Here is a 144179-nt window from a genome sequence, read left to right as displayed (position 1 = left end):
AGCAGGCTCCTCTGTGGTTAGCAAGCCTGATAACCGTATTGAGTTGGTGGCTTTGTCGGCTTCTAGTTTCAGCGCTCTAAATATTGTAACTAGCCCTGCAAAATACCACTGTACCTGTCAATATACTCTAACTAGTGCATACCTGCATAACTCTTCAGTTAGTGGCATACAATCAGGCTCATGAAGTACATGCCACGAGAAGTACATGCCACGAGAAGCACATGCATTCCCATTTCCAAATGGTCTGATAATAAGGACGAAATGTGAACTAACTTGGGACAGAGCGCGGGAAGTTCTGTACGTTGCTTATCCCACCTGAAAATTGAAGAAAACCAGATTTCAGTTCCAGACTTCCAGGGGAGGATGCTCATTCCCCTCTTTGTGATGACAAGTCTGGGGAAGCCATTTCAAATGCAAATAAGATGAAATACAGTATCACAGAAGCACAGATACTAAAACTTGAAAAAATTCTTTTGTTGAGGTACATCTAATTGAGATCTTGTATCTCCTTGGATCTGCATTTAGACCGTCTACCTGCAAAAGAGACGAGGAGAGCAGAATGTTGCACTGAAATATTTGAAACTAAAACTATTTCTTCGCATACAAAAAAAAAAAAATCACTCTCCCAGTGTGGTATAAGCGAAACCAGCTGATTGGTCAGGCTTCCTACAGAACCATAAAAGAAGTGAGAAGGGTGTAGTCTATCTGACATATCTAATCTCCGCATTGAAACAGCCTCCATCCGTGCAACATCTGCTTGTTGGCAGACGAGTGATGACTCTGCAAGTCTTTAATCTGGCAACTCCCAGGTGTTTTGATAAACCTCGAAAGCTGTCAACTTGGACCTCAAATAAATCTTTTCTGCCCTGAATGTGGTGGGAAGCCTTTGTGTAGGGGTACCAGCCCTCCTGCTCAGGAGGGGTAAAAGGTTGCTCCATCATTTCCCTTTGCTCCCAGGGAAAACCCATGTCAGTTGTAGGGTGAGAAACCTCCCCATTGCCTTTCTTCCTCCCCACCACAGCACGACCTGGAGGAAATTTCTGAAGGAAAGCTTCATCTTGCATCCCTTCCCTCTCTCCAGCACATATGCCAATGACCAAACAGCAATCCCACAGCAAGGGGGTTGCCATGTTGCTGCACTACACTCTGAATCATGGCTTTAGGCGCTCTGCCCATCTTCTCAGTTCAAATACAGATGGAAAGGGAGATGTGCTTAAAAAGGCTCAGCTAGTCTTAAGTGGTGCATCTGGGCCTGTGGGACATCAATCCCGTTGTTTGTAACCCACAGTTGCTAAGGTAAAACAGGCCAGAAGAAAAGGAAAGAATTTTATTAGAATCAGACATACGTACATAAGCTTGATAAAAAGATACAACGCTTTAATTGACACTATGACAAACCTTACAAACATCAGGAGGCAAGCTCACTTACTGGTTTGTGATTTAATACAGAGGTACGTGTTTTCTCTCTAAGCTCTCCAAGCTTTTTCTCTGCCATCTCTTCCAGAACAAAATTCAAAGCCACAAAACCCAGAAGGTGTTTTCCTCATTCTGTCATTCTGGGTCAAATGAGTCTGTTTGAACAGGGAAGGAATATTACTTTTTACACAGAGTGTCGATTCCGGCAGTTGGCTACCAACAAAAAGATATACAATTACTGCACTCTCATTCGCAAATTTCCTTCTGGAAAGGAGTTTATAACTTCATTCCTTAAACTAATTTTGACACAAACTTGTCACGCAAGTCTGTGGTCTGGATGGAAAATGATTTTGCAACATTAGAACTGATGCATTCAGGTATTTCTGCTTGTTTTGAGGTGACAATAACAAATAACAGAAAAACGTGTGCAACGCTGGAACTGCTTTTGCAATGCTCACCTTGCTTGCACACCCCTCAGATTTTATGGCAGGTTATAACCCATCATGCTCTTCTTTTTTCCCTGTGTGTATTATCACCTAAGATCTTTGAGCTCTTTGGAATATAGTACCTAGCACACACTGTTAGCTAGATACAAATAATAAAAAGACATAATGTTTAAAGATATAAATAACAAAAAGCAGTACTTCCACACAATCGTCTCCCATACTCAGTGCTTCAGGGAAGTAAATCTGTGGGAGAAAATCACTGCAGACTTTTCCACAAAGAGATAAGCCGTGTACCAAACCTATAGGCACAAAGAGGAGAAGCTTCCTACCCCTTTCTCTTTTCGTTTTTTTTTTTTTTTTTTTCCCCTGGTAGAACAGGGTGCAGAGCTTAACTCCATCATAACGAGAATCTATATAACCTTCCACCTGGCCGCTAACAGTAGTGTATCTTTCAGCGAAGCTGAGCTACTGATGACTCATGTGTCTTGGTGCAAGACCCTGGGGGTGGGGCGGGGGGAGCAAACCACAAAACACAGATATCTTGATCTGTTTAAAACATTCTGGAAGAAAAAGCTTCCAGAGGGAAAGCAGGAAGATGACAGCCTAGCCTGACTCAGCCTCATCTGCCCCCTTCCACCAAACACTGACTAGAGCATGCCCTTTGGAGCAGCACAAGGGGCTTGTGCGCTGGGTCGGAGGCTGAGGAGAACACAACGCGTCCAACACAAGGGACGGCAGCAGGTGGATCTAGTCCAAGTGGGTATCAAAATACTGATTTCAGAGTTTAACTCTGCTCCTGGGCAGAAAGAGGTATGGTGGCCCACTTCTGGAGGGGAATGGAGAAAACCTTATGGTGCCAGAGGCAGACACAATTCCTGAAATGCACATGTAATCCAGCAGACCTGCCATCCACCCAGGACAGCAGCCAGTGGCCAAACCAGCTTTTGAAAGGCTGTTCTTCCCATGGGACTCATGCCCATCCCCAACGCCCTTATTTTTATACACATATATACATATACCTACATGCCTCGAGACAAAAGCTTGGCTTTCCCTCCATTTGCCCTCCTGTTCTTTTGTATACATAAAAATAAGAGTTGACTCATAAACTATAATGACATGTCCTGGGCACTTTTATATATTAACTGATGCATCCCACGAGCAATGTCCTTGAGGCTCCCTTGGCTGTAACATACCTTCTGCTGTAATCAATTTGTAAGTGCAAACTGTTCTGAATCTCATTATTTATTACTCTTCTAATGTCTGCCTTACTGTGTATTGAGTCTCTTTAAGTGAGCTGAAAATGACAACTGCTTCTCACAGTGTACGTGTATATTCCCCTGGTTTGTGCACAGTTATGGTAGTTTGGCAAGTTGTCTTTTTGTTCACGTGTGGCTTCCAGATAAAGCCACTTACCAAAGCATTTGACATCATAAAGATACTTTCACGTTAGACTGATGTAATTTGTCATTATCACTTACAAGTATCAGGACCACTTTACTGGAGCGGACTGAAGGTTTGCTGAATTAGGTATCCAATCAGGAGCACTTATAATGATTTGGTCCTTCAAGAGAAAACATAACTCCTAATAATAAACCTAATTGTATTATATAGCGCTGCTCACGGAAATTTTTCCCAATTTAGCATCTAATGTACAAAATCTGTGCGTTCAGACTCTGCAATCTCATCTTTGCTTACTGCAATGTCAGGAGACAGCATTTACATAATTGCCTGACCACCCCTCCTTTTAGGCTAAGTTGTTTTCCACAGCAGCCAAAAGCGAAGCCCCATCCCTTGTCCTTTGCATGAGAAAGACATCTCCGGTTTTATCTGTTGTTTTCCCCCCCCTGCATCACGACATCTCTTTCTTGATCCCAAGAGCCTCGATCCTCGCCCATATCCTTGAACAAGGGGAATTCTAAAGCAGCTCCCAGGTGGGAGTTGGGGGTGTCTCTTCTGCTGGTGCGAGGTCTTAGCAGTTTTTCCTGCGGCTGAATTGGGATTAGCCGGGCTGCTGCCAGCCATGCGGCTAGGCCCCCACCTGCAAGCCATGTGTAGTCCAGCAACTGCGGGTTAGTCACTCAGGCAAGGCAAACCCGTGAGTCACGGTATCATCCTACCTCCTCTGTTACCCAAAACTTTACTCGTAAGGAAATGCCACCTTTGCTGCCAAATAGCGCTAGTTCTCAGCTGCTCTTTCACCGAAACTTTTCTCATCTTTCTTCAGGATGCAAAGGGAATAGATGTAATATTCATGGTGATACTGCACTAATGTAACATGGTATTTTTCTAATGTTTCTCATAGTTTAAATCAGCACCACATTGTCTCCTGTGCAACATTTAAAGAGCATTGTCTAAATCCGTACCAGGAGAAGTTACCAGCAGTTCAAAAGGAGTGCTCTTGGAACTGCGCTAGCTGCCTTTGTCTGAGGTTTTACCAGCGCTCCCGAGCAGAGGTTACAATGCGGTTTTCAGCCGGCTGAGCACAAGGCAGGAGGGAGCCACGCAGCAGAACAGGTTCTCCCTCTCGCCCTTGCCTTCAGAAGAGCAAAACTTTACCATCCAGCGTCAGCCGCTCCATCTTTTGCACTACATTAGCTAAAACTACAGCAAGACGGGCGAGCTGACATGTTAGGAAACCAGGGTAATCCCTCTCCTTGTTCCTGACTTTTTTCCTGGCATCTTCCCAACGGGGGAGGGGAAGAGGAGTCAAAAACATTACGAAAAGAACAAGCATCGCCAAGATAAAAGTCATCCGCCCTTGGAAAGCTCTTCTTTACCCTAGAAGGGAAACCCTCCTAAAATCGTATTTTTAAACATACATGTAGGCTGACTGTTTTAACTATACAAACATCTGCCAACTAGTACCATGTCTGGAGTGCTTATGCTTTACTATGATGTTTTAACAGTTGGGCTGAAAAACAAATTGCTAGGGAGCATCTGAATTTAAGCAAAAATATCCTTAAAGCTGATAGAAGAAACAACCTCTTATATTTTTAAAAGAAAAAAAAAAAAACACTACACCAATCAAGCCCTAAATTTGATGGCAGTAACACAGTGAAATTTCAGCGTAATATGTCTACAAACTTGGCACTTCAGTGCCTGAGAAGAAAACTTCATACATTATAGAAGGACGTACATATTTATTAAGTGGTTATCCTCCGTGATATGCACACATCGTATTGTAATCAGTAAGTACACTTTTATGATTAGAACTTAATACTGAAACATCATATAGACATACAGTTCTGAGGCACATTATTTCAGCAAATGAGAAAATATAATGCAGAGAGGAAGAAATCAGTATGATTTGGATAACATAAACCAAATTAATTCCCAGTATCTAAGGAGGATTACAGAGGAAAGAAAGTAATGCAAAGGGAGGCAAGTATCCCAGACCTATTCGGGAGAGAAAAGAGCTCCCCACAGTACATCACTTCCCCCAAAAAAGCAAGTCATTCCAAGGCTTTGCTCCAATCTCCATGAATTGCTGCCTGCAAAGTAACCATGACTCAATCTTCTCAGATTTTGTTAACGGGGCACTGACCTTCAGGCCAGTCTTCAGACAGACCAACAGGATTGTCCAGTTGGGAATAGCTTACCGAAACTCAAGCATGTATGGTGCAGTTAATACAGATATTCATCCATTTTAGACATGTCGAGTTATCATCACTACGTGATTGCTCCCTTTGGGGAAAAAAAAAAACAAAACCAGAAAAATCCCTCTCTTGCACACGCAGATTTCTGCATCTAGTAAGGCAGCTCTGGAAATAACTTAGAAGAACAACAGGAGAATTCCAGATGTTAAAAATATCATTTAATTAAAGAAACATAAATCATACCAAAAAAGTTTAAGTCACTTTTAGTTAATACATTTGCATTTATTTTAGAATATACTCTACATCTGAGTAAAAAAGTTTTAAATAAACTCCAGGACATATACAACTGTGGGACCTGCCATCCATCCCGCAATGGAGGGATGCTCGTTAGCCCACCGGCTTCCCTCCGGGTAACAGAAGCAATTTTACGCCAGTTTTGTTATGTTCATCGGCTTGCGTTGAGCCTCCTATCTGCCAGCTACGCCACCACCTTGCACACATACGGGCTCGGCCTCCCCACCCGGGGAGGCACTGCAGCCGCTCGCCCCAGACCGTACAATAAAAAAAAAAAAAAAAAACCACCGAAAAACCAACCCAAAAACAGGAGGGGGGGGGGGGGGAAATAATAATTAATAAACTAGTATTGATTAATTTACATCTCTCTCTCGCTTGTGCGTTGGTAGAAAACCGGCTGCAGTCCTGGGAGCGCGCAGGGAAGCCCCAGCGCCGGGGCGCAGCCCTTCGCCGCCGCCGCCGCGGCAGCAGCGCCGGGCGGGGACGCGCCGCTCCTGCTGCCGGTACCGCCGGGCCGGGCGCTCCCTTCCCCCGCTCCCCACCCCCGCCCCAGCCCGGCGCTCACTGCCCCCAGCTGCTAAAACCGATCTCCTGCTTGTATCTGTTGGTGAGGACGTTGGCCTTGCGGGTGAGCTTGGAGAGGACCGAGTGGAGTCCGCTGAGGTGGTAGTGGAACTGCTTCTCCAGGTCCTCCTCCCCCTCGCCCTCCTCGGCGGGCCCGCCGCCCAGCTTGTCCTTCTTGCGGGCCGCCTCCTCGCCGGCCGGCGGCTGCACCACGCCCCACTCGATGTCGTTGCGGATGGACTTGAGCAGCATGTAATGGCTGTACATGTCCCTGCGGGAGAAGTAGGCGCCGGGGTCGCCGGGTGGGAGAGCGGCGTCCCGCTGCGGGCAGACGGCTCCCGCCGCGTCCAGCTCCTCCAGCAGCAGCGGCACGTCCCGCAGCAGGCTGGGCACCATCACCGTCTGGTCCATGTTGTTGACGGCGCCGATGAAGCGGTTCATGGCGTTGAAGAGGGAATACTTCTGGCTGTACGAGTCGCAGATCTGCATCATGCCGGCGGAGGGGAAGGTGAAAGCTTGACGGGGCGGTTCGGACCGCGGGGCTCCTCCGGCGGCGACCTCCTCCTCCTCGCTAGCGGCACCGGCTACCCTCCGCCGCCGCCTGGGCTCGGCGGCTGCTCGACAGCACAGTCCTGCGGGGAGGCGGTGGCGGCAGGCGCCGAGGTTAGAGGCTGCTAGCTCTCTCGCTCTCCCTCTCTCCCTCCCTCCCTCCCTGCCCCCAGCCCGCCTTCCCCTCCCGCCGCGGCCGCCTTTATCCTCGGCCCCATCTCCTTTTTTAGGCTTCCCCTCCCCGTGCCTGCTCGTCGCCCCTCCGCCTCCCCCTCACCCCACCCCCCGGCCGACCTCCCGGCGCACCCCGTGCAGCAGCAGGGGCTTGCTTCTGCCGCTCGCCTCCGTACACACACCCCCCCAAAAAATGCAGAACGCATAACCCCCACCCTCCCCCCCCGAAACGCGCACCTCCTCCCGGGAGCCAGGCGCGGCGTGGGGCTGGGGGGCGGCCGAGGGGAAGGCAGCCCCCCGCACCACGCCGGTAAATTAAAATTCAAGCGGCCCCCCGCCGCTGTGACCCAACCCAGGCGCCGCCGCGGAGGAGGCACCCACCGTGGTCCCCGGAGCCGCTGCCCGCCACACCGTCAGCCCGCCGCCGCCGCCGCCCGTGGCCGCGCTCCCATCCCCGGCGCCGTATTTATAGCGCGTATCTTAAAACAAGGTGTTCCCCAGTGCCACCCCCCGCGCCGGCACGCCAGATAAAGGCGGCGGGCGGCGGCCGCGCCATGCCGGCTCCGCCTCTCGCCCCGCACCCGGGGGAGGGCACCGCGACGGGGGACGGCGCCGCGACCGGCCGGGCCGGGGGCACAGCCCGCCCCGCTGGGCATCCGGCTCCCCGAGGGAGACTTGGCGGCGCGGGTTCGGCGTTCGCGGTTGGAAACTGCGGGGCTGGGTCCCCGGGGGAGCCGGGCTCCCGCCCGCCCGTCACCGTCCCGCGGCGGCAGCCCCGCGCCCCCATCCTGAGAGAAGGGGCAGGCGGCTGCAGACACCACCCCCCCCCAGCCCTCCCGGCCGCCGCTAACGTCCCGGCAGCGGGAGACAGCAGCGAGAGGCACAACGCCGAGACCGAGAAGCGCTTCAACATCGTCCTCCACCCCCGCTCCCCTCCTCAGCGCCGGGGCAGGCCGCCCTGAGGCGGTCGGCGCCCGCCGCCCCCCCGCGGCCTGGCCGCTCTCCGCCGGGCGGGGGAGCGGGAGGAGAGGCTACGCCGGGCCAGGGAGAGTGATTGACAGGGCAGGCGGTGGGGACACGCGGGCCCCGCGTGCTGTCCGCGTTCGCCCAGGCCGCTCATTGGCTGCCGGGAGCTCGGCGAGCGTGACGGCCGCGCCGCCCGCTCCCCCTGCTCCCCCCGCTCCGCGTGCCCCAGCGGCATAATTAGAGCGGGCGGGCAGGGAAGGCGCCGGGGCCGCGGAGCTCCCCGGCGCCGCGCCCAGGCTTGCTTCGCCGCCCCCCCCCGCCCCCCCAGCAGCCGGGAAGCCGCGGGTCCGCGCTGCCCTCCCGCGCCTCGCCTCGCCGTGCCAGCCCCGGGGGGGCGGCCTTTGTCTGTCATCCAGGGCTGCGCAGGGCCGCCTGGCAGCGGCCGCGGGGCGGCCGGCATCACCCCACAGCCTCACCTCCGGTCCCAGCCAATCGGAGGGCCGTCCAGCGGCCCGGGCTCCGCCGCCCACCTGCCAATCAGCGAGCCTCGGCAGCAGCCAATCGGAAACAACAGCCCCCTCCTCACACAACCCCGTCCGCTGGCTCGCGCCGCCCTGGTAACAGGCGAGTTGGCTGGAAGAGCCGCCGTGGGTCACGTGGGGCGGAACGGCTTGGGGCGGGGGGGAGCCGCTCGCGCGCAGGCTGGGGGGGGGAGGGGGGAGGGGGCAGGCGGGGGGATGGTGAGCGCGTTGCCGTGGCAACGGATCAACTGACAGGCAGAGGCGGGGGCCCCGCCCCCGCCGCGGCAAGGCCGGCGGCCGCCGCCCGGGAGGGCGCCGGCGGGGGGAGCGGCGGAGCTGCTCCGCGCTGCCCCGCAGCTCCGGAGAGCGGAGACAGGGGCTGGGCGGGCAGGAGAATCCCGACAAAGGGGCCGGCCTGAGCGGCGGCAGGGCTCCTCTCCGCCTGCGCTTCCCGGCCTTCCCGTCCCCGCCGTGCCCGGGTGCCTCGGTGCTCCCCACGGCCGCTCCGCCCCCCCTTCCCCCGGGCTGCTCCAGGCTTCCGCCCCGGCCCGAAGGGGGGAGGAGGAGGCCGGTTCCCCGGGCAGCGGCCGGGCGGCGAGCAGCGCGGGCGCTGCCAGTGCTTGCGGTTAAGATACGGGCTGGTGGAAAACTGCGATCTGTTCGCAGATAATTCACTATGGGGGGAAAAAAAAAAAAAATAATAAAAAAAAAATCTCACCAGGCCAGAAAATGGGCCACAACGTATGTTTGCATTTTTAGATAGACGGAGCGTGTCATTAATGCACCATTAATAGTTTTGCTGCCTTTAATTGAAATACAGTGTGTGCTGAACATTAAATAAATTGGAAAAAGAGGTAATTCTTTAAGAGCAAGTGGTTTATTGTCCATCTTCCCTGTCCAAAAAATGACTGAACAAATGAAAACTGAAGGCTTTACCTGTGGTTGGGATATACGGGCTGGGGAGGAGAAAAAGTTGACAGAAATAACCCAGCTTGAAGCGGCAAACAGGGGAAGTGTGCAGTCGTAGCAAAAACACCAGACGAAGAAGCGCCGTGCCTTCTGTGCGATGATACGGCACAAATTATGACCGGAGCATAAAATAATTTTTACCCTCACCTGCCCTCTTTCTTTCCCAAAATGCATAGCCACACGGTCTGCTTCCAGCTTGGACTGTGAGTGTTACCCCATTTTACCGTAGTGCTAATACAGCTGTGTGGCCTGTGCAGGCACGTGTCTAACCCATCGGGCTGAGATAGATCATACTCTAGTCAAACTTCACAGCATAAGGCAATCGGCTGCTTTTTCTTTTTTTTTTTTTTAACTTCCTTATGTTCTGTTCGATTTTGATATGCAGTGTAAACGTCTCTGGTACGTATAACGTATATCATTAACACAAGCCTGAGTAGGTTTGATTGCTCTTTGGTTAGAACGAAGCAAAGGAGCACGTATTTCTGACTCCAGTGCTAAGTAATTGCGATGGCTGTGCCTGTAAGAGAAAAAGAATCGGCACTTTTCTTTTTCCCCTTCTGTTAAGAAAAGATGATCCCATTTGGGGCGCAAACTTCTATACGCAAGCAGCATTTGTTTAAAATATTTCCTCTTTAGAATAATCTGATTGTCATGGCCTTGCAGTGTCTGGAAGGGGAGTCAGCTGGAAACCCCTTAACTCACGTCCTGAGCAATGAGGAAGCTTGCAGATTCGCTATCTGGCAGTCCAAGAAGGTGTAAATGCTTACCTTGGCCCAGCACAGGGTCCTGGTTAAGGAAACAAAAATGACAACATGTAACAGTGGTCTTTGTCCAGCACCTCGACTGGATGGAGGGCTCGTGATGTACAAGCCCAGCAGTGTGGGGGTGAAAACACTTTTCTGTTTAAATAGATTTGATATCGCTATCGAGGAAAGGAGGAATCACATGTAAGTTACTATATTAGCTAAAAAACTTTAATTTTTCCTGAAGCGAATGAGAGCTGGTCGTGTTCAGCCCTTTCGGGATGACGGCCTCCTTTCTGTGACTGACTCCTGAAGAAGAACAGGGGTGAACAATCGCTATTACTATTTAGCTATTACTGTTACTGAGCTGTTACTAGTATTAACTAGTTAACTTAGCTGTACATCAGTTAGTTAGTGCTACAAAGGCTAGCTGTAGGAACAGTGCTGCTGATGGCCTGTCACCTCCAGTGACATTAGCAGCCTACGGAGTATTTTTCAAGAAAAGACAGATGATTCTGTCAACTTGCGTGGGTTTTTGTACCATTTGCGAGGCCTGTCTAAATCCCCTCTTCAGTGGCAACAGGATAACGAACCGTCTTTGTTAACAGTTTTCCCAGGACGCATGCTGGCACGAAGTAGGTGCCACTGGCGTGTTGCAAACCAGCGATGGCTACACTTTGGCGGTTAGGAAGTTGTTGTGCTGTGCAGTGTTTGCAAAATAAGATGAAGTCTTGTGTGGGCGAAAAGTGATAAATATGTGCAAATATTTAGCGTTGCATTCTGCAGCCTGGGAACACCATTTGGGCCGGCCTTGGAAGAGCAACATCTCTTGGGAATTTCACTTCTTTTCATAATTTGTTGTCAATGTGACATGGCAGATTAGAGTTCAGCCTCAGAGGCTGTGAGTTGTTTCCTTCTATTCCTATTTGACATACATTTTTGCTCAAACTTGTGAACTGCTTCCATCGTTTTGGGTGGCAGTACAGATGCACACATTTAACACTTCTCTCTCCTCCTTTATCTTTCTGAAACCAAGTCCAGTTGTACCAAACTCTGAACTGAGGAAACCCCTCATTTCTCATCCAGAAGGAATGTATGGAATTTTATCATCTTAATTGATGCCTCTCCGTGAGTTTCATATAATCAGCCCTTGTAGCTTAACATGCTAATGAACAGGGTAAGTAGAAATCTAATATGTTAAAGGAATGCAGACCAATTTATCTGAGTCCTGCTGAGACCTGTGGTATAACTGTTGCAAAGATGTACTCATCTCCCTTCTATCTTTCACTTAACCGCCTTTTACTCCTGTTCCTGTTGGTCCTCTGCGAGCGGAGTAATTCTCCAAAGCAGACGGAAACCTCTGGGAAGGCACGCAGAGGGGTCAGGAAGAGGACGTTTGGAGACGGCAGCGGGGATCGTAAATCCCCTTTCCCTCTGGCACGCATGCAGATCTGAGCGAGACCGCACGCTGCCAGAAGCGGCACAACAAGGGCTGCGCGGCGTCGCGTCTCGACACAGAGGAGCCCTGTTTCGTGCGCGTGGTGAAAAGCATGGGAATCCGGCGGGAGCTCTGCTGGGAGCAGGAGCAGGGAGCAGTGCTGGGTGGGGAGGTGGCTGTCTCAGGCGGCTCCCATGAAGCCCCTCAGAGTCGCCTGGCTCTGCAGGTTGCAGCTGGGTCTCTCCAGGCCCACCAGGTCCTCGCTTCCTCAGAAGCATTCCTAGAAATCATCGCAAGTTCAGCTCCAGTCTGTTCGCCAGTTACTGCGTGTTTTCCGGCCCTGGGATCCTTCGCAAGCAGTGCTCAGCTAGCACCAGGAGGTCAAACCAGGCTGGAAACCCCCCACAAAGGAACCGATGGGATAAATGCTGCCACGGTGCTGTTAGCGCAGCATGTGTGTAACGTCCCTCTCCCCTACCTTTTGTCCGCCTCCTCCGTTTTCCCTGGAAGCTGGTCGGAGCAGGCGCTGCGGTGTGCAGCGCCCAGGACAACGGCGGCCCTTTTCAAATGGCTCCTTAGTGCTGCCATAATAAGCCTGATAAATAAAACATGGCTTGCAGACACGGATTTACTGGAGAGGGCTAAGGGGGCTGTAGCTCCCTCATTAGTATCTCCCGGTGCAGCATGTGTGCTCCTCATTATGTGGCACAGTGGCGGTTGTCTAGTCATCCACGATGAGGCTGCAGCCACTCCAAGGATGTGCCAGGGATCCCAGGGACTTTTTTTTTTCCTTTTCCCTCCAGTGTTAATAATAGGAATTTATGAGGAAAAAAAAAGACCTTGAATATGAGGAGGATGAAGGCGGAAAGACTGCAAGTGGGTCTGATTTTCTCTCCCTTGCATCTCTGTAAGTCAGCAGCAAACACAGAAAAATCCATATAGCCGTGCTAATACGGCATTGGCGTGAGCAGGATCAAGACCTCTGGGCTGCACAAACTCTTATTTTGGGGAGCTTTGTTTCCCAACAAAAATACTGCTTGTAAACTTGTGGCCAAAGTATAAACTTCATTCTCTCCATTTTTCTTCTTTTGTCCAAGGGAAAAGAATCAATTTGGCCAATTTCAAGGATCCCAAAGCTGGGGACTCGGGAATCTGGGTTAATCTGAACAGCATTTGTGGAGGTTTGATCCAGCTTTTCTTTCCGGCCATCATTTAAATCCCTCCGACCTCCTGCATACAAGCTGCAACTGCATCATCATAGTAACCCTGTGACCAAGAGGCATGAGAGTCTCCTCTGAGACTGTAATCTCACTCTAAACAGCTCTCTGGCGGGTGCTCATGAGTGGCGATACATCATGCAATTTTCTCCTTTAGAGGCTCGCGATGTCATCTCCATTGTGATCCCTGCCCTGCCTGGCCTGTGCTGGTAAGCCAGAGCCCAGGGCCCGCCTGGGAGCAGATTTCTGGCAGAGCACCACATGACTGGGGTACGTGTGGGGTCATGAATGGTGTTGACAAAACCTGCCCCTTTCGTCTTTGTCACCCTGCCCGTGCTCTGGCAGAAAAGATACCTGTTTAGGATGGCAGGAGACTTTACTGGCATAGCAAGATAATCCTCGATAAACTCATGACTTTCTGTAACGGTATTTAATATGCAGATAGCCAAACGAATGCCACCATGATATATTTTTATGGACAAATATTATATATTAAGCCCTGATTTATACATTTGAGCATAATACCTGGGGCTCTGAGGAGAGCCTTTAATCTCTGTCAGTGAAGCAGCACGCATGCTAAAACGCCGAGTAAATCTGCACGGGAGCGGTGAACCGAGCGCAGCATATATCAGAGTTCTTCCGCCTGATAAAATTAAATACACAAGACCACCTTTCTGTGACATTAACGGTTTGATACGCAGGGGCTGACATCAGGAAATACCGATCTGCACATCCCACTCTGACCATAACCTGCAGCGTTCTGCATCCCAACACGTGGGAAGGGTGCCACCTCAAGCTCCCAGAAGAAGTTCCTGGGTGAAGGAAGGTCTCTGCCTGTGACTTATCCCCTCTCCTCCCATCACCCTGCTGCTTTCCGTGTGACTGCCTGGGTGCAGCCGGAGTTGGGGGGGATGATGGGTGCCAGCGCCTTATTTCCCCTTCAGCACGTGTAGTAAGGTGAGCGTCATGTCAGCATGGGGTTCTGCATTTAATAATCTCACCAGCTCAACTGTTTTTATCTGAATCTCCCTTCTGAACTGATAAATCTAAATTGCACATTTTCTAAACCGCTTAGCTTAGGGGTAAATCTTGCAGGTATCCCCAAATGACTAGCTGGTGTCTTTTGCACCTTTCTAGCACCATCTACTGTAGCTTTTTTATACTGTTTTCCTTTCCCATCTGCGGGCCTACGATTCCTGCAGGAGCTGCCTTCATACCGAGATGTTTGTGGAAGAACGGGAGCTCTGGTTTTGTTTGAAAGGCCCGGGGCTGGCATGATGGTGAAACAAATACAATACATGTTCATCCTATAGATGATATTTCCTCATTTTAAACCAGTGACTTGATCTCCAGTGCCTAGCTTGCTGTTGATAAATTTTACACTCTTCTCAGCGCTCAGAAAGAGAAGAAGATGGAGCAGGACAAAGGTGGCCCGCCTTCACTGAAGCTTTCAATGCTAGCTGGTGGAGCAAGAATTAGGGATGTGGCAGAATGAAGGGCTGGAGCAGAGCTTTGTGGGGGGAGGAGAGGGCCTGCGTGGGGACAAAACTTCTGGTTGTTCTCAGAAGATGCCAAGGGGGAAATATCAGCTTGTATTTCTACCATCTGATGGGGAGTTATGGGGTGGGACTAGAAGCAGCAGGATTTTCCTGCAGAAGTCCTACCTCTTCTTGTTGCACCCAATATTAAAAAGGAAGCTGATCTGAAAGAATATCCCACTTTCCCAGTGCTGCAGTTCAGAGCTGACATGGAGGCGTTACGTGTCCTTATTATATGCACTCCTATTACAATGTGGTTTTAGCTGGAGGATATTGTACGGTTAAAGACAACTATTACAACCAAAAATAGAACCAGAGCTTTCTGACTGCTATGACTATTATGGATTTGTATGATTAATATATAGTTGCTTTACAAAAAGCACCAAAAGCCGGAAGTCAAAATCAGAACAAAGTTGTGCTAAGGATTGCATATGGCTCCTTTATCTTTTTTTTTTTTTTTTAATAAATCTGTTCATAAGGAGTATTTCTGTAGGTGATATATTAACCTAAAAATACTGCCACACTGTTCCACAGTTGTAAAACACAAAACAAGGTACATCGTACTTTTTTTGTTGTTGTTATTGAAACCCAAATTACCTGTTCAAAATTAACTTGTTTCAATGGCAAGTAACATATTTTTCCACAGTCCTTGTGAAAACTGGAGATGAGGTAGATTTGGCAGCTTAGCCTATGAAGTTCTGTGGCAAATCTGCAAACTGAAAGACCACAGGGGTTTGTCCTGGCTTTGTTTCTTGATGAAGTTCTGAAAAGAACTAAATTAAATCCATGCTCTGGCCATATGTGTAATTTTGTTCTACTGGAATAGCTTATAGCTGTCAGTGAATTTCTCCGTACTTCCAGCATCATGGAAGGGATGATACAAGAACCTGAAGATTATTCTCTCCAGTAGTACCATGCGTTTGCGAGCTTAAAATTATTACAACAGCATTTTTTCATTTACGTGGCTGGGGAGAATCTGTTTTTGCAGTAAATTTGTATTTCAAAGCGGATTTCTGTGTCCACCATTATTGGTGGTTTACAAGATTTCTCTTTTTTTCCTCCCCATTTGGGGATGTGGGAGCAAATGAAATAAACCTATCATAAAAAATAATTTTGTCCAGGTGGAACATAAATCAGCCAAAAAAATATTATTCTACATGGCAAATAAAAAGCATATGCTGTATTATTTAAAGCACAGCCTCCATATTCACATACAAAATTAATGCTACAGTGGGAGGTAAAACTGACGGAGGCAGACAATGAAAATATTAGGAGTAAAACATGATGCCAGGAACAATTCAAGCAGAGCCACTTGCAGGGTCATGGCCATATTCCATTTCAAATGGGCATGGAAATACACTGTGGGTTATTCTTCTCCAGAGATGCACAGATAATAAGCACCTGCTCCCCATGTCTACTCTTCCCTTTTAACTGTTGATTTATTGGATGTTTCTGAAAGCTCTGGTCAGGCTTGTGAGGGATATATAACATGGTGCCTGCAGGAAGAAAGGGGAGCAGGCAGACGAGCTGCTACACTCCCTGTCACTAATGTGGGGTGAAGGGCTGAGCGGGGTTCAGAACAAAAGTTGGCTTCTCTTCAGCTTCCAAGCAAAAGGACGCTGCTGAAAGGTAAATCAGCAGTCTCCCTGTACTCATTGTGCCTAGGTGGGTTGCACCTAGGAAAGTCAGTAAAAAATCCTAAACTACATTCCTCACTTCAAACTAGAGTAAATGATGGGTTCAGAGGAGACACATCCAGCGTTCAGCAGTCTAAGACACCAAAAGAGATCTTTTCCATCACTGGGTAGTTGACTTCCACAGCATCAAGGAAACTAGCAGAATATATATCTATAAAACATATTATTGCGTGTGTTTTAAGGTAATTTTCAGAACAGCATTAGGAATCCAACCCTTTTACATGTATAAGAAGGTACATATGACATACTGCTACTCCGTACTACATTGGAGACAGTACCACCAGCAAATTTTTTATACTCATCCTATTTCTGGGGTTGAGGCGGAGGGAGGGAGGGATTTCACTCCATTCCTCCCCTAAACTGACAAACAGCCTCACTACATAAGGAATGAACATAATCTTCAGATAATGTTGAAGCTGTATCACTACGAAGAGACTTTGAATTGATGAGATGGTTTTCCACGTAATTTAATAAACAAAATATTCGCACTGAGCACTTGCTTGGTGTAAGTTATGCTCTTTCACTATTCTCTGATATTTTCTTCTCTGCAGCAAAAGTGAGCTTTGCAGCTACGAGGTCTTGAGATGTTCCAGTCATGGAGGTCCATGAGATTTAAACAAGACTGCATGCCCATTTAGAAACAAAAGAAGGAAAATGCTGTTTAATTAAAAATGTGAATCTGGAAATGTAGGGCTATTGAGAATCACTCTGAACTGCACATTTTACACACATGGCTAAGAAAAAGGTCCACTGTAGCAACTGGAGTAATGCATCATTCAGTTCCCTTATGATGGTAAGCAGTTTATTAACCTAGAACTACAAAATCATTCAAAATGACATTTGGTGATGCTGAACTTCTGATGCAGATCCCCTGATGTAAGGAAACCAAGAGGGCAGCCGCATAGCCTTCCACTGAGCCCTGCTGTGTCTAAACGGCAGCAGGAGAAGTGCACTGGGAGCTGGGATCGGAAGGATAAAAGAGCAGTGTGGGAGCAAGAAACTCTTGCATTTTAACCCTGGCTCTGACTTCCACTATGGTCCTTGAGGTGATCACCTGGGGCTGGAGATTCAGAGGCAGTCACAGTGAAGGCCAGGCTTTTAACAGGGCTCCCTGTGCTCATTCCTGAGCCCCTTGGACCTGACTTGCGCACCCAAAAGGGCACTGAGATGTTTAAAAATCAAGTCCTGATGGAGCACGCTGGGGTCTTTTGCTCTGATCATGCAAGTTCACGATGGAGTTGTGAGCATGTCCCACTTAAGCTCTACTCGTGCTACCGCTCAGGCAAGCCAAGGACTGACTCATTCTCAACTGCAAGGGAACACAACCTTGTCCATTGCATTTGCTTCAAGGACCTGTTGGGGCCTTCTTGCAGGAGCAGGGCCTGCAGGACCCACCTCCTTGGTTGGACTCAGCCTGTCTCTGTAACGGGGAGCAGCATGGCTGCATCAGTGAGGAGCTTCACCCTTGGCGTGATGATGCAAGCTGCTGTGCTAGCAGGGCCTGACTGCTTTTGGATGAGAGCTGTGTCTCTCCGTCGTGCCGCAATACGTTGCGCAGGGGTGCCAGCCTGCCTGCCACTAGATCAGGGACGTCTGCACCATGTTGCATCCCATGCTGTCAGTGTGCCCTCTCTCCATTTGATATCTCATAGTTTTTCGAAGTGAAGTTAGGGAGTAGACCTGACTGTGAGACCTGCTGGTAGATTTTACAGTCCAACAGTTGCATTTTGTTTTCCATAAAGCTCTATCTTCTCTCATTCTCAGTGCCTTGTGCCATCTATCCTTGACCATCATGAACCAAACACCAGGTTTTTCACTTCTGCGTGTACCAGACCTTAGCCAGAGATGTAGTCTGAATGACACAAAATTACTCATGTACACAGCAAGGCAGAAAAAGATCTCACACAGGCTTCCTGACCCAGTCCAGATTCACCAGCACTCACATTGTAAATCCCCCCAAGATGAACCTGCCAAATGTAATGTGGCTGGAGAGCAACGCTGTCCTCCTCCACCACCAGTGCTCGCAGGCCTGGTAGCCAAAGCTCTTCAGTGGATTTCCAGGTGGGCTGCTGGCCAGATGGGTGCATAGGCAGAAAGGAAAATCAGGCAGACCTTATCACTTGCCTGGCAGGTTGGTTCCTGGTCATCAGAGGATTTTTGATTCCATGTAAATCTTTTTCTTTGACAGACCAGTTTCAAGGAAAACTTGTTTCCCAGCCTGACCTGCACGCAAGCATCATGTCTGCTCTACCGTGTAACTGGGAAGGAGATTTGGGGCACAGCTCTGGCAGAACGCACTGCCAAAAGTACAAAGTAAACATACTTCCTAAAATGGGGGGGAGGTAAATTTACTCCCTGATGTCTTTTGGCTCTAGTAATCTCAACTGGTACAGTAATCTCAATTGTTATAAATAACACTGCAAATGTTCTCCAGCAGAAGCATTATCTTTCAGCTGATGGCGTCCCTTTAAGCAGTGAGATGCTCTTGTGCCGAGTTTTTGCTGTAGCCAAACGGGACTAGATTGAAATCAATAGCCCCATTTCACCTGTCACTTACTTAAGCTTGATTTGAACCCATGTTTGTAAAGCTGAAAGGCTTTTCTTGTCAGTCGTTATCGTGCATCCCATGGCCAGCCCACCTGTGAGAATTTCACATTCCTACGTTTTAAAAGGAAATATGAGGGACAAAGAAAATAAATGTTTGGGGTTTTTTAATACGTTTAACACAACACTTTTTCTGTTACTAAGGCTGAGACTGCTTGAAAAGGAGACACATCTGCTCAGAGACTTTCATAACTCATTCAGAGTTATTTGTCTTACCCACAATATTAGTGATAAAAATTGATTATCCATTCCCACTTGCTTCACGATCCATAGCTTTTTTTTTTTCATTCATATTGTAAGTTGGTTTATACAGAGTGAGACAGTGTTATTTAAATAGCCAAGGATGAACATAATACATCTTACTTGCTAAAAGCCCACACCAGCAGAAAGCAGGATTTTTTCATGTTAGCTCTGTCCTGTCCTGAAGGTAGAAATAAGCTGGACTTGGCAACCATCATGGCTTCTTTCAACTCTGAAGAGGAAATACCCTTCAGTTAGTGTATGTACACTGCCCACTCAGGCTTGCTGCTGCCTTTTTATCCCCAAGTGCAAGGTCTGGGGCTCAACAGGGCCTTGCCATTTGATGAACAGTTATGCTGAACTTACTAGGGGCAGGTTATTTTGGGACTGTCGCCAGCACCTCATAGAAGGCAGGGGAGAGGGGGAGGGACTGAATTTTTCAAGGATGGAGAGAGAAATTGAAGTGAGGGACACAGCTCAAAGCTTCTGCCAACTTTTCTGAGTGAAAGCTCTGTTTTGGAAGTCACCCTTCAGCAATACGTGCGCACCTGCTCCCAAGGCGGGGGGACAGCGCATAAGAGATCTCCAGGGGCATCACACCATGACCATTGGCATCCAGAGATTACACACTGTCTTGCAGCTGTAGAGGAGAGGAGCAGTGTTCCTGCTGTCAGCTCTCTGCATTCCCAAGTGTTAAAAGGTCAGAGCAGTTTGGATTTTGCCTTCAGATGAAACTGTAAAAAGTCGCAGTCTCCAACTTAAATTGATTCTTTGAGTCCAACGGTTAGATATGGAGTGGGAACAGAGGTTATTCCTAAAATGGGATAAGCTATAGTGTTGTGAGGAGGAGTTTATTGACATGACCATAACCTTAACTCCCGTACAAAAAATAGAAAGGTAAGTAACTGGCCTACACAGAGATCAGTTTTTTTGACTTAGACCTGAAAGATTTTGGTTATTTGATCCAAAACTGGATCCTGGAGATTCCACCTTTCCCTCTATGACTCCTTTTAGCATAAACAGGTATTATCTGCACACAAGGAAAAGGGAGAACAGACTCCTAATAAAAATACCTTGCAGCTTAACTGCATAGGTGGTAGTTTTCCTCACATAGCAAAACAGCTAATGCATAGACTGATATAAAATTAATAGGAGAGGTGTTTCCCTGTGGGACTATTACATATAAGTCTCCTTTTGTGCAACAAGGAGATGAGACAATTCTGTGACCCTGAGATAAGTTTTTCCACCCAGTTCCTGGGCAATCTCTTTTGGAGCAGGGACTGCTTGCCTTGCACGGGATCTAGAGCTCCTGAGGGCAACTGCACAGAGCAAACTAATGCCAGCAACAGCAATAAGAAAACCAGCCACCATACACACCCGTACCGGCCTTTATGGTCTCCTCACCTACGTTATTTCCGACCTTCAAGGTGCAATCTCTGCGGTCGCAGGTTACCGCCGCGGTGTGAAGGCGGGAGGGAGGTCGGGAGAAAGGGCAGGGGGATGCCCAGGCCACCCTCCGGGAAGGCTGTGCCCACAGCGACCTGCTTCTGGGGGGTCGGGGCGGGGGGCGCCGGGAGGAGCAGCCCGGGCTGCGCTGCCAAAACTGACGCTGTTTTGCCATCTAGTGCCGCCGGTCCAGATTGCAAGAGCCCGTCGCCGCCCGCCTCTCTCCCCCATGGCCAGGCTCTCGAAGAAACCCGGTTTTATGGCCCAGGAGAATTACAGGAACTTAAGCTTTTCTATTATTATTATTACATGAGTTTGCATCAATATTTTACGTGCCGTAATGTCTGGAAAACCCCAACTTAAAGAGGTGGTATTTTGCGTTGTCAATAGCGATGGGAAGGGGATAAATCACCAGTGGGCGCAGGAGCCATCTGTGGCTCGCTGGGAAACCCTTCCCTTGCCAATTAGCTATCGCCTAAAAGTAGATATTTAGTGTCATTCGGATCTTCTGATTTAGGGCTGAAACTGTGAGGGAGCCGAAGCCATTAGCCGAGCGCCGCTGCCGCCGCTCAGCTTGTTTGGCAAATGACGCTCCTTCGGGTTGTGAGCGACGTGATTTACACAGGGAGGCTTGGGAGCAGGGCCAGGTGAATCGCTTTCAGTGACAGTGAGTAATGAATCTGATCAATTTGCAGGCCCTCCCCCTCCGCTGGTAATTGTCCATGAGTAGGTCACAATTTTCTCACATTTATTCATTCTTCTAAGTTATCTAGTGAATAATTTCAGTGAATGTACGGCATCCTTAAAGGATGTGCAAGCAGTTTATTGGGGGAGCCCAGGAGTCAAAGGGATTTTAGGTGGTTGACTGGAAGCACAGGAACACTGTACTAAGCCTTTCGGTCCAGACGCACAGGGGTTACTCATGTGTGTGAATTTATGATTTGCTTTCTGAAATCATTCTCCCCTGTCCATTTAGAGTGTACTGTGTCTACAAACTTCGGGGCCGTGACATTTTTAAGGCTATAACTAGATATGAAAAAATGCCTGCAATGCAGTCCAACCTAATTTCCTATAAAATACAAATTAATATTTGCTGAACCTTTTAGTTTTATTTTTAATTTCAGGAAATTCTAGTCACCTCCAAAATGCAGAGGGCAGAGATAAGTGAGTTTGGCTGGCCCACAGTCAATTCCCAGCATGAAGAACTAAAAAGTCTCATGCTTCATGAACTGAAGTTAACAGGGGGGGCAAAGGGACAGATTTGGACTTTGAACACCATTCCTTTAGAGAAAAAAATCTCTTTGTTGGCAGCCAATTTCAAGAGAAGCTTTAGAAATAATTTCTGATTTTGTTATGTAAAACTTCCTTCTGCAGTTGGATCGATACATATGTCTTCACAGGCAGAAGCGCTTGTCGTAGGGGGGAGCTGGCATTGCTTGGGTAAAGGACAAGAATGTAAATTGTGTGCCAAGTGCATTAAAAAAGTAGATGATGATGGGGCAAATAAAAAAGAAACTGAGTTGAGCTGGGTTCTGACAGGTAGTCAGAAAGAGTGAAGGCAATGATAATGAACAAATGAGCTGTATGCGGAAGACCTCCACCGCTGCGCAGGAAAATGGCAACAGATGTACCACCACAAGGAAAACTTGGCAGCTTTCAAGTGAAGCCGTACCCCACCCTGTAGGCTTGGTGAGCTATGCGTAATACCAAGGTTTAATTTTACATGCTAGCACAGGCTATATTGTCATCTACAATTCAAATCTTTACTTAGGAGGTTATTGGGTTTGCTATCAAGAGAGAATAACAAAGAAGTGTTTGAAGACAAGATCCTGTGAGATCTGGTTTCTTATAGATTCATGGCTTAAGGCTGAGCACCTAAGAGCACCTTGTACTGCGCAATAGCAGTTATGCTCACGCTGTACCCTTTCCCTCAGCTGGGAACATTAGTAGGGTCTTTTCCATCCACCTTCCTGCTTTCATGCAACTCGCAGGCAATTTGGACATCTTTGGCCCTCTGTCATATTTGGTCAAATTGGGTGGTGAGTTTAAAAACTCTTGGGTTTACCTGGACTGAAAAACAACTGATGGATTGAATTAGTCTTGCTTCCTTAGCAAACTCAAAGTTAATCAACACAGAGTTGGAGGGATGAAGACTTCTGCCTTCAAAATGGGATTGAATCACAGCAGAAAGGATGACCTTTTTGAAGCCAGGCAAGCATTTTCATCATTATCAACAATAATGACTAATAAAGTAATAACAATAACAGCTGACCTTTTGTGTAATAGCCTACCTCTCAAAGTGCTTTTCAAGCTTCTTTTTTTTCTGCTTTTAGAGTAATTTTCTCAAAATGCATCACATCTTTGGAGTGTCACTGAAGTCCAGTCCCTTCTTGGATAGGACAAAGGCAGTCACAGGGATTGCAACACACTGCACATCAGTGGAGGGAGAGGAAATATTAGACAAAAATATTCACATAGATTCCTGCTCCGACATAAAATGTCAGGGTTTCTTTCATAGTAAAGCAAGGAAGCCAGGACTTAAAAGGTAGAGGTCTTATTCAGTGTTTTCTTGGCTAGACGAGGCAAACTGTGAGCATTGTTGTAGATAAGACACCCTAAAGCCAATCTCCCATCAATACAAGGAGCTGAGTTCAGATTGGAGTTGTGCTGTGAATGCATAAGCACAGCCGAGCTGATTTTATGAGATGTGTAGTGACATGTGATCACACATGTCCTAAAAGATACAGAGTACTCGCCAGATAACACCTTAGACCCAAACTTGTAAATGCTTCTCCTCCAAGGACTTGAGTGCCAAAGGTGTGTTCAAGCAGAGAAGCGGCCATCAAAAAGCCTTTGAAAGTATTGCTGCTGAGCTGCAATTCAGTTTAACTTTTGGGGCAGGATTGGTTATATTTATTTGTATTCTTACAGAAATATTAGCTATGGAGTCTCTGCATGTATGAGGATATATACACAAAGAAACAGAGAGAAAAAATTACTGAATGCTTTATATTTTACTCCTTACAGATTCTAAAGTTGGTGGTAGTTATACGTTGAGAGGAGGCTGAGCTCTCATTACTCACCTGCCATCAGCAAACAGACATGAGTGCTTCCTCTGCAGTTTAGCGAACACACAGAAAGGGTACTGCAACACTTACTAATTAGTTTCCTTTTGCAGTATTTCATTAAGGTATTATTATTGTTGTTATTATTGTTACTATTTTTCTCCCAGTGAGTGCGCACAGAGAATGACTAAATAATTTGGACAAACACAGCATGACTGGGAAAGAAAAGGGTTTCTAAGCACTTCATTTTCCTCATCCCATTCCCTCCAGCAAGAAGAATAAAATCCTGTGGTTTTCATGCAGAACCTTGTGCACGAGACAGGCAGCAAATAATTAAGCATTCCTTTCCTACATCCCAGCTTAGGTTTAGCCTGCAAACATGCAGATAATGCCACTGCAGAAATGAGGTGTTAGCGGCTGCTTGCCGTTATGCCAGCAAACGTAGAAGGGGGCCGCACACAGTCAGCACTTGCTCACTGACCTGATCTGTGTCAGAGGGTTGATGCCAAGAACAGCTAAAGCCTGACGGATGGGCATAAACAGCAAAGTGTAGTAGGCTTGTGTAGGGGTCAACAGGTAGATGAACTCTACAAGCATTAGAGGAAGAAAGGAGTGGCACATCTTTAGCTTTCCTTGGGTTCATATGAAAAGAAGTTAATGACGTTTCCCATGCCCATCTCCCTGAGTTAGACACAAGGACAGCTAGGACATGCTGGAGCAACCTCAGATACAGCAAGCCCATACCAGGTGCTGGTGTTACGCCAGCTGCAATGGTGCCGAACATGAAGCTGACAGAGCAATGTGCATGGCATCCCGACTAGCCAGCTCTCCATCCAAATATTCCCCTCTGATAAAGGAAACTCGGATGGCTTCTCCTTATAGCTGCAGAAGCTCAGTTATTTTTTGGAAGGGCATAGGATAAAATAATGGATGTAGCTGGAGGTGGAATTGAGATGATAGAAGGGTCAACTAGACTGAGGTTTCCTTCTGTACTTTGCTGATGCAAGCACCACGGATAGCTGAACTGAGATGTAGGACTTCAGAGAGACAGACAGATAAGGAAAGAGCTGCAGAACTTCTCAGAAGAGCTGAAACACTTTTCCATGTCAGTAACGCTGTGTCAGGAATGGTCTTCCAATTTTTTTTTCCCCAAAATAACAATATGTGAAGTTGCATGAAGAATGTTTGATAGGAAATACTAATTGTGTGTAAAGCTACTTACGGAAGTTCTATAAAGGAGCTTTTCAAGCAGCTTACAGGGGTGAGAGGTCAATTTTCATTGAATTTCAATGGGATTTGTGCATCTGTTGTTTCAGTCTTGAACAAAATTCTAAAACTCTTGGTTTTCACAGCAGCAATACTTAACTGCTTTCTTTATACTGTAGTAAAAACCATCAAAGTCCTCTGACTACAAATCAATATAATGGGCAAAAATTACCATTTGAAAATTGTAGCCTACTATATTAATTTAAAGAAAACGTTCTTAATCTTGCTAATCCCTATTCAAATAAATCCAGCAACTACTTTAAGAGACATATAATGATCTAATGTACTCAGCCAGCTCTGTGTCTCCTTGAATAACTCAAGGGGAGAAAACAAAACAAAACAAAACAAAACTCCAACCAATTGCCAGATGGGGATGTGGCACAACTTAAAGTAAGATGGGAGACAGATGGAGGCCCTTTCAGAAGTCAGTTTTTGGTAGCTAGAAAGGACAGTGATAGTCAGGCTGTGATAAAATCCCAGCTACCAGTCACCAAGAGCAGATTGGACCTAAAAAAGCCATGGGTATCCAGGAGTTACAGCCTTACATTAAAAGTTTGTAAGTAGTTTAGTTAACTCCATGGCAATTCTATGCTTGAGATACGAGTTGTTTACTTGGGAGCCTTACTAGGGTACTTAGGCATGAGCATTGCTGGGGCACTCGAGATGCAATGAGGAGCAGCAGGGATTTAACACCGCTGACCTGGCCCCTCAGTCAGCTGCCTTGGGATGAACAACCCCTACTTGATTGCCTTTCAGGATAGACCCAGAGGTCCTTCTCACTGTCCATTCCTGGACTTCAGGCTGTTTTCTCTCCATTTCAACATCAGTGTGTGGAGTTATTGCAAAGCAGTTTCCCACACTCCCCCTTGCACGCTTTCTTTTTCAGCATCGTGGGAAATACCGTGTCCACACTTTCCATAAATACTCCCTAAATGACTGAATGTTCATGTTGGGAATATGTAGGGGGATTGATTACTCCATCTTTTACTTTGAGGGTTTGTTGCTGGTTACAGTATTTCCTTTTTGGCTCCATTTCTTTTCCCGCTCTCCCCTTTTTGCTGGAGATACAGCACATAAGGCTTTATGGTGTTCACATGGGAGGCTTCTGCTTTCTCCAAATCATTTGACTGTATCTCATCAAGCTGAAGATACTGACACTTACCAGGTAGCATGCTGGCTGCTATTTTGAATTGACATGATTCTTCTTTCAAACTTTCAACCTACTGGGCGATGAGTGGATAGAGAGCAGCCCTGCAGAAAAGGACTTGGGGGTGCTGGTAGATGAGAAGCTGAATACGAGCCAGCAGTGTGCGCTTGCAGCCCAGAAAGCCAATTGCATCCTGGGCTGCATCAAGAGAAGCGTGGCCAGCAGGTCGAGGGAGGTGATTCTCCCCCTCTACTCTGCTCTCTTGAGACCCCACCTGCAGTGATGTGTCCAGCTCTGGGGCCCTCAGCACAAGAAACACATGGACCTGTTGGAGCAGGGTCCAGAGGAGGGCCACGAAGATGACCAGGGGGCTGGAGCACCTCCCCTGTGAGGACAGGCTGAGAGAGTTGGGGCTGTTCTGCCTGGAGAAGAGAAGGCTCCGGGGAGACCTTATAGCGGCCTTCCAGTGCTTAAAGGGGGCCTGCAGGAAAGGTGGGGAGGGACTCTTGATCAGGGAGTGTGGTGATAGGGTGAGGGGTAATGGTTTCAAACTGAAAGAGGGGAGATTTCGATTAGATATTGGGAAGAAATTCTTTACTGTGAGGGTGGTGAGACACTGGCACAGGTTGCCCAGAGAAGCTGTGGCTGCCCCCTCGTTGGCAGGGTTCAAGGCCAGGCTGGATGGACTTGGAGCAGCCTGGTCTGGTGGAAGGTGTCCCTGCCCGTGGCAGGGGGTTGGAACGAGATGGTCTTTAAGGTCCCTTCCAACCCAAACCCCATTCTGCGATTCTATACTTCCAAAGGCACTTGCAGTTACCTGCCAGGGTGCTACTCCCTGCCTTTTCCTTTTCTGTGGCAATACAATACTTCAGAAGCAACTTCCACCAGGATGCTACAGTGTGAGAGGATGACCATCAAAAAACTGCACAGTGACCTTTCCAAGTGCATGTCTTTCCAAACTGTCCTCTGTCCTTGATGTGCCACCTGTGAAGCTCACTACAGGCTGCAGCCTGTAATTCTGCAGTGACACAACACTTCTCCTTTCTTTAGCTCTCTCTGTGGACATCTCATTCTCTTTCAATGACTATTTTTTTTTTGCTTTAGCAGCTTTCCAAAAGCAGAGACACTTGATCATCATCTCAGCTTCACCAAGCATGTTAAGTCTGTGCTGCACATCAACAAATGTCACACTGTTTGATGGATTATAGCTTAAGAGTAAAAATATGGCCATCCTAATGAAATAGACGCTTGTGAAGGTGGGAACCAGAGACCATGGAACATTTTACAGCCATTGCCACAGCTTGGCAAAGTCCTTTTATTTATTTACAGCTGCATTTTGGCCTGCAGCATGAGCCTGATTGTAGTGGTTGAAGGGGAAGGAGGGGGAAGTACTGAGTGGCGATGTTGCTAAATGCTTTAAATCCTTGCTCTTGCCCTTTCTCTGTGTCCACTGCTCTAGTTGTCATATTTATTCTGTATCTGAGCAATGCAATTTCTTTAGTAAGTGGTTTGAGTTCATCACTGAGTGTGAACACACTGACCTACTTCAACCTCCTTTGCAATTTCTAAATTTCCTTGTTTACCCGTTTCATTCTCAGCTTGTTCACTGCTTATAATCAGCAGCCTTTACTGCCTTTGTGGTTGGTTTCTCCAGACATAATTAAATTGTCTGGGATTGCCATCTGGCTCTGCTGAGGTTTGGGTTGTATCATCTTGGCTGCCTCAACGTCCTCCTTGATTTGGGATGCTGATCAGCCTGCCCCCACATGGCACATCATCAATGGGCACTTTCATTCCTGCAAGACTCTCTTGTATCTACAATAACACTGTGAAGTGTTTCTGGCTCTCAAAGCACTCCGGAAGGTTATTTCAAGACTCGGTCTCAGCTGTGGTGCCTGTTGTGCATGCTGGAGCCTCCAGTGGGCCTGGATCAAACTACAGTAATTTCTAGGGGTCCCTGTCCCTCTGCAGGAGGGCTGTGAGCTCTCCAGGGCTGATGTCTTCCCCTTCCCACCCGACTGCAGCTCTAGTTTGGAGCATCTGATAAAATCCTGCCAAAGGAGCTGATCTGCGGAAGAATCAGGTCTCTTTCTGCTGCCAGTGATCTTGCCTAAGGGTCAAAGCAAGATCTGGTACCTCTTCTGCTCTCCTTCCTCTCCTTTGCTGTTATGAAGCCTTCTCTTGCTTCGTATGCTAAAAGCTATGCTATCTGCACTCTTCTTCTGCAATACTGCTTTTAATCCCTTAATTTCAGGTTTGTGAAACATTGCGGGTGGTAACAAGAACAGACCTCATCTTCTCCAGGACATACCCTTATGTCCCTGGGCTACATCCCATATCTTTTGTAAGGATACAGTTAGTCCCCTTGCTCCTGGCAAGACTGAGCAGTTGTAGGTTTTGGTGGCATTATTAATATTTTTATTAACATAGTTAATAAAACTATGTTAGTTTTATTGTTGTAGTTTTTTGGTGGCGTGCACCCTCTTGAGCTCATGCCTAACAGCTCACATATATGTAATCTCATGACCTCCTGCTTTTCTTTGTCAAGTTAATTGACTTTAGTGGATTTAGTGACAGGTACCCAGTCTGGAGATGTCCCTCATCGGAAGGTTAGACAATGCAAGTTTTAATCTTCAAATTCAATTCCCTGAGATTTCTGGTCCCATGCTTGCTTGTGTGGCTGTGGTTAGCTATGATCATCGCTATATGTTTTCACTAGTGGGAGCCCTAAAAGTTGGCGGACTGTCTTCTCACTGCACTTGAACTTGCTCTTATCTTTCCTGTAAAGACCCTTCACCTCCCAGCTTTTCCCACTCTGAACTTTGTTGTGATTGTTTCTAGTTGGAAGCTCTTCAAAGTATGCACACAATCTGTCTTGTTATCACTCCTTGTAGAAAAAGTTTCTCCCTTTCCCTTGGATTTTGTGTGCACTTTTCATCTGTCTGCTTTACTCTGGCATTTCCAGCCACATGCCCTTTGACACTTTCTAGACACCACATTGCAGTTGTGGTTTTGTTCATTTCTGTTGTGGGCACGTTGCTTTGCCCAGTGTGATCTTTGCACCCATGCAGAGGCTGCCATGTATCTTTGCTTTCTAATAGCCTAATAAGGAGAGATTCTGCACACTTGTAGGGTGCTAAATGAAGATGTGTCGAGAGCTGATCAGTTTTGAGTTTTTTTAATATGCCAGATTAAGGCTAATTATTTCTTTTAAGGCTGTTTTCAATATGTAGGATTTTTTTCTTTCTGAGTTCTTACGCAGAACATTGATCTTTGGTAGATCATTTATGTAAATGTGTCATCTCTGAAGTCATGTTCTTCCCTTCTTACCTTCACAGCTCCAACCACTACTAAAACCAACAAAAAATGCCACTGTTTTTTCGCATTTTCCACCTAGTTCAGGCCAAGAGGCAAGCCTTTTTCTGAATTTTTTCCACAGTACCCTTTCATGTTTCCTATGGTCAATCTTTTAAGCCTGGCAGCTGATCTCTAGTAAGCAAGATTCCTAAAGTAAGGGAAGTAAACTCGTACAGCAAGCAGCCCTCCAACGCCACCGTGCTCTAGTCTGGCTGTATTCTGGAGCCGCTTCCCAGTGCCATGTTCGAGGTGCTTTGAAAGTCAGCTGAAAACTTGATGCCACAACAATAACCTACTGGAAATACGGTCGCTTCAGATTTGCTGCTGAGCTTAATGCTTCCCTGGAGATTACCTCTAGTGCAGAGACTGAGCCTTGCGCTAAGAAGGCTCTTCCAGCTTGCACTAAATGAGACATCTTTTATGTGTAACAAAAGTGGGAAATTGTATTATTAGCAAGATCAGTTGCTCTGATCTCAAGCAGGAGGGCAATCTATTAATTATACTCTTCCTTGATGAGGCAGTCTTCTCCCAAGCACCTGAGGTGCACAAAAGTTCAGGTCCTGCAGCAAGAGCCCTTAACAAGCCCTGGCTGCACAGCACGACAGGCAGAGCTCTTCCTGGGAGAGGCTGGAGCTGCTCTGGGCTTCAGACACTGGCAAAAAGGCTTGTTTAACAGGAGGAATGTGTAAAACACCGGTCTCTTGCCTGTGGCCATGACTATGTAATGAGAAATCATTTTTTAAGCCTGTGGTTTTGGTGCTGAAATCTTTGGGCTGAGTCACCTTGATGATCAGAGTGTCTACCTGTGTGTTTCAGCAGTACCTCGTTTGCACCTGGGCTCATTATTGAGTGAGATTTACAGAAACAACCACTGCCAGACAGAGGGAGCTCCTCTCCTCTTGCATTTGTCTTCCTGGCTCCTAACTAAAAGTGCTCCTGGGATGAAGGGAGTGGACCCACAAATATTTGGCATCCAGCATAACTTGTTTTCGCCCAGTGGAGGCTGGCAGATCAATCAGCAGAAACCAAATTGGGACTAGTTTCAGGTGACTGCCCTTTTTTTTCCCATTGATTTCAGGAGCTGCCTTCATGACAGGCTAATGAGGGCTGCCGGGTGCCAGGCACTGCTGGGGAGTGCCACCGCGCATCCTTCCCTGTGATTGAACTGCCACCGTATCACAAAGCAGCAAGAACAACTTTGATACGCTCGGGAGGTGAAATGGCAAGTACAACTGTGAAGCTTGAAAAGGAAGCACCAGAAAGCAGAGTACAAGCTACTGCTTGTCATTTAGCAGAGACAAACGTGAGTGCAACCAAAACAACAGCATTACCCGATTAGCAAGCACCTGCAACCTGACAGGAGCAGATCTGCAAAGGCAGGGGATCTGTCAGCTGTTGTTGCAACACCACTGCGAGTGCCACAATACATTAAGTGGGAATAAAGAGCGGTGGTGTAACAGGTGTAATTGCAATAGTGCTGAAGGGGATGCTGTCAGAGCTTGCAGACCTGAAATTAGATCTCCCAATCTCCTTTGTGGGTGTGTGTGAGACGCAATGTTATATTGCACTGAGGCTCTGCATGATGGCTCCACTGTGGCATCCAAGGATGCAACAATCCTGCGCTCAAGCACAGAGCTTGTGCAACCCAGCATCTCCTTTACTTGTGGCCCAGAACAAGCAGAGGACTACTGCGGCTGGGAATACCTCAAAGAAAGCACCTGGTATGGGATACTTGGGACCACTCTGCTGACCTACTAAATACGTCTTTGTTACACTGGAAAGCTACCTCCCAGAAACATGTATTAACTCGAAAAGCACTCAGTCACTTTTAACTTGTCCTTCCCTTGCTACATACTCTGCCTTCCCATAAGGCAAAAAATGTATTCACTTTCAGTCAGGGTATAAGGGTATACAGGTATATTATATGATGATGATGGTACATGGCATAATAGCTGTCTTTTAGACATGTACACAGATGTGAGTATCACCACACACTTACTTTATACTTTGCAGAAAATACTCAGTATATGAAATGTCACCTAAGCATGGTTTATCTGATCATATTTCTTCCCTGAAGGATAAGCGGTAAAAATAAAGAACACTGATAAATTGGGAAGTCCATATAGGGTTCCTCATGGCTAGGGATTCTTCTGCTCATTAACCTGCACAAAACAGAGAAGATATGGTTCACATGAGGGCCTGGTGTATCATGCCCATCTTCCACTTTAAAGATTTTACAGGCCAGTTCATTAGGCTGCTACTAGTATAATCAGTTTAGTCAATCAGCCCTTGGATGTTGGTCTGTCTTGGGACCACGCCTTAGATGCAGAGATGTGCACCCTCACTACTATGTTCCCCAGGTGGCACAGATGTGCATCTTTCTCAAGGAATCAAAACGTTGAGAATGTTAATTGGAGGAAAAAACCCAAAAAAAGCTTGGTTTTTGAATGTGGTGTTGAAAATTGCACTGTTGGTACCGATATGGGGCTGGAAGGGACTGCCAGGACTGAGAATTGCGGCTCTTCTAGACCCCTGCAGCTGGGCCTGTGGGTCATGTCCTCCACAGCATGACTCAGGTTTAGTCAGCTAGACTGGACTAACTCCAGCATGGCAGAAAAGCCAAGACCTTTGCTGTTTGCCCCCATGCCATTTTGGCAGACTCACTGCAGAAGGGCTGAATTTCCAAATGTCTTCTGGGTGCTGGGACCTCATAACGCTGCCAGCTGAAGCTCTGCCCTCCACCAGCCTGCGTGTTTGCCAGGGAAGGGATGGAGACTCCTGGGGGTGGAGGGTAGATGAGCCCTCCCTGGCCATTTATGGGCAGCTCCCCAGCGTGCCAGTGCCAGGGTAAGCAAGCACAGCCTGGGGTGAGGTGGGGGTATTGCACCCTGTGCCATGCGCAGTGGCCATTTTGGCACAGCTGAGTTACACGGCCTTGTCAGAAGATGAATGAGGCCCTACAGATGGAATGTCCTCCTTATTCACCTGCTAAATCTATCCTTGCCTTCTTCGGGCAGCAACAAGGCACTACATATAGTGCCTTGCTGCAATCCGTGTCTTAAAAGCTGCTTATTTTTTCAATAGAGAGATGACAGATGTTTGCTGTGAGTTTTTGGACGCCTGTGCACACAGCATGCCTTCTTCGACCACAAGCAGAGGACCAGTGTGGCGCTGGAAAACTTATCCTACTTATAAAGAACAGGGGCTCCAATTATTCTCAAATACACTGGTTGGCAAGGAAGAATTAGGAAGGCTGAGGAACAGTAACAGCCGTAGCTTGTCCTGTCTGGGAATAAGCCAATGGCAAACACAACAGCTCATTTGTGCCCCAGCTAAAAGTTGCCTCCTGACTATTGTAACTGTGCAGGGTGTCCAGTGTTTGAAACCCTCCTGGGACAGGCAGCTCTGTGCAACTGGCTTCAAGGCTACAAGCAAGTTTATTGCAGGCAGCAATGCAGCACAAACGTTGGCAATGATTTGGCCGCTGGTTGGACAGGTTGAGCTCCAACTTCATGACAGACTGTGACATTGCTGCACCACTTTAGGCCAAGAGAAATAGTTCATGGCATTTCCAGCATTCATTTTTAAAATAGGTGGTTATGAGTGTCCAGCCATAGGCTGCTCACAGGGAAAGCAAGGGGACCAGGGACTGGAGCCCACAGCTCCACTGCACCACCTCTGCTGCAGCTGCTGCCATGATCTGAACCGGCTGGTTGGTGCTTTTTTGGGCTGGAATTTCAATGTCTTTGCAGAAACACAGTCTGACTCCAGAAAAGAGCTATTATTAATCATCTCAGTCATCCAAAAAGAGCTGCATTTGCCATTATTTAAGCAAGCATCAGTTGATCCACTAGGAAATAAAAACAGCAGAGGAACAGTTCAGGTTCAGAAGCTACTACAATCTTGGGTTTTTTTGGTTTTTTGCTTTTTTTTAAGGGAGACTGCAACTCTGTAGCTGACCTCCTTACTGCAGTGGCCCAGGGGAAGCCTGCATTTCTGTGCATTTCCCACCCTATTGTTGCTACATCCCTTTCTAATAGGGAAACTTAGGCACAACACATTCACCTCAGGACTTGAAGGAAGCTATTCAAAGACCTGTGATAAAATGCAAAACAAGAGCAAAGCTGTCCAACTCCTTACTCTGTTATCCTTTGCTTTTGAATAGCAATTCAAGGTGTGCACAGCTGTCCTTAGGAAGCCCAGAAAAGCCATCCAGACAGGGAGAGAGGGGGAAGAGGAGGTGCTGGATGTGCTGCCTCGCAGTGGTGGCAACATCCTGGGAAGGACAGTGACTACGCCACAGGCTGCCAGGGGCTGACAGACCTGGCCCAGGGGCTGGTGTGGGGCGGCTTGTAGGTAATAGCTGTCCAGGCTTTATGTTTGCTGTGACTGCCTGGGATAGGTTCCTTAAGTGCTATAGTAATGAGAGTAATTTATAGGAAGGGTTTATGAGCATCTCCCACTTCATTAAGTGCAGTGGGTCTCAGCTCCTACTGAAACAAAACATACTTGTGCTGTAACTCCACCTAGTTTTGAGCTTGTATCTGTCTTTATGTCCTAGAGTCTGACCTGTCCTAGCTGCAGATGCTAGCAGCTGGTGTTTCTTGGCACTGTGGCTGTCATGGCATTAAATGACACTTTCCTTTCCAAGCTTCAACCACTCCTGCAAAAACTTCCTTTCCTGATATTGCAAGAAAATGAATGATGGAAAATACAGACTCCAGCGTGCTGTATGAATCCATAGGAGACCTAGCCTTCATCTTCCTCACTTCTGAGGTAAGATCACATCAAGTCTTAATACATTTAGTTTGTTGAAAAAAGCAAAAATCAACCAAAAAAAGTCAACTCTCTAAAAAGTGAAAACTGCAAATACAAATACATTACTTTAAAATACCATTATGTTACAAAAAATGTGATCCTGGAGCCCAGATACTTTAAATGTGGCAGTTAAGTGATTACTAATTCATGTTTCAAAGCTAATTACAGCTAGTTGAACTTCTGAAAACTTCTAAATTGGAAAAAAATTTGTCCCCCTTGTAAAACTTTCCCCAAAGATCTGCCAACTCTTCCAGCAAAAAGGAGGAAATAAAACTCTAGCGAATAATAAACTGAGGGACCTTTTCTTTCCCTTTATGCTAAAACCATGACACAGCGTGGGAATCAGTCTCCCCAGGGGGCTGGGTGCTTTGAGTGAGCATCCCCTTAATCCCCACTCTCTGCAACCCAGGCAGGTTTGCCTGCGGGTGAACAGCTGAGCCGTCCCCCTCCACCATCCCATAAAGAGCTGGTGTGACAAGCAGCAAGGGGGCTGATCTAGGGACTGCGGTCTTGCTAAGGGTCCCTCAGAGGATGGTTATAGTTCCACATGAAAAAAATATTTTCCACTATGCACTTTTTTTTTTTTGGAGTTAAGTAATTACATCAAAACAAACGTGCTCAAAGAAGCTTACAGCTGCGAAATTAGGCATCCATAACCTATGAAATGCCAAAATCAACATTGCCTAAAGTGACTGTAATGCAGCCCTGTGCTCATTGCACTGATCCCAAGAGCTTCCACACTGCCTAATTCGCTTCTTATTTTCTGCCTGTTTGTTCCTACCCTTACACCTACAGCCTTAGCTCCATGGCATGACTACGTTTCCTTGACATATCCAGGGAGACAGTGCTCTGATACCGCACTATCGCCTCCAGGCAGTACCACAATGCAAGTTAAGCAATCATTACATTCACTACTCATCTGAGTGTTTTATTCTGCTGCACGCAGCGTGGAGCAGCAGCGGGCACATGGCCCCCACAGACACGTTTGGTAGAGCCAGCTATTAAAGCCTTGTGTTGGCTCCAGAGCTGGCTGCCACACTTGCCTTCCAGTGCTCACGTTGCCCCTGGGGCTGCAGCACCATCTCCCAGCTGGCCTTGTCCCCACCATGGGGTGGAAGGTCCCTGCTCCCCAGGAGAGCACAGGGAGGGCTGGAAAGGAGGAGAGGCTGGAGGCATCTTTTTGGGGTGGGAATGGGCTCCCTAGCAAATAAGTGTGAGATGGCAGGGGGAGAAGTGGGCAAGGAAGATCTTATCTGCAGCATGTAAATTTGCTGCTGGCCTTCTTAATTAGACCTCCCATTACCTACTACCTTTTCCATGGGGAAAGCCCTGGGGACAAAGCTCCCCTGTCATCCTGGACCGCTTCTTCCTTATTTGGCAGCCGAGCTTGGAGGGGAGGCTTGAGCTCTTCACTTGGATCCTCAGGTTCGTAAACGTAATGGGGAAGCTTTTAAAGCCTGGCTGCAGGATGCTATGCCAGCAGCCCCCTGGTCAGCAGCAGCCCCCTGGTCACCAGCAGCCGCCTGGAGTCCCCATCAGACCCAGGCTGAGCAAGGGCCACACGGGACATAGGGGTCAGAGGCGGGGAGCACAGCCCCAGGGAGTGGCAAGGATGCTCCCAGGGCAGGGGAAGGGAATGTGTCATTCATCTGTTCACTCTTTGAGGGCCTTCCTCTGGCAGGGAGCACCTGGCTGTGCCATGCCTTACCACCCTGAGGAGAATCAGGTGGCCGTGATGACCGTGGATGGGCTGTCAGAGCAGCACAGACACTGAACTGAGAAGTCAATGCAATATTTGCATCGGCACAAACACGTATCTTGCTGAAAATGCCAACAATCAAATAGGAGCAATGGGGAAGTGATGCCGTCGCCTGGTGCTCATGCCCTGTGGTGCCAATGGGTTAAGCAGTGAAGGGGAGACATCAGGGACACAAAACCCTCTGCCACTCAGCTGTCAAACACCTCTCAGGCAGTAAAATCGCCGCATCCAGACAACCACGCAGCCGAGTCATGTTGACCCTGTCAAGCTCTACATGCAGCAAAAGCCAGTAGCCAGCACTAGTGCATCTCCATGGGCTTCCTAAGCTTTGCACCCAGGGACAAACAAGGCATTGGTCCTTTTGTATGCTTTGCTTCATCTCCTTAATGAGTAAGAAGCCAAGTCTATTACACTAATCCAAGTAAATTATTAACGGCCTTTCATTTTGAGGCAACCGGCTCCAGTATTCACCAGAGTAGGATTGCCTCCTGTTTGTGACCATCCTGCTGCCTGTGTTGTCAAACAATGTCATTTTAGAACAACATTCAACTGAAGTGGATTATTATTGGGTTGACTACCCCTTGGGGTGTAATGAAAAGCATTCATTAATTCTCAGGGCAGGAGGGCTAATTACTTTTTTATACAAAACCATCCTAATTGCCAATAACTTTTTTATTGAATGGGTCTCACAGAGATGATTTTGATTGGCTTTTTGATTTCCCTTATATATTGTAGCACTTAAAATGCATAGTCCAAACAAGCAGGGAGCACCTAGGTTATCCAGAGAAGCACTACGAGATACCCCACCATTACCAAGACCAGTGGACTACGCCAGTCTACGCCCCAGTTCAGTGCTCGAGCTTGTTGTGGTGCCAACCAGGGTTTTCTGAGTCTCATACCTTCACGCTGCCTCATGCTTCCACACAGCAGGTGCAGACCTGTTTTCTGTACTCCCCCAAGGCATGGCATTGATTTTGGCAGGTTGTTGGTGCTGGTGTGGCAGAGGGAGCTCACAGGGCTCAGGCTGGTTCCCCGCAGGGCTGAATTCCACCTCGCCTGCAGGGAGAAGGCAGTCCTCAGCCCTGCAAGTACCAGGATTGCATGAAGGTAAACGGAGTAACACACAGCAATAACCCACAGGTTCAATGGATCACTTCCTACACTTGGAAGAAGGACTCATTCATCTGACATTTGGGTCACACTGAACTCCAGGATGAAGAAAATTCTGGGCAATTTTTTGTTTGCTTTTCATTACAAATAACTACAAGGCCGAAGATATCAAATAATCAACATAGGCACTAACCAGTTCTTTTGAGCAAGCAATAACTTACAAACACAATATCAAAGGTAAATCCCACAGAAGCATGGTAAGCCTGTGGGAGCCAGAGTAGGAAACTGACAGTGTCAAACTGCTCCTGCAAAGCCTCACGTAGTGTCATGGATTGACATTGGTCATGAATTTCATTGCATGTGCACCGCTGTAGTTTCTAGCCATCTGATGCCTGTGGACTCTCACAAAAGGCTTCTCTCACCATCAGGAGGACACAAGAAGTGTCCTGGCAGGCAACAGCCCCCTCTGGACCAGACTGCAGACCCCTCTGCTGCAGGCCTGAACTACTGAGCCTGCTCAGCTTGGAGCTGGAGGTTGCTGCACCACCATGTTGGACACAAGATCAGGTTGAAATACTTCCCATTTCAAACCCTTTTGCCTGAAAAAAAAGAAGCTTATGTATATTTTTTGCTCTTTTTTCTCCACCCCAGCAGTTCTCCTACTGGGCATCAGCCGTCTCTCGCATCATGTTTTCTGACTCTGTAGTCAAGAAGGTAAAGCATAAAAACCACGGCTTCCATGCAAGCCAGAAAGCTGTCTTTGTTTCCCCTCTGGAAATAATCACAATTAAAAAAAAATATTAATTTTTTTACTTGGATGAATAATCTCCATTTTAAGAACAGATAAGGCTTTCAAAAATGGCTTTTTGCTTCTGAGTGCCCTGAGAGGCTTCAAAAGGGCTGGATTCCGAAAAGATAGGTTGCTCAGCACTTTCTAAGCACTAGAGCATTTTGGCAACATTTTTGGTTGCCCAAAATCTACTGCTTCTGAAAATCTTGGCCAAAAGACCGTGTCATATGAGTATGGTGGATAAAAAATAGCTTTCTGGTAGTTGAGTAGTTGCATTGGGAATGTATGTCACATTAGGAGTTACACTGTTGTTTAGCGCACCAGGGATGTTATATATGTGTATGTGTGTATCTACACACCCTGGTTATCAATTGCATGGAAGGACTGCAATCTAAAATAAGCACTCGCTGTCACCCATAGATAGCTTCAGCTGAGACCGAAAATAGCCACACTGCAGTTACTACGGAGCAGAACAGACTCCAGAGCTTGAGGAGTTGCTGCCTCAGCATGGCTTGCTTTTAATGAGCTTGCATGTACCAAATATCTCCGGTCACACCAGACAAAAACGAAAGGTCCTTTGAATAAAATGTTTCCTGGCTGCAACAGGAACAGGTGCAATGACAAGCCAAAGGGAAAAGCAACAGCTTTTTTCTTCAAAATCAGGCCAAGACGGTAAAAGCAGCTTGCAGAAAGTTGACCAGATTTTACACATTTGGGGGGCAAAACACTTTTACTTACAAAAAAGCAGAAGTGTCATTTGTATGTTGATTTCTATTCTTATCACACAGGTTCGTACCAAAGCAGCCCTAACTCAGCCCTTGTAGAAGTCTGACATCCCGATCAGTCCTGCCCCTTCAGTGGGATGCCAGGTCTTTTATGCACGGAGCTTGGCTGGCAGCAAATTAATTTGCTAATCTTAAAATTATCTTAAACAATAATGAGCCATTAAAGTCAAGGGGAAGAGCCACAGAAGACAAAAATCATTTTAGCCCCTGTATTGGGTCGTCCGAGGAGCAAGAGGCTGAAATCCCGTAAGCAGCCCTGCAAAGCCAGACTCCTCCGCAGCGATGCTTACCCACGGATGGCGGCAGCCAGCAAGACGCTCCAGCACGGCCGCCTGCTCCCAGAACTGCAGTTTGATGCTGCTGTGAAAAATCACCTTCACAGCAACATATTATCCTGTCAGCAGTGCTAGAGGCTGTCCTTCTCAGCAGAAGCAAGCCCTGGGAGGCAGCTCAGGATGAGATGCACGTGCCAGCTAAGGCTGCTGGTCCACCTTGAAGCCAAACCAAGCTAGCAGCTCACTGGGACCAAAATGAGGTGGTCTCAATGCCCCTTTTTCCTCCTCCCACAGTCCCGCTCCAACTCCCACTCTCCTCATCCATGCCCCATTCCTCCCACCCTTCCTGGGACTTATCCAGTCACCCCATCACCTGCTTTGACTCCCAAACCTGCCCACCCTTCTTTTGCCCAACTCAGGTCCGGTGACGGCAGTGAAAGCAATTTGCTTGGGGAGGGATCAGGCAGCCAGAGCCAGCCCCGCACAGCAGGAGCCAGTCCCTTCTGCCACTGATTTGGTTCATGCCAGAGGGCAGACCACAGCCACTGAGGCAAAGCCCCCCTGGTGCCCCGTGGCAGCTTCACCTCTGGAGGTAAAATCCTGCACGTCTGTGCCCAGCTGACATTAACCCACACTCAGCAGCTCTGGTTTTGTTTCCTTTCCATCGCCATGCTTCTCCCTCCAGGAGGGAGGTATGGAAGCACAGGGATGCTGCACTCAGGGCAGGGGATGCCATGGTGCCAGCTAGTGCAACCCTCCCTGCCGGCACTCCTGCGTAGCCCCAGCCCGAGCCAGGGGGATTTCGCTGAGGAAGCCCTTGGTGGGTCCTTCAGCAGCCTGATCCTCTCCATGGAAGCTGTCAAGAGCCCAATTAACACACCTACCACATACAAGCAGGAGTGCTGCTGGGCTGAAGGAAACAATTGAGCATGCACTGAAGGGCTTTGCTGAATGGATTTAATTCAGCGCTACCCTTAAAGCTGAGCACACGCTTTACTGAATGGGGACAGGCAAGCTGGAGCAGTTTGGTGGCCTGCTGACCTGTCACCCAACATCAGCATCTTCAAAAGAAACAGCTCTTGGCACAAACAACTCTTTCTTTCAGGAAAAAGGAGGAAAAAAAAAAAAAAGGGGAAAGAAAACCGAGGAGAGGCTGGTGCTTTTCCACTCCGGAAGGTCGGCGGTGGCTCCTGAGGGAGGAGGCAGCAACCTCACCCCCCCTCCCTCCCCTCTGTGAGGCAGGGGAGACCTGACTTGGGATGAATAGGGGAGGGAAACTGGGGCAGCTGGTAGGCCAGTTCTTTCTGGTGTGGAAAAACATCCCCCCACAAACTTCCTGTGCCTGCAGAAGAAGGGCATCGCTCCAGCACCGTGTAGCCCCAGCAACCGAGCGAGCGGCTGCGACTGTTTTTAAGCCCTCAGAAGGGACTGCAAATGTGAGTGCTGTGACCTGTGCCCAGCAGCTTTGTCCCCAGCAAAGCACACACAAACTGCCCAGCATTTACACAGGACCTGTATGGGAGTTCTCCATGTCTAAAGATGGCCCACTCCCTCATGGCAGATGCTTTACTGAGGGCAGGTTTAAATTTGTGGGCCAGCTTCCTCTTCTCTTATTTACAAATCTCATATTTCTCTTCCCTGCTTTGGAAGTGCTCTCTGAATAAAGCCAAAGATGCCACCATGGTTTTTAAGATATGCCACCTCGGCACATGCCGACAGGATTTTGCCCAGGCAGCTGCAAGCCCTTGTATAGTTGTGGGTGAGAGTGTGCCGACCATGCCAGCACCACTCAAAGGTTCATCAGGAGCTGATGCTGGAGCCACCACGCAGGTCAGACCCTCATGGGTGCAGGGTCGCAGTATCCGGGTGGGTGGCACTGATGGATGGACAGACGGGTGGAGGACGGGCTGGGACGCCGGCAGCTGCAGGGCCTGTGCGGACACAGGCGCTGCACAGCTCCTCCACAGCCAGAAGGCTACAGGGCTTCCCTTCTCAAGTCTTCTTCTCTGTCCGTGTTGCCAATGTAAGGGCTCAGTCCAAAACTTCCAGGTTTAAACTTTCATGGACTTTCCATCAGATCTTCAACACTTCACATATTCAAATGAGAAAGAGGTAAGCGCCTGCCTTTCCATGAAAACAGCAAAGATGGTGATTACCCACACCCTGCAACCCCAAATCCCTCTTCTCCCTACCCTCACCAAAATCAGAGGAGTGCTTAATGCCAAAATCACGCACAGTGCTAAGGACGGGATAATTAAACACTGCAGATCGTTATCAGTCACGAGAAGAAAAATTGCAAAGCAGAGGGTATGTATTTGTCATGTGATGAAACCAGCTGTGGAAGGCTTTTCTAGGAGTTTTGAAACAATTCCAGCTCTTTCTCTTTTTTTCCCTAGGGTAGTAACATTTTTCTGACACAAGCCAGTTAGTTGTTAAAATCTGCATAAAGACATGTCACTCCAAGGCGTGCACTTGTGTTTCATGTTCACTTCTCCCCTTGAAAGAGTTTTGTTACAACTAAAGAATGAAAAAGAAGCAGATAGAAATCTGTAATGGTTCCATTTATTAATACGTATATCACAAATACTCACAATATCAATGCATTCTCGTTGGCATGCTAGACAGAGGCATTATTAAAAAAGTCATATTTTTTTAAAAAGGTTTTAAACTTTTGCTTTCCCCCCAAAAATATTTCATATGCCTGTTTTTTTTTTGTGATTTTTTTTGTCTGTGTGTGTTTTTATTTCCATTTGATTCAACAATGTATTTGGTGGCTGCAACCTCAATGCAAAAAGAAAGAAAAAGAAAGAACAGGAAAAAAGTATGAAGGCCGCAGTACAGCACAGTTCAATTAGTTCATAACTACCTAATAAAAATAAAGGAAGCAAAATTCCTGCCTTCACAGTAAGCAACAACACAGCTTAATAACAGTATTACACAGGATCAGGTTCAGAGGCAAAATGCACTAGACAAAGCCTACCGGGATACGCACTAGGCATACAACACTGAGTAAGAATCAAAGATGTAGAAGAACATCAGGAATAACGGTTCCCTTCAAGCACAACATTTTAACATCATTTTCAAGTATCTTTATGTTATGTTGCTGATTCCTTTGTTTTTGGGGAAGGGTGGCAGGCGCAGGGAAGGGGGAAAGGATGAAAACCTTAGTAAAGCAATAAACAAAACAAGAAATTAAGATAAACCCAAAAGAATATATATTTCATATACCGGTTTATATGAACGTGTGCAACACTTATTAACCATGGTGAATGGCTAATTATGCCCTCCAGTCACTACATGCACAGCCCGATCAATGCTGTTAATGAATTACCTTTGTTAACTTACGATGCAACTACTGTGTGACCAAGAACATACATACGGTGCCGTCCTACGCCGAGCCACGGGGATGGGGTCTGGGTCCGGAGGCCGAGGGGTCTCGGCTGCTCTGGGTGGCACCGCGGTACTTCACAGAATGGTACACTACGCATGGGACAGAGTTCGGGAAGTGGGGTGCGAGTGTGCGCGCGCACGTGCTTGCTTGTGGGGTGTGGGTGTGCGTGCGTGCGTGCGTGCGAGAGACAGTGTGTGCTATAACATTCATATCAGTCTTTCTCCAATTCTGCAGCTCCTGATCTTCAGACAGGCTCTGGACTTCACACTTCTGAAAGACTAGAGAGTAGGGGAGATAAAAAAACCACCAGTGGGTCACTTTGGTTGCTGACAGTGTTCATGGCAGGTATTTTGCCCTCTCTTTTCAAGAAGAAAACTGAAATGACAGAACATTCAACAGTACATTTCCCCCTTGTCTTCCCACCAGACAGGCTACTGGGATGAAAATTCCAAAGCAAAGAATCCCATGGGAAGACTTAATTCTCGACAAACATGCTGAGGATCTAAAACTTGCCTGCTATCTTCAGCAGAAGCAGCACAGCCACGACAATATACCGGGCCGTATACAGCATACTGCATGGAAATCGGGGGAAGCTCACCTTGTTACACCATCTCGTACTGGTTAGCAGTAATAAACCGGGAAAGACAGCATGCCAGCAGCATCCCGATCAACTGTTCCAGACAAGAGAAGAAGTAGAAGAGAATTTAAGTTAAATTAAATGAACGCAGAGCAAAGGAGAGGCCATGGGAAGCAAAGATTTTATGTTCTGGAGTTATTATGCACAACATATTTATGCCCTATTTTAAGCATTGCTCTAATCAGAAAAACGGCATTAAAATCTCCCGTCTTTCTTTGTCGGATCTTCCTCTTGATTTTTATTGGAGCGTATTTATTTGATAGGCAGCGTGCATTTTTCCCACTTTCCAATCCCATTGTCATTGTCTGGCCAAGTCAGACGTGGATGGGTAAATTGGCGGGGGTATCAGCATACTATCACTGGCGTTTCACCCACCTGGGTCCCTCACCACCACTCACCACCACCCACCACCACTGGGAGCTGGCGACCCCCTTAACTTTGTTAGCAGTGTGTGGGGGAAAAGCTTCCTAATGCCCCAGAGTGGTTACGCTTTCTTTACAGATGATGCAGCATCGGAGAAATGAGCGTTATAAATCTGGAAATAAATAAATAAAAAAGTCTTTCACTATTCCCTTGGCTGTCACTCCGATTATTGAAAACAGATCCCTGGCTTCCACTCGTCAATAAGCACTCAGTCATTTCAACGTTTTGCCTATCGCAGTTTGTTAGCATTTGCTGCATATGCCAACAGCGTTAATATACTATAAATAATTCAACCTCGCTTTTCTCATTTGGATTGGTCAATTAATTAACTCATGAGCATATCCAGATTGTTACAGCTCATCCCTGGCTACGGGGGTGCGGAGGTGAGAGGGCCGTCTCTGCAGACGGACCAGCCTGCCCTGGCCCTGGCTCCAAGCAAGGGCTATCCCAGCTGCTCCAGCCGCCTTGCCCATGTCCGCAGGGCACCACCTCTGCCCCTCTCCTTCTGCTGCAGGCAGAGTGCATCGCAAGGGAGCGGGGCTTAAGGAGGGGGATCACAACCTTTCGGCGGCAGTGGAGCTCCCTCAGGCTCCGCAGAGCATGCGTAGATAACGCCTGGCTGGCTGCTCATCCAAACTGGCTCCTTCTTCTATTTCATGCTTGGGATTGCGTGTCCTTTCCCCTAGGCTGTCGGTGCTCCCTGTTAACACGATCATCATCAAAATATACATCTTCTCTACCAGCCAATTGCTTGATTTGGGCTGGCATCAGCCCAGAGCAAGACCAAGCCAGGGTACCTCAAATCCAGATAAACTGTTTTCTGCCTCTAAGATGTCACATTCCTGGTCAGGCCACGCTTCATTTGCCAGAAATTCGCTCCCTCTCTTGTTTCAGTGTCCACCAGAACTGTTCTGGGCACCTCAAAAGGGCACAGAGTCACCTTTAATAGCAGGATGAACTCCCACTGTCCCTCACATGCACCCCCTGATTTTGGCACCAAATACCAAGGATGACACCGCCTTGGTTATAACTAGATGTGGGGCACAGCTAACACCTCCTGACCAACCTACAATAAAAACCTAAGCTACTGGGCTTCAGGGGCTGTGTTTTCAGTTGCCAAAAGAGATGTCAGTGCTGAAAACCCTCCTCAGCCTTGAAAATCTCACTTGATACCAAGAAGACATTTTAGCCTTGATGCCTTTTCTACTGAACTTCTCTAGACGAGTGTTCAAGCAGGAAACTTATTTGGTAGCTGGAGTGCTCACACAGTTGCCCAGTAGTCCACAGACTGGCAATGATGAGGATGCCAGCATTGTCTGGCTTAGCTTCGGACATCCATGCTTAAATACTCCAGTCACCAGGAGGATGATTTTATCAATTTGGCAGTTTGGAAAGTGTTGCTGAAAACCCACCACATTCTGTGGGTTTACTGGAGAGGCTTTGACACTCCCACTGCTGACTTGACTGAAGTTTCTTTAGCTCAGCTCCATTTCGGAGAATGAGATTTCTGTTTTGGAGAATGGTATGTATTTCTCCATGCTTTGACAGGCAGAACAGAGTCAGTGCCTCCGGGTGGCCCTGTCCCACCCGCTTTGCTATCACTTTTCTGTGTGTGGTAACTTTCGGTCTTTTCTCACCTTCCTCAGCTGGTCTCAGAAGTTACTTCTCTGCCTTACTGTGTTCTTCATTAGGATGAACTTCACTGCATATTTCATCCTATTTAGTTTCAGTGAGCAAATTCCAGTGCAGACCCAATTTCCTCCCTCATCCTACAATGGCCAACAACACACTTACATTGAACTGGGTTTTTTTTCCAATGCCTGTACCACGAGATACGCATTATTTCCCACCACAAGCACCCAGATAATGGCCATTGTTGTCCCTGACCACAATCTGCTGCTTGTATCAGGTTTACAAGGGGAAAGATGCTGCAGACCATATAAATAGGAAGTCATGGGCTTTTCTTTCCCCCTTCAGCTGTAGCAGACCTCCCCAGCTACCTTTAATTAGGGATTCTTTTGTTTTACACAGGCTGCAACTCTAATAATCAGTGTGTCTAAGCTTTGTAGCATTTGCAGGCATGTGACAATGTTTTGACTTATACTCAAGTCACTTGTAAGACAAATAGCAGGTTACATATGAATGTATCTTTCTGATCTTTGGCCCACTTATTAATTCCTGACTCTGACCATATGCTGGTTTACGTATTTAAGCGGTTATAGTACCATAGTATTAAACTTTGGTATTTCAAAAATAATGGCATGCATATCAAGCCATTGCATACACATTTTATACAGCGTTTCTAGCTATTACAAAGACATAGCAGAGCTATAATAAATACCTTTGAAACACTTTGAACACATATAAAAACATGTATTTTCCAAGGTGTATAGACTTCCACATTTAACCACAAGAGCACTGTCCCTCTTGTAGCCAAGAAGGGACAATACCATATTAAGTTGCTGAATTTTCCTCACAGTGCTCTTTCATTACATTCGTAACTACAGCCCTCTGCATTTAAATCAGGTTAGAGGCTCCCAGTCTGCGAACCACAAATGAGCACTCTCCACCCCCCCCCCCCCAGCTCTCTGCATTTGCTTGATCACTTACAACCTCTGCTCCTCAGACGGGAGGAAGCCCCTTATCCTATTGCGCAGCAGGTCCCCGTGGCTCCTTTGAAAAACCAGAGGAATCAGCATAAAAGGATTCCCGCAAAGAAACTAGCTGCTAGAAGTTGCATTCATTTCCCTTTGCTCCCATTGTCTCTCAAATGCCCCATCTCATCTTTTATCCACTTACTAATTTAATTTATTTTATTTTATAGTCCCAGTTTTTTTGACTGCTAAGATGCCAGACTTGGTTCTGCATTTGTATTCTCTCTCACTTTCCCCCTTTCTTCCCTTCTTTCCAAGATTACCTTGATCTTCTGAACTACTACATGGAAAACTGAGAGTTTGCCTTGGAAGCTCTGGTCTTGCCGCAGGAAACTTGAAAATGCTGGCAAATTCTTTAGTTTAGAGCACTGGGAAACCCACACCCCTCAGGTGCGTCTCCTATACTGACATCCTGTTGGCCAAACGTCATTCCAGAGAGCACAATGCAGTGCGTGAGTTCTTCATCTCTCCATGGTTTCCAGGAGTCATCTCAGGCATATCTCAGTTCTGACCATTGAAATCCATCCACAGCAACCTCCTAGCAATCTTATCTCCTATGGTATACATGATAACTGGCTTTTTAATATAGTTATTTTGCAGGAGTTAACATTGACTGGAAGCTGTACTGCATGACATTGTTATTACATCTTATTACACTGAAGAGAAACTGAAGTGCAATTTGAATTTCCATTTTATTTTGGGTCTTCGTATCTTCATAATTTCTCATTCTTTGAGAGAATTTCTATGAATAGAAATGTGTTGAACTAACTCGGAACTCATCAGCAGATCAGGTAAGCTAAAACTGGGGGTTTTTTATCTGTCAGGAATAATTGTTTAGCTCAATGATTTACCTTGCCATATTCTCAAAATGCAAATCTCCAAGCATCCAGGTTCCCTGGCTCTAACGTAGAAGAGAGAATTTTCTATGTCACATGTTGCTTACCTGAGTCAGCCTCCTGTGCCATGGTATGCCTCCAGCACAGGTCCTATTTCCATGCTGAATGCAGCGTGATTAGTCTTTAGAAGCATCCCAGTCTTATATTAGATTTCAAGTCACATAATGGATCCTGATATGGACCCCACTCCCTAACCCTGGTGGCAAGGGGTGACAGAGGTGTAATCCTGTGCAGGGCCAAGCCTCAGACTCCCTATACTCAGACAGCAGTTGCAGCAGACAAGGTGGATGATGTCTGCACCAGAACGGCACCCACAGTCAGGCAGAGCTACTCACATCAACACTGACAGTAAAGAGGGCGGGTGGATGTTGCACTGTAGAGGGACTGCAGCCACCCGAGAATGTGTCTTCAAATGATAGGAACAATGCATGCTCAACAACTGGTTTTGAGCATGTGGAGAACACGTGACTTCCAGTCCTTCAGTACAAAGGGAATAATTTAGCCTTAACACTGCACTGGGACTCCCCTACTCAGGGACTCTACTGCAACCACAATCTATAAACCCCTCCAGACTCTGTCTCTTGCATCCCTTAAGCCAACGCCTGCACTGCAGTTTTATCTAGGCAAAACTTTTCATCATCAATGCTGCTTGGGTAATTTTATTCTCTGTTGGGCACAACACAGCGATCATTTTGCCGCTCTGAAGAGCACCTGCTAAACTGAAATTATTCCAGCGGGAAGTCAGCTTTTGCATCTGAGTCCAAAAACAATCAAATTGTGTTTTATTGTTATTATTTCAAACCCGAGGAGCAGTGCAGACAATGTCAGCAACACAGCAGTTCTTTTAAAACTCTGACTCTGATTGGGAGATCTGTGCCAGGCCTGTAAGATGTGCAATGCCATTACATCAACTTTCCCTATTTCTGGGGATCAGCACATTCCCCATGCTAGTCAACACCTAACAAATCATGTGAAGGAAAGGCCCTTGAGCATGCTTTACTGCAGAAGAGCAACATGATCTAATTTGTCTTTTATTTAGATTAAACCTATTCTCAGTAGGAACAGCGAAACCTCGCCCACAGCTGGAGCGATGCCTGGCATTACTGCCAGCCACAGTTAACCTGAAATCAATTTGTAAACACCGTCCCTAATTGGGTCCAGCAAAACAGATTAGGCAGTAAATTGTAACTGGCCACCTTCTATTCTTCACACTGCATTTTTCTCCCCTGGCATCCTCTCTCTTCTCCTTTTTACACATTCGCAAACACCACAAGCAGCTGGATATGTACTTGGACTGCCAGAGCCTTGCACTTACGCAGGGGAATGACATCCCCAGCTGGCAGCAGGGCACTCACTGCCATCAAGCAGCGTGAGCTGCTGACACCACATCAAAACATACTTCAGTTTTCACTTGGAGCCACAGCAGCAAAGTGTCTTCCCCCCCGTGCTGCCTGCAGCCTGTCACACTCATCTCGCCTTGTGCCAAAGGGCTCTTGTTGCAGGGGCCACGCTCTGCCCACCCGCCTTCTTGTATCGAGCTCACGAACAACGGGTGACCCAGAGTAAACATCCAGACACGTGCCAAAACACTCACAATTCCAGCTGCGCTCTTCCTACAGTCTCTCTCCCAGCTGCAAACAACTTTCAGGCAAGCTAAGATGATATTTTGCCTGTTGCATGTACGATACACTGATTAAAGGCTTTCAGGTAGCATTGGTCCTGACTGAGGCATTGGCGCCAGCAGCATATGAACTGTGAAATTCTACTCATCCCATTTTTCTTTTGGATGGTTTTGCATGAGGCATTTAAAAAGATGCTTTATAGCCTTCTGGCTGTCTAGAAACCGAACTGAAATAAGATCTGAGAGTCCTATAGCAGTAATCAAGCCATAATCAAGGTTAGAGATGAGTATCAAGACAACTGTGACCATTCGACAAAAACCGCAGTAGCCTACTGGAAAAAAAATCAACCAGAAATCCCCCTGCTCCATGCATCAACAGCTCCAGACTGTTGTTTCTGGTTTCACTGCTTCTGGATCCCGAAGACCTGACGCCCACGCACATGCTCTGGGTGGCCTACGGTATCAGGAACCAATGTTTAGGCGTACATGAAACAGGCTGACAGGCCAAATCATGGGCTTCTCGCATCTAACACTTAGGCTACAAGGCATCAGGTTTCCAGATATACCCAAGGCAGGGCAGTCAGCTGGTCTGAGCCCAAACAGTTTTAGGTTATGTTGACCGAGAGGACGTGGTGGCCATTTTCCACACAGCTTGGGGACAGTTATTCTGAAGAACCTGGAGCATTGTAACTGCTAAGCAAATTAAATCTCAGGGAGACCTAACTAAAACACTTTGCAGCCAAGCACCAGCTGATCACACGGGGCAGCAAGGGCAAGAGGGCAACCACAGCCCTCCCATTAATTCACTTGCCCATCACCAGCAACAGCACTGGCAAATCACTTGCTTCCAGTGCAGCACAGTGTAAACCTACAGCTTGCTAACTGAATTAATGAGTTTTAAGAATAATCCAAATAAATTTTTCCTAGCACCTCATTTCTTCCAACCACTGGATAAACATAAGTCATTCAACAGATATATTAATATTTTCAGCATTGCCTCAGGACCCAGATTTTTAATATTGTGTGAATGAAGCAAATGAAAGTTGCATGATAGTTTTTGAAAACGACATTTGCAGTTGTACTACGTACTCTCTGCAGAGAGAAGGCAGATTTCTTCTCAGGTAGAAATGGTTCAGGCATCATACACATCACTGTGCATTTTCCTGAACCATTCTGCAAGCACTTTTGCATTGCCTGTGTTTCCCTCTCTCTCATTTTTGCATGTTTCCAGGACAGTCTTTGCCATCACACACAAAGTGACTAGTATAAAGGAGCATCATGTTGAAAGATGCAGGTGTTTTCCTGCCCCTTCTTGATCAGAAGATTCTGACCAGACCTTTAGTTTTCCCAACTCCTGTCTAGGTAAAGGCAGTTTGAGTATCAGGGAGCAGCAAACACCTTCTTAGCTCTCCTCTTGTCCCTCCCATGCCAAACTCTTTTTGGTGCAGGGAAGGAGTTGGTTTAATAATCTGATTTTGGCAGATCTCTGATCAGTGTTCAATGCTAAAAGGAAGAAAATAAAAAGAATCGGTCACTAAACCCAGGTGCCCCCTCCAGGCTCCAGGTCCAGGACGGGAAGGCCTGAAGGTGCACTCCTATTTGAATTCGAGACTCCTTTAAGAAAAAAATAAGAGTGCTTAGAAGATAGAGGCCTATCCAAACAATGGATAAGCTATTTGTCTTCTTAACTGTTTATGCTCCATTTAAGCCAATGTTTTATTGGGTTAACCTCTATTTGACCCAGTGGAGGGACAAGTTGTTTTCCTTGAGCTAGTCATTAGCTCAACCGTAACTGATATTCCCAAGGAGAAACTTCATTTAACTTGAAAAAAAGAAAATCGATGAACAGATGACCTCAGGACTAATGAGAATGCTGAGTTCAGTCCCTTTCCATAATCCTTCCTTCCTTGAAGTCTGGGTAAAGAAAAAGAGAGAGGGGAAAAAAGGGGGGAAGGGAAGCATTTATGCACTTACCTGTGAGAACGCAATCCCAAAAGCCACTCCAGCTATGATTCCCATATTTGTCTCCATAAAGCTGGTCACCAAGTCATAACAGCCCTAGAAAAAAACCATAATCACTCCTTGTATCGACCTCCCCTGCCACAAATGCATACGGACAAATTTCTCATTTAAAATGGACTTGGGCTAGACAATATTTTTGCTGTAATTCCCAATGATGTCACCTTTTTATTTAATAGCAATTCTGAGTGGTGACAAAACCAGTTCTTTTTAGAAACAAATGTATTTCTGTGCTTTTAAAAGCTAAATGTGATGTTGCACTCATTTTTATAGGTCTTTGTTTATAGGTCGCATTGTTTTAAAAAACATTAATAAAGCCTTGACCTGAAACCAAACCAGTAACAATATAAGGTAATGTTATAATACAATACAGGTGTCAAAGATGAATAAATGATGCTGCTTTCCTAATACTCCAGATATTTAATACAAGCATGCTTCAGGCGTCCAGTGAGATATTCCGCTTGCCTTTGCCTGTCGAAGGACACCAGGCAAGGTACTGAGTAATCCATGAACTTAAACCATGTAACAAAGTTATCAACGGTTTTGTATGAAGCTTCTTCCTTCACGTGCTCTTGGACATAAAATTACCTGTCCTGCTTCCCAAACCAAATTTTCTCTCTCTAGCTCAGACCTGACTCCATGAACTGACTTACTTCCTCATGCCTCAATTCACAGCCCACACTGTGGCCACAAGATTCATACATATCTCTGCCTTTCTCTTGGATAGGCTTTTTTGAGATGCCCCCCTCAGTATGATAGTTTTCCCCAAGTTTCTCCCCTCACCTACTCTACACCTCAAAAAAGCACTTGAAATTAGCTCTCCTAGTTTGTGATGCCTAAATGAATCTAAGCAAGTGATGCAGAACTTGAAGGAAAAAAAAGAAAGATAACATCTACTTTTTCTTTCATGACTAACCCATCTGCCCACACAATCCAAAGCCACCTCTTGGCCCCTTTTGCCACGTGTCCTCAAATGATCAACACCACTCTCAGCTTAAGGCTGGTCCCAAGCCATTTTATTTATTGATGTGACTTTATCAGAAGTTGTAAAAAACCAGAAATAACAGTGAGTTCCCTTTCCCGGTTTGGAATCCCGTAAGAGAGAAGTATCTCCACATTCCCCCTCCATACACACCCCTCACTTCTGCAAACACTGTAGGAACTCTTTACATGACCTCAAAGCATTAAATGATGGTAAAAAATAACAGCTAGAAGGAAAGGACAATGTCCTTTGTTAGAGACAGGCCATTCATGAACTAAATTTATCATTTCTTTAACCTCTTCTATAATATCAGAAGACATTTTATTTAATCCTGAGAGTAATCACGAGGTAAACCTAATAGTAGCTGAGGACCAGCACAGCTGTAATTCATTTCTGAATGTTTAAGTGTCCATATTAATCCTTAATTACGTCTTACAACAGTGTACAGTTATGTCAGATTCAAGCTTGCTTACTTAACACATCAAGCAGCTATAGTTGTGTGTGTCTTACATGTTATGAAATGAGATTAGATTTCTCAAGCAGTGCTTTCATTCTGCCTGACATGGCTTAATGTTCTCCCAGCTTTTCTGAAATCTGTTCTGTTCAACAGCCTTCAAGAGATGCAACATCTAACAGCAATGGTAATTTGAAGGAGACAGAAGATCTCGTTAAAAAAACATGCAAGTGAGAGAGTTTTGATTGCTCTCCTCCTTTGAAGACTGTTTTCCCAAATCACAATAATCTGTTTCCTGAAGTACATTGCATAAATACAGCTTAATTGCTCAGTCCTTACTACGCATGGAGTGAGAGTGCAAGAAGTACCCGAGAGTTGCATATACAGTACAGAAGTATGTGAAGCACCATGTGTGTACATCTGGGTGCTGATTCAAAGGACAGAAGTGACAATTTAGCAAGTATCTGACCATTCTTGACTCCACAAATCTGTTCCTTTATTAAGATTCTAGAGAAAGTAGTTCTTGAGGTTTGTTGGTAATGAACTGTGAAGATTAAAAGCACTATATGAACATTAATTATCTAATCCAAATGATAACTTTTAAAGTTAGGTATTAGTCCCACCCGAGATGAAGAAGCAGACAGAGACACTAAACAATTTACTCAAGGTCACTAAGCAAGTTAGTGGCAGAACTGGCAAAGAAAATCCAGGAATGTTGTTTTTCAGTCCTGCAATTAGATCATTAGTTTAATCCTCACTGGATAATTCATCATTAGTCCTCATAAACTGCTAGTAGTTTGATTAGCTCATAGAGAATCTTGTCTTACTGATAGTTTTGTAAGATCCACCAAAAAAACGTATTGCAAATAAACTTATCCATGGGAAAGGTAACAAGGGTCTTCCACAACACAGACAACATGTATTTTCCTTTTTCTCCTACACACAGAGAGCAAAGTGCCTGTTTCCAAGACGAGCAAGGGGCTTGGGTCAGAGGCTACAACATTTGCTTCCCATCTGAAGTGAAAGCATAGGGCCACACAACATTTCCTCCTGCTTGCTTTGTATTCCCATGCCCCTTTCAGAAACATCCCACCTTGCTCAAATGTCTGGGACAACTCTGAGATCTCACAACTGCTCAACAGAAATCTTTACAACCTTTGATTACAAATGGCTATCTCAGAAAATGGGACACAATGTCACAGGACATCCAAACTTTCCCTAGATAATTAAATCAAGTAATTAAGTCAACTGCTTCCTGAGGAATCAGCAGTCCTTTTCTGCAGGTGACTCCTCATGCATTTGACAGGAGAGATGCTTAGGAGCAAGCAGATCTGGAAGTGAGTTACTAGCCCTCAACTAGCACAAGCTCATTCATCCCTCAGCCGCTTCCTGCAATTTAGCCTTTGCCAAGAGGGACTTGCAACTAGAGAGGGATTTCTCTGTGCACGCAGAGCATCCACAGCAAGCTTGGCACTTTGGAGAAATAGCAGATCAGTGCTGGGAATGCAAATGGCACCTGCTCAGTTATGCAGCCAGGAAAGGTTGAGAGTGTGTGACCATCCTGACCAGAAAAGGTGGGACCTGCTGGTAGAGTACCAGTCACACCAGAAAGCTTCCCTGCCAGGAAGGTGGCCAGAAGCAGAAGGTCAAGATGGGCTGCCTAGGAGGCACTCTGCCTGCAGCAGATGCTGGCCGTACTGCACATTCCCTAGATCCACCCTGTCCTGCCTCTTATCTTCTCTCCATTTCTACAAAAACGGGAAGTTACTACAGGTTCATGATGTGCAACTGAATGGAGCAGCTCCTCCTTTATCCTTATGCAACCCAGCAAGATTACTTTGCTGGTGGCGACGGTGAGTTTCTTAACAGATGGACGTCACTAATGTTCCACATACATCTGCAACAAGTGGCTCTCATTAAACTACTACAGAAAAGGCTTAGTGGAAAATAATCCTCTAGTGTGTATATATATATATATATATATTTAATACATGCTAGAAAATGTTGTCCACTTGACTGGTTTTCAAGGAAAGATGTTTCAGGCTGTGCTCAGCCACCACTTCAACCTCCTGATTCACAGGTGACTGAGGTGAAAAAGACAGAAACAGAAGACAGACATATTTTCCCTGTTACCTACTCAGGATTTTTATTTCTTTTTTTAAATTCAACTCTGAAAACAAAAACAGAAAAGAAAATAATCATTAAGTCTGACTAACCTATGCTGCAACTTAGCGTGGCGATTTGGCCACAATGTCATTCCCTTTACCAACAAACTATTGTAAGTTCTGTCTGGCAAATCTCAAGTGAGAGAGAAAGAACTGATGATGCACCAGCACTTAAAGCAGTAATTTGAGCTGTATTTCTGCAGTGCAGTGCCTGCTACATATGCTGCGTTATTTTCTTTTTATTTCTCCCTTTCTTTGTGTTGTCTGTATTTTTATTCTCCAATTATTCCTTTCCTTCCTGTTTCCCCAACCTGCTCCTTCAGCTGACCCCAGGGAGGGGTCACTTTGGCTGTGCTATGCTTGCAGCAGCACAAGTTCAAAGATTTTAAGAGCCATTGCAAATGTGACAGCCAACCACAATGCTTGCTGTCCATCACCCACGTTTTCTCTGGGATGGCAGTTAGGCTCCGACACTGAAATGACTGTTTGAACATAAGCAAGAGGAAAACCCGTCCCTCCCTCCACCTAGCTATGTCTTTGTCTTCAACAAAAATCCACAGCATTCAGGAGCCAGCAGAGAAGCGCTGACGGACCTAACCCCCAAGGGCAGACGAGCACATGTGCCACTTGCAGTGCTGTGCTGGGCCAGCGTTGCCTCTGCGTGCAGCGCCTTACCTCAACCTCTGCTGTGAGGAAGGGGAGCAAATCCCCTCCTCACCAGAAATGTCGCTGCACCTGGTCATTTGCGAAAGGCCAGCTTAAAGAATTTGAAAGCAAGTGGGGAGCAAAGCCCGTCCTTACCATCACTCTGGCCCAATACACTATGTTATTGACCAACCATTTGAAACAAAATGCATTTGTAAGCAGCCATACACTCCACTTGTGTACTGGATGGTTTCATAACAACTGGCTCTGGCACAACATTACTGGTACCTTCTGGTTTACTTTAGTGGCAGCCACGGTCATGTTGCGCAGATCCTGAGTATTACAGTCACTGGAGTTCATGCAACAGCTTGTAGGGATGCCGTGTTTGAAGAAGTAAGGGCTGGTGCTCCAGTTGGTGTAGCTCTGAATGCCACAGCAGCTCAGCTACAAGGAGTAAGAGGCAAATTGAAAACAAACAAACAAAACCCAGAATTAAAACTAGTACGGAATCATCACTGCACACTTAATAAGCACATAACCAGAATAAAGACAGGTTGTCTCCAGTTTTGAAATGCAGATACCGCCCCCTGCCCCATTTATCACAGAAGTATCAGGAATGGCATCTAGAGAAGACAGGAGCAAAAGGTATTTTATGAGCAGAGTTATTATTTGTAACACTTCACAAAGGTCCAGCCATAAAGCCAACTTTTTTAGTTGAAGGCCTGTTGGGTTTTTTTTTTGCGTTTGTTTCCTTTGCTTATTTATTTATTCGATTAAAGGTGATCCTGGAAATTCAAGACAGCTTCACAATGCGGTCACAAAAATGACCTTACAAAACCTAAAGCATTACATAGAATTACGTGCAACTCATACAGGGTCAAACTAGCACAAACTGCTAAGGTGAAGCAAGCCTCTCTAACTCACCAAAATAATTTCTAGGAAAATTCACTGAGCCATGAATAGAAGGAGACCATATGTTCACAGAGTGTGTCTATAAAATTAGCTGAAAAACCCTGAGTTGGGAAAGAAGTTCTGCTCTAGATGCTAAGCTAGAAGACAGTCACTCAAAGATAGGAAGTATGTGCTGGCTCTCCTGCATTAAATAGGCTTATAAATGCAGTTCCTGTAAAAACAAAGCTACAAATGAGATTTACATTTTTCTATGACAGAAACACTAAACAATTACTCAAAACTATTTAGTTTAGCCAACTCCAAGGAATCAGAAGTTCAAAATACAAGCTAATGTCAGGCAAACAGACAATTTGATGGCAGAATATACTCAGTTTAGAGCAGTGCAGTAACATGCTAACCCGGAGAAGCCAGGTTAGAGGCACAGTTTCAAACACGCTGAGGGGTCCAACATAATAGTTGTAATTTCTAAAGAAGATCTAGAAGTCATCAATACAATTACATTAAAATTTCAGCTGTTCAGCAAGATACAATCATATGGAAAGCAAATTAGCTCATAGAATGTATTGTGAGCTGAAGGAATAGCTTCTTTCTATGGTACAGTTTCCAGTAGAAATTTAAATGTGAATTTTATCGCTCTGTGTTGTAGTTGGTGGACTCGATCCCTTGTGGGTGGCATCTCCAACTAGTTTGGCCATGCTGTGGCATTTGCTCGTGCCCTGTGCACTGCTGGAAGTCAAGACAAGCTCCCATTGCCCTGCTACTGCACACCACGGGTCAGAAAGGCTCTTCCACCGAGCACCCAATCCATCCCTCCAGCACGGGCAGAGAACAGCTTTCGTTGCTGACCTCGGCAGCACATTTGTCCACCTCCTTTTCCTCCGGAGAAAATACACTCTGTTTCTCCCCTTAACTCACCAGGTCTCCTTTGCTAGCCTCTCGTTGTACTCGTGAAGAGAACTGCTGCAGTTTATCAGTGATACAGGATCCTAGATTATCAAATCCTGTCTCATCCAGCTCAAATTTACAACATTTCGTAATTCTACTGACAGATTCCCTTAAGAACAAGGTGTGTTCTTAAGGGATGAAACTGGCCCCTAAACCTAATTCAAGATCTGGGACCACCAACAAGTGAGACAGGTCCTGTCTTTATTAGATAGCTTGTTTGTTAAAACTTAGGCATCTTGGACAAGCATATCAGCTGAAATACTTTTTCTTTACATCGGTTTTGCCAGCCTCTAATTTTGCTTGCAATATACAGCTTGCAGATTGAGCCATCCGCAGTCCATGTTCTGTGATCAAATCTGAATGTATGCTTTGTCTCTATTTATTAATTTTTAATATCCAATATTAGGCTTACGCTTTCCTGTACGTTATCCACTGCATGGCTCCGCTCATCGTTCTTGTTGTAATTCTGGATTGCTTCAGTGTATGTCCTAAGGAAAGTATCCTTGATCTATGACAGTGAGGAAAAAAACAGTCCATGTGAGCAACGAAAAGTGTAACATCTGAAAGTTTTTGCAGGAAGCAAATGCATACCTTGGCACCCAAATTAGCCCTTCCCACTAAGTGTGTTTGCAGAGCTGGCAGAGCTCCCTCTTAACTGTCAGGGGTCATTGATGCCATTTTTCAGGTGGGGTCTATCAGATATAGAAAGAAAACTACCCTGGCAAACTGCTGTATTTAAAAAAAAACCAGAAATTTACTTAACCTATAAGAAAGAGATCCTTTGATGCTTCTTCCCCAAACACTTGGTTCCAGCACTAAGTCTGAAGGAGACTGTGTGCTACTCTCTGCTCATGGACGCCTGGTGGGAGCTGAAGCTTGTGCAAATATCTTGGTGACAGAAGCCATTGGCATCAAAAGAAGACATGAATCCCCCGACCAGGTGGCAGCCTTGTCTCCAGCACCAAAGGTGTTTGGGTAAAGAACAAGAGGTCTCTCAGCTGCAGAAGGTCAGGCACATCATGGGGAAAGGCACTTTGGCTGGGTGGCAGAGGGGCTGGGTAGCAGATGATTTGGGCAACCCACATGGTTGTGACCTTCACAAGAGACTCCCTTTCCCAAAAGGGAGCAGCAGCCTGACACTGAGGCTGCTGCAGGTTAGGCCAGATGGAATGGCAGTCCTCAGCAGATGGACAGGTATTTCAGGATCAAATTAAAAACCATCCACCACTCACAAGGGTAGACACCAGAAAAGCCCATAGCAAGGGAAATCCCATGACAAAAGAGGAGACTAGAAAACCAGTTAATACAAAGAGAAGAGAGAAGGAGGGTCTCTGGGGTTGTCCTGGTTCAGCACTAGTGGCATATAGGCCCATGGACTTAAAGTCAGAGACAGACCCAATTACAGTGGATAAAGCAGAAGTGCTACTACAAATCTTGACCATCATGCTTTTTAAAAGCTTCTTCCTGTCCCAGTTTCCTGCCTCACTGTATTTCTAATCTCTCCTTATTCTCAGGATAGAAACAAAATCCCATCCACCCCTGCCCTGCCCTGCCCAAAAAAAAAAAAAGGAAAAGATTGACAAAACATCAAGTCTGGTCTGATGCAGAATTGCTTTCTGCCTTATATAAACAAGTACTTGCCTGGCTGAAGAAGCTGTGTTTAAGAAAAACATTTAATCTATTTTGCAGCCCTCAGCATATATAAAAGAATAAAGAAGATATTACATGATGGACACACAAAAAATTACAGCTCCAGAGTAAATTATCAGGCAGCTGAGTCCAAGAGCTTTGGCTAAATCCCTTCATTTGGAATCACATCAGTTTTTAAGAGCTGTACATGTTATTGTTGTACATCAGCCGCATCCCTGGAGATGCATATGGAGCTGCCGAGCTCAGCGACCTACACATTCTCCACGCTCCAGAGAACTTCTCAGCAGCTCCTGCCCAGGGAGGCACTGCCATATGCAAACTCATCACATTTCCACCTACCTCGTGGCGAAACACAAACCCTGAAATGCCAGCCACTAGCTCAGCCAGGAACACCAGGGACAAGAACATGGCATACTGAAAAGGAAGGAGGCAAGAGAAGTCAGAAAGTGACGCACTTTTGTCTCATCACAGATACTGCTCAGTTACCACATAAATTTAACTTTCCACTCTAGACACCCTTTAAAGATGTTAAGAAACCAAAGGACTTTTGGAGGTGATACACAGGTTATTGCTTGAATATATTATATGTGTATATATATAACTCACAAATTATACATATTGTCTAATTACTGGCTTTTCTGACATCTCTGTTCTCACATTTCTTAGCATTCTCATACAAATTAAAACACACTCACATGCCAGAGATGGATCCAAGTCACTCAGGTTTGATCTTGCAATAAGGAATACAAACAGACCCTTCATGTTTGCATGGCACTCTGCTAAAGTAAATAGGCTTCTCCAGGTGTTTCGGTTCACGTCTATCTGCCTCACTGCTAGACCGGGATTTGCTGCCCAATTCTTGAAGTTTCTCCAGTGAATGAACTGAACCACAGACTTCACTGGAAATATTCTCGCACTAATACTAGCCAGATGCCTCACACACTTTGCTGAGCCAAGGCCCACATTTGGCTTTAGGAGCAGCACTTGGATCCAGAGCTAAAAAAACTGAAAACAGAGCTTTCAGTGTAGACAATCATGAACTATTCGTACTGGGTTTGCGTGGCAGGGTTTTGGTAGCGGACAGGCCTACAGGGGTGGTTTCTGTAGGAAGCTGCCAGAAGCTTCCCCTATGTCTGACAGAGCCAATGTCAGCTGACTCCAAGATGGACCCACCACTGGCCAAGGCAAGCCCATCAGTGATGGTGGTAGCACCTCTGTGATAATACATTTAAGAAGGAGGGAAAAAACTACCGCACAACAGCAGCTGGGAGAGAGGAGTGAGAGCATGTGAGAGAAACAACCCTGCAGAGACCAAGGTCAGTGCAGAAGGAGGGGGAGGAGGTGCTCCAAGCGCAGAGCAGAGATTCCCTTGCAGCCCGTGGTGAAGACCATGGTGAGGCAGGCTGTCCCCCTGCAGCCCATGGAGGTTAATGGTGGAGCATATATCCACCTGCATCCCAAAGAGGAACCCACGCTGGGGCAGGCGGATGCCTGAAGGGGGCTGTGACCCAGTGGGAAACCCATGCTGGAGCAAGTTCCTGGCAGGACCTGTGGAACCATGGAGAGAAGAGCCCACGCTGGAGCAGGTTTGCCAGCAGGACTTGTGATCCCATGGGGACCCACGCTGGAGCAGAGGAAGAGTGTTAGGAGTCCTCGCCCTGAGGAGGAAGGAGCAGCAGAAACAATAGCCGATGAACTGACCGCAACCCACATTTCCTGTTCCCCTGCACCACTCAGGGGCAGCAGGTAGAGAAATTGGGAATGAAGTTAAGCCTGGGAAGAAGGGAGTGTGTGGGAAGGTGTTTTAAGATTTAGTTTTTATTTTTCATTATCCTACTCTGATTTGATTGGTAATAAATTAAACTAATTTCTCCAAGTTGGGCCTGTTTTGTCCATGATGGTAACTGCTAATGATCTCTCTCTGTTCTTATCTTGACCCATGAGCCTTTTGTTATATTTTCTTTCCCCTGCCCGGATGAGGAGAGGAGTGATAGAGTAGCTTTGGTGGGCACCTGGCATCCAGCCTGGGTCAATCCACCACGCTATTAAAAATACATCTAAGCAGAAATAAAGAAGGTAAAGAAAAAAATGCGAAGTGGGATGGTAAAATTTGAAGTTGGGGCTTAATGTTCTGGAGGAAAAATTACCTTTTTTTCTCCACGTGATAAATAACAGTTAACAAAAAAAAGGAAACACTTTAAATTAAATTCAGTCCTAGCAGGATTTAGTTGAAAGAGAGAAATTTATTTTTAACGGAAGTTTGTTGAAGAAGGGAGGACAATAGTGAAAACAGAACTAGAAAAATCATTCTTTCCAATTAATGCAGCTGTCAAATCACTGCCTGTATTCCGGTGGGGAGAGAAAGTTAGTTTTGAAATATTTCTTACGTGTGCAATGAAAATAAAACCACGCGCTTCTAACAGCACATGCCATTGTTAGTGACATACCTTTAAAAAACTTACATGACTTACAGAGCAACTAGCAGAACCTGATTTCCTATGGATTTATATAATCATTCACCTTTATATCTTTCCCATCTGGACTGCAGTAACCGACAACCCTCTACACGCACCCTGACAGCACATCACCAGCAAGAGACAGCAGCAGCACACCTACAACAGCATTAGGTACGTGCCAACTGGCCACCAGCATACATCTGCTGGCTGATCTGCAGCTGCTACCTCACCCCTACTGTGCCATCAATTGAGGAAATTGACTCTCTTTAAGATGTCCTTTTTTAAAATCCAGTTCAAATTGGAGAAGAATAGTCCCATCTCCTTAGAAAATCAGCCCCAAAATGTAGCAGGAGATGCTTTGTACTGCCAAGCCCTCTACCACTATCTCAGTGCTTCACAAGTGCTATTTCCACCTTTCAAATCATTACACAGGTAGGATTTTGCTCCTGAATATTCCTAGAAACAGTTTATCATACAGGTTTGCTTAATGTATAGTTCCTTTGCATTTTAAGGTGGGCTGGAAAACTCAGAACAGAGGAACTTATAGGGACAGAAGTTAAACTGGACTGAGAGACCTCTGCTGTGTACCTTGAGTCCATACTGCTTTTGAGATGAGGACAAACATAGTGTATAGAGCTTTGTCTTCTGGGTTTAACTTGTTTTATTCTAGTGAGTGTAAGGAGAAAAAGAAAGGCCGGTGTGCTTTTAGAAGGTACCAAGATTTTTTTTCCATAGGTTTCATGTCAGAGTAATTAAAATGAACCCTTTAAAATATACTTTCAATGAATTTCAAATTTATGATACTTTGGCATTTTAAAGATCCTATCATCTGGTTCACAAGAAAAACAGAACGATTGAAGAATTACTCACAGAGTAATCAGCAGCTTCTCACCCTGCTCCCAACCACACATGGGCCTGTCCGCTGTGCCGTAGCAAAATTCATTCATATTCAGTCAACAATTGGTTTTGGCAAAGACTTTTTTTCCCTTCTTTGTCCAAAAGACACATGTGTTGAACATTAAGATCAATAAATTCTAGCTTATGTGCCTAAAAAAACCACGTTAACATCTGGTGAAGCTTGGCAGGGGGGGGGGGGGGGGGAATCCCAATACATCAACAAAACCTCTTCCCCTCTTGCTTAAGACACTTCGGCACACTTACCAGTTTCAGCATCCATGGGCTGCCACGACAAGTGGCAAAGCAGCCGAAAAGCCCGAAGACAATGATTGTAGTACCCGTTCCAATAAGCACGTAGGGGGCATTGGTGGAGTTCTCAGCAATGAGAGAGATGTACGTGCCAAGGGTGAGCTTGCCCCAGACGCCGACTGCAAGAAGGATAACGCCTGTGATCTGCAAAGCAAGAGGAGAAAGCTGTCAGGAGCTACCAGGGAAGACATCCAAATTCAATACACAGTGATCCTGAAGAGACTCATTGGTGCTGTTGTGTTGGCAGAAGAAAGCCTCAAGACTTTTACTAACTCCAGACAGATGGACAGAGAAAATTAATTTCCAGCATCTGGAGATGTTACATTAAGACTGCCACTGGAGGACAAACATCTAGGACTAATCACCGTGAAGCTGACGATTGCCAAGGGAGGATGCAGTGTACCACCTGCAGGAACAGGCTCTCTGCTCCTACAGCACACTGAGAGAGGTGGCCAACTCCATCACTCTTGCCAAAAAGCCAACAGTAACTGCTGCCACCTCACACCTCCTGAGTTTTGCCACAAAAACTGCCTGAACCACAAAATCCTGCTGCTTCACATCCCGTTCTTAATGCCAAATTTTCAGGAACATGAGCACCCCTTGCAGTGCATTACTCTGGCAAGTGAGCCTTCCCCAGGCTATAGAGCAAGAGACAGCCCTGGCTGCACAGAAGCTTTCCCCCCTGACACAGGGTGGGAGGACACCAGTGGGCCCTGGGAGCACCCAGCCTCTTGCCTGAGATGCGCAAGCAGAGGCTGCCATGCCGCAGGGCAGCCAGGGCACGCAAGCTCCCAGCACCAGCAGGGATGTGGGGGAAGCCCATGGTGTGCCATATGCTGACATCGAGCAGCGGCCACAACAGTGATGACGCCTGCACCATCTGCTGATCATCGCTCGATGCCAAGACTGTACACACGTAACTCATTCCCACAGTGTGGCCAAAGGTGTGATGTGAAAGGGCCCATCCTGAGTGCCAGCTCAGCAAACACTTCCCAAATTCCCCCAAAACTTCTTACTAGCTCTTCCAGGCCACTGTCGAGGGGCAGGAGCAGAAGAAATGTCCTGACAGTTTTCTTTGGTTCACTTTCCAAATCTTCTCTTGTGAACATCTTTATACTGCTGTGAAATCTTGAAATTCAACACTATTACACCAGGGTCACCCTGCAGCTGTTTGTGGAGGAGGATCTTTGTTCACAGTTATGTCGCACCTAAAAAATCCCAGCTGAGCTACGTTGTAAGATCTTTCAGCTACTTTTCATATAGGTTGATGTGAATTAATTCAGCGAAAGCCTTCTCGAAGGAAAAAAAGGAAAGCAGCTTTTTGGCTTTTTTACCCAAGCTGGCTCAAACAGGACTGTGCAGAGTGCACCCCGTCACTGCCTTGCCATCATGCCTTTCCACCATCCTGCTGCTCAGCACTAGCAGGCAAAGGAGCCCATCCTCTGCTCAACCTATGTCTGCGGCAGTGGCAGCAAGTGCTGCTCTGGTGCAGCACTTCTCCCTCTCCGGAGAGGGAACTGCGTTCAGCAGAGCTGCTGAATAATCAGAGCCACCTAAGGAAAACACCAGGAGGAGGGAGGATACAAAACAGATGCTCTGAAGAAAGATACAGGGGGAGGGATGCAGGGGAAGAAAAGAAGCCACAAAAAGAGAGCAGACCAGACAGACAGACAAAAGCAAATTAGTGCGTCCTCAGAGACAGGAGATCCTTTCTATACCAGAGAGAAAATAATCTCACCTGGCAATTTTGACACTTCCTAGCTCATCCCCTTCCTTCCCTCACACCTCCCAGAGCTGTAGAGAAGACATGCCCCCACCTGGCTCCTACTCAGAGCAGAGTGCAGCACTGCCAGAGAAACGCATCACATCCCTCTGTCTCCCTAAGCCTCCCCTCTCCCCGTGACTGGCCACAACAGGCATCGGCATTTCTGTCACACCTTTGGGACAGGATTAGCAGAGATTTCTGCTCTCCTGCCCACAGTGGCTATAGGAATAAATCCAGCTCCTGTTCATCTTTCAGTGCAACTGTGTGAAAAGTGCTGATTCCTTGCTCTTGTACCACACCAGCTAACAGCCGAATGTCAAAAAAATCACCAAGTAGCTCACCCACCCACAGGCATCAAACGCCTCTGCTGAATCTGGTCCCATCCACACACAACACTATCCTCACCTCTCTCCCTCTTCTCCCTAACAAAAGCTTTTCCAGAGGCTGCAGACTAATCGGCAAATTGGAAATCTGAAGAACAACTTCTGGTTTCTTGCCTCCAGTTCGACAAAGGGCTGGTTTCTGTGCCTGAGCTGCTGAAAGTTTTACCACTGTCCTCAGGGAGACATAAAAGCAGCCTTCAGTGCCAAAACAAGCCAGCAGCTTCACATTTGAAAGAGAACTCAAGCCCTGTAATAAAAAGCATTTTTAGTCAGCTGTTTGAAACAATTAGTAACCCTTTACTGTGTGTTTTAAGAGTTTGTTTTCCCCCTGTCTCAGGGGGACCTATCCAATTTATGGTACATGCAGACTTTGGAAAAAAGAAGCAAAGCCTCTCAGTGGTTTATTCCCCTTCTGCTTCTTAATAGAGCTCTGATTTACACAGATTTAAGGAAGTCCCTCAGTTCATGGGGAGCTCTAAACCCCCAGCAAGCTTGGCACTGTGCAGAGGAGATGGGATGTTTCCACAAAGACGTGCTGCAGATGCACCCTGGGCTGCAGCAGCGCTGGCTGGAATTTTCTTGTGAGGAGGAAAACCCAGAAGACTTTCCTGCAAACGTTTTCATGACCTTTATTTAACAGAGCATGAGCAACGATATGACTAATGCTCACCTCCACCCAAAGGCAAACCTTTTTTCCTTATTTTCAAGACACACTTTTTATCCCTATCTCTCTGCTCCATCATGCAACCAAGGGAACGACCAATGTACTGGCCTCTGGTTTGGTTTGGGTTTTAGGTTTGTTTTCTATAAAAGCAGGAGGGACAAGGGCAGATGGAAGACCAGGATAGCGCTGGCCTGAAAACAAGGCAGCAGAAATACACACAACTGCTGCCACTCACTATCACTACACGCGTCTTCTCCTACTCTACCTCTCGCACCAACAGGCTGTGGAATGGAGCCCTGTATGGTTGTACCTGATTAATGAAACAATTCCTTCATTTGACTGAAACCACCACACCAGCCTAATTCTGTGCCCAGTGGGACCTGTGGGTCAGGCCCAATAGGTGACATGGGCCCATTCGCATCTGCAAGGCCTAAAAGGAAACTCAGAGCACCTCCTGTAATGCACAGTCTCTCCCCAGTCTTCCCCACTCCCTTCCCACTGTAATGTTTCCCTTCAGACCATGATCCTATAGTTCAGTGGCAGAATTGAAAATGACTAGGAAATCATCAAGATAAGCAGTGGCAAATAGATGTATGGATGTGATCAACACATCTTCTCCTGGAGACATACAAAATATTTCAGATATCCTGGCAGGCAGAGGAGAGCGACCACAAGTCTTTTGACTTTTAGAGCCCCCCTGAGCCAAGATTCACTATCCAGAGCAGCTTCATTTATAAACAACTACAACACCTGGCACACACCAAGCAAGAGAGCAGCAGTCTCACTCCACCAGTGGGCTTCTACAGCAATCCTGGCCTTTGCATGGCTTCTCCAAGAATTAAGATTTGTCCTGGCAATGGTATGACAACTACAGCCTGTGCTAAAAGGGGGGGCACAAGCCGACCCCAGCTCCTCAGCAGACACAGAAGAAATGAACTGGCAGCTGCAGAGCCTGTGATGCCCCAAATGAGATATCTGGAGTGGTACAGAAAAACAAGCATTAGCAAAGTCGAAAAAAAAATAAAGTTTGCTTCTAAAAAGCAACTACAGGAGAAATCCTGCTGAAATGCAAGGAGCTGAGGGAGAACCATCAGTAGCTGCTCTTTGGAGGGCCAGGACCCCATTCCCCCCACAGCCCCCAGGAGGAAGAAGGGTCAGAGCTGCCTCTCTGAGCCTCGGCCCCATTTTACGCAACGCCAGCAGGCATGTGAAACATGCCTTCAGCGCTTCCAGATGTAAACCTCACAGCATGGATGGAAAAACAGAATCTGTGATATTATATGACGAGGTTATCCAGCTTTTTGTGCGGTCCTGCCCTCTGGTGCGATTAAGGGAAAGCAAAAGAGAAAAAAACCCACAAAATAGCAAGTTTCAAGGCCTGTCACAAACATACCCAATGCTTTGATCCAGAAAAGAGCTCTGAAGTTTTCCTTGGACTTCATACAAACCTTGGTTTAAGCAGTAACAGCCCACACCTGGATAAAACAGTCAAAGCACACAGCCATCCCCAATCAAACAACATCATTAGAAAGAGATTCGTGCCAGCAGCCAGGGCAGGCCTGCTTTATCCTTGCCCAGGGCCAGTGCCTACTGCCGTAACACACCCCAGAAACCTGGACAGGTTTCGTGTCCACAAATGGGTCTGCAAGCAGTTTGTGCTGGCTTTTGTCCTCTCTTTTTAACCCTTGCAAGCCGTCCCGCCTCTCACACTATTTTGATGGACGCTCCCTTTCTGCACGTGTTTCCAGGGCAAGCGCTTCATTTTGCCTCCTGACATATGGCGCTCTCCCTCCAGCCTCGCACGTGGCTGCTGTCCACCCAGCGAGGAAACATCCCAGCCCCAAAAGCCTCGTGCCCTGCCTGAAGCACTCCCCGTCCCCAACACCCACAACAGCACCTCCTGCTAGCAGCCACCACCAAAGCAGTTCTTATTTTGCTTTAGGTGCCTGCCCTACTACCAGCGTTGCTGTAATGCTGCTCGAGCATAAGGGCAACCCTTTTTGACATGGGGGCTGAGAGCCCCAGGGCTGCTCCTGTCCCCTGCCAGCACAGCACATCACCAGATCGGGCAGCGCAGCTGTCTTCTCCTGCTTGCCCCTGGGTGGGAGAAGGGGCTGTCTCAGCAGAGCAGAAGTTTGCAAGTTACTGATACCTCCTCCAAGCACGTGGGTTGAGACATGCCAAACTGAGGGAAGCTGAGAAAATGAATACACACCGTGATACATTGTTACTGCACCGACCTTTCAAGACCAGCAACCTCGAATTGCTTTTTGGGACCAGGAAAAAAAAAAAAAAAAAAACCAAAACCAACACAAAACCTGACCCTGCAACTTCAGAGTTTTTTCCTGTGCTTTCTCCAGCCTTCAACATTATTAGAAAGCTATTTCATCCTGAATTTCATCAAAGGTAGATCATGTCTTCCTTACAAAAATTTATTGTGGTGGAAGCCCCTAGACTCACGTTTCCTCAGCCAGGAAACCCAAGACACAGCATTCAATAAAACATTATTAGGCTTGCCCTTCATTTAGGACAAACATTTTAAAGGTTAAAAAAAACCCCAATGTAGGAGACATCCAAGTAGGGCAAGGATTGTAAAGACTACACACAACCAGAAATTGCATTGTTTAGCACTAGCAGGTCTCACATTTCATTGCATCTGAACTCAGGCTCAGCAAACAGACCCCAGAAACCCTTGACTGATGAGATGACAGGAAATGAAGCAGGTATGACACCTGGCCATCTTTTAAGAAAAATTCCACATTCCCATGGAGTGTTTTAATCTAGATGAATTGGCATGTTCTGGCTTAAAAATAAAAAATAAAAAAAAAAAAAAAAGAAAAAATTCTGGGAAAAAACTCCCAACCAGCTCTATCCCTTGCTTTGGCCATGTGCATCATGCACAAACCTCACTGGCCTTCCCACCACTGTTATGCTTCCCTGCTTCTTCCCAGCTAACATCTCTGTGTCTCTCACATTTACTCTGTGTATCACACATTTACTCTCACATCTGAATGAATTGGGGATTGTCAGTAGGACAGCAAGACTGCACGTGGGCCACCAAAGCATCTCTCCTTGCCTTGTCCTGCCTCTCCTCAAGCACAGTATCACAGACACATTCTACCAGTCACCAATTTCAGTCAAAGGCAGGATTTCTAGCTTTTTTGCCTTCCTTCAGCACTAGTACATATATTTCCAATGTTATCTGCAGTATTGACCCCAGTTCTGGAGCTGATTTGATGTGGTGAAAAAGTTAACACGCTACAGGCAGGCAGAAATACGACTAAACTGAATGTTAGGTCTAGCTTCACGTGTTCAATAAACCATCTGCTTTTAAGAGACACATAGAAAAAGATATGGCCAACAATGTTAACACAAGGGTATGTGCTGCAGCTTTATAGGAGTCAGGGAGAGTGATACTCTGATCAGCGCTGGGCATTGCTGAAATCAGAACTAATGCTAAACACTCACAGTTGCTCAATAAAGGGCAACAGAAAAATGTCTACGAATTACTTCTTTTAATAGTGCTGGAACAAAGATAAAACTATCAACCTCCTCCTTCTGGGTAACAGCGACAAAATATGTAAATAAGAGAAGAGGATTCAGAGAATAACTTTAGAAAGTGCACTATCTTTAGTTCTGTCAGAATTAGGCAGGAAAACACTACGTACTGCTTTAAACTGAATGCACACTACATCCTAATTGAATCTGTTGTCTTCATACCCCAAATCTCACAGAGCATTGGTAGCATGGTATAAAGGGAGCCGCTGCCTTAAACTGAGATAGGAAATATGAAAGCTACTACATCTTTCATCCACAGAGATTCAAGAGACCCAAATACAGAGGAACTAATTTATATGCAGGGCTTCCATATGGAACATTTAATGTTTATCATTTACAGAGGTGAAGATAAATGTGCAGCAGTAATTGCTAGTTTATTTGTCTACATAATTCATGTCCTCCTCTTCATTACAGATGTCAACTATTTTGATTCCTAAGCTCTGGCAAAATAAAACTTGGAACCCAATCCTTGTTGATACGGAGCACACAGCAATCCCTACTCCTTCCAAAAGCAGTGGGAAGAGCTCAGCATTTTCCTGGACTGCTTCTTTATCCACAGAACTGAGATGCAGGAGGGCAGCTTCACTAATCAGAATCTCACTGTAGGCATCATTTTTCTATTTCATGTCATATTTGCAACCTTGCTAAATAAGTGTAAAATATGTGCAACTTAAAAAGAGATCCAAAGTGGCAGCACAGAGTCAGATGCAAGGAAAATACCCATGTTGCTGATATTTTCAGCTCCTTGATTCCAATACTTCCTTTTCCAAACACCAGCCTCCCTGCATTTTGGCAGAGGTACGCTGTCTCTGCACAGCTCTACTGCAATCTTCTCCTCAAACAGGCTAGAGAAAGTCTTTACATAACATGGATGAAGCCAGGGGAAGGCAGACAAGAACTAATGCAATCCATCTTGGATGAAGCTGAAAGGTCTAGCAATAGGTTTAGCAGGCTGTGAGGAAACGAAAGAGGACCAAGGCACACACCTAATTAGATCTACCAGACATTTCCCCAAAGGAGGGAAAATTTTTCATGAAGAAAACAGTCGACCTTGACAGCATCCAGAACAAATCCTGCATTAAAAGCATGTCCAGAGAGGCTTAAAAATAACTGGCCTACCTCTGAAAATTTCATAACTTTCCCAAAATAGGCAAGGGATCACATTCAAAATGTTCTTGCTTTACAGCCTGCCAAGCAGTGGGAGTGGCTGGCTTCGAATCTTATCCTGCTTCAGCCTCTGGGCTCTCATCAGGCAGGCAGGCAACTAAACTAAACATAAATCTTGCTTTGAGCTTCAATGTCAGCTCTTCACAGGCAGGAGCAAAGCAATAACAAAAGATGTGACGCAACATAGAGATGCATGTAAGCCAGCAAGACAGCTGAATTCTCTATTCTCGCATCTGGGGATCTTGACTACACCTACAAAACCAACTCAGGTTACCTTTTGCACAGGATCGACCTCTGCTGGAGCTAATAAGAAATGAAGATGTTGTGAGCTGTATCTTTGGAAAGCGGCAACGCTTTCACGTCCTTACCTCCCCTTTGGAAAAAAAAAATAAAATCATGCCCATTGACAGAAAAAAGTCAAACACAAAACCACCACCAAAGTTGTAGTCCCCAGTGGTGCTGCCTAGTATTTCCACTAAAAATGAAGATGCTTTAGAAAAAAAAAAGAAATTCTGATGATACACAGAAACAAATGTTTCTGGTAAAACTTCCTTGTCTGTTTTTAAAATCTACTATAATTATACTCTACTCAGTGAAGACTCTACTCAAAAAAAAGTTGCAAGCCAACTAATAACCATTTCCAGACCATCTGAAAACTGACAGTCAGTCTGTACATGTCACTATGTTAGGACAAAACATCTTCAGTGGCCATTCTTGTATATAACTGCTCTAGCGCAGAAGTCCCTGACTTCACCATTTCTTAATACACCCCCTGGTACCTCACATGACAATTTTTTGTCTCCCTGCTCTTCTAACACAGGGCCGTCCCTCCTTTTCCTTTCCTTTCCTGACAGAGTTTCGCATTTAAATAATTTCTTCCTAAGAAAATCCAGCCAAAAGGATGTAAAGAAAAAATACCATAAGATTAATTTGCTAGATTACATCCCTCTCTGTGATTCATGGCCTGTCTCACCTGGGTAGGCTGCAACTCTTTGGGCTCAGGGTTGCTTCTTGCTATTGCATGTGCAGGATGTCCAGCACAACGGGTCTTGCTTCATCCTTTCCCCTCTGCAATCTATTTGAGTTATGATCTCTGTTGCTCAGCATCCATCTAGTACTAGCTGCTGTCACAAAATTGATTATCCACCACATCTCTTGCTGTTTCCATCCAAAACTGCGATTCCTATGTATTAAAACTACTGGCCCATGCCCTCCCTGCAGAAACCGTCATGAGGGATACCAACCCGTGCAAACTACGGCCACAGGGCTGCTGCCTCTGCTCTCATGTCACCACCAACTCAGAGCTGAGTATCTAGTGCACCTGAGTCAGGGAACAGCCACCAAATTTGCCCTGAAATACAGTGGTGGAGATTTTGATTAGACACTGATGTCAAGCTTATCAACCTGTTTTTGCACAGGTACTTTCTGTAAGTAGACTACTATCCTCTTTCCTTTCCAACAACAATTTTAAGGTTCAGTGCTTTTCCTTGCTGGGACACTATGCAAGTACATGAATAGTTGTCCTGAGTAAGGTGCCACCAGATTAATGTCCTCAGAGGTCAAATTGTAGGGCTAGTAACAAAAAAAAATTATGAAAAGAAGTAAAATATTGACTCTCAGATAGATGCCACAGTGACTATTAAGTTATCGTGGAGCTGATCTGACTACTCATCAATGACTTTGCAGACAACAGAATGTGTACTTATCCTTAACTTTAACAGTGCCTCTACTAACTACGAGGAAGTAGAGTTAAATGACTGCTGATAGGAAGTGAACATTTTATATACAATCCTGCTGTTTCCCAGCACCCCCACCCATCCATTCACTAACCATACACCAAGGTTTAACAACACTTCCCATGCAGGCTAAGGCAGAAATGACAACCAGGGCTGTATCACTTATTCTGTAGGGAAAACGGGCTAAAATCACAGAGAGGTGATTGCAACCTTCTTGTTGCAACCAGGAGAAGAGGCCAATGATCGTTTAACGAATAGCAGGGAAGAAAACATCAGAGTCCTTTTGCTTGCTGCAGGACGAAGAATTGGACATGGCCTAAGAAGTCCTGAAAGCACTAACAAAGACTGCAGTGTGTGAGGGGGACACAACAGAAGAGCTTGAAAACACCCTTGCAGCGTGGCTCAAAACTAATCATTTCTTGCTAATACAGCAGCAAATACCTATTCTTATAGAATTTTGCTATAAGGAGATAATTAATTATATGCCACTTGCAGGAACATTCAGGAAGAATAATGAGATTTAGGACCTGATCTCCATCCTGAGATCATGCACATAATGAATCGTTATAATAAACAGTCATATTCTTATGGTGAAAATTCAGCTTTATTACACCTTGCACTTACAGAAAAATACTTGGAAATCTTGGTAAAATTAAGTTCATCATAAGGCTTATGCTTATGTTTATGTAAGACACTTCATTAAATGAGAGAAAATATTCTGGTTTACAGTTTAGTCACCAGTGGCTCTATTAATTGATGTCTCTTTTAAGTCAGCTGCAGACAAAAATGTGGTCATCTCTGGATAAAAATAAAATGCAAAAATACATATCTGCTGGGAATTTTCAGACCTAATTTCTTGAAACATAGTTTTAAATATGCATGACTGAACGTCTAAGGAAAAAGAACTTACAGTTTGTAGACATCAAAAGCGGCATCCCACTCTGCAAGCTAAAGCACATAATTAGAGAAAGGAGGTGCCTTCAGCACCCATCGTTAGCTTGTGGAGCACGGCTTGGAGCCCTGCGGCCATCTGCGCTTCCCGAATACTGATTCATCGCGCGTGCCACGGCTCCTACGCATGTCAATTGTGGTCACGTGTGAAGAAGTAGAAGTTGCACGGTGGTCTGTGGCCACCAGAACAAAATTCAGGCTGGTGGGCGCAAGCCTGCTTTGGGCTGAGCTTGTGGGGGCACAGGCTGTCTCCAGAGAGTGGCTGGATGGCTTCAGCTTCAACCTGCTCAGCAGCCAGAGCCTCTGCAGAGCTGCAGCCTGCATCAGGCAGGACCACGCACCTCAGGTGGGTGGCTAGTCACACGTCACCTGTTTTTCAAAGCTGTGACAGAAGTGGGACTGGGCCTCACCTCCCCTCACACACACACTTCCTCTGTTGAGCTGTGGTTAGAGACGGCAGGCAGTCATAGCCTCCCTTGTCATGAATCAGGCTCAAAGAGCTCAGTTGTCAAGGGTCAGCAGCTGGGCAAAGGCTAAGGCACAAAGTCAGGATGGAGAATGCCGCTCGAGCTTAACATTGCACCAATGGGTGTTTCACGTTCCCTGTTGCCATCCCCTTCCAAGAGGTACATAATGACTGTGGAGGCCAGCCATAGAGACGTGATGCAGCAGTGAGGCATCATCTTTGCAGCATGCGTCTGGTCAACATACCTCTGGGATGCTCTGCAAATGCTGCACCTGCACTGCTGAAACCTCATCTGCAGCTAAGCTGCCCTTTCTTTGATTTTTCTTCTGAATATCCTTCTTTCTCTATCATGTGTTTGCTCTGGAGAGGACCTAATCTGTCTGGTATTTGGCTAGCGATCTACTCTTGCTACCAAAGTTTGCTCATCCATGAACGCCGTCCAAACTCACAGCATTCAAGGAGTGTTCACCACACTGCAACTAAATTTCAGCACAGCAAAAGGCTAATGGATGGGAAAGCAGAGATAGTGTTCCTGTACACGACAAAAGGAAAAGCAAACCTTCTGGCACTCAGATTACACTAAATCAAAACCAGTCTTAATGGTTCAGACAGCCTTTGGGGTGGGAGGATTTGAAGAGAAGCAATGAAGTCACCATCTAGATTTGACATCAGGCAGAGTGTGCACAGAGGAATCCAGCCCTGGCATCCTGGGTACGGATGAACACAGAAAAGAGAGCATCCCACCTCACCAGTCACCCCGAGCTAGTGTCTGTTTCAGCAGAGAAGACTTTTGTTTACAACTGCTGCTCTCAAAGATGGCAGTGCCCACCTCTCTTTCTACTCCTCTTGGGCAGTGCAGTGACTGGTGGACGAGTACATTGCCACAGAGTTCGAGAGTCACTGTCAGGACCGATGTCCAGCAAACTACCATTCTAGACTACCGGAGGACTCTCTTTCGCAGGAGCCACATCATAGCAGAGTTGTGGCCCTCTTCAAGCTCTGCCTTTCTGCTATTCATTGATGGGCTTCAAGAGACGGAGCAATTTCCTGTGGTGACTTCTCAGTCTCAGCACTGGATTTCCAAGCTCTCCCTTCTGGTCTCAGGTGAAGAATAGGAACCCACTCCTTTGAAGACTCTGATAGTCAGACAAAGCAGCCCTGTAACAGCCTGTCCTTTAAATGAGTCAACCATTTTGTCCACGGATGACCTCAGAGCTGCTAGCACACCCTTCTCCTCCACCAGCCTGGAGAGTGGAGTGCAGCATCGCCTGCAGCCTGGCACTGCCCTGCCACACTGCTGCTCTGACACCAGGGCCACGCTCTGCCTAGGAGCTGATGGGGCTGCACGGGCACCACTGCCCTGCCCTGCCCGTGAGCACACGGGATGGCACTGGTGGTCCAGAACCGCAAGTCAACAGCTTGTCAAGGTGGATACAGACCAATCCACACCCTTTCAGCTTATTTAAACCTCCATGTTTGTTTGGCTAAACAAACCAGCAGGTCCTCCTCAAAGTTACGAGTCTCCTTTCATGTCTGAAATTTTTGGCCACCACGTGGCCTTTACTTCTGTTTACTTGCTTGTTTAACAAATATTTAGGGCAGGCTAGGCTTACTTTCTTCCAGATGTCCATCTCTTTCAGAGATGTCCTCCCCTCCTTGCCGAACTTCCATGCTTTTAAAAATGTCAAAATCTATTTTTGAGTTATTAACATGGTATTGAAAATTGCAAGTCTTCAACAAGTATAACTTTAAACACCTGCATACTCAGTTCAATACCAAGGAGAAAGCACACTCCTAACCAAAGAAATAGTGGTTGTTTTGAAGGTCTGGTATTGTATACAGCTGAGTAGAAGGAACTAACTGATCACCAGCAAACTGATATAGCCGAAGAATATTCACCTGTGGGACCTGAAAGTTTTTGGAAGCTTAAATGCAGCAGCTGTCCCTCATATTCACACTTTCAAATGCCTGCAGTAGCAATACACAGAGATGACAGAAACGTCATTTGCACAGCATAATATAGTTTAACCTCAAACTTTAAAACAGTTCTCCAATTTTACTGAGATATAAGGCTTCAAAAGACAAAAAACGCAAGAGAATCAAGACTAAATGTTTTGAAACAGGAATATCCCCTATTTAAATCCTCTGTTGTTTCTTAAATGCTCTTGTTGATTGCTTGCTTCCTAATAAATCCACGCAAAATCTAAACTTCCATAATCCTTATGTGAAGCAAGTAAAGGAAGAAAATGAAACACCCTGAAAAACAGCCTTTAGTGCTATCTACCAATGGCCATCAGACTAGCACTACGTTCAAAGTTCATTCTGGCACAAGAATGATCTAGACTTCAGTGGAAAGACTCCCTTGTACCTCAGGATGGACCAGGGTAGGGAAGACTTTCAGACAGCCTTCAATGAAGGAGTTCTGATAGTTTCAGTGTATCAGTCAGCACAGGAGTTCCTCCCTACGTGCGTAACAGTCTTCAGACACGTATCAACAAACTACAGCATCATTCTACACCCTCTTAAATCCAGGCAAATCATCAGAATTTCTTCATCTCTCAACAGGAATAAAACAAAAACCAGAACACGCAGTGAGCATACACTGTCCACGTGGTGCAGTCCATCCAGCTCTAGTGAGGAAGATGTTAACGCGTGCATCCTGAGTCAAATGTACAGAAAAAAATGTACTCTTTTGCACTAGCACATGTCGGATGACAGAAAATGTCAAAACAGATACCGTCAGAAAAGACTCTGCAAAAGTCTGAAGGGGAGTTCCTTGCAATGCAGTTTAGGAGAGGAAGCTCCTACTGTACCCATCTAACATACATGCTTAGGCAGCACGTGGAAAAACGATTCTCCATTGCATCATCACCAGCAACGTGCCCAGAGGGCAAAGGTAGCAACCAGACCTGATGGGCACACAAAAACCCTTGGGCAGATGCAGAGCAGTATCAGTCCAATTCCATCCTTAACTAGGCACTAGTCTGCTGCTGTCCATATGGCTATTATATTTCTGTAATTATGACTTTGCTGATCTTACACAGTTTCCTTCTGAATATAATGAGAGGTAGTAATGACCCACAGCAGCATGAGACCCAGTGTGATTTCTCACTTTGCTGGCTGTGGAAACTGGAGGTAAAGCAGAGCTATCGTTTTGTTTATCTGCTGGTCTTACTAAGTGAAGATTTATCAGTAAGAAAACTTGAAAAGAATTCAGAAGTGACTTACAAACTCATTAGTCACTGCACACAACAGCAGTGGTGTGAAACTCTCTCGGAACCACTTTGTATTCAAGCATCTACTCTCCTAATGTCCTTCAGAAACAGCAGAATATGGCATTGAAATGTGGGATAATAGATACGCAATGAAATTCAATAGTACCAAATTCAAGGTCGTGCTGCTGGGACCAATGCCAGAAACTTGAAGCTCCTAAATTTGAAAATAATAGTGGAGGAAAAGGATTTCTGAATGCCAGCTGACCACAGTGTTTATGAGGAACCATTCGTGGCACACACATAGAGGAAAAGGCACGTGCAACCCAGTGGTGCATTTCCAGAAGAGGTTGCGCAGGGGCTGCCACTGCAATGCAATCTGCAACGGGCATAAGACCAGTTACCCCCATTCAAGAAAGGAGAGGTGATACTGCAACACGTACAAAGAAAGACTCTCCCAGGATGATGAGGCAACGGAGAGTCCCCAGCAGGAGGCGTGACGCGTGGCTTTCAAAGCCTTGCATGAAGTGGGATAAAGAGGGGTAAGGGGATATGAACCTGCCTGTAAGGGGATTACACACCAAGGACAAGAGAGAGCTATTTAAGCCACAGGACAGCTACGCTGGGAACAAAGTGGGCACACGCTGGCCATGAATGCATTTAGAGTGGAAATGAGAGTAATGAGGTTAGGAGCGGCCTCCCCCTCCCAGAAGAGCGAGGTGGGAGGGAAGGAGGTGAAGCCGGCAACACGACTGCTGCCTGCAAAAGACGACAGCTGGGCAGCTTTCATCCCTTCACCCGCAGGAGCAGGGCTGCTGGGCAGCAGCAAAGTGGAGAGCAGGAGGGTCCCGCTAAACTCCCTAATTGGCTGGAGCCTGTGAGGAGGAAGTGGGGGGGGCCAGGGGGCTCATAGCCTCCACCCGTGCCATGCCAGGCTGCCTCTGCCAAGAAGGTCGTCAGCTGCAGCATTCTTTTCAGTTCAATCCATGCAAAAATCAGCTTGGGAGCACGTGTAATGATCCGATAAGGGTTTTGTTTAAAGTTTAAAAAGGATTTTATTACTGCAACCAAACCCCTAATGTACTGATCACATTTTATGGAAAACCACTGGTTATTTACATTCTCCTCATCATACTCAGAGTAAGCTGAGCGCTGCCATTCCTACTGCGGCACTACTGATTTTTAGAAAGGAAACACTTCTTTCTTAATTGAGACTTCTGTTTCTTTCTTTTTCTCCTTTCGCATGAGCCATGTTTTCCTCTTCAGCTCTTCCAGGCACCGTGCTGCAACGAACTTCTCTGGTGGATACAGGTCTGCTTTCAGCAGGCAGTGCACATATGGTGGTTCCCCATTATGTTGCTGTACAGCTCACATGGGCCACCATGAGAATGCAAATGTTCTCATTTCAGCGTACCCAAGTCAGTCCTTCGAAACCAATGATGTTCTCTATAACCATCTGTATTTGCTCTCACCCACATCCTGGCTACTGCCTCTTCTCTGAAACACAGGTAGCAACACAGCCAAGAAAGCAAAAAAGGTAGCAAAACAAGGCTAAGGAAGGCAAAAGTGCAGTTTGTTCCACTCTAAAATAATCCAGTTTTGTCCCAGCCAAGGTCCAGCAACCTGGCTTTCTGTCTACGCAACAGTATTTCACACTGCTCTGTTTTTCATCTGTGTACAGCTCTGTTTTTCATGTGCCACTCCTACTAAAGAAGCCAAAGTCAAAGCCAGAAGTTGCTTTTAATACTCAGATGCTTTTTAGAGAGAGGAAGGAAATATCTGCCTGAAATCCCAACAGGAAGGCATTCCCATGGACCATGGTGTGCAGATGCTCTGTGCACTCCCCTGCACTGCTGGGAGATGGATTTAATAACCAAGGTTGTTCTCTCAAGTCCTATCTTCCTAACAGCTAAAAGGAGGAGGAAGAAGGCAGATGAAATTCAAATTTCTCAGTTCCTCCAGAGCCCACACAGTAGACAGACACCATATGCAGCCAGTTCCTAACTTCTAGAAGCTTTTGTAAATGTGCAAGTGTGCATTTTTAGACTACACAATCCTTAAAATCTCCAACTGCCTACAGATAAATCAGACACACACCCCTGAAACAACTACGTGGATGTCAGGGGTCTTCTGTGCAAGACCAGCTGCCAGCTAGAGTGACCACCAACTCCCTTCTTTGCAGGTTTAGCAGGGATACAATGGCTTTGTCTGCAAGCAAATCGGATATTCAAGGTGATGCTCAGCTGTGCATGTAAAGCAATACAATCAGGATATCCTTATTCTCAGCGGAAAAAAGATGACTGCTTCACAAGCCGCACTGGAAGAAAGAGGCAAGTGACAACCAAGCAGCTTTGAAGGACTGCAGAAGAGAAGCTACAATTCCCTAGTGTGCTCCTAGCATTTAGCACAAGCCTGCAGTGAATTAGCCTTGTAGTACACCATCTTATTAAAATAAAAATATTTCCAAGAATCAAAATTCAAAACGATCACCCCCTACGTCCGACACACTATAGCTTACAAATATTATTTCAAAATAGTTTATGACCTGTAACCACTCACCAAAAGTCCCTGGATTACACTAAAAGAAACAACTGAATTGTGGTTTATATTTCTATGCATACACACATCCTGTTGCTTAAATGGCTGAGAAACAGGAGTGCCTGTTTGTGGGTATTGCACTTGTGTATGCGCCCAAAAGTAAACCCGTATCCCTCACATATAAGTTGTTTTTTGCTACATTTAATGAAAATACTGACACTTTCGAGTGCATGCATGACTCTGTGTGTTTTCATGTTAAAAAAAAAAAAAAAGTTTTTTTGTCTAGCCTTGCATTCAAACTGCTAAATTCCAGCTGAAACAAAACCAGAAGTCAGCCATAGCAGGAATAAAACTTAAAAAATTTCAACCCAGATGTTTGAAGCTGTGAAGTTCTGTGGTGTTACTAAAAAAGACAGTAGAAAATACCAGATAATCATAATACCAAGTGACACTACCAGACTGCTGATAACACACATGTAACTATACTGCTGGTACTTTGATGCTCTTTTGAGACACAAAATAACCTGCAACTCTATTCTCCATCAACATGGTCAGGCCATGAGGAAAGGTTTTTAACCATATGTCTCCCACCACTTAAACTTATCTTACGTTCTGGTGCGGATCCAGAAGCTGTGGGACACATGCAGGATTTCCTCAACCCACCCTGAAGCTTTGGCACAGCTCCTGTGGGAGCGCAGGGACTAACGCCCTCCTGATTTGTGGCTGAGCTGCTGCGAATCCTTTCAGAAGAGCCTTAGGAGGCAACAGCTGCTGCTTCCACCTGCGGACAGCTCATCCCTGCTGACGCACCTCCATCAGGCCTGTAAAATGTCCTTAATCAAAACCAATGAAATACCTAAAAGCTTCTGAGCAGAATGCTCCTGCTATTTGAGATGCAGTGTAAGACTTGCAGAAGGTACGCATTATTATTTTTTTAACCAAACTCTTAGATTTCTACACATAATACTTGTGGCTCACTTGCTCCTTTTTTCTCCAAGTTTTCTTTTCTTGAAACAACTATAATGATGTCCTAAATGACATACGGACCAAATTGTACAGGACTTTGCATATCCCGTTGCTATGAAAGATGATTCATTTTTAAATCCTTTAAGACTTCTTTATTCATATTCATTTCATCAGCTCTAATAAGGTTTTGATATACCATTAACATACTTACTAACCAAATCTGCAGTCAAAGCAAATAAATGAAGTAGGTGGATTGTTTAAACGAAAGGAGAGAGGAGGACTTTATCACGATCCCTAGCTCTGGCACACATAGTTTCAGACTCTAACTTGCAAACCCTTACAGAGCCACTCAGAACAGCCACTGGAAAGGCAGAGATGAGCAGCCATCCCACTGGCTCTTAGTACTGCTCTTCAGTTCCCCAAACAGGAGATAAATTCCCCACAGTAAGAGAAAAAGATGAGTTCTGCATGGCAGCCCTTCTAAGTTTCCTTTAAAGTGCCTGTAACTAAGACAACTGGCGAAAGCCTCTGTGTGCATGCGGCGCTAGTGCACTTCCAGCTTCACTGGAAACACGACTAATAAAAAAAGCCCATGTTTACATACAGCAGAGAAGAAATACGTTGAGGACGCAATTTCATTTTCAAGCTTGAATGGAAGTACTGCAATTAATGGAAAGTAAAAAGATAAATATAAAAAGCAGGCATTAAAAAACGTGTTCTATGTTTTAGAACAGCAATTAAAGGAAATGATTCAGTGTAGAGCGCCTGTTGAAAAGATTAAAGAAAACCATCGCCTCTTTCTCAAGAAGAATTACAGTTTGCAGGGAGGTTTCATGCTAGTCTAATGATAGTTTATTTACAGATATTCAATATTTATCTTACTAGCATTCGTATTAGCAGTAAGGCAAGCTAATGTTACCCTCATTATACACATCATTCTGTTTTATTTCATTTTACTGGTTGTTGTAAAATTCTTATTTGCACTGTTGCCAGTAAGTCTTGTCCAAGCCTCATCTATGATCTTTAAAGGTTCCAATTTGGGGAGCCACCTACTAACAACAGAAAATAAAAGGCATTAAAAGGCTGAGCATGAGCCATACAAATTCCTACTTGATTACTCTCTCACATGCATTTACCAAGCTTTCCTATTTTACTTCACCAGCTCTTACTACAGCAGCTGTCACTAAGACTGTACTGTGGCTGGCTCCAGGCGGGGATGTAGCTCCCAAATTTGCCATCCTTTTTGGCTGTAGCTGATGCTCACTGTTAATCCAGGATGACACACCAGCAACACGGTGGCTTACCAAATGGGCTACACTAAGCTTAAGGTATCAGAGCCTCGCAGCCCAGGAATGAAATAGTAGCAGTATCAGCAAGGAAGGCAACAGCAAATGAAGTTGCTACGCTCACCCACATATAATGAAAACAAAATAAAGTAAAAACCTTGACACAAAACACTATGGGAAAAGACCAAACATTCCTTTTCCATTTCATGTTGCCAACCACATTGTCAACGCACATTACAGTGCTTTCACTTCCAAACTCCGGGCATATACAGAAGGATCACATCCTCCTACTTAATTAACATACAAAATTATAAAGACCTGCATTTTAATATGGATTATATTAACAGGTGGACCTCATGGCTTCCAAGCATGCCAGGCTGTGGGGGAGCTCTCCGGCCTGAACATTGCGAGGACAAAGCTAGGGAATCGTGTACTTTCCTAGGATTCACAGGGAGAAAATGCACAACAAAGGCTGCTTCCAGCTGTGTCAGCCTGACAAACAGCTCCAGTATGTTCTGCTTCTTCAAAAACACACTATTCCTATCTAAGTGTTACCAGCAGGGAGTGCTCCAAGGTCAACTTCTGGAGAAGAAGACACAGCCCAACAAGTAACAGGAACGTCTCTAAGACAGCCTACATCATCGTTGGCTTCCTCAGCCTATAAGTCTCTCTTGGACTTCAAGGCTTTGCCTACAGGTGTAGAAGATTCACATAACAAAACTCAGCGTAAGACTTCATGGAAGTGGAAGGTGATTTTATTTCAAGAAACTCCAAAGCTGGTTTTACTTACTGACAGTCTCACATTCAAATACTCATAAGCACAAAGATGCATGTGTCCAACCAACTAGTGTGGCCAGGATCACCTAGGTACACACACCACAGAGGTCAGGAGATGCTGGCTGCCTTGTCCTCACAACATCTCCTGGGTTCTTCTCAATAGGACAGAAAAAAATTATTTGGACCTCATCTTTCATGCCATTTATGAGTGAATATTGTTCAGAAACTTCTGCCTCATTATTTTGTTTACTCCTTTCAGAAGTCTTAGACAAAAATTCCTGAATTCCACAGTTCTTTTGTTTTCTTTATCCAGGCATCTTATGGCTCCAGTCTTGTTCTTCGTCTTATCCTGTCTTTAGGTCCTCCTCTTGACATTTGGTTCCTTGACTGAACTCATACAAAGGGTGCTCCACAGCAAAATATGCTGTTCTTTTAACCCTTGTTCTGCTGTTTCTTATGGAGGTTTCACACAAAGACACTTCCATTTATACTTCACTTACATTGATCTTGGTACTTCAGTTACAAGTTTCTGCACTGCAAAGTCTTGATGCACTTCACACCACATTTTGTTGCACTGCAGCTGCAGAGATACCTTCATTATCAGTAGAAAGCATCCCAAAACATGCCATATCAAGAAACATTAAAAATCTAGATTTAACAAGAATGAATCTTTTTTTGTTTGTGCCAAAAGGGATAGACTTTCAGAAAGATATTTCAGATTCACTGTGAATTAAGCACAGAAGGGCTGAAACTCACTGACTTGTAGGTTACTCAATCACCATGCATGACATAAATGAAATACCAAACGAATGCCTTGTCAATTAAAAAAAAAAGTACTGTTCTGTAACATAGGAAGAAAGAAAACCAAACTGACTTACAGCGTCCTTTGCACAATGCAAATCACTTACAACTAACCCCTTCTATCATTACACCATCCCAATAGACTAGGCAACAAGATTCGCCTCTCACGCTACAAGGTTCATGGACTCCAGGTTCCAGGTTCCCATTTTATACCTTACTAGAGAAATTACATGAGAAACAAACAAACAACCATTTTCCATGCCATAGACATTGGAAAGGGAGTTGATGCATCTCTTCCAAGAGCAGTGTGGTATTGTTTAGTAGTCAGCAACAGAAGATGGAGGATTGGGAGCTCTGGCTTAGGGAGAGAAGCACACTTTGGTTAGAAATAAAACAACCTGGACTTATTTAAATATTGAGATGAGTGTCATTCATAAAGGCAAAAAACTATGGCTGGATGCTATAGCACAAGTGGATAAATAAGAACACATCACAAGAATACTTCACATTGGACAAATGACACCACTGTGAGACGAAGCTGCCCACAAAACAAAGCTTAGGCAAGCGCGTGCCCCCAAAGATGCCTCCCCTTTAGTCAGAAAATTAATTTCTCTGACTGAGTGCAACGGTCACAGCTCTGCAAAACTGGAGAGGACTGACTCATGGGAACCGGAACAAGCAGGCACTATGCAATAGTTGTTGCATTACTGCACACAGGGCAGCACTGGGGAGTTCGATGCAGCTAGCCCTGGGCCTTCACTGTGAAAAACTCATCAGCACATCCTAGACAAGGCTGAAAACAAACCTGAAGGAAGCCTGATAGGTTTGGAATAGTTATATTTGATCTGTTCTTGCTACCTGCTCACAGGGTACACCATACATATAATAAAAGGATGTTAAGTTCTCAAATGTTAGTTTTCCTTTCGCTAAAATGGCCCATGTAGATCGGGCAGTCAGAAGGTGAGAATGTTCCCACAATACAAGTACATTGCCCCCATTATACATAAATATTATTGCCAGCACAAGTCAAGGCCTGGCCCTAAAGCACTTAACACCTGGGAGACATTTTACCTTAGCTATTTTGTGCCAGAGTTGACAGCACAGCAGAACACCCTGTTACTGAGAGAGCAAGAAAAGAAAGAAGATAAATAAAGGAATACAGGAAAACATAAATAGAGAAAAAAAGCATAAATAAGTGCAAAAAAGCAAATCTTCAAAAGCAAACATGTTCTCCTGAAGAAAACTAGCTGAAGTTTGTCATCTGGCAGGAACAGTTTTAGTATATATCTTCACGCATCAATGAAAAATAAACAAAACAGTTTTAAGGAGTCTCTGCCATCTTCCTCTCATGTTTTTCATCTTTGAGTCATATTTTGCTCTGCCTCCATGTTTTATACTCCTCACAGGTGCCTGGGCATCCCATTCTAGGCATGCCTGCCAGGCACTTGGGCTCTACAGCCCAGAGGCAGGTTTGCTGTCTTCTACATGCCAGCCCAATGCAAAGGAAAGCCAACAAAAAACATGGGGAAGCTACTAAATGTTTCAGTGGCTCTAGATTTCCTCCCTCCATGGAGGGGCATTCAAAAGCCACTTGTGATCTGCTTGGTACAGAAAGGTAGAACAGAATGTCTCTTTTCCACTACACTCTGTAACTTACTTTCTTAGATCATATAAAGAATACTTAAGAGTATCCTTCAAAGCAAAGCAATATCTAAACTATAATGAAAAAAATACCCTTTCTACATACTTTGCCCTCCCTCCCATCAGGACTGTCTAAACACAGCCAAATTCCCCTTTGTGCTAACTTGACAAAGTAAGCTGAACTTAACTTTGAATTTGCTGACAAATTCAGATCTGTAAAGGCTTCTGAAACACATTTACACACATGTTGAAGATATGCTGAAGAAAATATTTTCTAAATCAAAAGGATATTTTAATGTCAAGACAACTAAATATGCCCCTGCTTCATCATTACAGGAACTGCACCAAGAAAGCAAATATAAGATGAAAGTAAAGTCTATTAGAAAACGTTGATATAGTTTTCACTCTCCAAGCTGATAAAGCGCCAACAAAAATGGAAAACTAAGCCCCGCCTATTGAAAAAAACAAATATTCTTGCAGCATCTACAATCCAGGCATACCACCAGGTATGAGCTATTGCACCAGGCAGCAGCCATCAGCAAGGTATTGTCTTCACTGTTATTTCTTAAACTCATAATGTCCCATTAAAATGCAACAATATAATGAAAATGTTCCTTTCAGAATGTAAAAACAGCATTAATTTTCAGATCAAGATCTTTAGCAGCATTTCCTGCATTACAAAAAATTGGTTTATTAGTTTAAACAGATGTCCTTTTTTTGACATAAAAATATTTTTTCTAGCTTGCCTTGCTTGCTTTATCAAATGAAGGCACAGAGGTAAGTAGGAAGTGAGATAAAGCCATGCAGCATGGCTCACTGAAGCTTAGTTATTGCAAATTCACCCAAATAACTCTTTCTGAAAAGCTGACTCACTTTTTGTACAACAGAAATACAGCTGGAACCATTTGAGTTCCCTTCAGTAAACCTGCTGACAGAGCATCATGTGGAAAACACACACAAAAAAAGCTGTACAGAACAATGATAAAGGAGCTGGCAACACAGGGGAAGCTGCAATAGCCTTTGCTGATAGGAGTTTAATTAAAGAAATTCTGCAAGCATTGGAGCTGACTTATTTTTACGGGCGTGACAAAAAATTAGGAATATCCTAAGGAAAGCTTAGCGGTGATCAAACTGGCCAACGCTGTCACAGAGGAATACTGTCACATAGAGGACACTGGAGGAAATGGAGGCATTTCACACCAAAACAGAAGGAACACAATTAACTCTGCAATGTCCTCAGCATATGAACGCAGATCTCTGCCATACGCTGGTCTCAGTCATCAGGAATTACAGATGAAAGACCTGTACCAGCTTCTCAGAAGGTATTAGCTACCAATGCAATGCAGGTGTGGCAAATGCTTGTGCAAACGATGTATTTCTGGCAGGCGCATGGAAAAAAAGGTGCTGCAGAACAAAGCACTGATGAAACTTCCTCTGGAGTAGAGTACAATTCTGTCTGTCCATGTTCAAATATGACATAATGAGGGTGCAAAGATCTAGAGAAGAAATGCTCAGCTCTTCCACCTCTGATCAGCCTACTGTATCAGGAAAGGAGAGAAGAACATGGCTTGCACTGCTGAACACAGCAATACCTGAGAACAAGTCCAACTGCCTTTGAACTCAGCCGGCTTCCCTTGTTTACTCTCAGGGAACTGCATGGTACAAAACGACAACTGTATTGTCTTGGGATAAAATTAGTTTAACTCCTCATACAAATGAGTTTCTGAATAGACTTTCAACAGGACTTGTGGAGGCAACAGCCAGCTAGCTCTGAGACAGAGTTTTGTCAATACACGAAGGCATCAGACAATGTAGCTATCAGTGGTAGCTGATAGTCAGGTTCTTTCCTCCAGGAGGTGCTTTCCATCCCTCTTTTCTACAGTTCCAGAAATACCTACATACCACAAAATCCATATTCATGTTAGGTCTTTTTCAGTGTTAACACATATCAATAATCAGTCTTTTAACCTGGCTGGCTGCCCCCAAATCCCAGCTCTCTGCAAGAGACTTCTGCTCTGCCTGACCTGCGCTCGGCACAGGGAGGAACTTGAGCTCTGAAGTGAACTAAAGCTTGAAGTGGTCCATGCTGCCTAGAAGCCCAGGTAATCCTGCGTTCATGATGCACAGCAGTGAATGCCCACAACACTGTTTGGATGCCAAATCTAACACATGCATTTCCTGGCAGCAAAACCTAGAAAGGGAACAATGGTGGTGTCAGAAAGCAAGCTCTTATCTTTTTTCTTTAAAATCTTCATCAGAAAACTGAAGCTTCTCAAACTCCAGTGTGTGACTCCACATCAGGGTCATGGGTGCCTAAAGGGAGCCTCCACATGACTGCTGCAGAAACCACAGTTTCCAAAGCTGCCTAGTGGGTTCCTCATCTTCCTCCAGGAGCAGCATAAGTCACACTCATGACAGCGCAAGTGCAAAGTCTATGGGTAGTCTCCAGTCATGCTCTTAACTCTTTCTGCAAGAATACATGACCCATGTGACTATGTGGATCATACATAAATTAGAGCTCGCTGGAAAAAAAAAGCATGGGTATTTTTGTAGGGAAGACCTCATTCTGGTTTACAGGTTTATATTCCAACTTGACAATGCCTGCTAAACTTTCAACACCCTGCTCTGAAGCATCAAGCATATGGCTCTCTCTGAATCCATCCAGCATTACTTGAACAGAGTTTTCAGATCTCACTGGGGGCAGGTTTAGGCCCCCCCCCCCAAGATCACCCACAAAATAATGTGTTCCTGACCCTGCAGAAACAATGAAATAAAGGCTCAGAAGTCTCCATCCACAGAAGCACTTGGTACACTACAGGTCACTTATTTTAACATATTTTAGATATCTAAATGCTAAGCCAGAGCTGTGAGCTCCCATGTCCTCTATTCCCTTTGTCAATCTCTCAGTCCAAAAACCCAGCATTGACACCTGGCTGTCAACACTACTAAACGATGAAGACTGCACCCAAGAATGGACATCACAGGGCAGAGGCTAAAATACAGAGGCAGCAGCTTTCATAACTACTATAAACCAGATTGCCAGTGGTTGTAAGAAGCCCAGCATGTAAACAGGGAAATTTTCAAAAGCACCAAGATACTCAGAAGGGATAATACAGCAGAAAATAGGCCCCCAATTTCCAAAGATTGTCTTTCATCGCACAGAGGTCCAGCTTTCTGAAAGCCCCGGGACCTATCTGCAGCTTTAGGTACCTAAACATCTTTAGAAAAGTGACTCTACATAAACATCACCTTTTCTGACCACTCTCATGCCTGCATTAATCTGTCCCTTCTCTTACATCCCTTGACATGTGATCATTTTTTTTTCATTTAATCCATTTTACAATAACATATCAAAATATTCAGCCTTTTGATATAGACACAACATATTTACAATGGATTTTTAATATACATGTGTAATTAGAAACACCAGCGGAGACGGTTCCTGTAAGGAAGCGATCACATTAAATATACTCTGCGAAGAACATAAAATCAGTGACATTTTGACCATCAGGCCTTGAGGAATGATCTGTATTTCCCACTCACAGCACGCTGGCTGGTGCTGGGCTGATGCTGAGCAGATGGCTGCGGAGCATTTTTTGCTGGCTCTGAGCCATCAGACTGTTTTTTCTTGCTCATGAGGGTTGGGTTATTTATTTATTTATTACGTGGCCTTAGACACTTGCGATCAGGGCATGATGGAAATGCAAACACACGAACAATAAGATGACGCTGCAGTTGTGAGGGGCTATTCATGATCAAACTTTGATTTTCTGCTGCCAATTTTCCATTCACCACCTCTCGCCTTCCCTATTGTCTCTCCAGCTTACAGCTGCTAATGAAATGCTTGAGTGTTTCTATGGGAGTTGATATTAATGTGTTTTCCCTAGTAGTTTTCTTTCTTTACAAATAGTGCCAAGGATGTCAGCAGAGCTCCTGCCACCATTTTTGTTAAGCACAAAGGTTAAGATCTCAAACTAATTGGCGTAAAGACAAAAGAGTCTTTAATTAAAAATCTGTAACAGTGAGAGGGATTAAATACAGATGCAGCATTAATAGATGCTAATTTTCATATAGTTGTTCAGAAGATGCATTTTTAGTAACTAATAAGATGCCCGTTTTTCCTTTGTAAATCAGTTCCTCTAAAACTGTTAATTTTATTTTTTTAAACTCTCCTATCACTAAGCTTCTCACAGATGCTCTTGTTTCGACATTACTTTTGAGAAAAAGCAAAACAAGAACCAAATACACATGAACTAAAGTAGAAATAAACTCCATTCAACTCCAAACTAAGATCCACACAAATCATGCTGCACAGACTCAATAACCATTCTGCTTTTTGCATGCATATTTAAGCAGACCTAATCCCATACATAAAGGTGGCAGGTTTAACAGTTACAAGATGATCGTCAGACAGACTTTAGATCAGCCAGATGTCCAGAAATATACTGTTAATCTCAACTGTGGTTTTACCTCCAAAATTACACTGTATTCTATCTTCTGCCCCCTATGCCTCATTTTTAAATCCTTCCATTATTCACTCCATAGCTTTTTATTATCCTCCCCTTAACTCAGTGTGATCAGTTAAGTTCCAGTAGACAAAAACATTCTCCATACGAACAGGAAATCCAACACAGCCACATCGCTGCCTGGTATTTACATGTAAAGTGGTAAATCTTATAAGAAGAAAATTAAAACGACATCAATTTATACTTTGCATTAAGTGGATCAGACATCTTCCCTCTCCCTTCCCCCACTCCCTCCAACCATCCAAAGCTTAAATGACGACAGCAGCACTTAATCTCTTTTGCTGAAGGATGTCAACAGCACTGGGCTATTCATACTGCTCCTCTAAGTTTCTCAGTTATTAAACACTTTTTCTGCTTGGTTGCTTTCAGGCTTAGAGTCAAGTTAAAAATAAATGAATACAATGCAATTATTAATACTCACTTCTGAACCAGGTAGCAAGAGAGCGCAGTAAATGTTTGAGCAGAAGTTCTGATGAAATTTATTTCCTTTATTTCACTTTAGAGGTGAAAGACAACGAAACTGCAACATTTCTAATGACTGACTGGCGTCACATAGCAGGGCAATTTCTGAAAACTCAGGATTACTTTACGTAATTGACCTGCTTCTAAAAATACTTTGATCAAAACTAAACACAAAGCCACTCCCTTCACCCCATACAGACTCACAACTAAACCTCCTACGTTTTGCTCAAATGGTTTTCTCTTACTAAACCGCAGATGAGTATATTCCAGTGGCTCAAGCTCCTGCCTTGGTTCCGGACCCTGGTCTGAGAAACAAGAGGGTGTTTCCCATCCTCCGTTCCCAGGCCAGCTTCCAAGGGGATTGCATTTTTTCCACAAGCACCTCCAGGTGGCAAGGGGAAAGCAGAAGAAAATGTTCCCCATCAAAAATTGCCTGTCCTGCTGGCAGCACTGAGGACAGCCCATTAGTCTGCTTTCTCCACTCTGCCTCTTGCCTCTCCTCTCCCTTCTGCCTCCTGGCAAGAAAAAAGCAAGGCAAAGACTAGCTTCTTGACAGTCTGTCTCATTTGACAATGAGGAGGCAGGCAGAAAGGGGGCAGCAGGCAAGAGGCTGCAACAACCCACAAGGGAGTACACCTACTGCTCCTGCACATCTTGTCATCTCCAACACTGATGGCCACCAGGAGAACAGCAAAACAAAGCACAGAGCTGCCCAGGGCAGCAAAGAGATGAAACCTAGGTGACAGCCAAAACGATCAGGGCCACCAAGCTGCACGCTGTGAAGCTGCAGTTTAGGCTGGTCCTGCTGGAAGGAATTCCCTTCTTTGGGTCACGCATGGTCCCCAGGCCAAACAGATCTGACCAAGGCCTTGCATCCTGGAAACTGGGGACTTAAATCAGGCTTTGGTGCGTTGAGTGAGCATATGATAGACCCTGCAGGTATGGAGCTATGAAGTGATTGAAGGTAAGAAACTGAGGTTGCAGTATTGCTTGGGTCCCCGAGGGCACTGTGTAACATGGCAAGGCATCAGCAACATCACCGCTTGGCCAAGCATTGCTTGCGCAGTTCCCACACCACCAGCTGCATGAGCAGATGAGGCCAAAGAAGCATGAAGGAAAGAAGGAAAAGCGGCATGTCAAACAGCAAAGCCAGAGGAAGGGTAACCCGCTGGCCACAGAGGATTACTCCTTCCCCCCTCCACCCTCCTCCCCCCCAAATTAACCAAACCAAACCAAAATCAGGGCAGTGAGAGCTGAACCAACAGCCAAAGCCATGTAGCATTTCTGTTCAAAGCCCAAAATGTAAACTCTGCCTCCCCACCCCAGAGGCCCCAGCTACCCACACATACTGGTTTCCCTCAAGCAGAGGTGGCAGAACTCGAATGCGGGGCTCAGCCTCCCACCACACAGAGCACAAGGCCCCAGCACAGTGGGGACATGGCACCAGCCTGGACAGAGATGATGGAAAGGAGCCCTGGTCTGCTGTTGGGCTGAGCAGGAAAGGCAGAAGAAAGGCCCCTACACAGGGTTTTAACAGTGAGGACAACGCACAGGAAGAGGAGAGTTAAGGCTGTTTTGTCAGCCAGGGAACAAGAGACAACAGCCTCTATCCTCTCACTTTCAGGGGAAAGAGGGAGACAAGAGCAAGCAATGAATGACGAAGGCACAGCATGCATGTGGTGTGGATCACAAGCGTGTCTCCGATACCATGCAATCCTCCACCTCACACCAATCACTGGTACCTGCTGGCTCCCTGGAAGAGAAAGCAATATGATTTGTACTCTCCTGAATAAATTCCTCATTTCCTTTTCCAGCTATCTCAAGTGACAGCCATTCCTCTTATCGCAGCAAAGCACATTAGCAGAATGAACATTACCCAAGGCAACTGTCTTAAATTTTTTGGAGGAGGAGGAGCTCACATCAGAGTAGCTAGCACGAGGGACACTGTCAAGAAGGTATAAAATAGCTACAGGGATGGCCAAGAGGAACCTGATGACTAAGGGAGTGCCCTCAAGAAGGCTTTCGCTTATTCTGTGAAACACAGGCCATGGCAGGAGGAAAGCAAAGGGCACATGGCTTTAAATGAAGAAGGCAGGTCATTATATGTTGAAGTGACACATTCACAGGCAGTCAGCTGTGCTGCTAATCAGTCATCGTACTTCACCCTCTCACAGATGTTGCTTTATATCAAATGCCATTTATAAGCCTTTTACATTGTGGCAAAGCACATGGAAAAAGATGGAAATGACAGTAATCCATACGTCACAACACAGTGGTATGACTCCAACATGAGATTCAGGCTGAGCCTGTCAGCTCCAAGTTCTGATTTTTCAGTAAACATACAGGTCTCACACCACAGTTCCCATGGCTGTGAGTCACCAACAAATCCTCCATTTAGCGGGTATGCTTAATGCACCATACACTTGACAAAATAAAGATGGGTGAAATTCAGTTCTTATAGGATAAAAATACTTCTTTTCAGACAATGTGTAGTAAGCTTGTTCATGGTCAGACTGGCATTCACACCAGAAACGTGCTGATGCAATATGGTGTTCCTGGATGGACTTATGTAGCTACAATCATGTTTTGGTTTTCTTTCTCAGAGAAGTGGAGTAATTCAAGCCTTCCTCATAGCTCCTCTCTCATGCCTAAGCTGAATTTTCTGAAAGCTACACCTACGCAGCAGTTCTTCAGATTAGGTAACTTAAGAAAGCTGTCCTTTCCACAGCCCTCCTGTGAAGTCCACACCACTGCTCCAGCAGGTCACCACAGGCTGACCACAGCCACCACTGTCCATGCAGCGTTGTCATGCTAAATCTGCGTCCTGACACATGATTAGTAACTCAAATGTTTTTTCTGGAGGCTTTCCCTCTCCGTGTTCTCTTATACTTTGCTTCCTTCTACTGGCACCCTAGTGTCCTGAATATATCACTGGAAAAGGATCCACAGTAATTCTGTCTTCTGGCTTACCATCCCTTGTCCATTTGTGGGCTGCATTTTCTGCAGCTCCCTTACAGCCAACCTCACCAAGACTATGGGCCGCTGGCAGGTGGGAGCACTATTGCATGAGCATCACCATGCTGACAGCCAGTTCCACTTGGAAATATCCTTGCCAACAAGGAACAGATGAAACAGAGACTGACAAGACAAAAAACGAAGAGCGATAAAGTAAAACAGCAAATTAATAGACGGAAGGAAATGAACAAATACCACCACAATGTTTCTATTGATATTTCACAGCCCATCTGTGAAGCCCTATATGCTTTACTACAGCATCTCTTTTGTAAGAAGAGATGTAAAGAAAATCAATCACACACAAATCATATGCAAATGCTTATTGCTGTAACTACAACTGATGAATACCCTTGTTACGCCTTTAACCTGCCCCTGTTCTACTGTGAACCAACCCTCCACTCCAAAACAATATGGTCAGCTCTTTAACAAAGAAAATTCAAGTAAGTGAGACCACAAGTACATAAGACAACCCTCTGCCAAAAAAGTACGCAAACCCTGTTGCCCTCTAAAGACAGCAGCAGTGATCTGGTTTCTTGCCTTAAATGCCTAGAAGATTACAGATAAAGTTGATAATGCACCTTTAAGATGCCTAAGTGACCATTTTGTCCTCAGACACTTGCATATGATGTAGGACATCATCCTGTGGTGGTTTGATAACTTCTAAGCAAAGGCCAGATCATCTCTTGTGTTCCAAACACTAATAGATAATATAACCATTTGGCTTTTAAATTTAGGTCCAAATTTCTAGCAGTCAGTGCTAGATGCACAGCAAACTGCAACCTGCAAGCCATTCTTGCTGAAGAAGACTTTCCCACTGCAGCTTCATCACCAGCCCAGGCAGCTCCTCCACCAGAGGCTGCCCCAGCCACAGTGCACAGAAAACAGCCCAGGTGTCTGCACAGGTCAGGCTTACGCCACGGCAGGGACAATGTCCCTCTCCATTCGGGCTGGCTGGGAAGTGAGGTAGGCAGACAGACCTCGGAAGGCAGCGCGCCGGGTGGCCCTGTCTGCTCACTGGGTAGAGAGGCCTCGCTCTGCCCATCCATTTGGCTCTCAGACCCTGCTGTCACGGGAGGCTGCACAGAGCCACGAGGCAATTAAAGTAGCAGCATTTCGTTTGGCCATGTTCAAAGCACTGTGCAAATAGAGGGATTAATTAGTCCCCACAACAGCAGAGCAAGGTAAGCGCCACTCTCCAGACGGAGAAAAATACCACAGAGGCAGTGCGGAAAAGCCAAGAACAAAATGCAGGTTTGTGCACCTTGTCAGAGCTGATTTCAGTCCCTTGGGCCACATAGGAAAACATTTGTCTTTAAAAGGGGAGTGATTTATGATGACCTGGATCTCAACCTTGACCTATTTTAACAATTATAACTGGACAGGAAAAAAAATCTCTCCCAGATGTTAAATGAAGTTTTTAAATCAAAACGTATTCCAATGCAGAAGCATTTTCTGTACAAAAGGAAGCAACTGCAAAACCCTTCTAGCTTGGTGGCGGCAGGTTCCCGAGCTCATTTTCCCCAGAGCAATGCTATAAGCAAGCAGTGCTGGGACGTTCTTACAAATAGGCTGTGCTACTGGCTCTCAAGTGATATGCTGTGCACGACAGAAGCACAGCTGTCCTGTCACTACTCAGACCCAATTGCTAAAGTGCAGCAAATGCAGCTAAGATAACACGAAATCAGTACTTTCATACAGAAGTGACTGGTGTAACTACTCCAGAGGTGCAACACAATACTGAAGTTCCACCCCTCTACTACAGTGAGGGCTACACTGCAGAAGAATTTGGAGCCATTGCACTACATGAAACCCAGCATTTCAGCACATCAGGTTTATTTGACAGTCACACAAAAGCCAGCTGACTGCAAGGACAGCAGAAACTACTCTTTGCTACATAGAGGACATAGTGGTTGATAAGAAGTGGACACGGTTCTCCAAGGCAAGAGGTAGGCCAAGACTTCCCTGGGTTCACCGAGAACCCAAGATCTATGCACTTGCTTCTTCCCCACAAAAGGATTGAGCAGACTTTCATATGATCACTTATTTACTGGTGAGCTGGAAATTATTGCTATGTAGGTTAAGATTAAGTTACCTTGAACACAAAAGTTTGCAGAGTGCAGTTCTATTGCTTGGGAGATCTTGCGACAGTTCACAGGCTCATATTGTCCTTCCTGCTGCCTCTGCCACCAACCAAGAGCTTCCTCTCAATTCCTCATTCAAAACATCTGAGCATTTAAACATCTAATTAAGTCTAGCTGTCTTTCACAGAGGGAAAATACATATAGTAAATATTTTACCCAATAAGTTATAAAGGACTTGGGTATAATTCAGACTAGTAAACATACTAAACATCCTTGTAAAATGCAGGTTTTCATTTTTAAGGGCTTTTTTTTTCTATGACAGGGGATGGCACTCTGACACTATGAACAAGGATGAACCATCTCTGTAGCAGTCTAGCTACAAAAAAGCCCTGTGGATATTATCACCAAAGTCCCTGTGGAAAATTAATTCCAAAATAATGGATTAAACTCATGGTCTTACCAATGACAGGACAAAGTGGGAAGGGAAGTACTAATTTGGGCACCTTCCTATGGTGTGATTTCTGTTAAAACTGTCCAAAACAAACCATGAAAGATGGGGATGATAAGCTCAAGGTATCCTGACGTTACTTTCTTTTTCTGCCCTGATACCTTTCTCTGGAGCGCTGGTCCTTTTGGTCACAGCCTGGCTCCATCAGCGACAGCAGGAGAGGCAACAGGCAGCTGCCCTTCAAGATAAGATGCTTGGTCCAGAGGCACCATATCTCCTACTGTGCTGGAGCACTTTTGTTCTCCCCAAAAATACCCTCTGTGATCCCATGTCCTGTTATGTCTCATAGGGCTGGGACTTTGCTTGGTTAAGAGAAGGCAGAGGGCTGTGGCGAGCGTTCCTCAGTGTCAGTTCACCTAGAGTTCAAGCTTTTATTTCAGCAGTGACCTATCCTGTGGCTGGCGCGGTTGCACCATGTTGCATGAGCCCTGTCCCTGACTGCCATCTGCACCCTTGTAAACAGCTCTGCTAGAAACAACTGCCCATAACCACAGTTGCTTTCCAAAGCACGTCGGTGAAACCCACGTCCACCTGGACAGCAGCTTCCCAACAGGTTTATTCTGTCATAAGACATCTAACAGTCTCCTGTGCTGTGAAGCCCGAAGCAGGCTTTGGCATCGTCAGCCCCTTATCAAGAAGCACGTTCAGGGCAGCCTGAAGTCCACCGCAGTCCCTCTGCTTCGTGTTTCCTATGAGCTGGGCAAGGGCTCCATGGGTATTTCAGTAGGACATACATACACATCAGGGCTCTGGCAGAATTCAGGCTACCACAAAACTGTCCCATTTGCTGAACATGGCCAGTCTTTCCTGAAGTCTGTTCTATGCAGAGTTCAGCCCTGCATTGCTGATGGACATAAACCTTGACACTTGCCTCAGGTTTTCTTTGGGGGCAGCCAGCAGGGCTGTTTGAAGAGCCATCCCTGTTCCTGCTCTGCTCTGCCCTGCCTCCAGGGCATCTAGCAGCTAACACAGATCTGGGCCATCTACTCTGGCAGAAAAGTCACGGCAACGGTGCCTGGGACGTAAAGCTGGGAAATCTCTTTGAAAAAATCCACTATGGAGGGGGCTTTGGAACAAGCAAACAAAAAGACCAAGGAAGATAATAAAAAGAAGATACTTGTAGCTGTTGGCTTATTTGATTGCCAGAGAAACATGGGACAAACCGCTGATAATGCCACATATAAGAACTGGCAAGATGGCACAGAATTCAAAACCAGGAGTCATGGCAGAAAAACCCCTTCTTGAACACAGTGCTTCTCACTTCACAGCTACGAAGCTGTGGGGATTACACTTCCCAGTATTAGCTACCTGGTTTCTTACCTTGGGACTGGAGATTGGGGAGGAAAAGAAACATGGATTTTCAAGCATTCTGCCTAAAATTGGGAAGAGAGTGCAATCTGCAGTATGCCACACAAAATTAATCTCTATCACTTTATACTCCCACCAAGGTCTCACTTCTCTTACCCAGCAAGAATGCAGAAACAGGTATTACAAGGGGAACCTGTGAATAGGAAACAAACCATCACAAAGCAAGCTGCCCTTCCTATTAACAACACTTTACCCATCAATTCCTGCTACTTGTCTTCACAGAGAAACCACATTTTTTGTTAGTTATACAGCACCTGAGTATCAGGGGGAGGTTCACTGACACCTTCTCAGCAGCCACACACAAACCTCAAGCCCCTGTGGCGGAACCACAGTGAGCTCATATACTGCTGCACCTGCCACACACATATGTGCATCTACTGTCCATTTTGCTTGTTTTATCCTCATTTCTGTCTCTACTCAGCACTTAAAAAGGGGAGGAAAGGAACAGAAAGGACTCAGTCATTTCTAGCAAAAGCAAAAATAAGGCTTTTTCTAGCTGAGAATGACAGCATAATTTTGTTTCCAAACGTGCCCATTTTCTCAGAGCTAACCAACAAACTCTAACTCATTTGGGAAATTAATTGTCAGAGCAAGAAAATATCAAAGAGCCAGCCAATGGCCTTCACCTCTTCTGCAGCATTGCTATCACTGGCCTTATGCTCTCTAAGCATTAAAGCAGTTCTTAGCGAAATTTCACTGGCAACATTTTCAATTAAGATGCACCACGTTCATGCAAGCTTACTATTTAATTTCTAATATGACATGTATATATATATATATAAACACGATTTACTGTTCAAATCCCATCCTTCTACAAGTGTTCCTACCCAGGGGAGAGAAAGCCACTCCAAAATACAATACCAAGAGCCAAATTAGTTTCTTTTCCAGAAAAGCCACTGAAAGTTCAAAATCTAATGTCTGAGCTAGCCTCTTGGCAAGATTTTAAGCAAATTAACTGCATTACCTGGTGCTGCCACCAGATGTCAGAAAGCAATAGAGAAAAATTAGTCGTAGCTGTCCTAAGTCAAAAAGCTGGCATTACAAAGGGGAGGTAACAGCTCAACCATGCCATCTCTGTGACAGTGATATCCACATGATTCTACCCCTATTTACTGCAACATGTCTTATCACACCATAATATCTTATATGCAGTGAGTTTTCTTTCAAATAAACACCCCCAGGTTTTGAGAGTGCCATCAGGGGAAGGACGAAAAAAAAAAAAAGCAAGCTTGGTTTTCTGAAGCTGGAAATTCAAAAGAAAACCCCTAAGGTAATGTAGCAGTATTATGTAGGTCTTAAAGGCACACGGCTCAGAAATACCCAACTTCCAACATTAAGATCAGCCCTGCTTTGTGCACATGTAACAATATTATTACATATACTGTTATCTTCTCTCTTTAAATTACCATGCTGTTGGTGGCAAATTTTACGTATTTTATTCAGATCCCCACCCTCTCCAAAGCCTCTGTCAGTGATGAATATAATATAGAAAGATGCATTAGAGACTTTATAGCAGCCACATTCTTTCTGCCAAATTTGAAGAGTCCCATTAAGTCACTCTGTAGCAGCATCTCAGAGTATGGATTGAAATATGGGATGGGGAAGGAGGGCATACAAGGTGATTGCAGCGTGAGGTTGAAACTGTGAATTATACACAGGTGGTAAAGCCACAACAGGGATTGGATGGCAAGATATAAAACTTAAAAAAAAGCTACCCTTACACTCCACTGCCCTGCACCCTCCATAGGCCATCTTTCTGGAAATGCATCAGATGGCATTCCAAACCCTACTATAATTATTTTTTGTGTCCTTTCAATATGTTAGATACAAGGCTTGGAGGATGCTGAAGCCTCTTACATGATGTAAAATTCTTACGCTTTCTTGTAAAGAGAGTAAGAATGTTAAAAGTTGGTATCTTGGGTCCTTTCCAAGGTAAGATCGAAGTGCTACAAGTCTCAAGGGAAAGGAAAAATTCCAGATGTATGAATTTGTACATTGCATTAGATGAATATACATACACATCTACATACAAGCACAAAAAATCTAAGGAGTCGCATTTTGAAGGGATAATTTGCCAGCCCTTAGGATGGAGTTAGTGGGCAGCTCCTCATGAAGCCCATCCCAGGACCTGTGTGATACGTGAGAGGACCAGTAGCTGGGAACACAGCTGATGCCCTGGAAACCTGCAAGCAGATGGAAACTGGAATGATGGATGTCAGCAGGGGAACGGCGCTGGTAGCACTTTGTTCCGGATGCTTCGTGCTGAACGTAGGAGATTATCGGTTACGTGAGCAGCAGATATATGGGCAACAGCTCCAGCTACAGTGGGTGCTCTGCTTCCCGCCCTAATCCCTCTCCCAGGCAATAAGGGCGGCAGATGCAGTGCTTTCCTTTGCTATGTGGAACACAGCACGGTATGGAGTACAAGGTAAACAGAGCTTCAACAAATTGGTTTGTGCCAGTCTCGGCATAAAACACACAGTACATGAGGCACATGGTACAAGTCTAATGAAAATTGCTTTGGAGAGTTTCAATACCAAATGTCTCAGCGAGGAGATGGCCCCATCCTTCTGTTAAGTTGTAACACTAGGGAATTCCCATGACACTGACGAGCAGTTCTGCTTGTTGTGGTGTATCAGGCTGTTGCATGCTATAAATACAGCCACTAAGGCTGTACATTAGTTCCACAGTATGTTAGGCAGCAGACACGTGTAGTACCATACACTGCAAGCAGTACTTCCTCCTAAAAATTCCTGGTCTATCTGTTGGTCCATCAGGTTATGGCAACCTGGGTGTGAAGCAGGTGCTTACGATTACAGTGTTGTTAGCTGATGCCAAATGCTTTTTAGAGCTATCTTTTGTACCAAACAAATTTATTCTATAAGCAGTATTTGCAAAATGTCCCAAAATGTACTTACGCCCTTAATTACTTATGACCAGTGAATAATTCATGAAAGAGGGCAGACAAAGGGAAGAGATGGGAACAAACAAGGTGCTCAGGATTACAACATACGTATGGATTTGAAGAAAAAACATTTGACTGAAAGACAAGACTGCAAAGTTATCTGACAGCATTGGCTTTGAAGCCTTGTGATGTCATTTCATGCTTCCAAACATACATTGGCAACCACAGGAGAGATTAATGGTTCAGAGCTGTACCACAGAGATCCAGGCACAGACCCGCTGAGCTTGCTGTGTGCTTTTTCATATAAATGGCCTTACCCTTGCATAAGAGGTTCTACAAAGCACACAGGCATTAGATGAGACTCCATGCAGACCAGTAACTCAAATTAAAGGCAAAGCCTGCAGAGCTGTGCTCTAAGGGCTGATCACAGGTGCAAAGGAGGGCTGTCAGGGCACAAGCCAAATCCCACGATAAGCAAACCTGAACACTTTATTTGATAGATTGAAAAAAAACAGCCTGAAAAAAAAAACCAAAAGGTTGTTAGTACCCAGCATACTTCCAGACGCTGTCTGTCCAGCCCTCTAACTGAATGCAGGGCAGGCCGACTGAACTCTGCAACTGCAGACACAGAAAGGAGTTCATGTTTCAAGCTCTTACCATCAGCATTTGAGTTTGATAGAATCAGGTCAAAATTAGTCTTGAGCAGTCTGATATGATGCAGACTTCTGGATCCTACCCTGCTCACCAAGAGGATAGGAGACCTCATTCTCCTTTCTCAGAGTCACGTTGTCAAAAACTGCCAGAGAAATGCTAGTACCGTAGGATGACACACCAGCAACAAAAAATCCCACCCTCAAGTACGGTCAATATTTTCAGAAAGGGGAAGCACATTTCCTACCACCACAGAACAAAATAATGGAAAAGGATAACCTGCCAGATGAGGCAGGTACGAAATCATTTAAGTTAACTGCACCCCCAAAACCCTATTAAAAGTCAGTACAAATCCTGATGTACTGGCATATCACGTTGTAAATAAAAAGAAAAATAGAGTGAACAGAATGTGGTAACCTCCTCCCTTCCCTTTAGCTCCTGTGAAAACAACATTTGGCAGCTTACACTGTCACGATCTCTTCTCCATGAGATAGGCTCAGGTAAATGGTACAAGTTAGAGTTGGGGAGTACCTGATTTTGCCCATCCATCAGTGCTGAAAGCAATCTTAGCTAAAAATGACCCAGGATCTTACAACATAAAGTAAAGAAAATGCTGTCAGTGAAAAAGGAGCTTCCAGCCTCGTAAGGGTGTCTGTATTCCCAAGCAGAACAGACTAACATGGTAAAGACACAGGTTAAAGGGATGCACTGAGACTGTCTCCAGAAAGTGATCTGCACATATTCCAGTCGGTGAGGTTTTTTAATTAGGTGAAAACTTACTATAAATTGAAGGGGTTGCACAGAAATGTCAATAAGGCCTCTTAATGCTTCAACACATTTCCTACAATTTACTCAGGGAAAGCAAAGACCAGTCTACTGCTGAATTACAAAAATAAAGCCACAAATCAGCCTGAAATCCAGGTTAAGAAAGCCAGTTGGTTTTGGCACTGGGAAGTCATTAAAGCAAAGAACTCATAGCTCTGCGTATTTATGGCTTCAGACAGTCTGAATCCCTGCGACAGAAGCAAGTGGCTGACGACTGCCACCAGCTAATTATAGTGCTGGCCTCGCAATGGGGCCGCCGTGCTGCCGGGGCGGTGTGAAGCCAGGCAGCTCCGCGACACATTCACCAGCAGCTCTCCAAAAATGACCCGTTCCCGCCTGCCTCCACTTCACAGCCACCATTTAATTGCCGAATGGCACGCAAGCAGAGACACAGGAGGAGCGGTGTGCCTTCCCGGAGCGGTGTGCCCTCCCAGAGTGGTGGCCCATGGCTGCTCCTCCAGCCTCAGGTCCCGATAGCCAGGCTTGGCTGATGGCAGGTAGCGCAGGTGACACCTGGTCCTTCTTCATGTAAGAAAACTCAGGGCAAGATCTTACGGCAGCAGAAAGGAGTATTTATTTCAACTCACTAGAGATCTGGGGGATCTTTCGGAGAAAGTGGAGCCAGAGCTGCTGGAGCCAGCAGGGCACCTGCTGCCTGCAGCAGTCCCTGCCTGCAGTTTCCATGGGAAGTCAGGTGACCAGCGAGCAGCACAGCTACCAGGTTGCACCCGCTCCCCTGGGGCAGTGACCAGGAAACAATAACTGCTGCCCATTTATTCTTCAACTTCCAATGTTTCAAAAGAATGAAAAGCAAAATAAAGCAGGGGGAGATCACTCCTAAAACGTTTTCCTTGACCTGGGGAAAGCAATAGCTTGCTACAGACCTCCTGCTGGCCTACCTTCAGTCAAAACAACCAAAAGGGTTGCTGCACATATTTCCATCTCAGAGTTGTTTACAGAGTTTTGTCCTTCCCTCAGGCACTTTCCTTCCCATGATTAGCAGCGATGTGTGAAGATACTTTGGTATCAGTACCCTTTCCCTGGAAGCGTTCCAGTCCAGCAGCCCCGAATGACTGCTGTGAAGGGCGGCATTAGCCCCGGCCACTGCATTTCTCATTCTGACCAGGTCCTTCAGGTTTATTCCAACACAGTCAGAAGCAGGCAACAAAGCACACCTAGTTTGCAGCAACAGGCAGGTAGTTTTTAAGTTTGACTCTGCCAGAGCATCACTGTAAGACTCATATATAACAAGACTGTTTTCCCTATACTTCTGACAATCATTCAGCCAAAATGATGCCACATAACCTTAAACATTAAAGACTGCAGAACAAGTCAATTCTAAGGAGGTACTTAACATAAAATCAGTGCTAAGTAGATGGAGAAACAGAGATGGAGAAAGAATGAAAAATAAAGCCAGCAAGATAGTGCACCCAGCCATATCATCTTAGTTACTTTTCAGTCCACGCAAGCTGCCTCTCTTGGAATCAATTCCAGTTGCACCTAAACTAAATTTGATCAAAGTTGCTGTAATTACTTGTATCCTTAAAGTATCAACTCATCAGTAAGAATGAAACAGAGTCAGCTCATCAAATGTTTCTCATTATTACAGGCTTTCGCAGCAGGAGCCTGCATCTTCCATCACTGCAAACATCTGCTATTATAATCAGAAACCCAAAGACAAAGTGGCACGAAGACTCTCTTTTTCAGGATTATTTAAGTTTGAGCATTTGTCAGTGCCACACATGCTATCTCCATTCTCCTCAGCTGTCGCACCTAAGATACACATGAAGAAGCGCAAAAGTACTATGAAAAGTATCTACTGTAAAACCCACGCACCAGCAAGGGACTTGGGGATATATATAGTACTTGAACCTACATTCTTCATCAGTGACATAGGCAATGGGATTGAGTGCACTCTCAGCAAGTTTGCAGATGATACCAAGCTGAGTAGCGCAGTCGACAAGCCTGATGGATGGGATGCCATCCAGAGGGACCTGGACAGGCTGGAGAGGTGGGCCCATGTGAACCTCATGAGGTTTAACAGGGTCAAGTGCAAGGTCCTGCACCTGGGTCAGGGCAGTCCCCAGTATCAATACAGGATGGGGTAAGAAGGGATTGAGAGCAGCCCTACCGAGAATGACTCGGGGATGCTGGTGGATGAAAAGCTGGACCTGAGCTGGCAATGTGTGCTCGCAGGCCAGAAGGCCAACCGTACCCTGGGCTGCATCAAAAGAAGCGTGGACAGTAGGTTGAGGGAGGTGATTCTGCCCCTCTACTCCATGCTGGTGAGACCCCACCTGGAGTTCTGTGTCCAGCTCTGGAGTCCTCAGCACAAGAAAAACACAGACCTGTTGGAGGTCCAGAGGAAGACCATGAAAATGATCAGGGGGCTGGAGAAACTCTCCTATGAGGACAGGCTGAGAGAGTTGGGGTTGTTCAGCCTGGAGAAGAGAAGGCTCCAGGGAGACCTTACTGTGGCCTTTCAGTACTTAAAGAGGGCCTATAAGAAAGATGGGGGCAATCTTTTTAGCAGGGCCTGTTGCAATAGGACAAGGAGTAATAGTTTTAAACTAAAAGAGGGCAGATTTAGACTAGATATAAGGAAGAAATTTTTTATGATGAGGGTGGTGAAGCACTGGAACAGGCTGCCCAGGGAGGTGGTAGAAGCCCCATCCCTGGAAACATTCAAGGTCAGGTTGGACGGGGCTCTGAGCAACCTGCTCTAGCTAAAGATGTCCCTCCTCACTGCAGGGGGGTTGGACTAGATGTCCTTTAAAGGTCCCTTCCAACCCGAACTATTCTATGATTTACCTTCCATCTATGAAAAATACTAGCTTTCAAGTCTAGGGGGGCGTTTAACATGGGGGTTTTCAATTTCATCTAGTTGCGTGTTCTCGGACATTTGAAGCCAGGAATGTGGCCATACCAAATTTGCTACTTACCAGCTTCCAAAATCCTTACGTTTACGACTGATTAATGTTTCCCTGCATGATTTTTCTCTGACAATGAGATTTTCAAGTGAGGAACCTTCACTTACACCAACATAATTTTGGACAGTCTTTCACTGTTGCAAGTTGACTACAGTCAAACTGAAGAGGAAGCTTGTATATTAGCATCCCATGAATGTCCACTTCTGCAGGAAAGCTCCAGATCCCTCCGTATAAAAATATTTTCATAGTTTTTTTCTACCCATATAACCACACCTCTTTGGATGCTGCGTCCACAGCTGTTCCCGTAAGCAATCAAGGAAACATAGTCTTCATGAAACCAGCAACATATGGAGGACCCATACAAGTGTCATTAATGGGTCACTGTAAAAGCAAAAAGAGATGTCAAGTACGTTTCCCCTTTTTTTTTCTTGTTCTTGGTTCTATTCCACACTGACATTAGTAAAGGAGAAGAGGAAGTAGAGGACATGCTTATTAAAATTCGCAGCGCACAAGTCTGGAGGGAATGCAATTATACCAGAGGACAAGATTATATGAGATCATTTCATCATTTGAAGACATGCTTTGAAATTCAACATGGCTAGGAGTACGCTTGTTACACACAACCAGAAACAACCAACCATACAAATAGTGGTTGAGGAAAACTGTTCAGACAACAGCTCTTCAGAGAGAGATTTGGGGTGGAGAAGACCGTAAGGTGAACGTGACTCAGTGAAGTCATACTGTTATGAAAAGGGAACACACTGGGATGTATAAACAGGAGCACACAACACCTACAATATAGGTCATCCTTCTGCTCTGCTCAGCTTCATAAGTTTATCTCCTCCACGGAGTACTTAAAAAAAAATACGGGGACCAAGGGAAGAGAGGTCAAAGAACAAGAAAGGTATCTAGAAACTATGACTTGTGAGGAGAGGTTAAAGAAAATTGTGTTTTCATCTAGAGAGGAGAACGCTATGGGCAGGGTGATAATGCACTTTTATGTACATAGAAACATGCTACAAAAGTCAATAGAACGATCTGTTCTCCATAACCACAGCAGATAAGGAATAATGGGCTGAAACTGGATCAAGAACGACTCAGATCAAACATAATAAAAACTACATATAATGATAACAAAGCACAGGAATAGATATTACGCAGAGTTCGCCAAACACAGGATAGATTAGTACTGGTGATGAATGACTGAAGTATTGCTGATCAGACCCAGGAGCAGAGAGGAGAACTTGATAACCTCCTGGCATTCCCCCTCCAACCCATTTTTTCCTAGTTTTCCATGAATCTCAGCTTTACAACTGTAAGCACTAAGAGCTACAATAAAATTATAGCCATAAGAGCTACAACAATCCCAGTGACTAAGGACAGGATTCAACTGACCTAAGTTTAGGAGAACAAGAGAAATTTCAGCCACATAATCACTCTCATCCTGAGTAGAGTCAATGGAGAGAAGGGCCCATGGTCAGTGCCTACTTTGGGACAAAGCAGGCTGTCAGAGGTGCAGTCTGTGCCGGCTGGGCAGGCAGCCTCAAGGCTAGCTCAGGGCTTGGCTGGAATCACGAGATTTACTGTACAGATAAGGCAGTAAGATCTGTATGTGTACACCGTAACATTTACCTGTGTACACTGCACCTTACCCATAAACCCATGCTTACACTTCCAGCTATTTCCTGATCAATGCAGCCCGCCACAAAGACAGGATGCTCTACAGCACCAGCACATGAGGTCTCAGATGGATTTTAGGTTTCTCTTCTTAAAAGACTTTGGCTACATCCTTCACTACATAAGGGAGCACAGCATCCCAACGTGCTTCAGGGTTCTCACTGGTATTAGTCCATATGGGATGTCAGCATACTTTTAGAGCAACACTTCTTCAAAAACTGAATCCTTAGCCCTGGCTCTAGAGCCTTTTTTTTTTTTTTTTTTTTTTTTCCAAAACACAACTTAGGACGCTACCGGAGAGGAACAGTTCATGTTATATCCTCACTGAAACACCAGGCCTAACTTCTTGCAAGTAAGAAAAGCATAACCTTTCAGACTACATTTCAGGTTTGAGGTCTGCCCATTTTCACTGGATTTTCTACTGATGGGGCGTGACCTCTTTGGAAAACACTAGAAAGCCGGGGCGGTGCCATCCCACAGCTCATGGGCCTTTTGCATGGTACAGAAGATCAGCAGTTGCTTTCTTACACCACAGCAGCTCATTCCAGCCCCCTTGGGGCCAGGAGGGCGAGAAAGGCACACATGACTCCCCTACTGTGGAGCACAGATATAATTTCTTGTAATTAGAGAACTCTAAATATTTGGAAGTCAGCATCCATTATTATTATGGAAACTTCATACAGCAATAGAAGATGGGTTGATTCTGGCAAAATTTCTTCATAACAAAAGAACATTACTAGGCAAGCACAGGGACATTTCCCTGGTTTTCAGTGCAGTAATACCAACAAATGTATTACAGCAGGATTTCTGCAGCCAGGCTGACAGCTCCACTAGCTCTAAAGGGGAAGAAGCAAAGTTTTAAATGCGACCATCCCAAACAAAGTACATTCAGATATCCTTTCGCCTCCCATAGATGAGCCTGTGGAAAAGATTTCTGCCAAAAATGGCACAGAACATCAACTGAAAAAGAACAGTGAATTCATATTTATCCGTGTCTTTCAGATGCCAATACAAGTTATGTGACTTCTCTTCCCTGAAATGGCGTACTGGAATTGACTTTGGGAACAAATGCTATGTCAGCTGGAAGAAACCCATGCTGGGGTTGAAACAGCACTTTGCTATATTCAACTGTACAGATTTGTCTGACTGGAGATGGCTGCGCTCAAGGACGTTACCACAATAATTGGGAACATGCTGACATCTGCATCAGAGGCTCAGTCTAGTCAGAAGTTGAAGTATTAGAAGGAGGCAGTGACATCACCCTTAAGGGTCTTGAAAACTTGCAGTCAGGACAGCATTTTGTGGAAGGTTTTCTATTTAGTTCCACAATGTCTTCCTAAGCCTGATGAAAATGTTGCAGAACAGAGTCGATCCTTTACTCAAACACTTGTCTCAGAGCAATCCCAAGCTATGCTTGATTAAAATATAGTTAATTCACAGACCTTGCTTAGCCAGTACCACAGACTACATCTGTTGGCCTAATTAGCAAAATTCCTATATGAGAGAAAATCAGAAGGCCTAACAAATAACATTTTGAGTCACGCTCTCTTCTTGCATGGCATTGGGAGAAGCAGAAAAGGAAGACGCATAACAGAGACAATGCACAGATTTGTGAGAAATTGCTCATCAACCCAAACCCTGATAGGCAGAGGGGCCAAGAGGAATTCAATTTCAAATTAAAATTTCAAATGAAAAATGTCCAGTAACCAGCACATAAAATCACTTTACAAGAAGCGACATTTCCAGGTGAGACTGTGTTGTGCTTAGACACATAAAATCCATGGTATTCCTCTTTCCCTCAGTATGCAGTGCACACATGAATGGGAATTGCTGCCAAAAAAGTTCACTTGCTGTCAGGGTTGAAGGTGATCATGTTCCTCCTAATTACATAAGAAAATTCCACTGACACAGTGATTGTCACAAGAAAAAATCTGTAATGTATGGAAACAACAGTGATTTGGGACCTCAACAGATCACCCTACTCTGTTCAGAGGATGCTGTGACCTTTCTTTCTGATAATCGGTTCCAAATGAATCAGGGACCAAACAGGCCCACATACTATTTCTACCTTGCCTCACTTGCTGTGATGTGGCTTCCTTTAAGTTTGCTTCCCTGCATCCACCACTGATGAAGGGAAAGAGGTAACAGGATTTCACTTTCCCTCAGTCTGTGACAATACAAAGGAGTAATGAAAGTTACTGTGTAGGAGTTGGTGAGAATATTGCATCATTGTTCTAGCTCTGTATATAGGATCCATATCCCTGCTAGGATATAATAAATAACTAATTTTGTGATTGTAACAGCATTAATTTTTCTCTTTCCAGCCACCTTTGTTCTGAAATTAGGAACCAGTTTTATTCATTCACAGCCCACGAAGATAAGGGCTTTCTCTGCCATCACACGTGTCTGTTTAGTATGGGTTCAGGCTACATTATTCACTGAATTTTTCTTTAGGTTACCAGGCCTTCACCCAAAATGGTCTTCAAGAAGAAGAAACTTCTCTCTTCCTAATACCAGCAGCAACATAATCAGGATTCTAAAGCACCCACCATATCAAAAGCTACTGCAACTCTGGAAGAAGACCTTTGCTTCCAGTACGTATCAAAAGGACCAGGGAAGTGGGACTGAGAAAACATTTTTCTTTAGGAATACACCCAGGAGTTCTTACTGACCTTGACTTGACCTGTGAATGTCTAAATCTAGAATTAGATTTTCGTCTTCCAGGACAGGTAGGCAGACAATTAAAGCCTCATAGGAAATTAACAGTACAAGAAATGGGCATCTTCATTCATGTCATGGCACTCTTTGGGACACCAAGGTAGGAAGAGCTTTGTCCTGTTCCTAACATGGCTCACACAAATGGTCAGGAACTCACCCTGGCCAATGTCCAGCAGCCTCCTCCTGATGTTCATTTTCCACACTTGAAAGAGTTTGGCACCATATGAGTTTAAGAGCAGAGAGGGTTTGCAACTAGCCATGCAGATGACCCTGAAGCAATCAAAACCAGCCATGGACCTTGCCTCAGCAAACTGCATTTGCTCTTGCAATGTTACATTTGCTTTGCTGTCTCCATCGGGGACTGATTCGACCTGACGTATGACCTGCACTCCTCACCAAAATTGCCTTTTCTCTGTTCTGTGTTTTCCTTCCAGGGTGACTGTTTGATCTGGCCTTTACACAGGAGTCTTCAAGGGCGGAGGGCAAAAGGGAGCTACAGGAAGGATGGAGGAGAGAAAAATCACACCAGCATGTGGACAGCAGCACAGACTGGCGCTAACACCAGAACAGTCAGGCCTTTCTCTTGCTGGTGGGGATGACTTGCTTGCATGGCAGAAGGTGAAAGTTGGTGCCGTTGAACTTTACATTAATCACGGGCTGCCGGGAGGCGAGCAGCAGTTGCCTGGCCCCTGTCAGTGTGGTGCACAAGGATATCACTCAAGGGCGGCTGGTCCCTCCTGCGATGGCGGTATGCTCCATCAGCAGTGCCAAAAATGGGACCATCGCATAACAGACTTGGAAACTGCTGCAGTTAAAGCAAGGAAGGATGACAGCATGTAAAACCAGCACCCTTTGCTTTCCAGAAAACCACAGAATAAACCAGGAGACTCTTAACAAGTAGGTACTCAAGAATTTGGGAGCAAAATTACCTCATATTGTTAAAACAGCTTTCCTTCTCCCTGAAGGCTGCGACTGTCTCAAGCAGCAGAGCAGGTGAGGACACCATTACCTCACCACCAAGGATACATCACTGCATCATTTTAGAAAAAACATACTGTATTGGCATGCAAAGTCTCAAACATGCAGCCTTTTACATTAAGGGCAAAACCAGCTCTTTCAATTTAAAACAAAAGCAGTTTGGGAGCTTCTCATTCATGGGTTTGCAAGAGCATGTGTCATTCCCTAAAAAGCTGAACTAGCTATTGCTTCAGAAGCAGCTCTGCACAGGCCACACTCCCACAATATACTTTGCATTTCTCTGCCCACGTGAATCCCCCCATGCAGCCAGCAAGAGGGCAGGCACCAGATGCTCTCAATGTAGCTTTCTGTTTCCTAATGCTGCGTTTAACAGCCAAAAATAAAACAGCCCCAAACAACCCACTGGTTTGTTGGTACTGCACATCCTATCTGTTTCATCATCTAAAGCCAAGCTCCGTGCTGCAGAAACGGTTACACCTTGAAAAAGAAAGGTTCATTGAGGTAAAGATGTGCAAGGGAAAATTAAAGAGGGCAGAGGCTCTGGTAAGGAAAGCATTCTGGCACGTCTCTTCCTCAGTGGCTTGGCCCCCTGATCAGAATACAAATGAAGAGCATCACTGACAAGTCAGTATAACATCGCAGTCCCCTTTACAAGTCATCCATTCGGCTCACAGCACAGAGACAGTGCAGGCATTGTCAGAAATACACTGGTTGCAAACAGACTAAGAGGGAGGCCCACAGACAAACATCACCCTACTGAGACTGAACACAGCCTTAAAAATATACTAACAGATACAGCTATTAACATGCCTGCACAAAATGGAATATGGGCAGAGCACTCAAAACTGCTTGTTCATTCCTTATCCTCCATTTCAAGTTATAACATCACCCTGTAATTAGCTGAAATAACCTCTATTCTATTCAACTTCTCTACTGATGAGAAGCTCCCAAAAAGCATGAATCATCAGGAAAGGTTTAAAAATATACCAAAATTTTACATCAGCAGCAAGAGAAATAAAGCACTTAATTTCTCCGTGTGCTTTTTTTTTTTAATCTTGCAAGTGCTGATTAGCGAGGATGTTACAAGTTTGGCTATGCAATCTAGTTCATAAAAATTAGGTGGGAAGAGACTTTTCCTAAGTGGGAATAGACTCTTCCAAAGCTCCAGTTCTAAGACAAAAGGTCCATCCATTGCTGGGAAAGATTTGGGCATTTAATTCTTAAACAAAGGTACATTGTAGACTCCAGAAATGCCTAGCTTTAAAATAGATTGAGGACAAAAAGTCTACCATCGAGGCAAAAGAATTAACACAGCAGAATTTCCATAAGAAATAAAAAGTTGAGGATGCAATGCATTTTATTGGCTGATCATCCTTGCAGAAAGACACGGGTGGGAACTAACTATGGGCAAATAAGGGAGCCTACATTTCAAACACAGTATTATTCACAAAGTTTTTTCCCCACCTCTATTACTCTATGATCCACTGGGCCTTTTGTGGTTTTTCTTTAATTAAACATGTCAAGCCATTCACCACATCTGACTAATGAACCCTGCATATTTCATTCTCATTTTGTGTGCAGATGGGTTGTACACACAACTGTGAGCACTGTGGCCTATGAAGCATAAAAAACAAATTTAGATTTAAAAAGTAAGAAAAAATCCTCCACTTTAATGCAATTTTAGAAGCTTGGGAGAAAAATATAGTCTGAGTGCTGGGGAAGCTCAGGCTGTCAGCATGCCAGGAAAATCTCTAAGAGTCGTGTATGAAGTTGCAGAAGATATATATATTGGGAAAACCAAATAATTATATGCAGGAATTGTTTTTGCAAAGAAAAGGATGGGCTGCACAGGACCAGTAAGCTACTCTCAAGCCCAGTCCAACTCCCAGGTTCTTTAGGCGCCACATATACAGAAATGTGTAGAGACTGAAATGAGAAAGGTATGCTTAATTAAGCTTTTTATTAAAAAAAAACCCTCTGATAAAACATGAAAAAGAAAATCCCACATCTCTGGTATGCATTCCCTCTTCTCTTAGCTTCGCTTGCTCAAAAATCAAACACAGAGAAGATTAATTTATTGGTTGGAACATAAAACCAATTAAATAAATAAACAGCTTGTCACTCTGGCTTCAGAACGAATCTAGTGGAACATTTTTTTCCTAGGAAACCTATTTTGGGAAAGTAATAAACCACTGGGAAAGGCAAAGGCTAGAGAAAAGGCTAGAGGCGTTATAAAAACCACCTGGAGACACTGCGCTATTTCTGACGTTACTGAGGATTTTGTTTGGTTGCTTCATCACTGCAGGTGTCAAATAGTAACGTTGATTCTCAGAGACAGTACTTTTCACGCAGAGCAGCCAAAGCTGGATCATCTGTTGCAGAGAAACAGCAACGGGGGTGAAAGGAATTACCCTAACCAGCCACCCGTCAGTGGCAGAGTGGGAATACCACCCACACATCTTACAGTCCAGCGCAAGGGCTTGGGCCACTGCAGGCTGCTCATGGCCAGCAGCTTGTAGCCAGTGCTTGCTCACCGCAGTGCTGCTGGAAAGGGATGAGGGAGCCTCACATCCTTCTTTAAGCAGTGTGGGTGTTTGGGGAAGCAGGAAGGTCTCCTCCTCCTCCTGCTGAAAGGGTGATGGCAAGGGTGGGTAAGTGGCAAGTGGGAGTAAAATATGTCTCACAGGTGTCAGAGTGCGGCCCTTGTCATCCAAAAGTGGTGGTGGGAGCCAAGGAGCCCTGGAGCCTGCAGGAGCTGTAAGCTACAGCCCCCAGCTACAAGAGGAGCCCACGGTCCCCGAATGCCAGGGCATCTCACCCCACCTCCAGCCAAGCAACCACACTGCTGTTCCTATCCAGCTATCCATTGTCTATGGTGTTTTTTATTCAAAATGAACTTTTTCCTGTATTATTTTGCTCCTGATCTATATAACTACAGAAAGCTGTAGTCATTCCGCTACACAGATATGGACCAACTGAGTTATGCTTAGGCCTGACGGAAGCGAACCACTCATAAAGGGTCCCCCTGTGCCTCAGTTCAGTTCAAGCTACACCATTACAAATCACCCCTGTGAAAAGGTGAGAAGCAGCTCTCTTCTGCTGCCAGCCAAGACACCAAAGTGGAGAAAATTACTATACACAGTGTAGAAAATGTTTCCTCTGGCAGCAGTTAAGAAAATGCTATTCATCCTGTATAGAGCCTGCATGCTCCTGCATAATAAAGAGAGCAATTGAACAGTCTTTTAAGAAGTTGACTGGGTCACATTTCTCCTGGACTAAGGCCAGGACTCCCATTATTCCCCAATGCTGGGTGCACACTGCACAAATCCTTTACTGGTCTCAATCTTGATTTTGATGCCGACAGTGGCTAAAAACAGAAATATGAACCCTGACATTACTTACAATGTGAGACATGCTTCCAGAGGTTGTTTAGGGCAAATTAATAAACTTGCTATCCTTGCTTCTCAGGTGGCTGAATGGCCACGAAAAGTGGAGCTTGTGCACTTCAGTGTCAACCAGCAGAGGTTTGTCCTCAGTCAAAACAGCACACGCTCTTCCTCAGAGGCTTGGATAAGAATGAGAAGCAAAGTAAAATACAGTGAGGGGTAGGATAATGTGAGACCTTGATTATGCAAGCCATTAAACTTAATGGCACTAGTCATATAAGGACAAATTGTGCCAGGGTGTATGGTTTTGCAGAAAAGTGCACAGAGGATAAATTGTACTTTCCAGTTAGACATTCGTGCAGCTTTCTAAAGCAGTCAGTCCTTCCCCCACCATAATCAAGGAACCACATTTTCCAAAAAGCATGTGATGCAAGATGCTGTGGGCAAGAGCCCGTGCAGTGGCACTGCTGTCCTCTCGACAGATGAGCTCAATGCCTTGAGACAATCATCTACTGCTTTTAGTGGTTCTCTGGAGAACCAGCAAAACACAGAGACATCAGCAGTTGCATAATCATTGTCCAAGGCTCTCTAGGTCAACAGCAGTTCCTAGTAAGCAATATGTCTTTTGCAAAAGGAAGCAATTTCTTACAGAAGAAGGTGACAGAAAATCTCCCCAAGCAAACACTGCCTCCCCACGCCCCTCCCCCCCCCCCCCCAAAAAAAAAGAAAAAAAAAAAGAAAAAAGGAAAGAAAAGTAGGTGCATGAAGGAGAGGGAGATCGAGAGGGAGCTGGAGACAATGACAAAGGGATACCCAGTTTTTGAAGTCCCCTTTGAAGAACGCTGTTTTCTGCCCTGGCTGTGATCATCAGTCCACCCCCGGGCAGCAGTGCTGCAGCTCTCCTGCTCCTGGCACAGCAACCAGCGGTGGACTCTGCCGCAGAGCCAGCCCCATCCAGCAGCACTGCCTGATGTCACCTGCCACAGCCTCCTCCCCCATGTCCAAGGAGGAAAGACAAGGTATGGGAAGGATGCTGGATAGTCAAACGGACTGGGAAACAGGTAAAACACCTTGCGTTCATAAATTAGCCTCTTCTATACCTGAACATCTGAGAACTACACAAAGGACACAGAATTAAAAAGAAAAAAAAAACAACACCACAAAACAAAGAACAACTATTTTTTCCTTCTCCTTAGCTGCACTATTGGGTTTCCAACCTGTTTAACCGACAGCTCTTCTAAAAGTTATTTTCTCTGTTTTTCTTTAATGATTCAAAAATTATTTAAAAAATAATTTAGTATTTACTGCTTCGGGTAGTAATATTTAAGCAAAGCTCATCACAAGCTACATTTTAACATGTGTTTCCATAAACTGAGGGTAATAAAGCTATAAAGAATGGCCCATGCACAGCAAGAAGAAAGAAGCTGTGCACATTAGGAACCAGCAGCAGTCACACATCCAGAGGAGGGCAGGAGTGAAAAAAAAGACCATAAAACCCAACCTCTGATTCAGCCACAGAAAATCAGCCTTCCCCTGCTCACTCTGGACATTGTTGGCTCAGAGCTGCTGCTGAGAGAAGGTGCGACACAGCTTATTCAGGAGCGCTCTGCACGGCCATCCGACTTGCAGAGTACTTGGTTTAGCGACTTCACAAGGCGAACTGGCTTTCCCGGCCCAAGTCTAAGCACGTGAGATCTCAGCTCGTCTGGGTCAGTGAGCTGTCCCTTCATGAGCAGAAGACACACGTGGAAGGCAAAGATTCTACAGGACACAAAATAACCAGGCACAGAGGTAGGTTTGCAAAGTCTGGCCAAGAGTTTCACTCCTCACTCCCGTTAGACGAATGGGCACAAGGGGATATTCTTTATGCTGCCCAGGTTTCGGCAGTTTTGGATAATTCTGCCCAGAAGGTCCATCTGGGGCAATTTGAAATCATTTCAGATCTAAAAGTGAGAAGGGGCAAGTGAAGGGAAAAAAGACACAAAAAGAAAAGAGGAAAAAAGCATTTGAATCTCTCCTATTAATAGTGTTAAAGAGCCCAAATAGCTTAATTTCAGGCCCAAGACCTAATTTACTATGTAGTAATAGCACTGTCACTGTACTTAGCAGAAAGAGACATTTTGTGCTGTACCAGTGAAATGTGCCATTTAAGGCATTTCTGAAAAGCCTGCAGGAAAGCCTCACTTTCTTGTTTTGAAGAAACTTTCAGCAGTTGACCCTTTTATTGAGGTAGCTATGAACAAGATTAGCAAAATTATGTGCACTCTTTTGCTGATGTTCTTGTAAGGGCTGTAAATCAGCAGTGCACATACTTGCCTAACACCTCACCTACTACCAAAAAGGCAATGAGCAGGGCTTTGCTTCTGCAAGAGGCCATGAGCTGGCAAGAGCAGCGGAGCAAGGTCCTGCCTACAGCAGTACTAGTACCTCTGGATGGCACTGAGCCCCCCCTGCTCCCACCAGGATGGCCAGTGAAAGGGGAGGTTCTCCTCGGCATCCTGCAAAAGCCTCTTGGCTTGGGTAGCTTTGGAAGCAAAAGGCCTCCCTTCTTGTCCCCTGCATGAGAAAGGAGTAACGGCAGCACTTTGAGCCAGAGCTCCCTCCTGAAAGTCCCCTGGAGCTGGGAGAGCTCAGCTCGAAAGTGGCACGCTCCCAAAGAGACTTAAAACCAGATGTTTGTCCAGCCAAGAGGCGGCACGACAGGTGCTTCATGGATTTTCTCATTGCTCTGATTTACATTTTCGAGTCTCCCATAAGCTTCCCCTGCTGGGATCCCCACCAAAAACTTGGCGGTGAAGAGGCAGCAGCTGCGCGGGACTGCACTGATGTCTGGCAAAATCCCCAGCTCCAGGGCAAGGACGCAAAAACCAGAAGGAAATGTAGACACTGGACTACAGACACTTGCAATGTGCCATCTCTCCGCTTCGCATAGCAGCCAAACTGTGCTGATATTCTCCTTTTCTGTCTGTCCACTGGTACAACCCAACAGCATTTCTGCACTACCATCAGCAGTACGACGGCTGCTCCCAGAAGAAAACCCAAGCCAGATCAACAATTCTGACATCTTTCCCAAAAACGAAGTAATTTTAACCATGCTGGAGTGCTACAGGCAACATTTATATTTGCACAGGTTTAAACGAGCACAGTTCAGCTTCCAGTACATGTAGATCAAGCTGCAGTAAAAATTTAAGCTTGTGACACTTGTAGGAAGGAAGGCTGGGCTGATAAGTGGTGACTCAGACAAGCTGGCACTGAGGAGCAAGCTGACAGAACATTTAATTAACAAATTAACTTTCTACTCTCTTAAATAAGCATTATAGTCTTGCAAACATCCAAGAATATAGCATTCAATTTCTACCTAAAAGGCTATGCCTGACATTTTTCCAAGCCTTACTTCCCAGTTTCCATTAAAAACAAGTTTACCTACTGCATCATCAGATGTTCTGCTGACAACAACATTTTGCTCTGTACACTTCTTTGTAGCCGCAGGGCGTATTAGCCAATTCCTCTGAGTCACCTCGAGCAGTGTCTCACTCTATCAGTAGCACTGATTTGTGTGGTGCCTGTTTGCTTGGCTGTCCTCCAATCAAACCAGCTTTTCTAACTAAATCTCCTGGTCCCTTTCTGAGCAAGTAAGAGTCAGTAGGCTTGCAGAAAGTCTTCTTCCCATTGGGAGAGGGACTCAACAACAAAATCTTGGAGACGTTTTTCAGAACTGACTCGGAAAAAGGAAAGGAAAAAGGACAGGAATAAGAGAGATCCATATCTCTCACCATAAGTCTTAACACCTTTGTCCCTTTACAAAAATCTCAGTCTTTCAAATTTGGGGGTGTGTGTGGAGTTACCCAGTGCCAATACCGACTGTTGAAGGAAATTTCCAGAAAACACACAACTTTGAAAAGAAGTGGCTAAAGCTATAAAAAGGCATCTTCATGTGCTAACCTGATCTGTTAAGACAATGGATCAAACACCTGCCCAGAAGATTTGAACTCCTGTTCTGCTTTTTGATCACTGTCTTTTCCCCCCTCTCACACATGGCCCTTGCTTCCTATGTTGGAAAAAAGATTTACCATTAGCAAATTTTAAGAGCTTTCAAAACAAATTTGGCTCATGTTTCCCGAGCTAGTCCATTTGCAAGTTCAGGCAGAGCGCTCATCTTTATTTTTGAGCATCTGCTCTGACACCAGCTAGTCCTCAGACACAATGGCCCCTAATTCTCCAGCAGCCTCCATTCAGGTAAAATAATGAGTGTCAACCGCTTAACCAGCAGATGGGAGCAACGGCTCAAAACACTGTTCAGATAGGTCCCTTGGGCTGGGACCCGTCTGTAACCCTTGCAAAAGCAAGCCACTTACTACACACTTACAGCAGGAACCGGTAAGAGACATCTAATTGTAATTAACAGTTTGCTGAAGGAAAGGCAGCAGTACCAAGGCCACAACACAAAGGAAAGAGACGCTTCCCCTCTCTCGTGGGACAGGGAACAAGAAGCAGAGACCTCCACTGATTTGAAAGAGCAAGCGGCGGCCAGCTGAAGTGCCTCGGGGACTCCTAGTGTAATGGAGAAAACGTTTCTTGGCCAGGAAGAGCAACCGGAGAGGGAGGAACTTCCCAGCAGACAACTAATCCCAAAAGCCCTGATGGACAGGGAGTAGGGAAAGTAGGAAGCAATCCCATCTCTCCTCTGTTTTCCCCAGGGCACTCTTTCCATCCTTCAAGTCCCAGCGCCCTGTGATCGCTTCCTCCCTGGAGCCATGGGTTTGCTTACTGCATTACCATTGGCAGGAAAATCTGGGTTGTTTATTGTCCCTCTCAGGGAGGGTGATCCCGTATTAGGAAGATTAAGGTCAGCCCGTAAGCGCATGACACGATAATCTCCTGCAGGCGCCAAAGGGGCTGTGACAGAGACGGGGCACACATCCTTCCCTTCCTCCGTACCCGCAGATAGCTACTTTACCAGCCAGACCCCGCGCAGCTCCCACACCCTCAGGTTGCTCCTCGGGTGCTGCTGGCCAGGGTGTACCCCGCTAGTCGCCTGCCAGTAACAACATGGTGACGCTAAAGCTTGCAACCTCCACCCAGAGCCCCGCAGCTCAGCTGCTCGACCACCCAGCAGAAGCTGATGGGGTCTGCACAACCTCCATGGGCTGATGGACTTGCCTGCTGCCTAATCCCCCCGACCTTCCCCACCAAGATACAGTATTTTGGTCAAAATATACCAGTGCTGCTTTGGCATCCACTCCATCTTCCCAGCACCATACAATATAGTCTTCTGTACCTTCCGAACAGCTTGTAAGCCAAGCTCCTTTTTCAAATGTTAAACAAATTACACTGGAAGAGTCATGAATGATTTCAGTGAAGGGAAAAAAAATGTTTGTTTTCTGAGAACAGCAGCTGTTACTTTCCTCCTGAAGGAATAAACAACCCCTCTGTACATTTCAGGAAAGCAGGATTGGGACTTTTTAAAACTACTATTTACACCACCCTGAATAAGACAACTAAGCAAACCATAGCTTAAAGCACAGCAGCATAAACAGAAAAAAAACCCATCACTAAACCCCCCAAACCCAAAACTTATTTCTTGCCCAGAATATCACTTTACTGCTTACTTAGGAAAGAAATATTAAGCTATTGTTAACAAGCCTGGTCAGAATAATTTTCTTCAACAGCAAACCCGAATTCAAGTTTCTGGATGTTCATCCACTGCAGCTTCACAGCATTTCTAGTTATTTCACAAGCAAAGCCCCAGACTTCCATTTACATGCTGTCCCAACAGGAGGTCTTACGGTGCAAGAACTGCCCAACCTGCAAACCACGCACACCATAGGCAGGCAACACAGTGTCCAGGGTTACCCACTGTCTCAATCTGCTTGGTGCTTGTGGTGGCTTTATTTCTTTGCTAACTGATGGTCCCCACCCTACTTAGATCAACCTCTTCATCATCCCTTCCCTTGCTGCCTCCATTTGTAGGGGAGACTCCAGTCCATAGCTCTTGTGTACCCAGCGGACTGCAGCACTGATTTTTAGCAAGCATTATCACTCTCGCCCTCGTTTCACGGGTAAGCAACAGCTTTGAATGCTCGTCTTCCCTTCAAACACTTATTTGCTTGATGTATTGAGAAAATACCTTTTAAAATTATTACGCAGCTCTGTATCACTAGATCTCCATCTCCCAGCATCAAAACCTGTCACACACAAGCAAGCCAAAGGAATCTTTTATTGTGGCATCACAAGGAAAGGAGCATGATCCCTATGGATTAAGAAAACTGCTCTTATGCGGTGAGTTCAGGATGGTCGGTACTTTTTGTCTCAGCCTTTCTTCTTTAGAGCCAAAATCATTTTTTCCAGACCTGCTTGGTAGTGATTTTCCACCAGCACCTCAGGTGAGGAAATTACTATGCTCATTCTCAAAAGCCCAGCCTCACCATAGATTTTGTACCTAACTTAGAGAAGGAAGAAAACAGCCTGCAGTGTGGTTTTGAAATCAGTGCAAATGCAGTTAATATTTAAATAATAAAACCTTATTAAGTAAATCTTTACATAAAGAAATCAAACCTGTTCTGATTCTTCTTTTCCAATCCCCTTTCCTATTTTCCCTCTAAGCTAGCAAAGCCAGCTAGAAAGATCAGTCCATGTGATGGAGCACAACAGTTGGTGTTCAGTGTATGAAAGTAACCCCTCCACCCCCAAACCACTCCTCCTTCAAAGGGATGCAGTAAGATGCTGGGTATACCAGGTATCTGCTTAGTACCAATCTCAAGGTCAAATTTCCTTTTAAGATCCACTTTCTCCAGAAAACGATGAGTTCACTCTACCAAAGGTAACTCAAAATCCAAGCATCGTCGCTACACACAAAAATATAGGGGTGTCAAGTGAGAAAAGGAATGGAGCCCCCTTGGAGAGAATCACAGCGACTGCTGAAATATTAATGAAGCTCTTTATTTGAGAGAGTCTAAAAAGGACTTTGAATAATGCATTGCAAGCAACGGTACATCAGCAGCGGCTTTTTTATGCGAGAGGCAGCTGGCATTTTAAAAATAGACAACTTTCAACTTGATGGGGGTAGCTTACCAGTGGAGGAAATTATCCACAAATGCACCATCATTTAAAGGGAACAAAGCAGATAAACAAGCAGAGCACAAAGAAAGTTTATTAGTACAAATGTTCTGAAACAGTCCTCTGCTGTCAGCACAGGCTTGCCCAGCAGCAGCTTCACTGTTATTGGGCGTCCCAACATATTCTGTCTCTTACTGTCACCAGAAGAGTCTCCTTAAGCTACTTCACAATGGGCCCAGTCTGGCAAAGATCTAATGATTTGCTCCTGTAAACAAAAGAAATGCTCTGTCCCCCCCAACCCCCAGGCAGCTCATGAATTTCTGAAGCTTGTTTTTAAAAATAGGATTATTAGTGATATTGGCTTTCTAATTCAATAGAAGAAAAAGAAGTGGGAGAAAATGGCACTGTAATAGGAATGGGATGGAAAGTAAGACCCATGGAGCCTGCTCGGCTGTACATCTAACTGGACATGAGGGGTCCTTTGGCTTTAGGATTACACTAAAGGACCCACTCCCACAGCATGAGCACCTTTAGCAGCAGAATATTGAACAGCCACGTGCAATGCAGTTACTGGGGTTTTGGTGTTTACACTTACTACCAGCAACATGACTGACGGACAAAGATGTTGCAGTAGCTGGCTTTGTGACAAGTCCCCCAGAAGGAGACATAAGACCTTGCAGTCAGAGACGTTTTTCAAGTATCCTTGATATACACCCCCTTTCTCGATGCAGTCAGGATATAAAATGCAACTTTAAAATACAGTCACACGGGCATATCCAAAGGCACAGAGCTTGATTCAACGCACAGGTGCCCTCGCAGTGGGCTCTGCCTGCAAAATTACATTGCTAATGGCCAATGCCACTGGCACTTTTCTTTTTTGGTGGAAGCACTGTGAATCTCGACGCCACTAAGAGCCATGACATTATGAAGCTAATTGGGAAAAAGGCTGATAGGAGTTTTGCAGCCACCCGACCAGAGGTTTCCCTCCCTGTCCTTACTACCACGCTGCCTCCCCTCCCTCCCATCAGCCCCTCTGATTCTGCTGCAGAGACTGATCTGCAGATAAAAGGATTTTATACCATAACGGCACAAGCAAGGCAGCACAGGGATTCCTTCCCCTACCCATCATGTTGGGTTCTTCTACCCCAACACAATCCCCTCGGAGACCCATCGATCTTATAGACTAGCCTGCCCCCACCCCATATCCCCCTTTGCCTCCCTCCACCACCCAAAGAGCGGGGACAGCGGGGCAGCAGCTCACCATCCCGAGGGATGGCAAATTGAGGGAGGAGTAGAGAGAAGCATGAATCAGCCCCACAGCGAAGGCTACATACCAAGTGCTACAGTGTTTTAGCGTTACCTGGTATGACGCACACGCAGAACAGGAGCACTCCCGCAGTACCAGTACATTGCCCATCATTGCACGTATATAGGCACGCTGCTGCTGAGGCAGGCAGCCTTCGGAAAAGTGAAATGTGCCAGAAAGCAAGTGCAAAGGGCAATAAAACAGCATGCCCTGCCAGCCCCATCTCCTCTTCCATCTGCTCGATTTATTCTATCTAGCCACTTACTTATTTTACTGGCCATCAAATGACTGGCTGGTCACCTCAAGCATCAGTTTCCCTTTGTCCTTCCCTTCTCCATTAACTTTACCTTCCTCCTTCATACATCCCCCTTCCCTCTTTCCATTAACCCACCCTTTCTGCTTTTACATCTTTGCCTGCACAACTAAATCCTGTCAGTCACTGATATCCACATTTCACACAGCTAGAAACAGGCAGTCAACAGCACTAACATCCACACTCACTCCTGCCGGGGGAAGCCATCTGAAGGAAGAAAAACCCCAAAGAAATAAAGGACAAACGCCCACCCCAAAGGCATTACATGTTATCGTGGCCTTAAAGAAACACCCAAGGCGGCAATAGGGGGTGAGGGACAGAGACCCCCAATGCAGCCAGTCTCCTCGTTCCCCCGCACACACCGAGGGGTAAGCAAAGGGCTGCTGCCCCACCACAGCCACCAGGCACCCTGAGACCCACAGCATCACTGCCTGCCGCTGGAGGATAACGCATGAGCACAACGTGACGCAACTCTCGGCTTGACCTGTTTGTTTTCAAAACGAGCTTTGCCTTGCCTGGGCACAGGGAAAGACGTTTGGTCACTGATAACACTGCAGGCAGCCTGCCCGCAACACCACCTCTGGGGAATACCTGGGTGGTGCTGCCAATATTCGCACAGCAAGTGATGGATCTGTTCACGGAGAGACCCTACTGTCCAGTGGGTTAGCCGCAAATGAGACGACAAGAAAGCTTTTTAGAGCTTGCAGCCCAGTTTGCACTCCCGACATCTCTGTGGGTGCAGGTGCCTTGTCTGATGCCATTCCCTCCTGAGTCAGCATGCACTGCACCAAAGTGTATGCTTTTGCACTCCCTTCGCACTTTTATTTTCCATTTTTTCTCCTCTCCTCACTCCTCCCCCTCCCTTTTTTTAATGCAATGCAGCCTTTTTTTTTTTCCCCTGGTACACTGCTGAATGTAGGGAAAAAAAAAACAACCGATGCATCTCAAGGGCAGAGCAGGGACCCAAGTGAGAGGGCAAGCAATGCTGCCCAGGGTGCAAGGTGCCAAGGAGGGCAGGGCAGGTGGCCATACTGAGCGTGCACAGTAAATAACCACGGCCTCATTGGGAAAGCATTACAAGTCCAAGATACAGCTGGCCCAGGACGGATTTAGCGTGGTTGTGCTATTCAGCATTGGCATAAACCCCCCTTGACCCACAGCCAGAACCCCTGCCACTGCAGTGCAGTTGCCCCCTCCCTTTGTTAGCAGCGCCCAAGAGGCAGATCCGCCCCCAAGAATGTAACTCTCCAAAAATGCTGAACAAGGGTAAAATCACAGGGAAAACGGCCTGCAGTGAGCGCTCAGCCCCCTGGACTGTACCACAACCTAAAAGCCCTAGCAGCATTTGGACTCCTGATGAGTTGGGTAGAATTTCAGATAGAGGGAGCCCGCAGAGTGGAAGGCACGTTCATCTAAACCAAACCAAAAACATATGTTAAACCTTTAAACTGGGTGAGGAAAAAAGTAATAAAAAGAGAGAGAGATTATTTCACCTGGAGTTTTTAAACGAAAGGCAATGGGGAAGTGCAAAACACAGTGTTTAGGACGATGCATTCCCTGTACACCAGTCATAAAAGCTCTGCAGCTTCAAGCTGGGGACAGGACAAGAGCTGGCAAAATGTCAAGGGGAAAAAGCAAAGAGAACTCTGAATAAATTGTCCCATTTAAAAAAGACAGGAGAGAACAGGGAACCAGAACAAATGTATATACTTGTACACAGGATGGTGGATGTCTAAAGCACATGATGCAGACTAAGGTGGGGGGGACGGAAGTGTTTGGTTTTAAATGAGGATGACAATACACTAGCCACATCAGAAACCTGGTGAAAGTGAGGCAGTAATGGGGATTCTTTTAAAAAAAGCTACTTATTACCTAGGAAAGAAAGACTGGATCATGTTAGTCGGGGAATAGCACTGCCTTAGCAATGTGATGACCAAAGGTAGCAGTGGCCATCACAAAAGGCAAAGAAATCCACTGCCCTTCTCCAAAAGAACAATTCCAAAGCACGGGAGCCTGTCTGAAAGGAAATTAAAGAGAACAAGCAGCCGTGAAGGTGATACATTTGAGGGATGTGGGAAGATTGCTTAAACATATCCATCTGGAAGTACAGGGCAAATAGCACCTGCCAGAGGAGGCATCAGGAAGACCAAATGCAAGCTACTGCCATGAAGCAGCGGTCTCATGAACCTTTGTGGCTATCCCTACATCAAAAGACAAATGTTGCAGGTCCATCCTCTCATGCCCCACTGTCACCAGGGCTGCGTCCCGGGCAAGCTTCACGGCAGCTCTCTGGGAAGGGACCACCTCATGGGATAGAGGGAACCTGCTGGTTAGCCAACAAGAAGTATTAAGAATGGGAGATAAATGTTTTGCTGCTTTATTCTACCAGAACTCAAGCTAGAGGCATCAGAAGCAGAGTGAATTTTGAACTTCATGATCACTTCCAGGATATTCAATATTATTGTTGTTGTTATTATTATTATTTAGGTTAGATATACATATGAATACCATTTTATCATTAGGCATTTCAGGACAAACTGTTCACCATTTGTCTTTCTGTTCCTGAAGCTGGGAGCCTTGAAGGTGCAACCCAGGTGTGCTGCGGAAACACTGGCAGTTATGTCAGAAGTAAAGACATATAAAACTTCAGTAGTATGGCATTTGTGAGTAACTAGGGAACTTCATAAAGAGAGTTTCAAAACAAATGATGCCAGAGTTTTTCTCACTTCAAACATCTTTCTATGTCATCGGAGATAAGTTACCTACATTCTTCTCATTTTTCTAGATGAATAATCTTTCACATAGTGTTTGCTGGAATAAAAGCATAGTAAAATCTTCTGTCTTTATAGGCATCCTCACTTCCTCTGCCCAATTTGAAATATGCATTAGTAATGTGAAAATCCACAATGTCTTCCTACAACAGGAACCATGTGCAAACCTTTACGCTTTACAGTTATCCTGTGGTTTTCTTGCCAGTTTCAAAGTCAGGTAAAAAGTTCATGGTTCATTGTAACAGACCTCACCAGTGAGCGAGAGAAAAGGCCAGCAATGCATAGTGTTATGACACCAATATTCTCCTTCCTAAGCAGCTAATGAACTGTCTTTTCCTCCAGCAGTGCTTGCCAAGCCCACACAGAAGGAACCTGCCAATTTCTATCTATCTGCAAGGCTGACTTATGAGGTCAAAGCATTATTATAAAGATCTTTTTGCCTGTCAACTTGTGATATACACACAGATCGTTGAAAAGGAAAGAACGGTACCATGTTTAAACTCTGGTGTAAGTTTTGGGAGGAAAGTGGCCATTAAATTCAGAATCTGCATAAGCTATACAGTCCTTACCATCATTTCTTAGGTAACTTCTTACGTCTGTCAGGAAGAGATTGTTTATACAGCAGCCAGTGTATGAGCAGCAACTAAACTGGTATACGGCGCAACTGGGAAGCACTTTGCTCAATCTCTTCCCTGGAACAAGGAGGGAAACAGCAGGCTCCTGACTGCTATGGGGAGATCTGACCTGGACCAAATTCATTTGTTAGTGGCTTTCTGCCCCCTCCTTCCTCACTAGGCTGCTAACAAATTAATGAGCTATTTCTCAAGAGCAGAGCTTAAGGAGGGAAGCACAAGGGAGAGTTAGCATTAAATACTTTGATCCCTTCAGCAGCTTTGGTACAAAAGCAGGTGCTCTCTCCTGAGAGAGAGCCTTCTCCAGAAGGCATGCCACAGCACTCCCAACACAGCGCTAGCAGAGAACAGGAGAGCCAAAAAAGACTCAGCATTCACCTCCATCAAGGGTAAGCGCATTTAACCATTTTGCACAGCCATGTATTCTGTGGCTCCTGGAGCAAATGGGGATAAACTCATCTTTCCTTCCCCTGAAAGACCAACAATGTATTTCTAGTCCTGTCTCTGCAAACGAGGCCATTGGTGAAAAAGTAGGGCATGGGATTGGGGTGACCACTTAAGTTCATTGCTCTGAAAATACCCTGAAGCAGTTCTAACTCCCACAGGAGAGGCAAACTCATCCGAGCTCTTAACCTGGTCAATTCATAAGGGAAAGTAAATTCCCAGTAAGAACTGTGCAGCAATTCATCTATACGGTGTCAAAAACTAGTTGAGGGATTCTGAACAAATTGAAAGAAAACCAAACAAACCACCAACCAAAAATTTTTAAAATCTTCTGATTTATTAGATAAATTAAAGAATAATTTGCTCCTGGGGAGAAAAAAAAAAAAGTGTATCTGTCTATCTATCTATCTATCTATGAATAACCTGTCTCCCCAAACAGCTGAGTATCACTTCACCACACCACAAAAGCACTCCAAACGGTCTATGAGGTGTCTTCACAGAAACCAGAAGTCCAAACATTGTGGAGAGTTTAAATTAGGGACATCTAGGGCACATCCACAGTGCACAACGCAGCACTGCGGAGCAGCTGTACAACCAAAATTCATAAAGTCAAATCTGTGCTTCCCTGGTCTGCAGCCAGTGATCCCTCCTTAGAAGCAGGGAAGACCCCACCTTTAATCACCTTTAATTACTTCCATGACCCAGGTATCTCTAAGCAATACTATGCTGTGCTAGGAAGACAGGTCTAGCTGAGACATAGCTACACTGCTTTACAAAGAACTGGGCTTTTCATTTCTGATTCCTTTCAAGTTTGGACCTTCCTTATGTTTGAGTTGGTTTCTGCCAAACTAAGAGCCTAGCACAGAATTCCTCTCAGAAGGCTGTACGCAGAAATAGGGTTTTGCAGATGTATTGCACAAAGACCACGCGGTTGTCTTGCATATGCCCAAGATGGAAATGCTCCTAAGGCAGACAACAGAGGCTACTTTTCTTCATACAGAACAAGGCTTGAAATGACCTTCCAGCTTCAGGCCAGCAAGCTGGAAGTGAAAGGATACGGAAAAAACTGTTAAACATGGTCAGTTTTGTTACACCACTACACAGGGGACTCACATCATTTCAGAGAAGGGCTTTCAGTCCATCATGAACAGAGCTCCTCTGACTTTCTAGTGATGAACACATGCTGAAGAGCCCTGCAGGTCCAAGAAGGTAGATTTGGGAAGAAAGCCAACAGAATGAGAGAACTTTGTGGTTGAATACTGTGATTACCTGGAAGAGAAATTTCTGAAATATCTCAGCCTTGGATACTCAGCAGAAGGCAGCATAGTCACTAGAGTCCTGAAAGCTATTCATTTCTACAAGCTGAAGTGACTGCTTCAAGGAAAACTACCTTCTATGGAAGAAAACAAGTTCACAAACACAGAATGGCACAAAGAAGTCTTTAATTGTCTTTGAGATTAACTTAACACTAAATGAGGTGAAAGATGCTTTAAATGGAGGGAAGGCAGTTTCCAAAATAAGTCTCATGTTAATTTGACAAGAAGCTACAGATGTAGCACTGGTATCTCTCTACTTCTTGCATAACCAAAAAAGCCTCTAATTAAGCCCATGCAGATTTTGGGTTTACCCTAGACTCAAGCAAGTGTGTGTACGTGGGGCAGGGCAGAGGAGGAGTTTTCACTGCCTTACTTGGTTTCCTTTTCTTCAGAGGCAGTCCTCGTTGATCTTTTCACAACACATTGACCACCCTTTCTGCTTATGCTCAAAAACAGACATCAAGACAGCAGGAAGTACTGTCATGGCAGTGATGCTGCACTAGGGAAGTGCAACTTCATAAGCCAAGTTGTGAGACAAATGCTTCCAGGCCCAGGCTAAGAAGTGTCTTCCCCTTGCTCAGCTGCCCAAGGATAAGGTCTCAGCTTGACAGGATCACTCTAGGTCATATTCCACATCATTTTGTGGGCACTTGTAATGTGCTTTGTCTACAACAGGTTATTATCCTACTGTCAAGAAAAGAAGTCAGAACATTACATCATCCCATGGTTGACATAAGCTCTAGTTACCCTTCATGAAGCAAGGACTGCTTAGCCTCTGCCCATCCAAGGGGAAGGAAGAGGATTTAAGTTCAGAACTGTGGCAGGGGCAGAACTGAATGAAATGTTATCTTCTAAACTGGATTTGCATAGGAAGCTCCTAGGACAACAACAATAAAAAAAAAGAAAAAAAACAAACCACAAAGTGAAGATTTTCCCATGATGACAGGGAATTTTTCAGTAAGAAGTTTCTCCCATTTTTACTCATGTGAAAAAGGACAGTTTCCTGCCTCCTAGATACATGGTTTCTTAGTGTCAAGAGGAGATAGATACCAACATATACTATAAGAGCCCTCTGAAAGGCCTGATCTACCAAATCACAATCACACGGTCACATCTAGGATCTCTTGGCCGTTGCCTACTGGCGCCTTGACAAATATCCAACATAATACAGTACACAAAGCAAGCTCTAATTTCAGTGGTTGTGGCTAAGCCTTAGCCACCTTAGCAGAAGCAAAGATCTACCTCCACAGGCCGTGTTTAAGATCACAGCTTCTTCCCTGCCCCCTTAGAGACGTGCCTGCTGCTACAGATAAAAACCAAGCCAGAGCGTGGAGGATGCTGCCAGCCCAGCATTAAGAAGAGACAGCCCCAGAACAGGAGCTCTGCACCTCAGCCACTTTCTGACACAACCCCCTCTCCTCTTTGGCCTTTTGCCCATCATGGTACCTAAGCATTTTAGTGCAGGAGCAAAGCTAGCAGGAGAGAAACTGGTCCAAAATGCCTACAACTAATTTTGGTTTTCCTCCCTCAGTTTCGCATTAGTTACTACATCTTAAGGCCATCCTGTGGTAGAGCATACATGGAAGCAAGATTACATAATGGAACTGGCTGTTCTCTTCTGTATACTTTCTCACACAGTACTTTTGATTACAGGATAAGCAAAAAAAAAACAAAACAACAAACCAAAAAACCAAACAGAAAACCAGCAAGCACAGCAATTTTATCAAAGGGGTATAATTTCAATATTATTGATATAGCCCAACATGAACCACACACATTAATTTTCAAGTATGCCAAGACTTGGAATGAAGAATACCAAAAATCAGATTTCCACAATTCCAGTGCCAGTTGTGTTCCCTCCTGAGAAACATTCATGACACAATCCAAAACACATATGAGGATAACAGTGGCTGTTACCCGTATGATCCTTCCTGTCCTAGCTAGCATGGGCCATCTGTTACTGCTTAGCAGACAGCCCCACTAGATAGGTACTACTTACATGAAAAGGATGAAATAAACTGGCAGCAAAAATGGCGTTACAAAGTCTTTCCTAAGCAACTCATAATTTACCATTTGAAAAGTAAAATTTAAACTGTGCCAAATAAGGTGATAAAAGATACCAAAGCACGGACTAAGCCACAGGCCAGTCTCTGTTTCTACATGATATCACTTATGGAGAAGTCAGAACCAGAAATCATGCTCTGGCTTACCTGAAAATTCTCTTTTTTAGTCAGCAAGGTCCAGGAATGCCAGAGAAATTAATGACCTTTTGCTTAGTCCCTGATGAGCCCTTTCCCCTCTTGTTCACCAGACCATACAAAAGGATAAGAACATACCAGTGACTGCTCTGAGCTATTCTGCTGTACTTTCAGCCTGACCAGCTAAGCAATCACCATTACAAGAGATGTCAGGATAAAACTGCGCAGGATCCATCGGAAGAAAACCAGCCTGCCATTCACCCAAACCCACTCAGCTTCAAGATGCATACTAGGATGAATGGTCATTTCTTTCCTCAGCTTCATCCACCAAACAACAAAATACACCTTAATTTACTGCTAGCAAAAAAACCTTAATTTAACTCTTGACACAAAACTGAGGGCAGCCAGCATTAACTTGTTCCAAAAGGGCCTCACTGGGGTATGCGAAAAAATCAGACCTACAGCACGGGCTACAGAAAAGGCCCTCAGTATGAACAAACTCACTTCTTCTTGAAGAAATCCCTAAACTAAATGCTTCCTCTGAGCAATAAATTACATGGAACCCTTATGCCCACAATCTCTTCTAGCCTTAAATGGCAGCTTGGGAAACCCACTCTGTCCTTCCCAGCACATCTCAGCTTCAGCCCCAATAGGTGCTAGTGTACTTTTTGTGTGCTAAAGCAGACACCTGAGAGCTGCCATCCCCACGTGGCCCATACTTTGTAGCTGTCTGATTAAAATTTAGTGAAGAAAACTGCTAATAAGACTTCACAGCTGTCATAGCATCCACTGTATGAGGAAATTAGAGAGAAATCCTTCTTTAGCTAAGAAGTCAGTCCAATTCCTAGGATCACTTGACAATCTCACTCAGCAAATCTGGCAGAATCCACAAATCACAAAATTCTGCATACTGGTCTTTGACCAGAGCTCCATGTTAGCAAAATCCTCTCTGTATCTTCATGTCCACAGCAGGGTAAAAGTAAGCAAACTAGCTTGTTCTGGATGTCAATATTTAAACATGATCCTGCTTGCCATATCTGGTACATACCATGGAGATAACAGATTACTGACGCTTAGCATGAAGAGGATGAGGACATTCTTAAGCAGGCACATTGAGTTTCCTTCCTTTGGGGTAAGCATGCTTGCTCCCCAGCCAAATGATCATTCAAAACAGAGGTGGATATCCACCAAGAGAAATGTTCACTTATTTCCTTGAATGAAAACTTTCCTCCCTATGCCCTGCATGAGGGGAAATTATTTTTTTCCTCCAAAAAGGCTTGCCTGATCTATGAAGTCAGGAAAGTTGCCTGGATCATTCCCAGCTGTGGAAGCCCACTCATCCAGGGGCCTGCTGTCATGAACGGGCAGCTCTGCTCCCTCTCCCAAGACACTGGGCAACCTGTAATACTTTTTCCAGTGCATTGTGTACGCAGGTTCAGAATAAAGAAGCATCAGGGTCTACCAATTTCATAGCTCAGATACAGCCAGCTGGTCCATCCAATGGTATCTTTCCACACACAGTATTCATTAGACTTCGCAGAAATATTCCCATACTCTGCAAGTTACCTTAACAGCAAGTAAAACGCAATTTTGATTTCAGCTTGCTATGCCTGTCATTGAAATAAGATGTCAAAATGAGTGCCACAATATAATAATTATTACAGCCAGGGACTTAAAATAACTGTTTCACAGCTGTGCCAAATTTGACCAAACTGTTCCTTAGACATATTGCTTGACTTGCATCAGTGTTTCTGTCTATAAAACGGGCATGCTGACTATTATTTTTTAAGGACTACCACAGGTAAATAAACCCGAAGATTTAGTTTTCCCATAAGTAATTATACAATGCTTCTTAAGAACAACAGTATTTGAAGAACAGAGAAAACATAATGCACAACTGCCAATGTTGTAAAAAACTGCACCTTATCAACACACAAGGAGCAGCCAGGCTCCGTTTTTGTATGAATTTAATCCAAACAACGTGCACTCTGCCATGGCCTCTGATGCTGGCCATAATACTCAGCATTTATTCATCCACCAGCTGACTCACGTGTGATCTCACAGTACACTATCTCATCCACGTATCCACAGATCGAGTCTTTTGCTCTCGTGTTCTTCAGATTAGGCTTTGTTTTTATCTGCAAAATTTTAAATTAAATTCTACGTCTTTGAGGGTCTATCTAAGCTTCAGTGGAACTACCACGTTTGAGGAGTGCGCATCTTGTGAAATGATGTTGTGCTGCAAAATGAAAGGGCAACCAAAGCAAGTCTAGAGACAGGAGGTAGAACTTAAAAGGTCTTCTGTTTTGACAGAGAAAGGGAAAAAAGGTTCATCCTGCTGAGATATCAAGCACTGGAACGAGATATAATAATAAATAAACCCTCAATCCCAACTCTATGGGAATTCAGGGGGATCCAAGACAGAATGACCTTCTGTTTCATCAAACCTGAATATTAAGCACGGGTGAGCATCAAAAACAGTCAGCTGACTGCATATAACAGTCTGGCCATATATGGTTTCTACTGATTTTAAGCACAGCAAGATGACTTTGCAAGATATTTTATATGTTTCATATGGACAGACCTCAGTCCACCCACATGTACTCTTCAACCTCAGCTGATTCAATTATTCTTAAAATGTCTTTTTATATCGTATCCTTTTGCTTACTGGTATTGCACTAGCATATGATACAGAGCAAATATGCTTTCAGAAGGCAAATGTTACTGCCACACAGACTCAGGCTTGGGCGCACAACTGATCGGCTGTTGAATGGTAACTGGAAGAAAAACTGGTCAACTGTCTGCTTCTCACTGATGAGGTGGCTCTTATTTTTATATCATTAATAGCTTGATTGATTGCCCAAGAGCAAAGACTTAGCATGGAATTCTTGATATCTTTCAGATTTAGAGGTCTGCCATCTTACATATTTTACGTATTCAATGGTGCTGGAAAAAACAGAAAGTCATTCTGGTCTAACACTTGGCATGAAACTGCAAAGCCAAGCACTTCATGAAATTAAAAGAATAAATCAACTACGTGGTTGTGGCTCGGTTATATTCTTGAATATTTGGGGACTGCACTGCTCTAGGAAACAGCCCAGCTCCTTTCTTTAATACTGGATATTCTTCAGGGTACAGGGATCAATCCTGTCTGGTCCCCTGGCATTCTAAGGTCAGCAAGAGAGGGGGGAGGGAACGCTTTAAATCTGATACTTCTGTTAAAAAATAGCTATGGCACAGTATGCTCAGGTTTCCATGTGACATGGACCAGGTTTGTTTCGTGTTAAAGAGCACCTGTTTCTCTGCATAAGTTTTACATGCATATCATGCCAGCTTACAGAAACTGAGGCAGCCTTATCATTGTGAACAATTTCACTAGCTGAAAATTCTCTCTCCCCCAGATGTACCTATTTTTAAAGTACAACCATCTTTCACGTCAGAGAGCAACTAGCTGTTGCTTACAAAACACAAAACTCCTGGAAGTGGGAGGTTTTATTTTTGTTGCTACTTTCAGTTTAAAATAGCACAATTGCTGGAAGAAATAATCTGTTTATTACCACACTGGTCGGTCCAGCACATCTCTTGCAGCTCGTAATTTCACAGGCCGGCGAGCACAGTGGGACAGCCTGCCCCACGCCTGCTGGCCCCAGGGCAGACCCCAGCAGTGCTCGTGCCCCAGCCAGGCAGCTGCTGGCTGACCCCTCGCTGCAGCAGGGACCACCTTGGATGGGGCAAGAACCAATGGTCATGTCTTGCATGCTGCTCTGGTGACTGTAGCAGCAAAGACAGCCAAGGGTGGATGAGCTCAGCGCTGTGCAGGGGGACAGAGGGCACTGAGCTGCCCTTTCCATGCTGGCAGGATGCTCAGCAAAAGCACCACTTTGAAGTAGGGAGACCAAAGCGGAAAGATTTTAAAAGGAGCATTTTTCCATAAGAAAGTATATGCCTATATGGCCATGGGGAAAGCCAACAGTTGCCTCATCCTGACAGCAAGAGTTTTGCACAAGCACTCTGAAAGCTGCACAAAGGTCCTGCACATACTCAGTAAATACAGCGAGGGCTTGCTGCCTCCTAGAAAGGCTGTATGTGTCCCCAGTCTTACCTGCCACAACAAAAACAAACCCATAATGCCATCCCCATGAACTACATGTTTTTGCTTTTTTGAAAGGTGTGACCTTCCATTAGTAAATCCTGATCCAATCCTTTTGCATGAGAAGGGACTGGATCTCCCCTTTCAAGGGAACAGGGAGCAAGGAATACACTGAGGCTCGGCTTATATGTTCCAGGAAGTAATACTGAAACACTCTGACAGCCAGCTCCCTGGTATCCTGAGGTCCTGGCTTTTTCTTCAGGAGTTTTTAAACTGCACTTGCATGCGAAAAAAACCCTAAAGTCTTCAGATGATGCACAGATGGTCTGTAAGTTGTTGCAGGACAAGAGAGATCAATTTAAGCCTGTAGGTCATTTGACCTGCATAATTTAATTCAGTAGTTTTTCCTGAAGTATACTGGAAAGAGATACTCCATCCCAGATACTATGCAAGCTGATCTCAACGTTAGCTAGCAAATGCAAACTGGGCCTGCTTCAACTGACTCAAAGATGCAGCTATTCAAAAAAGCAGCTCTAACATAGTATCAATGGCCTGTAAACCAAGAGGAAGTTAAAACAAAAAATCCCTATACATGCAATAATATCAGCTGCTTGTTTCCTATAAGAGATTTTACAGGTAAATTGAATCACACCCCGTCTCCAATCAAGGCACGCTGCACAGCAGTAAGTCCAGCACAGGGCAGCTGCACTAGTAAAAATGATCCCAGCAACGAGATGCAGCCATCAGGGAGAGTGTCAAGGTAGTGAGGGTAACATATACACACTTCTGTTTCCTCTTTGTTTCCAAAGGGCAACAGAAGTGACATGCACTTAATAATGTTACCATTCCAAGCCTAATTTGAGCCAGTTAGATGTTAAGTACTACTGCTGAAGCTACAGGAGGATTGAGTCTCCATCTTTTCTTCTATTAATACATACCTAGAAAGTGCCCTTTCTTTTACCTTAACCTATTCTTGCAAGAATAAAAGCCACAACTTTCCTGACAGATTTCTGTTGTTTTGATTGTCTTTTGTTGCAGTTGTGGCAACAGCAAGTTGTAATGAAAAGGCTTTGGCCAGGAGACTACTAGGGAACACAACAGAAATCATGGGATTTTCCCCTCTCACCTTCACCATAGGAAATTTGCAGCAATCCTTCATCTCAAACAGCTTTTGGAATTGATCTGTGTGTGTTTCCATGAACTGTACACAATGCCCTTCACATTTTCTTTGGTGAGGTCAGAGTAGAGCATTTGGACAGCCCCAGGAAGCCGGACACTGTCATGCACCTTTGTTTTACCTTCTAACATGGACAAAAATCCCAATCCAGGCATACATCCTTGCAGACTGCATGGACCCGCAGACCCCAGGTTCCCCATCTCTGCTACAGATGTTCAACTCTGGTTGGGTCTCAAGCCCCAGATACAACTTTGAAGCCAACACACTCTATAGATCTTCAAAAGGGCAAGCTTTGGTTCTGCCTAATTGGACTGATTCAACACACACCATGACACAACCCATGATGCCATAAACTGGCCTAAGTTTCAAGTCCAGCTACAAAGAAGAATGTCGATGTCACCTGGCATATTCAGGAAATTCTTGTGTCTTTGAAAACATTTTTTTTTTAGGATTTCCTGAATCACTGACAGTTTCCATACCTGAAAGGACTACCTCCATCAAAAAATTCAGGTTTTGATATAGCTCCCATTTATTTTTAGAAACATACAAAATGAGCACTTTTTCATATTCTGTTGCCAAAAATGCTGAAAGGAATTTTCTAAATTGCCAGATGGAGGCCAACCCATTGGAAACTCTGTTCAAATGAAAAATGTTTTTAAAGCTTACCAAAGGATTAAATCAGCACGGTCTAGCTGAAACTTCAGTTGCAAGGAATACACTTTGGCCCTTGCAAAAAGAATAATTTCTCGTGTGCTAGGGGTGAGTTGTAAATATATTTTGCTGGTGGTGTTCAGCGCAATTTTCTGTTCCCATGTACTATATTCTCTGAAGCAGTACCTGTAATCTGGTCAGCAACAAAATCCTGAAGAACTTGTTAGCTTCCCTGATTACTGCAGTCCTGTGGCATTGGCAGGTCTTAGCTGCGCATTTCTATTTAAAGGCTTTAAGAGTGGTTATAAGGGACATACAGCAGGGACTTCCTTCACTTCACAGTTTTAGAGAAATGTTAAGTGCCCCTCTTCCTATGACGTTTACAGGGTTTCACCCTCTCCTCTTCTCTCCTCCTTCTCTGATGCACCATATAAGCACATCAACCTTTTCCTTAGGTCTGCTCCCAAAATCCATGGACTTCTGCAGCTCAAGTCCATCACCTCATTATTTACATCATCACATTCTCTTAGCGAATAAACTCTCTAAAAAACTTGCTTGAATATAAAAAAAGAACATTTCAAACTGATCCATCCAAATCCACATGCAGCCCAAAACAAACCCAACCTTTCCTCAAAGCTCACAGCAAATAACTTCCAGAAAGGAACAATGACAAGACTCAATTTCAGCCTTCTGCCCAGCCTGGGCTGCTCTGCAGTGTCCTCCTGCCTTGTGGTGCACCCAGCCTGGCCTCTGGGAGGGGGTCATTGCTGGCATCGCACAGTGACCAGCTGCCACCTGAACTCAACATGGCAATTCAGGGAGATGGGGAAAGTGAGAAACGGAGAGGGAAGGGGGGCTGCTTGCTTCTTTTAAGGATTTTAGCACTGTCCCCAGAACCATATACATGAAAAAAGCACATCTGGAAAACACCTTGCAAAACACTACATGGAAATTACAGCAAAATTAATATTAACAGCTTCGCTTCCATTCTGTTATTACAGCTCCTAAAAATCCTGTGGACTGCTCCCAGAGCTCAAAGAACCAGCTCAGTTACGAAATAATGATAATTCAGTAAGACACAAGTGTGCCATGCTTCAGAGTCCCTTTAGTAGAGGAGAAATTCAAATGCTTCCCTCTCATAACCCAGAACTGTTATAAAGACAGAACATATAAGCCATCTGCCCACCACAGTGAGAGAGAGCTAAGATGGAAAGAGGCCTGCTCGACTGATGTGAACAATCTATTCTCTGAGAGATGATTAAATGCTAATTAATAGCGATGAGGCTAAAGAAATAACATTATGCAAATAAAAACAGCCTTACAGTAACTGTCATCTGCTCCCTATAGTCACCTCTGGAGTCTTTTATTTTATTCTAAAGATTCAGTCACCTAGGTTTGCAAGACACTGAGGTCAACACTATTTTCACCTGCAAATTTGGTGGATGCAGAACAGACCCAGTACTACATTAAAGCTAGCATCTCTGTAACAAATATCATCAGAGTTAAAAAGCACATGAAAGATTGAAGGAGGTGCTTCTGCAGGCTCACACGCACAAAAGAGCCTTCCTAGATACTCATCTATTAACTCACTGGCACATAAATTTGTAGGACAATTGCAACAACTGAAGAAACAATGATAAAAATCCAGAGATGGAGACAAATAACAGTACTAGGTAACCTAATTTACCTCCCTGACAGCACAGGGAATTGATAAATAGTCACACAATCAGAGATAAAATCAGATTCCTGGATCCATTTTAAATTCCCTTGGTTCACCTACAATAATCGTCTCTGTTTCCTTGATGAGAAAGGCTAGTATGAACCCACATCCAAGAAAAATTACTCTCCTGCCTTCTTTACAGATTCCCCAGTACTCTTCCCTAGAATTTGTATGTACGCTGTTTAGGCCACACAACAGGTTGGTTAGAGCAGGAGTGAACACTAAACAGCTGAAGTGTTTACTACACATACAGCAGTACTCCACCACACCCCTATCCCATCACCTGTGAAAGAGCAAGGACTTCTGCCACCGCTTGTTTATGAATGCATCCTATGCCTTCCCAAATATAACTGAGTGTGGCGGTGTGATCTCCCCTTGAGCAGGGGCACCTCTCAAGGTTGTTCCTTGAGGTTGAGAGAATCCTTATCGTGTCAGACACTTGGTAAGTGAATTTGGAATAAGCATGCTGAAATTTTGGAATCCTAGCTAAGTGATATAAAGGATTGATTGCAAAATACATCATCCTTTAGACATAAACCATTGACCATGCTTGGGACTAGGACTGGATCTAGCCACATCTAGACTCCTCTCTGAGAAGTTTAGAATGCAAGGGGGTCCTTTCTGAACTTCATGACTCAACAGGAGGGTCTCCATGACAGTTTTGTCTGTCCTGTCCACTATGCAGTAAATAATCAAGTGTACCTTGCCATCAAATGTTGTTAATCCACTGTCGCATTTACTATCAAACTTTGTTAAATCACTGTTTTATATCAATAAACATATTGCTACTTCCCTCTCACAAGTGACTGAAACATTTCAAGTCACACACTATCCCTCTTCACCAGTCCAAACTGACCTGTTAATGTGAAAAGGTTACCATCCCCAAACTAGACAACTGTCCAGGTACAAACTCCGAGGTCAAGGTGTAGCAGGTGCATCATCAAGACGCAAGCAGTTACACAAACAGCAAGAAAAGAAGGAGCATTTAACCAACAGCGAACTCCCTTAAATGAGGCGTACAATGCTAATTTGTACCGTACACACACGATTTTCAGAACATGAATGAGCATCAGCAATGCAAAAACTACACTGACTTGCCAACTCCTCTGCTCCAAAATACACAAGCTGACTGCACTTGTAAAACCAATTCCCTGCCAAGAAGGACAACAGCATGAGATCCTCGCAATGTCTGAAGGCACAACTGACACCGCAAGGCACCTTTCACCCCACGTTATCCCACCCATGGGTGACACCAGGGTGACAGGCAACGGCTGCCCCTGCACCTCCTCCCCGCACACCTGCGAGCACAGCCCCAGCACTTGCTATGGAGCGCAAGTGGAACTCACGGCTTTATCTTCTCCGTTTACTCATGCTTACCAGAGCTGTCATGCTGGCATGTCTCTGCTCCATTAGGACTGTCATTAAGGTGGTTTTATACTGCAGCTGTGATAAACACAGAAAAAGCCCACCAAAACCCAAAAAAACACGCAAAAGTAAGCCAAGTTGGGTAAGTACCCCAACAGGGAACTTGGAAAGCTGACTCTGGAGCTATGTTTCTGAACACCATCTAGCTTTTTTTTTTTTTTTTTTTTTTTTAATTCAGTTATTTATTTAGCCAACAGAATTCACCTTGGGCTATTCCCACAAGAAAACACCATTATCTTTTCTTTAATCTTTCACGTATGTCATTATGATAACAGAATCGGCAGCAACTGACTTAAGGTGGCAACTGCACGAGGTTTGTGCCTAAGAAATGGAGCACTTCAAATCCATCATGACAGGGATACTGTGCATTTTTGGGACTGTAATTTTTCTGGATTTCAGGTAACTACGTACAAATAATAAAATTTCATTCTAGAAGTATAGTAATGATGACTTTGTAGTCAATGGAACCACCAAAAGATTGAGCAATCTAAGTCACGTGGGAAAGCTAAAACATTTCCCAAAATATTTCCTTTAAAACCATCTGCTAACAGATATTAAAAGAAAATAAAAGAAAAAACCATAAGTATGGTAAGAGGTATTAAAAAGACCAGACGCATGCAAAAACCAATGCAGAAGCACTCAAAATAAGTTCTGGGGAGAAAAACAGTAATTTCAGCAACCCAGCTGGACATTCACAGCAAAGATGACTAATGCCACTAGCAACTCAAAGGGACATACAAATTTAATCCCATATTATAACGCATGGCTCAAACAGCTGCATTTGATGATGGGTCAGCAGTTCAGCCATAAATTTGTGTTACAGAGCACGCCATCGCACTTGCTCTTCGTCTTGGGCACTTCCCAGAAAACAGATTGTGAGCTCCTGAAATGGTGGGCAAATGCCACCTGCTCCACACTGCTGCGGCATGAGGACCGGCAGCTACCTGCCCCAATGCCACAGCTGCTCCCAGCCCCCTGCCAGCGACCTCCTTTTCGGGAACACCTGAAAGAAGAGGGAGGTGGGGGGTGCTTCTCCGAAGCAGACATCGGCTGTCCCCATGCCTGCCATGCCAGAGGGGGCCTGAGCCCCTGTCCTTCATGAGGCCATCTTCTGACCACCTGACCCCTCCATGCCAGTGACACCGCATTCCCATGGCCACCAGAGGAACTGGCTAAAAGAAGATTAATGGTAAGGAAACATGCAATTTCAAGCTGTTCTAAAATCACAGTGCCAGCTGTCGCCTTGCAGCCAAGCGACACTTACCTCCAGTCCACAGCTCTCCTGCCACCTGCTAACCTCCAAGGGGTCATACCAGGATGCACACGCCCATTTTCCAAGTGATAAAAGCTTGGAAAACTAAACTACTACTCCTGCAAATAGGTATCTTATTTCTGATTTTATCACCTAGCAAAAGACAAGCCAAGTTATAAGAACCTAATTCAGTATTCAAACCACCAGTCTGGGTTGGAAGATGCTCTTCAGATCAGTGGTCCACCTTGGAAAAAATACCCCAATGGAAACTCTACTTATATGCTTTTATTACATTAACTAACAGCAAGAAACCCCCACACCAGCAGGACAGGACACACACAAAGCACTCATGATACCAAGTGTCTCACAGTGCCTAAAATCAGAAGCTAATCACTTTGCTACAGTGCCTGTTTGAGGCAACAACGAGCTTTGTGTGGAAGGTGAAATCCATTTTCTGCAGCCCTATAACTTTAAGGACTAGTGCGTACACCCTTAAAGCTCCCTCCGAAAACACACTGAGGCAGGCTGTTAATTTGGTAACAAAATATATTTCAAAGCCTACAATGAAATATTAAGTATACATACATTTTAAGACATAAGATCACTTAAGGACTAGATAAATATAAGGTACTGAGGGATGCTTAAAGGTTTCACTCCCCCATAAAAAATTCACTTTCCATTCTAATGCAAAATTCAACTTCCCTTAAAAACTAGACAGGTTATATCTCGGATTTCTATGCAAGCAACTTATGACACCCAAAAGGAAAAAAAAAAAAAAAAAGCTAACAGCCAAGCAATGCTTTTATTGCCTTTCTTTTTTAATCTACTAGTTCCAAATCAGATGCATTCAGTACCGAATTCAGATTAGCTAAAAAATGAGTGTTGAATTTTTATTACTACATCCCTTAAGGACCAAAAGCGGTAACCCCAGGCATTTAATGTATACTATGAATAACAATACATATGAGCACATAAAAAGCTTGTTATCTCTGTTTATGGATTTTTTTTTACCATGTTGATACATTTACAGAAAGAAGTTGGGATGTATAGTGAGGGGGAGGAGAGGAAGCTATCAAAATAACAAATACCATTAAATAAAACCTATTTGGAAAGGAACAAGCTACGCAGTATGAAATTTGAATGAACCATGCCTCTTCATTACCACCCTGCAGCTCCCATGTAGTCACTGGAGCCTCATTTAATGCTTATACTAAAAGCCTTCATCTACATACATCTCACCCATTGATACAAATGCAATTCATATTTAACCCTGACAAATAATTGCTCATGATAGGAACGTTCTGCGTAAATAGATTTTCTTCTTTTATAAACAATGTAAACACAGAGAAGTCCTTCTGGATGTTTCAAAACAGCTCACTGGATTCAAAGAAGCATCTTCTCCCCCTATTCCCTCACATCACAATCCATAACGACCTGGCCAGATATCCGAAGGGTTTCCACCGCATACCTCCCTGTCACAGGACCACTTTTCTCCCTGTGTTACACTGCAACTCCATCCCAACAGCTAGAAAAAAGCCTGTACAAACTGCAGCTAAGCAACGCAGGGCTTTCTCCTTCAGAAATCAGCTTACAACCTCTCCAAAAATCATGGGGAAGCCGTCAGAACAAAATTCTACAAACCAGTCATTTGTGGCACTTGCATGGTTTCCTTCTTGATTTAGGTAAGTTCAAGAAACCAATTTTTAAAATAGTTCCTACTATTGAATCCTTCCCGTATTTTCAGCTCTGAGAATTCACAGGGACCAAATTTGAGTTATGCTGACTCTGGAGCCGTCAGCTTGTGAGAGTGCAAAGAGCACCCCAGAAAATAATGGAGAGGGGGTGCAACAACTCTCAAACTTGCCTGTAAAAACAAAATGAGGATATGGCTAGAGTACACCATGTTTCTGCTCTGCTCACAGCAATAGGTGCAACCTTGCTCCAATTTATACTAAATGGCTTGATTCAAAGCCCAGAAAGGGGCCAAAAATATGAATTTGTATTTGTTCTTCTGTGCTAAAAGGAAGAACAATTGATGAAGACTTAGGGTCTTCTGTCAGCTACTCTGGACCTTTACCAAGCCCTCTCTTGTCTTCTTCCATTGAGATCTGCCTAGCTTTCCCTAGTTTGGTGCCTTGGGAAACCAGATGCAACAGCAAGCCTGATGGAAAAGAAATTCCTTCTCTTTTGCTTATGGTTGCAGGATTCTGTCTCCAAATGTTTATTTTCTTCCTCCTTTACCAGGCTCAAGGAAAAGGGCAAACAAACACCCTGACAACTCTTGAGTGTTAAGTAACTGGAAGATCCATGCGCTTGAAGAAGACTGGGACACACAGGAGACTGGCAGACAGTTCAGAGGAAAAGAATTTGCACTAGAGCATCCCACCAGCACAGACGCACTGCCATAGCCCAAACCAGAGCTCAGCTGTGTTATTTACCCTATGAGGTCCCAGCTGTCAACCTGGCCTGGCATCATGACAGCCTACAGCGCAAATGTCCTGAGCCAGCTGCTTGGCTCAATGTACAATTCTCTCTTTTTTAATGAGATTAGCGTTCGTGAAATGTGCTAGCTCGACGGGCACACCGATTTAAGTCCTCTGTTTATTCAGGCTACAGCAGATACAGTGGTCACTTTTAAAAAGACATAATCTGAAAAGATATCATGAATTCACCAGAGCTCATTAATCACAGGAAGAAGAGGGGTTGCTTGTAGATCCATTGAGTACAGAGGACTGGAAAAGATGAATCTTGAAATTGTGGTAAGCGTATAAACTTAGCAATCTACCTACTTCGGACTAGCGTGAAGGATCTACTTGCCAACCAAAAACCAACAGATGATTCCGACTTCCTATCCATTTCAGTCATCAGACACATCTGCTGCAGTTACCACCAAAATTGTTAAAAAAGAAGGGGGGGGTATGTTAAATGCTGGGGGGATCAATAACGCAGAGGTACTGCCATAAGTATGGATTAGCAAAATGACTTTTGGCTATGCTTTTTAAAAAATAAAATTAAAAAAAAAAAAAGCGTATGAAGTTACAGTTGAAACAGTTAAGTCATATGTTCACTGTAAAGATGTAAAACATTATTGCCATGAATAAGCAATTCTTGTTTAGAATGCGTTTTTAAGCAGAATGATGAAAATTTGAGTTACTCCGTTTCACAGACACTTTTCACAGCATAAAGCTATTAAAACGATAACACACAATCAGCCCCCCTCGCTAGGAAGTGACAAATTCGCTTCAGCGTATTGTATCAATGATGTGCAGATTACAGTCTCTAACAGCACACAGCGGGGCCATTATCGTATGTTGTCACTATGTACCATTAAAAGGTCTTTTAATCTGCAGCCTGCCGCCACAATACGCTGCTCATCCCGGGGATCTGCTGAGTAACAGGCCAGGGCGCTGCGAAAACCTCCAGGCTCGGGGGTCGCCCGAAAAACCCGGCTCCCCGTCACTCAATCACTGCAACTCAATTAATGTATCTGGGTCATAAAAATGGTTTACGGGAGCCTGAGCCGGGTTACGAAACGCAGCGCGGCGGATCTAGGTGGAGGTCGGCACCCGCTGCGCCCAGGTAAGAGCCGGGCCGAGCACCGGCGGGGGGGGGGGGCGGTTCGGGGAGGGGGCACGGAGCGGCACCCCGGCGGGACGGGGATGCGGCAGGCGGCGGGGAGAGAGGCGGCGGGGGCCGCCCCGCAGCTCCCTCCCTCCGCTCCAGCCGGCCAGGGAGGCAGCGAGAAGGGGGCGGCCATGGCGGCAGCCGGGGAGCCCCCTGCAACTTTGCCCCGCGGGGGCTCGGGGGTACCAGCTCGCCGCAGGAAGCGAAAAAAAAAAAAAAATTATCTATCTAGATGTGTCTATATATATGTGTGTGCGTATATATATGTGCGTGCGTATGCACGTATATATTCCGGCATCAATAGAGCTCGGTCCCCGCACGGCACACCGGTGACACCCCGGCGGAGCCCCCGCCGCCCGCCCCAGGCAGGTGGGGGCCGCGGCAGCCGCGGGGGTACCGGGCCCTGCCCGGGGGTCTGTCGGTGTCCGCGCCGCGCCGCGCCGCACTCACCCAGAAGACGAAGGAGTAGATGATGAGGAGGGTTTTCAGACACGTTATCACGGGTTTGGTCTCCATTCTCCTCGATGCCATAATACTGAGATCCCGGCGGCAGGCTGGGCGCGGGAGGAGGAGGAGGGAGGGGAGGGAGGGGGGGGGGGGGGGAGGAGGAGGAGGAGGAGGGAGGGAGGGAGGGAGGGGAGGGGAGGGGAGGGGAGGGGAGGCGGGCGGGGTGGGGAGGGGGGGCGGAGGGAGGTGAGCTCAGCGCTGGGCTCGCCCCGCCGCGCCGATCGCCCGGGCCCGGCTCAGCGCGCCGCCTGCCGCCGCCGCCCCCCGCCTCCCCCGCCGCCCCCCGCCGCCCCCTGCCTCCTCCTCCGCCCCCCGCCGCTGTGGCTGCTGGCTCTTCTCAGCGCCGAGTAACCCGCTGAAACGTCATCTGCCGGTGGGGTGTGTGTGTGTGTGTGTGTGTGTGTGAGATGGTGGCAGTGTGTGTGTGACCGCAGGGCTCCGGGCTCTGTCCCCAGGATGAAATTGGGTGGAAGATCTCGGGGTGGGGAGAAGAGCTTGAGGTTTTGAAAGGCGAAGTGGAAGACACACGCGCACGCACACACACACGCCCACCCCCCCGGCAGCCCCCGTTTCATGTGAAGGTGCTCGCAGGCACTACTTGGTCTGCTCAGGGGATTGGGAAAATGAGGCTGGGAAGTCGGAGCTGGACAGGGAATTGCTGGCATGGGAGAAAATGTCTTTTGGTGTCATGATGAAAATTTGTGATCGCGTTCAAGCTGGAAGGATCTGGATCTGGCCATAGCGAGTGCAAGTATCACAGCTTTAACGGTGCTTTGCTTGCAGCCATGAAATATGGGTGAGCCAGGCTATCTAAGAGCAACAGTTCTGCACCAAATCCATTTGAGGGGCCAGGGCTCCTCCAGCTCTGCATCTCTGACATACCTCTCTTTGGCAGCTCTAGTTGCATCGAGATAGTATTTGTGAATGTTACCTTACAAGAGCAGTTCATGAAGCTGGGATGCTTCTGGAGCCTGATCCCTAAGCTTGGCTTCACTTTGGCCTCGAATCTGAACTCTACCCTAAAACTAATCTGGACATTGAACCCCAGCCTAAACTGGTCAGAAATCTTGTACTTCTGCATGTCTCTGAGACCCTGAGCTTCAGCTGGAACAGACCCGGCTCATCTTGGCCAGACAGGACCGGCCTTGGGTGGCAACGCACCCTGGAGGCAGAGCAGAGCTCCGGGAGAGCCTGCTTCTCGTGATTGCCACTGCAGCTACCAGCCCACTGCAAAATCCAGCATGGACAGCAGAGGAATAACCATCTTAGTTTAGGAATGGAAAGGGAGCTGGTCCTGCAGAGCCCCGTCAGCAGAGCAGTGGTGTGGGTCTCGCCAGCCTCCACCCAGGTGGGGGTAAGAGAGGCTTGCGGTGTGGCTGCCTTCAAGAATAGCATGGCCAGAATGGGTGTGCACGTGTACCTCGGTAGCCTGAACTGCTGCGCCAAGACCAAGTGCAAGCATGGAGGGAATGCTTTCAGGTTTTCCTCTTTGTAGTTCATGCTATGGAGGAGGGTATGCATGCGTGGGAGTGAACGCTGGAGCATAGCATGGCCCTCCTAAATGGTGCACCTGCAATCCCCCCCAAGCAGTGGTCTGAGCTATACCTTTTACTCCATTAAAACTGAAACAAGATCAATGCTAAGCAGCATATCTCCTCAAGCTACAAAAACAACATGCAGCTGAGACATATCAAAGTGGTAAACTCGACTTCACCATTCAAGGGACAGTGTTTAAAAACACAGAGAGAACAAAAGTGGTCCCTGAGCAAGTGCTTTTGTAATGTGCAGAAGTTTTGCCATGAAGACCGCAGCAAGATTTTGCTAGGTTTGACTTACGACTTTAAGAGTTGGTTATTGTAATAGATAGCCTACTGTTTTCTGAAACAATGGAGGCATTTAAAGGATGCTTG

General features: G+C 45.3%; 2 protein-coding genes across 2 annotated transcripts; both read right to left on the bottom strand.

Moving 5' to 3' along the window:
- Positions 1 to 6313: 6313 nt before the first annotated feature.
- MID1IP1 (MID1 interacting protein 1) lies at positions 6314 to 6808 on the bottom strand. Its single transcript, XM_086471419.1, has one exon. It carries the CDS (start codon positions 6806 to 6808, stop codon positions 6314 to 6316), a length of 495 nt encoding a protein of 164 aa, XP_086327545.1.
- Positions 6809 to 42783: 35975 nt separating this feature from the next.
- TSPAN7 (tetraspanin 7) lies at positions 42784 to 142293 on the bottom strand. Its single transcript, XM_086471313.1, has 7 exons — positions 142213 to 142293; positions 61802 to 61990; positions 58524 to 58598; positions 56947 to 57042; positions 54966 to 55121; positions 50387 to 50470; positions 42784 to 42852 (listed from the first exon to the last, which is right to left on the bottom strand). Exons 1-7 carry the CDS (start codon positions 142291 to 142293, stop codon positions 42784 to 42786), a joined length of 750 nt encoding a protein of 249 aa, XP_086327439.1.
- Positions 142294 to 144179: the final 1886 nt, after the last annotated feature.

The sequence above is a fragment of the Leptosomus discolor genome, chromosome 1 (genome assembly GCF_034619465.1).
Source record: "Leptosomus discolor isolate bLepDis1 chromosome 1, bLepDis1.hap2, whole genome shotgun sequence".
NCBI lineage: Eukaryota > Metazoa > Chordata > Aves > Leptosomiformes > Leptosomidae > Leptosomus > Leptosomus discolor.
This window is presented reverse-complemented; position numbering and strand designations above follow the sequence as displayed.

Coding starts and splice junctions, on each gene's coding strand:
- TSPAN7 (XM_086471313.1), bottom strand. CDS start 142,293: ATGGCATCGAGGAGAATGGAGACCAAACCCGTGATAACGTGTCTGAAA. Junction 58,599..61,801: donor GCCCATGGATGCTGAAACTG/GTAAGTGTGCCG, acceptor CTTCCTTTTCAG/TATGCCATGTTCTTGTCCCT. Junction 55,122..56,946: donor TGGATAACGTACAGGAAAGC/GTAAGCCTAATA, acceptor TACTCCTTGTAG/CTGAGCTGCTGTGGCATTCA.
- MID1IP1 (XM_086471419.1), bottom strand. CDS start 6,808: ATGATGCAGATCTGCGACTCGTACAGCCAGAAGTATTCCCTCTTCAAC.